Source organism: Hirundo rustica, chromosome 4 (assembly GCF_015227805.2).
Source record: "Hirundo rustica isolate bHirRus1 chromosome 4, bHirRus1.pri.v3, whole genome shotgun sequence".
Classification (NCBI taxonomy): domain Eukaryota; kingdom Metazoa; phylum Chordata; class Aves; order Passeriformes; family Hirundinidae; genus Hirundo; species Hirundo rustica.
The window spans coordinates 60,301,574-60,442,825 of NC_053453.1; the positions used below are offsets into that span (position 1 = coordinate 60,301,574).

At 43.0% G+C, this 141,252-nt stretch overlaps 8 protein-coding genes across 19 annotated transcripts; 4 read left to right on the forward strand and 4 right to left on the reverse strand.

The window, feature by feature from the left end:
- The first annotated feature begins 4,369 nt into the window (after positions 1–4,369).
- CMAS (cytidine monophosphate N-acetylneuraminic acid synthetase) lies at positions 4,370–16,800 on the forward strand. The gene is made up of 8 exons (XM_040063359.2): positions 4,370–4,593; positions 7,281–7,423; positions 7,653–7,808; positions 10,315–10,448; positions 11,296–11,390; positions 12,070–12,241; positions 13,640–13,790; positions 14,535–16,800. Exons 1-8 carry the CDS (start codon positions 4,433–4,435, stop codon positions 14,807–14,809), a joined length of 1,287 nt encoding a protein of 428 aa, XP_039919293.1. The 5' UTR covers positions 4,370–4,432; the 3' UTR covers positions 14,810–16,800.
- A 4,855-nt stretch (positions 16,801–21,655) lies between these two features.
- On the reverse strand, positions 21,656–29,753 carry LOC120752207 (sulfotransferase 6B1-like). The gene is made up of 6 exons (XM_040062961.2): positions 29,609–29,753; positions 28,610–28,794; positions 27,428–27,554; positions 25,116–25,210; positions 23,922–24,108; positions 21,656–21,815 (listed from the first exon to the last, which is right to left on the reverse strand). Exons 1-6 carry the CDS (start codon positions 29,751–29,753, stop codon positions 21,697–21,699), a joined length of 858 nt encoding a protein of 285 aa, XP_039918895.1. The 3' UTR covers positions 21,656–21,696.
- Positions 29,754–47,916: 18,163 nt separating this feature from the next.
- On the forward strand, positions 47,917–56,300 carry TMEM52B (transmembrane protein 52B). Of its 2 annotated transcripts, none has more exons than XM_040063564.1 (5): positions 47,917–48,064; positions 52,984–53,027; positions 53,726–53,764; positions 54,647–54,813; positions 55,214–56,300. In XM_040063564.1, the coding sequence occupies exons 1-5, from the start codon at positions 48,038–48,040 to the stop codon at positions 55,453–55,455; spliced, it is 519 nt and encodes a 172-aa protein (XP_039919498.1). In that variant the 5' UTR covers positions 47,917–48,037; the 3' UTR covers positions 55,456–56,300. The 2 variants fall into 2 exon arrangements, with proteins under 2 accessions (XP_039919498.1, XP_039919497.1); XM_040063563.2 differs by lacking the exon at positions 47,917–48,064 and adding an exon at positions 51,948–52,371.
- Positions 56,301–62,466: 6,166 nt separating this feature from the next.
- On the forward strand, positions 62,467–71,455 carry GABARAPL1 (GABA type A receptor associated protein like 1). Its single transcript, XM_040061353.2, has 5 exons — positions 62,467–62,645; positions 66,332–66,410; positions 67,378–67,496; positions 68,772–68,833; positions 69,586–71,455. The coding sequence occupies exons 1-5, from the start codon at positions 62,556–62,558 to the stop codon at positions 69,596–69,598; spliced, it is 363 nt and encodes a 120-aa protein (XP_039917287.1). The 5' UTR covers positions 62,467–62,555; the 3' UTR covers positions 69,599–71,455.
- Positions 71,456–82,414: 10,959 nt separating this feature from the next.
- Positions 82,415–87,292, reverse strand: LOC120752193 (killer cell lectin-like receptor subfamily G member 1). Of its 2 annotated transcripts, XM_040062917.2 has the most exons (6): positions 86,978–87,292; positions 86,245–86,487; positions 85,226–85,324; positions 84,722–84,873; positions 84,179–84,282; positions 82,415–83,125 (listed from the first exon to the last, which is right to left on the reverse strand). In XM_040062917.2, exons 2-6 carry the CDS (start codon positions 86,483–86,485, stop codon positions 82,993–82,995), a joined length of 729 nt encoding a protein of 242 aa, XP_039918851.1. In that variant the 5' UTR covers positions 86,486–86,487; positions 86,978–87,292; the 3' UTR covers positions 82,415–82,992. The 2 variants fall into 2 exon arrangements, with proteins under 2 accessions (XP_039918851.1, XP_039918850.1); XM_040062916.2 differs by lacking the exon at positions 86,978–87,292 and having other exon boundaries at positions 86,245–86,600.
- A 1,218-nt stretch (positions 87,293–88,510) lies between these two features.
- On the reverse strand, positions 88,511–110,434 carry STYK1 (serine/threonine/tyrosine kinase 1). Of its 9 annotated transcripts, XR_005700626.2 has the most exons (13): positions 110,320–110,428; positions 106,558–106,898; positions 99,753–99,857; positions 98,769–98,912; positions 97,606–97,854; positions 97,174–97,355; positions 95,327–95,410; positions 94,866–95,074; positions 94,600–94,640; positions 94,215–94,311; positions 92,598–93,799; positions 91,994–92,051; positions 88,511–88,583 (listed from the first exon to the last, which is right to left on the reverse strand). XR_005700626.2 is itself a non-coding variant. In XM_040062911.2 (12 exons), exons 4-12 carry the CDS (start codon positions 99,817–99,819, stop codon positions 93,595–93,597), a joined length of 1,278 nt encoding a protein of 425 aa, XP_039918845.1. In that variant the 5' UTR covers positions 99,820–99,857; positions 106,558–106,898; positions 106,983–107,083; positions 107,551–109,392; the 3' UTR covers positions 92,401–93,594. The 9 variants fall into 9 exon arrangements, 6 of the variants coding, with proteins under 6 accessions (XP_039918845.1, XP_039918843.1, XP_039918847.1 ...); XR_005700625.2 differs by lacking the exon at positions 91,994–92,051 and having other exon boundaries at positions 88,513–88,583; XR_005700624.1 differs by lacking the exons at positions 88,511–88,583; positions 91,994–92,051 and adding an exon at positions 92,077–92,373.
- Positions 110,435–112,893: 2,459 nt separating this feature from the next.
- On the forward strand, positions 112,894–114,739 carry SYCE3 (synaptonemal complex central element protein 3). Its single transcript, XM_040063148.1, has 2 exons — positions 112,894–113,002; positions 114,570–114,739. The coding sequence occupies exons 1-2, from the start codon at positions 112,894–112,896 to the stop codon at positions 114,737–114,739; spliced, it is 279 nt and encodes a 92-aa protein (XP_039919082.1).
- A 4,862-nt stretch (positions 114,740–119,601) lies between these two features.
- YBX3 (Y-box binding protein 3) lies at positions 119,602–136,057 on the reverse strand. Of its 2 annotated transcripts, none has more exons than XM_040061949.1 (9): positions 135,844–136,057; positions 132,224–132,287; positions 130,705–130,738; positions 125,895–125,984; positions 125,140–125,262; positions 123,864–123,955; positions 121,688–121,859; positions 120,545–120,649; positions 119,602–120,131 (listed from the first exon to the last, which is right to left on the reverse strand). In XM_040061949.1, exons 1-8 carry the CDS (start codon positions 136,040–136,042, stop codon positions 120,584–120,586), a joined length of 840 nt encoding a protein of 279 aa, XP_039917883.1. In that variant the 5' UTR covers positions 136,043–136,057; the 3' UTR covers positions 119,602–120,131; positions 120,545–120,583. The 2 variants fall into 2 exon arrangements, with proteins under 2 accessions (XP_039917883.1, XP_039917882.1); XM_040061948.1 differs by having other exon boundaries at positions 123,864–123,958.
- Between the last annotated feature and the right edge of the window lie 5,195 nt (positions 136,058–141,252).

A 141,252-nucleotide genomic window follows, 5' to 3' on the forward strand; every position in this document is an offset into this window, starting at 1 on the left:
GCAAAGAGGCATAGAAAGAGCATATCCCAGTTCACCCTGAAAGTGTATCCCAGAACTCCCCACTGCATGCTTCCATGGAGCTTTTCTTAGCTGTTTCCATACTATTCATTAAATTAGGTACATCCTAGGAAAAGACACAACCCTGCAGCTGGGCCCACCTGCACTGCTACTTAGGGAGCCTGAATTAGACTCCACACAAACAAAATTGAATCCCAGACCCAGCTGGGCCAACAGCAGTTTGACCATTGTTTTTTTTAATGCATTTGGCTTTGACCCACACTCCCCAAGGCTCCAGTGTGAGCTTCAGAGAACCGCTGTGACATCCTTTTCCTGTCTTTTCACAATACAAAGTGTGGATGTCAGAAAGGGCAGAGCAGATCTCGAGACTGGCAATTTGGAAGGGCAGAGCTAATCCCATGCCAGGCAGTGCAGAGGATGTTGGTGTGAAAGTAGACCCCAGCCATCATAACTGAGAGGTTTCTTAACCAGTCATGCCTGATAGATGTTAATAGCAGCTCCACATGGCAGAAAATTTCCATAATTAATCAGCTAAGTTCAGTGATGTGCTCCCTGGCAGTTAGGTTACAACCTCTGTGCATTAACAACTCAGCAACACCTACTGAACACCTCTGGGTTTGTCCAATTGCTCTTACACATGGACAAAAATGTTTTTTCTTCAGAAAAAACAATAACCTGATAGTTTACAGCAAGTGAGTGTTGGCCAGAAAGGAAACACACAGATTTTACTATTCCTGATGGAGTCATATGGCATGGAACATATTTTTTAAATAGATTTATTCCCACTAATTTTACTTTTATACCATCGTTTCTCTGAAATGATCCAGTTTGGCTCTTCTTGTTCAGGGACAGTTGGGAATGACAGGATGGGGATATTAGTGAGGGGAAGAGAACCTGTGCAGTTCCAAGACCTTGTCCACACCATGGGAATGTGGGAATGAGTGCTGCACTAGTTGGTGGTGATGGGGGACCTGAAAACCTGTCCTCCATACTGGGATACCTGTGCCTGCAGGCCACCTTCATGATGCCCTAAACCAGGGTACATGTTCCAAAGATGAGGAAAGCATTATATTCCTTGTTCTGTTCTCCACTTCTGTATTATTAGAATAGCAAATGTTCTTATCTCCCTGAGTGTTGTGACCCACACAGTCCCTCCAGGAGCAAGACGTCAGTTCAAACACAGAAAAGGGAGTTAGGATGTATTTAGGTGAGTAATGTGCTCAGAGCTGAGTTTCATCCTTGGATACTGGAGCAGGCAGCTGAGGAAACCGCTGAACCAGGCAGAGTTACTGAGACCAGAAAGCATAAAATGCTCCCTGGGTTAAAAACAGGGAGAAAGGAAGGGACTGGGGACTATCTCCTCTGTCTGCTCTGGCAAGGAGTGTCACACAGCAACAGTTTGGGTAGCTGGAGACAGTTCAGAAATGCACTCTTGATCTGAACTAAAATATTGACACAGATGCATTTGAACCATTAGTCAAACACTTGATCCTGGGGGAAAAGGAAAAAAAAAAAAAGGCTGGAATAAATAATAAAAAAGTTTTGGTGAGCACATAAAATAAATCAAAACAATTTATAGTCAATAAAAATTTACAGAGGACAAGTCAAACAAGTATAATTTCAACCTACAAACACGGACCTGTGTCTAGGAGGAGATGGAGTAGATACCCTATATCATAAGCTCAGTGAAACTCTCAATAGCTTTCACATAAATACACTACAGGACAGTGGTTTTCATGAAATAATTTAAATGTGGGGACAGGGCTGGTTGCTGTAGGAATGACTGCAGGAAACTTCCTTGGGGCACACACAACCAGAGGCAAAGGCAGAGTGTTGAAAGTATCTGGCTAAGCCCCATCTCTTGCAGAAAAAAACCTTAGGTCAAAGCAAGCCACTGGCTGAATTATGTCAATGTTGCACAAGAAAAGGTAAATTATAGAGGTTTCTAAATGAGGTATGTGAAACAGTAATCCTTCTGCTTCACTTCCTTGCAATATCCTGTTCAATTCTGAGAACTACATTATAGGCAGCCAAGGGGAGAATAACGGTGATTATGGGAAGTCTGGAAGATCTGAACCAGAAGACTGAACTCACAGGTCTGATCCTGAAAAGGAAAAGTCTGAGCTGAGATGGAGCCTGTTTTCAAACAGGCACATGCCTGCTGAATCTAATCTCCAGATGTGTTTTGGATAAGACAGGAATGAATGGACTCAGAAAAGAAGATTTAGTAAAGATTAGGAAAAGCTTTGCTATCATACAAATCTCTATATTGCCTGGACAGGTTATCCAGTTAACATCTCTGATAGTCTTTAGGACTGCATTACATACAATTCTATGAAAAAGGACAGAAGTACTTAAGATGCTTGTTTGAGGAGTGCTTCAGCCCTGTGAGTGAAAGATATGGTTTTGATATGAAGAAAAAAAAAAGTAAGTTTTAATTATTCACAGAGCTGTAAAAATATTCTTACTAGCTGAACTCCATCTAGTAGTATGGCAACTATGGTGTGTGCCAGACGTCCTAATGTCGTTTTTCTGTAAATGAAAGTTGAATCCACACTCTGTCCCTGGACGGGATATTGCTTCTATTGTGAGAGGGGAACTGAACCGTATTATGTAGCTGAAGTATTATTATTGATAATTCGTAAAAATTTCATATTGTGGTGAACCAAATTCAGGTGGTTTTCATTTCCTCACTGTGGTCAAGAATGGGCTGTCCAGGCAGGTGGTGGGATCAAGAAACCACTGGATATTGTACTTAGTTCCATGATCTCATTGATGTGGTGGTGTTCAGTCAAAGTTTGGACACAATAATCTTGGAGGCTTTTTCTAGCCTGGTCTGTTGTGGGCATAGCAAACTGACAGAAGCATAGGGCTAAGTGTGTGGGAGTTTGGATGTGGCAAAGGCTTAAAATCTTAGTTTAAAAAATAAATAAATAAATAAAAGTACATAGAAAGTGACTTGCAGGAATCACACCCCTCAGAACCTTATGGCTACTAATTTAATCTTATTTAAAAATAAGGAGGCATGAAAGGTATCGCCTTGATCTGCAGAGTAGAAGAGCAAGCTCTCTATCTCTGCTGGGTCTCTTGGAACACTTCAGGAAGAAGAAACAAACAAACAAACAAACAAACAAACAAAACTCCACAGTATTAATCTTCTTAAATGCCTGCCTATTGATGAATCTAAGTGGGAATGTTTAGTTTGGCAATGATAGATAAGGTCCTTCTGTTCCACAGCACTCCAGAGGACATCAGTGATCCACACGTAGTACGTTTTCACTACAGACTGACACAGGACAGATCCTGAGTCTCCACGAGTGACTTTGTGACGTCTCTTCCTCTGCTTTCCACTTTCTAAACGACATTAAAACTCAAATTCACGTGCAGCCTTATGTCAGCAGTGAATTACTTTATTTTTCCCATTCGGTTTCTATCAGACAGGTGGAATAGCAACACCGCGTGTTTTTACGCTCTAATACATTCTTAGGAGGAGAAGCACGGAGCGCGTTCCAGCTCCCCTTCCCACCACGAGACTCCGTGTGGCTGCTCTGCCCTCTGCCGGGGCTGCTCAAGAGGGAAGGGAATGACGCTGGAGAAACCCCCGGAATTCGGGCACGGGAGAAATCCCGGAACTGTTTGGCGCGGTGCCCGGGCTCGGGCAGATCGCTCAGCTCCCGGGGGCCGGGGCTCTGCGGCTGAGCCCAGCTCCCTCACAGCCATGTCCCCTGTGCCCACAGGATGGCAGCCACATCCTGCGAACGTCCACAGAGAGCTGCAGAACCACAGAATCGTCACGGTGACCGCTGCAGATCACCCTGTCCAAGCCCTGCCCACGCAGGGTCACCTGCAGCAGGGGACACAGGAGCGTGTCCAGGTGGGGTTGGAACGTCCCCAGAGAGGGACCTCTAGGCCCTCCCTGGGCAGCTGTTCCAGGGCTCTGCCACCCTCAGTGTACAGAAAATCTTCCACATGCTGAGCTTCTTGTGTTTAGTGTGAGGCCAGTGCTCCTCATCCTGTCATTAGAAAGGGTCTCGGCACCCTTTGAGATATTTACATGCATTAATGAGATTCCCTCACACACCGCAAAGGTCCGTCCAGCCAGCCCGCCAGCCAGCCCGCCCGCCAGCCAGCCGTGAAAGCAGGCAGGAAGACCTAGCTTTACGGGGCATTTTGTGACAAAAGAGCACCCTCTCCTCCCTAAAGGGCGGATGATGACCCGACACCGCGCCCCACGCCCCCCTCAAATGGCGCGTCCCTCGCTGTCCCCTCGGCGCCTCCTCGCCGCTCTCCCCACTCACATGCGCGACGGCGCAGGACTACATTTCCCGGCATGCCCTCGGGAGGGGGGCGGTTCGCGCGCGTGGCAGGGCGCGGTGGGAGAGGAGCGGAGCGGGACAGGAACAGAGACACGGCCATGGATGCGGGCGAGGGGCGGCCGCAGCTCCACCTGGCCGCGCTGGTGCTGGCGCGGGGCGGCAGCAAGGGGATCCCGCTGAAGAACATCAAGCTGCTGGCGGGGGTGCCGCTCATCGGCTGGGTGCTGCGCGCCGCCATCGACGCCGGCGTCTTCCACAGGTGCGCATGCGCCGCCTCCCCTTTCGCCTCCCCTCCCCTTGGCAGGCTCTGGTTGGGGATGGGCGTGCGGGGGGATCTGGTTCGGGATGGACGTGCCGAGGGAGCCTGGCGGAGCTCCCTGGCTTCGGGGAAGCCGCTGCTTCGTCAAGAGGGTCTGAGGGATGACTGTCAGTGTCTGCAGGGAGGGCTCAGAGCAGGGACCAGGCTCTGCTCCCTGCAGACACTGACAGTCGTCCAGCCCAGCCATGGAGCAGGGGCAACGTCAGGAACTGGGCAGGAGCTAATGCTCAGGAAGTTCCACTTGGACATGAGGAAGAACTTCGTTATTGGAACGGGCTGCCCTGGGAGGGTGTGGAGTCTCCCTCGGTGGAGAAACTCAAAAGCTGCCTGGATGGAATCCTGTGCAACCTGCTCCAGGTGACCCTGCTGGAGCAGGGAGGTGGGACCAGATGTCCCGCTGTGGTCCCTTCCAGCCTGACCCATGCTGTGACTCTGCAGTGGGGCAGGATCGATCCTCGCTGATGACAGGGGGTGCAGTTACTGTGGCACTAGGTTAAGGGTCAGGCAATGCCAGCACCCTGTCAGGAGCTCAGCTGTCCCTTCCTGCTGAGGGTGAGCAGCAGAGGAATGAAGGACTTGAAGTCTTACGACACAGTAATTTGAAATTAAAGTTGTTCTGATGTGTGGTTGGGTGGCCACTGGTTGGTGATTGCCAATAAATATTGATGGGTTTACTTTATTAAGACATGTGAATTAAATGGCACTGCGAGGCTGGAGATGATCTCCTGGGAACTGCTGAAGCAGGACTTTGGTTTGTGGTCATCTGGGTACTCAGGACAGCGTGCACTGAGCTTGGTATCTCCAAGGATGGAGTCCCCACAGCACTTCTGTTCCTGTCACTGCACTCACCCAGAAAAATCTTCCTTATTTTCTCTCTAGCTGCCCAGCAGTGAAGACAGCAGTGAAATCACCTCCTTGCCGAGTTGTCTCTTTCAGCATCTTTTGGCATATGTGTGATCACAGGCCCAGTCATTGTGCTGGCTCCTGCTGAGCTTGCTCTAGTTTTCCTTTTTGGTATCAGGGAGCCTACAGCTGGACACAGCACATCAGAAGCAGTCTCACTTAAATGTCAAGTTGAAGGAAATAATCTTGTGTGCCCATGTGACACAGAAGAGAAGCTCAGTTTGTTTCAAGTGCCTGAAACTTTGGTAGCAATAATTAGAGCTAGACAGAAATACGTGTGTTGGTGTCGAGAATAGAGGCATAACAGATTTTTCTGCAGGATCAAAACTGAGGATTTTCTATATATTTGCTGATAATTGAAGCCATGCTCGGAGCTCGGTGTGTAGCACACTTAGGGGCAGGTTCCCAGTGCAAACCTGCTGCATAGTGCTCAGAGCAAGTCAAGTAGAAGTGTAGCCCAGCCTAGATCCAGAGCACTCTGTATCATAGCTGCTCCCTCATTATCTAGCCTGGAAAACCTTCCTTGCTGTATCTGAAAAGTAGAGGATGCAGCACTCTGTTTTATTTTTAATAAAGAAACAGACAAGAACACTTCTAACTGAGGTTACTGATAATTTCTTGTGTTCAGCAATATAGATTGTGAATCTCTATTGCTGAATGACCTGGTGTGGCTTCTGTTTGGCATCTGAATTTTCCCAACAGGAAACCAGTCAGGGTTGTGCAGCCTGGCTTTGAGGCATGGCAGGTGCAGTAGGTGGACATGCACCATTGCCTGGTCACCTTTGGAACAGTTGTGTGGGGTACCTGTTACACAAAACTCTGGTAGTTGAATGGGGAGTGCGCATTTAAGTTCACCATCCCAAAGCAGTTTCTGGAAAACACCTGTTGTGTGTTTGTTCTCATGGGTGTGACTTGACATTGCTGTCACTGTCACACATATTTTTCTTCTGATGATCCCAGGATGTCTTTGGGGGAAGAAAGGTAACTGCAGCACCATTTGCTGTGCACAGTGCATTGAGAACGCCAGCACTGCTGAGAGAGGAAGGGTGACAGTTCATAGCTTTTGTTTTTACACCTCTCATACTTTATTGTCAAAACTATGACAGCAGTGACTTCCCAGTTGCTCAGTGTTTGTCATCACATGATATTCAGAATTAGCCCTTCCTTTTGTAAATGTTTATTTTCCCTGAACGATTGCAATCTTGCTTTACCAGTACTGGAAGTTTTCTGTGCCAAAACATAATGGAACTTGAACAGCTCCTTCTCTGGGTTTTTATGGAGCCCAGTTAACACACACTAACATTCTTGCAGCATAAGCTAATCTTTTAACTTTGTGGCAGTCTTACTTGCAAACTAAACTCCTACGTGATTCTGAATGCCACATCCAACATATTCACAATTCATTGATCTGTTAACATGCCTAACAAATTTTTTGTGGTGACACTGGATTTTTCTGGTAACGCTTCTAAATTTTATGTTGCTTAAGCTTCTTGCATGGAGTGCAACTCAAGATTTAGATTTTGTACTCTGGTGAAAGTGCATGTTTTATCCCCATTGTTAAAAGCTGCTTGTTGGACTGACTGGGATAGTTTTATTAACACAAATATAAGAATTAGTTCCATTCATTGCAAGGTGTAATACAGACATAAACAAGCTGGGGGTTTTCAAGTCAACAATGGTGGGATTTATTCTTTATATTAATTTCTGTCACTGTCTGCCAACAGCATATGGGTTTCCACAGACCACGATGAGATCGAGAAGGTTGCAAAGCAGTTTGGTGCTCAGGTCCATCGCAGGAGCCCTGAAGTCTCTCAAGACTCCTCAACTTCTCTAGAAGCCATCACAGAGTTTCTCAATCATCATCAGGGTAAATCAGGGATGAAATATGCTGAGCTTTTATTTTGTAGCTCCAGAGGGATGATGCGCTTACTATTTAGAAAAATAAGTAAAGCATTCAGTAAATAAAAGCTATAAAGATTCTGCTTGCTTTTTTTTTGTTGTTGTTGTTGTTGTGTGGTACCTACTCATACCACACTTTGAAGTTGTATTACTAAAGACATGAATTGTTTCATAAGTGTCTCTTTGGGTTTTTTTAGAGGTTGATATCGTAGGAAATATTCAAGCAACATCTCCCTGTTTACATCCCAGTGACCTTATAAAAGTGGCAGATCTGATCCAGAAGGAGGGGTTTGATTCTGTCTTCTCTGTTGTGAGGCGGCATCAATTCAGATGGAGCGAGGTAAAAAAAGGAGGTAATATTTAGATGTTTCTGGTTACAGTTAATTTTTTTTCCCCCCAAATTCTTGCTTCTCATACCTATGCTATTTTAGGAAGTGATGTCTGAGGCATAGCCTGAGTTCTCTCTGAGAGATTTGAGATGGCTTAGAAATTCCTTCCAAGCACTACTGAGCATTGCTCAGACTTTCTGTAACTATTTTGTAGAAATTATATTAGCTTGTCTAGGTAAAACCTTATACCCACTCTTCCTAGTGGGTATTCATGTGTATTCAGATATGACACTGAAGTCCTAACTGGAAAACTTTTGGTTCTTGCTATGCAGTAGCTAACAAATGACCAATAATGTGAGATAAAATCTGGGTGAGGATGGGATGACAATCTCTTGGCCTGGAGACTTAGGCTTTGTTTCATCCTGATAATTTGGCTGCTGACTTATGTCATGTTGCAGAATGCCTTTGAGTCACGAGGGCTGAACTCACGTTGCTTAGCTCATCCAGAAAAATGTGACTGGTTTTTCCCAGAGAAAATATGCCTCTCAGCTACAGTGGCCAACATGACCAAAATCTGAAATTTTACAAATAAAGATTGTACCTTGGTTTAGCTATAAAGCACCTTTTGTCCTGGTACAAAGAGGTAGTCCACACATTATGTATGTTGGCTTTGTTTCTGTAGTTAAAGCTTTTATTCTTAATTTTTTAAAAATGGTTATTTCAGATACTCTCACACTGGAGTTTTGGTTTTGTTTTTAATGAGAGTTACTCAGGCATTACAGTTATTCTGTTGAGATATAAATTGCTTCAGATGGGGGTTTTTTTGGGAGTTCAAAAAGCATCATGCTGTAAAAGAGCATGTGTAATAAATGAAGCTTGATCTAAGAAATAAGTTGGTATAAAAATTAAGCCTTTGTTTAGAATAAGCACTTGAACATTGTCGTTGTTCCTCATAAGAAGAGAAATTGGTGACATTGTTTGTGCAGTATAAGAGGAGTATCAAAAGCCTGGGTGGCAATTTCAGGATTCTGTGAATTGCAGTTTAGGAAGCCACATGCACATCTTGAGATGTTGGAAGGGACAAATGTGAAATAATAAATCTCATGTGGATGTGCCATGTGGCTTCCTGAAGCGGTTGTGTGCCATAGACAGATTGTTAAATAAGAAGGCCTCGAGGGCCTTCCTAAAAAACCAAGTAATTCTTCAGCATAAAAAGACATTCAAACGTTTTTAATGTGGTGAGAGATAAGGAATCATTCATCTGCAAGGACTGAGGGGAACTGGAAACACATAGTGCCCACATGAGCAGCTTAAGGATAAATACAAATGACAAATGGCCTTTCAGGAGCATCGTGTTTCAGGTGACAGTGATTCACAGCAGCATTATACAATGGCTTTTCCTCTTTTTATTTTTCCATAGAGTTTTAGAGTACTGATTATGCTAAAAGAATTTCATGGGAGTTTTTTTTCTGTGTAGTTCTGTTGCTCCTTCTGCATTAAGGTTTAATATTGATAGACCCTGAAAGAGAAAGGTGTCTCTCTCTGTCTGGAAATGTTTACTTCAGTGAGAACAAAGCTTTCCTTGGTTATGAAACACAGGGTGTGTGTATCTACTAAAGCCTCAGGATGTTTTGGGTGTTTGAGAATGCCCTCTAACTTTCTCATGGTTACTGGATCATGAGACTTGGTGAATTTCAGCTGCTTTGTGCATCTGGATTGAAGGGACTTAACGACAAAAGTCTCTGGTCCCCGATTCAGTTTCTGCTGCATGTACAACTGTCATTGGTAATAATATAGGATCTTTTGGGATGGTGTTTGTGCAGACAGCTATTTGTTTATTTGTGAATAGTGATTAAATCACTTATGAAAATTAATACATATCCTTAAATAAGATGTATTTTGGGGAAGTGCCAAGATGTTTTCACAGCAAAAATTATTCACGTATGCACTTTTTTCACCTTCCAAATTTCAGGCTGGTCCTTTCAGGTATCAGATTGGCAAGGACAGTCTGGAAGAACATCCTTCCTGCTCCTTGTAGGAACCAGTTTTGAAGCAAATAACCTCCTGGGTTTTTGTTGTTGTTTTTGTTTATTTGGTTTGGGGTTTTTTTCTAAAGTGATAATGAAAAATTTCCTTTTCCACTGCTAGGCATACAGAATAGTCCTCCAGTTTATCCACAGTTCCAAGAAAGAGAAGCAAGTCAGTGATTCCCCAGAGAAGTTGTGGATTCTGCATCCCTGGAAGTCTTCCAGGCTGGGTTGGATGGGGCTCTGAGCAACTTGGGACAGTGAAAGGTGTCCCTGCCCATGGCAAGGGTTGGAACTGGATCATCTTTAAGGTCCCTTCCAACCCAAACCAGTCTCTGAGTCTTTATAAAGTTAAGCAACAAGAGGCAATTATGAGAGAAGTTGGTGACTGAATTACACCCTTAATTTTTCAACAGCAAGTTACTTAGGAAGTTAAGTGGCTCTGAACAGGAATTCTATAAAGATTATTTTGTCTTTTTTGTTTTTTTTTTCTCTGTTAACAGAAAACAAGATGACAGAACCGCAAAACCTGAATCCAGCAAAGCGGTACCGGAGGCAAGACTGGCCTGGGGAGCTCTATGAAAATGGCTCATTTTATTTTGCCAAGAGACATCTGATTGAGAAGGGCTACTTGCAGGTTAGTGCTTCTGGTTTTTCATGCTCTTCAGAATAATACATCTTTTGCTGTAGAGGGTTTTGAATTCAATACTCTGTTTTGATTAAAGTGCAGTCAGTGTGAAATAACAGCACTCTGACATCAGAACACTTTGCTAATTATTTGTAACTTAGCAGGGCTAGTTATAGCTAAAGCAGTTCCAGTAACAGCATCATCTATAGCAAATAAATGTGTTATATAGCTATAACCCTAAACCAATACAGTACTAAGCTGAGTTTTGCATGAGGTCACCAATGTATCTTAGAATTAATTTTAGTACCACAAAGGGTGTGAAACTGAGCTTCATGCAGTGTCAGAGCCTTGTCATTATCTGTAAATGTGTATTTTCAGCCAGTTTAATTTTATGCCAATTTTGTACTGTAACTTTAACACTGTTTTTCCCTTTCCTGATGTTTACATCCCAATGTAGTGAAGCAGAACAACACTGGGGTGTGGTGGATATTTTTCCACTGGAAATTAAGTAACAGTAAGCAAATAATAATCATAGTCTTCCTAAGCAAATGCTGGCAGTATTACTATTTTGCTGATTAAAAGATCTAGTGAAATTAGTGTGTTGTAATTGCTGTAATGGATAACATTTTGCACACTTTCTCTAGTTGTAAAATGGAAAGAGTTATTAACCCTGCAGAGGGTTCCTTCAAATGGTTCTGTGTCACTGGCAAAAACATAATTGATGGTTCACTTTTATATAAGCCATGGTGGCCACTGTGTAACCAGGCACTTGGCTTTCCTTGCATGGTGCTAAATTGTAGAGTTTTGTGTTTTGTTGACCCAAGCAGAAAATTTGAGTGGGTTTCATTTCCTTCAGGGTGGTAAAATGGCTTACTATGAAATGCGTGCAGAGCACAGTGTGGACATTGACATAGACATTGACTGGCCTATTGCAGAGCAGAGGGTGTTGAGGTAAAAGCCCTTCTTCCCTTATTTCTTTGATGCTGCTTGCTTCAAAGTGTGGTCATGTGAATTCATAATGTGTGGAATGAAAGCAATAGAGATCAAAGTTAACTGGGCAGCTTTATTTCTGTCCAGCATTTTTTCCTATCTCCGGTGAAATCAACTGCATTACCTTTGTTACATGGTGGGGTTTTGGTAGCTTGTTTTTTTCCTTAAAGTTCAGCTTGGTGCAGAGTGTAAGCCCCACTATACCTCAGCAATGTGTTAGCATCATCTCTGGCTTTCCCAGCTGAGGTGCCCCAGATTTCCATGCTCCAGACCACTATAACTGATGCCCAGGAGCAGGAGTGTTTGTGGAGTGGGCATGAGCTGATTCCCCCTCACCAGCTGTCTCTTCTTTGCAGCTGCTCTAAGGAAATAATGGGTGGGAATGGAGTACATTTTCTTATATACTTTTTCATCCTAATTTTTAGATGGATGATATAAATGACATGTCTTTTGGATGGTTCTGTTTGCTTCTTTGAAGAGGGACAATATAGTTGGAGAGTAATGATGATGAGAAAAAACATTAGAAAAGAGGAATTTCAAAGCTGATTCTTCTGTCTGAAGGTTACAGTTGAATGGGAAATTTTTGGGGTTTTGGAGTGTGCAAAAACTTCCATCCTAAAAAGGTAATTTCTTTGTCTAGCTTTGGATATTTTGGCAAAGAGCCACTGAAAGAGGTGAAGCTCTTGGTTTGCAGTATTGATGGATGCCTGACCAATGGTCGCATTTATGTGACAGAAGATCACAAGGAAATGGTCTCCTACGATTACAGAGATATTGTTGGCATTGATCTGTTAAAGAAAAGAGGAATCCAGGTATGTGCTGTTCTGGAGAGTGAGCCTTCTTGTCTCAAGTAACCTGCATACTAAAGACTCTAAAAAATTATATTCTTGCAGCATAGAAGTTGGAGTTTTTTCACAGTACCTGTGATCAAGCAGCATAATATATTGGTTGGGACAAATGTTATCCTCAGAACCCTCAGAGGAAAATAAGTGTTTTGAGAAAGTTCTCAATCACATTAATTACAGCATCTTTCACCATTTCACAGAATCATAGAATGGTCTGAGCTGGACCTTAAAAACCATATTTTTCCAAGCCCCCTTCCAGAGCAGGGACACCTTCCACTGTCCCAGGTTGCTCAGCCCCATCCAACCTGACCTTGGACACTTGCAGGGATGGGGCAGCCACAGCTTCTCTGGACACCCTGTGCCAGGGCCTCAGCACCCTCACAGGGAAGAATTTCTTCCTCATGTCCAACCTAACCCTGCTCTCTGACAGTGTGAAGCCATTGAGGTCGCCCCAGAGCCCTCTCCTGTGAAATGGAGTAGATGTTTTTTCAGCAGTCCCTCAGCTTTATTTTCTGGGAAGCCAGAGGGTTAGGAAGCTTATAATCACTGTTTTGTTGCCTGTGGAAGCCCATTTCCATACCTTCTTTGACTTGAACGTTTCATTAAAACCTCTATGTCTTTGTGCTGCACTTTATTTATTCCTAGTATATGTTGCTGATACCATCCTGCCTTGTGCTCCACTTCTCTTCATTCTGTACATAAAATCAGTGCCGAGCATTTGTTTGTATTTAAAAGCAGTTAGGGAAGATAAGCTTGTCTACATCTTTGACAGAAAACCTGAAGGATTTGCATCTGATATTTCTAAAAACCCTGCTGCGGTTATCTTCTGCATTTAGCCTACCGTGTGCATCATTCCTGAAACTTTGAATTTGGAATGAACCTCCAGAGATAAATGTGCTGTGCTGCCTCAGTCTTTGTAGTGTTGGCTTGATGCTCTGAAATGCTGCTATAAATAAAGTTATGTTATTAATTAGATGGGCCAAGGAAAAAATTTCATGTTTTACTTTGGCAAATATTTCGGAAATCTTTCTTGGGAATTCTCTCATTCCACACTGTGACTTAATCAGATCATACTGCACAAGATACTCACCATGCCACCATACTGTGATATTTAGTATTTTATTTAGTACATTGAACATCAGGGAGGGCTGCAGAAAGGTATTTCACTTTCCTAAAGAACCTCAAGACTGTGTGGTTTTGGATGCTAATCGCTTCTGCTCTGAGTTTGGAAAATGAATCATTCGATGCTTTTCTGATACCTGAGAGAGCTTCTACAAGCAAAACTGCTATTTTTTTGCAACAGTAAATCAACTTTTTTGTGGTATTTCTTTGGATGTAGAACTTACTCTAATTTTATTTCGATAGGTTCGACTCATCTCTGACAGAGATTGTTCAAAAACACTGTCAGCCATGCAGCTGGGATGTGCAGCAAAAGTCAATGTAACAAATAAACTACAGGTTCTGAAGGATTGGCAGGAAGACATGGGTTTGAGCTGGAAAGAGGTGGCTTACTTAGGTCAGTTCCTTTTCTTTTGTTTTATTTAATTTAAATAGTATAGACAAGTAGAATCTTTGTACTGATGCTGAGCTTCAAACCACTTTTTCCTTTGTAAATGCACTGAATTTAATGGGATTGCTGTGCACATTTCAGCACACAATCACCAAAAGCAGGTATCTTAAGGCATGTTAGGGTACAATCTAAATGTTACAGACATTAATTAATCTGTGTAATTTGGTAAGGTAAGCCTTTACGTTTTTTCCAGTGGGATATAGGAAAACTTTTTTTTTTAGGAAACATTGTGATATTAAAATGTTCATGAGCATACACTTAGAGCTGACAATTTTGAACTGATTCTAATTAATTTCAGAGGGATATTGTATAGATTATGTTCTGAAATGTTGATCAGAATTAGAACTGAAAGCCATGTGGTTCTGTGCTAAGCTGTATTTCAGTGACCGGTTGAGTGTGAAGTCCTGCCAATGCTTATTCAGCTGCTCACATAATTTTACTGCTCTTAAAAGTACCATTCTCTTGCTTAAAGATTGTGAAGTGTGATCAGCATTTACATGGATCACCAAGATTTTCCAACAACTGACTTGCATGTGCAGAGTGCTGTTGAGCTGCTGAGATGAACATTGTGACAAAAAAAAAAAAAAAAAATCGAAAATCAGATCAATGCATACACAGAAAAACACTGAGAAAAATACTGCTCCTTTCCCTTCTGTGATATTTGGCCTTGCCTGTCATCTTCCTCCCTAGGAAATGAGGAGTCTGACGTGGAGTGCCTGAAGCAGGCAGGCATGAGTGGCGTGCCTGCTGATGCCTGTGCCGCCGCTCAGAAGGCTGCTGGTTACATCTGTAAGAGCCCAGGGGGCTGTGGAGCTGTGCGGGAGTTTGCAGAACACATATTCCTGCTCTTAGAGAAAGTGAACTCTGCAAGGAAGCAACGGGAGGAAATCAGCTCAGCAGGGAAGGAAATGGGGAGAAATGAGAACAGCAGGAAAGGAAACAAAGAACTGATGGAAAAAGAGTAACGCTGTTGGGCAATCCTGCTTTTCTTCCTCAGTACATCCATATCCCAAAGGAATGCTTACCTTTCAAGTTTTACAGCACAGTAAAGAGTGTCTCCCTTTAATTCATGATTATATGCTGAAAACATGATCATATCCGTGATGATTTTTAAAGCCATTTAAATGTAGCAATGGGAGGAATGCTACAAGAGAGTGCCCTGTAAATCTACTCCTAATCATCACGCCTATCCTACAGGAATGATGGATCTTTATGTCGTAATCTGAATGTTTCCAGGGATCCATGATTTTGCATGACTTGAAGATTTGTAATTCAGGCTTAAAAAACCCCAGAATTTTGTCAGTTTTGCTCATGTGGTTTGCATTTCTTTTGTCAACTGCAGGGTGTTGTGGTTGTGTGATTGCATTTTACAGGCTTTGTCCTTAGCAAGGAAGAGTTTTAACATATGCTGGAGAGGTCAGGTGTGTAAAATACTATCAATAAAACCTCCCCTTCTGTTATTAAAACAGTTTTACTGTAAAACAAGTTAATATTTGTTTAAAAAAGCCCTTTCGCTTTTTTTAATGTGTTCCGTTTTAAGCTCATAAATAATTAGATCGCATTTGGAATTGTGCCTCTTGGAATCTGTTTATTTTGGGTTTTTTTGAAGGGCCTAAATTAATATTCTGCCAGTTTTGGAGTTAAATTTCCCATTGTTTTTGAGATCTTTGCAGAAACTCCGTTTCTTTCTCTGAAGACTTTATTGCAACCTCAAATGAGTTAAAGCCAAATAAAAGTCTTTAAGTTTATTGTATGGAGAAGTAGCTGCTGTTTAAAAAAAACCAACAAAACAAACCATGGTTACTGTGGGTTTTTTGTATAAAATTCATATACAGACTACTTTTAGCATGTTAAAGCTGGTTTATATGCTTGTATTTTTTTGAAAATAGGATTTGTATTGTACATTAAAAATACAATAGTATACATCAGAGTCAAGTTCTCGTTTGGGTTATGCTAAAAATAAAAATATTCATGATACACAGGCAATTACAAATGAGGTGAATGTTAATGGCTTGTCATTTTATTTTGTTTCTCTGCTAAATATTGTATGGTATAAATAGTTATACTCCCAGTATATCACCTGATATATTGGCCTCTGATAAACTTTGTGTTTACTTCCTTTCACAAAGCAAAATGTTGAACTGAAATTATTTACTTCCTATCTACAATTAGCAGATAAATTGTTTACTGTACTAATCAGCTCTAAGTCACCTAAGTTTTAGTGACTCCTTTCAGTCACATCTTAGGGTTCTCTGATGGATAAATCCCATGGACTTTGACAAGTGGAGAGCTGCATTTTGGACATCAGCATTTTCACTTCAATGAATTCTTGTTTAGAAGAACATGGTATAATTTTACATTGGGAAGAATATGAAGGATAAAAGAGCTCTAGAGACTGTTTACCAAAAAAAGATATGGGATATGCAGTATCTGCTGCCTGGAAGGTTCAGATTTTTATTGCCCACTCTAGCGGAAAGCCTAATTATAGAGTAGGAAGAGGGATGCCTTAATTATTTTTGATTTTGTAGAAGAGCCTCAATCGTATGAAGGATTTAGGGGTCATAGAGGCAGAGACAGTGAGGGTAGCTGTCACCTTAGAGGTGAAATCCCAAGTCCCAGGAAAGGTTAGAGTATTTTTCCAAGCCCTTTTCCAGTACATGTGAACTACACCTGCCTTTGATCAGATGGGTATTACTCATTCAGAGTAGTTTTTAATGGTCAGTTTTGTTATTCTGGGCTAATATAGAGATCATGGCCATGTTGAGTACTTGTGTTTTGTGGGGGTTTTTTTGTTTGTTTGGGGTTTTTTGTTTGTTTGGTTTGTTTTGTTTTGTTAACCTAGGATATTTCAAAGAAGATCTTGGGTAATGTGGGCTGTACTGTCATGATTATGTGAAATGGAAAAAAAAGAGGAAATTATGTAAATAATTATTTGTAATAAGCTATTATGAAAAAAATAGCTGATTACCTCAAATTTTAAATAAACAGTTTTCCCTAGTCTTTTAAGTAGAGAATGTTTATGGGCTGGCTTGTGGTGAGTTTCTGTACTGCAGATCATACACTCCCAAGTTCATGTGCCACACAAATGATTTATGATGGCAAAGGTGGACAGATTTAATGCCCAAATTAATCACATGCACACCTTCACCTGCTTCTGACTCCATTCATTTATTTTTATCTGCTTGCTCTTCTATTCAGTTTATCTTCCTCTCCAGTTCCTGTTAGGTGATGCAACAGGTTCTGACCTTAAGTCATTTCAAATCAATATGAATCACATATATATCAGCCTTTTGAAGTCAGAAATATGTTTTAATACTTACTGATTTCAGGTTTTTAAGACTTTTAAACCTTGAGTACACATTTTAGGTAACTAGTTTTTTTCCAGAGCCTTTGTGGGGGGAGGTTTTTAGTTTTAATTTTTTTTCTTTTTCTGTTAGTGTGGTCTTAAAACACTATTTACTTTTTCCAGAAATAAGTCTAAATGAGTCTAGTTCCACCCAGCAGAACCAATCATCCTAATTGTTATCATTACAAGAGCAGTAATGCTGTACAGAAGAAAAACACCATTATGTGTGAACCTGATGCATAAATGGGTTAGAAAAACTTACCAGTAATACACTTGTCTGAAAAATCTTTGGATGGTGGGTTTGTTTCGCTGTCTTGTTCTGGGACAGGTTGGTCTCTCCCTATTTCTGATTCTAGACATGTTTATGGATGTGGCTCTGATTTAATAGAGCATTCCCCCTGCTCTGGGGGAGGCATGAAAGAGAATGAGCAATGTGAATGTAATGATACCAAATTATTCAGGTTAGTAGAGAGAGGGGCTGCTGAAACTGAGGAGATATATATAAAATCAGCTGAGCTTAATTGAAAAACAATCCTCATGTCATATGGATTAAAATATCCATTTTCACAGAGCAATTATAGTTCAGAAAAGTATCTAGTGGTTTGAAGTGTATGCTAGTAGCTGAAAAAGCAGGATTTATTAGAAAAAGAATATGTAGCAAGTAGGATAAAATAATTAATCCACTGTATAATTCAGTGATTTTTGTGTATCTTGAATACTACATGTTTTGTTTATTTTGTGTTGAAAAGGCTGTAGCATTCCAAAGGTTTGTAGGAGAATAAAATGGATGATGGAAGAAAGGAATCGGGTTCAGTGGCAGCAGTAGCCAAATCAGAATTCTTCACTTTGGACTGAAGGGAGTTGTGTTAAAATATCTGTAAAATTAATGACAGAAAGCCATGGAAAGGCCACTGAAGAAGCTAGCAGTGATCAAAATCAGGTGCCTGAGGAATATAAATGTACCATGTGTTTGGGTGTGCTTTCCAGTTTTTCTGTGGCCTCAGCACATTTGCAGCTCGTGGATTTCCAAAGTTGGACATGGGTTACAGACATTTAATGAACCTCAGAACACTTAAAACGGGCTTTGGCCACGTGTTTCGTGAGTCTGACACTTGATACAGTTCTGGTTCTGCACCTTGGATTCTTCCTCCTATTTCTTGTGTAGAAAATACCCAACTGCATTTTATTTTTATTTCACAATGTGTGTTAGTGGTTCATTCCACGTCAATGTTGTAGCTCTGACACAGTGAGCAGCAGGACACGGCATTACATTTATCAGTAGGAGTAATCTTAAAAAATTATGGAAAATAGGGAAAAGTACACACAGAATTGTGTAAGAGTGCAGGTATATTGGATGAATCAGTGGTCATTATCAACTGTTGTCAGAGATACTCACAGCAAATTGCTGTGAAAATCCTTGGCCAAAAGGTACTCAGAGGTTTGGAGAACATTCTAGAAAGTACCACATGTTTTCTGATTGTTCACATGCTTTGCAGACAAGTTTCTGGCCTAAATTTCTGGACTAGTTATGGCTATTCTTCTATTAAACATGGAAATAGTCTCTCCAGGTATGTAACTTTTAACTGAGGGTATAGTTGCACACCTGTTTATGGCTAGTACAGTCCATGAAGGATTTTGTTTTTACTGTCCCACCTTTTTTTTCCTGGTTACACTTTGTTCACAGCAGTTCAGTCTCAAACTGGGAGGGGTCAGTCACCACTCACTGATCCTTCTGAGCAGTGAGGCCCTGCAGAAGTGTTTCCATTCATTAGGTAAAGCTAATAAAATAACGGTCTAAAAAGCTTGGAAATGGAATGAAGTACCTCAGAATCACAGAATAAGCTGAGTTAGAAGTGATCCGTCAGGATCAGTCCAATTCGTGGCCTTGCACAGGGCACCCCAACAATCCCACCCTGAGCCTGGGAGTCCAAACAGCCTTGGGGCTGTGATTCCCTGGGGAGCCTGCTCAGTGCTCACCACCCTCTGGGGGAAGAACCTTTCCTGATATCCACCCTGAGCCTCCCCTGACGCAGCTCCATCTGTTCCCTGGGTCCTGTCCCTGGGCACACAGAGCAGAGCTCAGGGCCTGCCCCTCGTGAGGTCTCCCCTCAGTCTCCTCCAGCTGAACAGACCCGAGTGGCCTCAGCCTCTCCTCATTCCTCTCACGGCCCTTTACCTGATTTAGACAAATGTGAAACACTCCCATTCATTTCACTTAATGAACTTGAAGTTTTCCTGAATGTGTTTCTCGTGATCTATTTTTGGATTAGTTCCATTCGCTGAATGCTGCCTCTTCAAGGACCTGGAACTACACTTGTCCCCAGCTGGAGTCTGGACAGATTTTATGGGCAGAAGTTCTGATAACCCTCAAACAGGCCCTGGTCCTGACCCACCACATCAGTTTATCAACACCTGGAGCACTTTGTTCAAAGAGAGCACACATTTGATTTATAATGGAAGTCAGGAGGTTTCAGGGGATTTGGGGGTAAAGTTTCAGGCAGTGCATTGTAATGTGGAGAGCAGACTGGGCCTGTGCCTTGCAGTGCCTCTGTACTGCTGCTCCTGCTGTGGAGCAAGGGAACTCAAGCCTGAGCTGCTTCAATTAGGCTGCTGTCACTGGTGTCAGAGCTTGGACAGCACAGAGACACATGGCCTAGCTCTGTTTCATTCACCTGCTGATTAAGTCCCGAGGAGCCTTTTTTTTTTCTTTTTGTTAATCTAGGTAAATCCTTAATTTAGCCAGTAGGCCATGCTGTGAACTGATTAATTCCTCATCCCCCTGAAGCAGCTAGGAAACACTGTACTTCAGGCACAGCGTTACCTCCCTGGCTGATGGGTAGGATTAAGCAGTTTACCAAGTTTACCTTAATCCACAAGGCAAATCCTCATCCTGTCCTTTCACACACAGTTCCATGTTGTGAGTATGATATTTATGTAAATTATCCTTTTTGTGTGTGCATACAATGTGTGGTGCAAATGCTGCTTACAGCAGTCTTAGCGCAGCTAAACACGTTCGCAAAACTCATTTCCCCAAGGACCCTCTGGCTTTTTTTCCCCTTACTCAAAGGGCCACAAAAAAATAAGTAAGTAAAATGTTCAATTATTTTCATTAGCCCTTCTCTTGCCACATTTTATTAGTAGAAGAACGACACCTGAAAGGAGGGCAACAGTGGCATTTGGGGGGAAGAGTGAATGATTCTAATGTCAGAAGGGCAAAGTAACACATCAAATGGTTATTTGCATAGAGCAGGGCATCATCTCCCTAAGGTTGTGTTGAACTGTAAATGGCAAAGGACTGCACACAGCCTTTTCTCCCGCTCTCCTCAGCACCATAACTTGTGTCCTTGTGCAGCTGCAAAATCAGGTGCTGATGCCAGCTTGCACAAAGCAGGTATGAAATGAAAGGGCTTCCTGCAAGTGTGAAGTGTGTGGCTGGAGGGAGATTAGTGTTGATGAAATAAGGCTGTACCTCAGAAACAACACACCCAGAGGAGGAGTTTCCCTCACACACAAGAAACTATGTTCTGCCTTGGAACTCTGTGGTTGGGTAGAACAGCCCCTGGGATGTGGACACAGACAGCTGATTCTTGGAAAATCAGTTTTATCAGGGCAGAGTAAATAAATAAGTGCTGTTTGGATTAAGCTGTCTCTGAGTTGTGGTTTGGTTCTGTTGCTCAAGGAGTGGGAAGTAAAATAGTTCCTATCAAAACACTGGAAACAGGTATTTTTTCAAGAAGAAAATCAAATGGAAAATAAACACATTTACAGTTGCCCAACATATGGTGCTGATATTTATTTGGATTTGTATCAGTTGCATTTAAAACACAAAGACTCTCTGGTCCCTAATCCAGAAATAAGTTACATCAAAGAACTATGTACTCTTAAAAAAAAAAAAAAAAAAAAAAAAAAAAAAAAAAAAAAAAAAAAAAAAAAAAAAAAAAAAAAAAAAAACCCCACACAAAAACAACCAAAAAGCATTTTTGTAAATGAACTTCAGATCTTCAAATGCTGCAGTTTTCAACTTAATAATCAATAACAATGTCCAGTAAGAGATGCTCTTCTTAATCATGCTGTATCACAGAAAGAGCAAGTCTGGCATCAAATTTTTGGTCATTTTCTTTTGATGTGTTTTTAGATTCCTTATATATTCAGTTTCTTGCAAGCTTGTTTTTTGTTTTTCTCTTTATATTACCTTGGGTAAAATTCCTAATTCACGTTTAAGAAGTCTATTGATATCCCCTTGGAGCAAAGAAAATAAATAAATGATGAAGCAGATTTGGTTGTCAATGGGTCTGACACCTGACCCTATGAAACCATGCATACCTGCCCTCTGAGAACTGAGTTCAGCTCTGGCGCTGTGTCAGAGCTTTCCTGCTCTCAAAAACCCCATGTTTACAATCCTTCTGATTGGAAGCACCTATAAACTGATGGGAGCACCCATTTATAGCTTCCCATCAGTTGGTCTGTTCATGTTCTTTGATAACTGGATATTGTTCTTCACATGACTCAGAATTCATAGACAAAATTATCTGCCATCTTGCTGAGTTTCATTTTCTCATTGAATATCTCCTGAAACCTAATATTCTGCTTTGGAGTGAAGTAGTTCTTCCAATCACCAACAGCACCTAGGAAGGCAGAAACAGAAAGAACAGTGAAGTGAGCAATATGTGGAGCAGAAAATAATTTAAAAACCAGCCTGGTTTTGTTAAGGTTGCAGTTGGCACAGATAATAATATATTCTTAACCACAGTCACCGTGGTGGGTCAGGATCAGAATTGTTCTGCTGCAACTCTGGTGGAAAGAGCTGGATCATCATCCATGAAGGCTGAACCCTCATACTCAGAGTTTATTAGTGCCAACAACACAAGTGGTAGAGGAAGAACAGCAGCTTTCCAAGGCGGAATTACAGCTCCCGGTCATCTGGGCAGAGGGACATCCTGCCATGCCTTAGTTGAATGTAGTTAAAGGTCTCTCCCTGAGTTTTTTCATAGTCAGTAGAAGAAATTACAGAATCACAGACTGGTTTGGGTTGGAAAGAGCCGTAAATATTATCTGGTTCCAACCCTCCTGCCAGAGCAGGGACACCTTCCACTATCCCAGGTTGCTCAGAACCCCATCCAGCCTGGTCTTGGACACTTCCAGGGATGGGGCAGCCACAATTTCTCTGGGTAACCTCTGCCAGGGCCTCACCACCCTCACAGGGATCAATTTCTTCCTACATCCAATATAAATCTCCTCTCTGTCAGTGTGAAGCCATTGCCCCTTGTCCTATCACACCAGGTCCCTGTAAAGAGACTCTCTACTACATGGTCTTGTAAACAGTCCAAAAAAAATCATAGATTCATAAAACAGTTTGGGTGGGAAGGGACCTTTACAGGTAATTTAATTGTAGTCACCGTCTCAAATTATTAAATGAGTGGTAGCCCAAAAGCCACTGACAAAAGAAGATTCCCTGAAAAGGAACTTAGAATGGCCTGACAAATGAATCCCACACTGACGCCTGCTCCTAATCTCTGGGAATTTTTATGGATAAGATGTCCAGCAATGTAAATGGGCAGTTAAATACTTCTGGGTGGCCATGGACACTGGTGATCCGAAAAGTGCTTCAACTGTTATCCAGTTCAAACAAAAAGGAAATTGTTCTTTAAACGGATGCATTTTTATGAGCCAATGCTTACAGTTTCCACCCATGAGCACGCTCTAAAGATCCCACAACCCAAACCTGTCTAAAGTAGCATTCAGTCACAAAGGATAGGAAAAGAGAGCCTGAAGTGTAATATATAGGTGTAAATCTTCTATAAACTGGCTGAAAAGTCTGGGATTTGCATAGGAACTACACTTTGAAGTGAAAATGTTGGAATTTTTCAGACTTTTCATCATATCTTTGTCAAAGTTCAGTGGCTTAAAAAATGCATCTCGTTTTTATGTTTCTTTTTTGTTGGCAGATTGTATGTTGTCATTTGTTTTCTGCTGACTGGTAAAACCATCGTGAATTAACGGAAGGTAACAATTTCTCCGTTTATTAACTAAAACAACTCTTAAACTGTCAATTGTTGTTCAAAAATTAACTAAGTCAAAATAATCAAAATCCATGCAAAAATGGTGGGTTTGAATTACTTGTTATCCAAACCTGTGGAAGCTTCTGAAATGCCAGGAGCAAGAAAACAGGGTATTTTAAAATCACATCTGAGCTAAGAACTGTGAAAATTTTTCCAGGATCTGGAAGCTACTCATGACCATTCTTTTGTTGTTGCTGTTGTTGTCGTTGTTGTTGTTGTCAGCATATTCCTGCCTCAGGAATATTTCAGTAAGATAAGGGGTGATAAGAGCAGTCTCATTCAGAAGGCATGTGTCTGGCTCCTTCTTATTCTAGTCAACTAAGTGACCTTGGCAGGTGGATATCAGAGAGACATGTTGTAAAACATTGAGGTGGTCAACTTTTAGATAAAAAAAAGACAGATAAAGAGTAATTCTGGGTGAACCTTTCCTTCTGGCTCAACAGCTATCACGGAGTAATATTAGTCAGGCTGCAGTTCAGGCTGCTCTGTGCTTCTCTAGTACAATTCTGAATTTACCGCCAGAGGAGTTAGGAAGAAATTTTTAGGAGGGCTTCAGATTGAAGAATCCTGTCATCACTTCCCAGGGCTGACCCAGGCTCCAGGAAAGACCTGCACTGCGGTCTTTGTCTGGATTTCCACTCCTTCTGCTGTGTTAGGCCCAAAGGAATTTACCTTTTCGGAAAATCAGCTTCCTGTTGGATGTCAGAGCACACACGGTGTGACTGGGATCACTGTTCTCCTTCTCTGTGTCATTCTTCATCTCTGAGAAAGAGGACTTCTTGCAGATGTCCTGGATATCGTTGTCACTGACGTTTAAACTCAAGAACAAAGTAATTTCCTTTACGACCTTAGGGAGATCCTGAGGTACAAGAAAAATACAGTTTTTATGTTTATGATTACCAGACTTTTAGCTAATTTGAAAATGATCCCTTTTAGTACATAATGAATTTGTCGCACATTTATTTGCTTTCAGGCAAAGCTAAATATGTCATTGAATTGTGCAAATGACAGGTACAGCAAACCTGATTCTCCTCTTAGCCGTACTCACAGAAATTAATAAATACAGAGTATGTCATATCACACACAGTCACATTGTCAATTTTACCTCCCAGTTTAAATAAAATGTCCTCCCGTCTCTCAGAATTATTTCCCTGGAAATAGAGGAATACTCAAACCCAGCTCCAAGTAGCTTATTTCGTTGGACATGCTCTATCTAGAGATCTAGCAAGTGACTCAGCATCCAAAATGGTTTGTTTATATTTCTAGTAGTGGACTTTTTTTTTCCTTGAAAAATGAACAAAGCTATTTTCATGGAGACACTAGAAAGTGATTTCTATTCACCTAAAAATTCATCCTCTGAAAGGCGAGGTATGTTGATATTTTACTTTTTCTTTTTCAAGAATAGCAAAGTTTTTCCCACCCCCTCCAGCCTCTAATTTTCTTTTTTATTGGGAACACAAGTCTCAAATATGAGTAGTTCTGTTGTCTTACATCACTTTTTGAAAATTTCACCTGAAATGTCAGAGATAGCAAAATGTGTGGATGTTTCAGTAGATGTCCTTGGCTGGTCTTTCCATAGCACAAAAAAAAGAGGAACTTAAAATTCTGCCTGAGCATGAGGAAAATTGTCTAATATGTCCCATTCCTGCATCTAAGAAATGCAACTCTCACAAGATGGGATATTTCTATAACTAGTATAGTCAGAATTATTTAATACAAAATGCCATACAATTGAAAAATATGCCCAAAGATACATATTTGAATTTTCCTTCTTTCTCCTTTTTCATTGTAACTTCCTCTTTGATGTTTTAATGATGCTAATTTACAAGTAAGGCCTTCTGCACCAAGAGCAGAGATCATATTTACCTTCTTCATGTCTTCATAGAACAAAAAGAGGATGTTTTTTTCATCTTCGTGTTCTGCCCAGCTTAGGAAATGATCAAACCAGGATCCACAGACAACTGAAAGGAAAACCCATGTAAAAGAGATTCAGATAAACTTTATTCAGAAATAATTATAATGCTACCTCACACATTTAAGGGAATGATCCCTTCATAGTATGCATCCTGTATTCCTCTAAAAGAGAGGCCGTTCTTTGTGCCAAGTGACACAAATTTACACAAGTAACTTCCAAAGAGGTTTCCATTCTTGTTGGAATTTGTTTTCATAGCAGATACTATTCTGAGATAGGATTCTGTAGTGGAAGCAGGCTCCAGATCTAAGGAAAGGCCAATAATGAAGTAAAATGTACCAGCCTAACAAGGTGTGAACATCTCACAGATGACTGACTGCATGTCTGTGGTCACAGAGATACAATCACCTCAGCAGGAGATGAAACGAGCAGTCTGGTAAATGGAGCACACGGTTCTTACCTTTCTTTTATCCCAGCAGAAGGGAATCTGTATCATTTTTAAATGCAGAAGAAGAGTTACTTAAAGAACTCACGCAAATGCCTCATTCAGCCAGTGACACAGATAAAAGGGGTTGTAGCTGATTTGTTTTGTCTGAATGCCCCGTTTGCTGAACCATGGGAACACAGCTAAATTTCAGCTTTCTTTTAAAAACCAAAATTCTGACCTCTCCATTTCAAAGGGGAGATGAAAACCTCTTGCAGGGCAATGAGAAGAGGCCTGAACAGAGAAAGCTTAGCCAGCATTCTCCAGAACTGTGACTCTGCTTTGTAACCACTGCCACCACCAGAAAATTCTAATCTAGTAAAGCGCGTCATTTTGGTCACAAACTGTGAGTTGTAATTAAGTATAACACATAATTAATAGCTGTAATTAAGCTGAATGCTCCAGCCTGTAGCCCTCTCCAGCACATAAAGCAGTTTTCAAGTGCAAGGCATGTGCGCTCCACAGTGTGCAATTAAACCCTGCTCCCCTGGCCAGCTACTCTGGGGATGTGGCCAGTAGTAGCACGGTCCTGGTGGCTTCAGGAGAGCCTTGGAGATGCCAGGGAATTCATTACAGTTGTCCTTGTATGTCCTAACCCTTGTTTTGAACAGATATTAACTCTGCAAGAGTACTGAAGGACTTGGATCAAGCAGCACGACCTTGAAATGTTTTTACTAGGAGCAAAAATTACTACCTTTCCCTCCACATCACCTCTTACCTAAATTTCTCTTGTGAACCAACATAGTTATCTATTTATGTCACACATAAGCACTTGGAAAATAGAAGGTAGCTAATAATTTATGGGGAAATATGAGATGCTTTTAAAATTTAATCCTTGAATCACAGAATGCTTCAGATTGGAAGGGATCTTAAAGACCATTTAGTTCCAGCCCCCCTGCCATGGGCAGGGACATCTTCCACCAGAGCAAGTTGCTCAGAGCCCCATCTAGCCCGGCCTTGAATAGAATATTCTTTCCCTTTTTTCACTATTGTTCAGAGTTGATACTAAACAAGCCAAGATCCTGCAAATCACTGAAGCATGTGCCTTAGGGCTGCTCTGGAATACCAGATCTGAGCCAAAGCCTGGAGGAGGGCAATAAACAAATTGACTCCTGGAGCTCCGATGGGAGCCTGCGATGACTGCAGTGGCACTCTTCTTTCGGAGTTTTCAAGGTGATCAATCATTATTACTGTTATCACCACTGTGGTGACACACATCTTCAAAGGAGTAATAAAACACTAAAAAGGGGAGCGGGCAACATGAACAAGGTCCTGTTGCCAGCTGCTGTCCCACCACTCCTAAAAAATCTCCCTCTTGTCCTTGCTCTTTGGACCCCATTTCTGAGACAACACATCAGGGGGAGTGTGTGTAGAAGGGCTTCAGTGACACGTCCAGGTTCCTTTGTTGGGCTGTCTCCCAGCCTGGAGAAGACACCAGACCTGCAGTCACAGCTGTCCCTGCAGCCGGGTGACAGTCTCCTCACATGCTGTCACCAGCCACGGCTCTGCTCGCCCAGGGCAGCAAAGAGCAGCAAAAACCTGCGAGGAGCCGTGCTGGGATGATGCAGCTGCTTCTCAGAATGACTCCTTGCAGAGTCCTAAACAAACTCCTTGCCGACCTAAACAAGAGCATCCTATTATTTGCTCTTGTTTAGGTCGGCATTAGGATTTATCCTCACCAACCCCATGTGAATAAGGCATTTTCACACAGTTCAAATTTCTTAAGTCTTTCTGTTCATAATAAACTAACATGAGCTGCAAAGAGAAAACATTTATCCTTACCATTGCCTTTTAAGAACAGGTCAAAGAAAGCAGTCCAGGTGTCTACAGTGGGAAGGTTTGGGTTATCTCTGTAGTAATGAAACATGGAAACTGCAGTGTCTTTTGGATTTCTGCTGATGTAGATCATCTGTAAATGAAGAAAATGTAGTTGTTAATGATAATATCCTCCCTTTATTTTAAAGGAGTTCTGTGTGTAAATAGGGCATTGTCATAGGCAGTTTGCAGTGTCAAACCCCTTTCCTTTAGGATTTCTCCTTTGATGACCATGACATTAAATTAGAAATGTATTTATCTGTTTTTAGTAAGGAGTCCATAGTGATTAGTAAACAATTCCATGTGGACAGAGGTGTGTTTGCCCCAGCTAAGTAACGTTTATGTTATATGAAAGAGCCTGTATTATGTTTAACCTTGAGTCAGTACATTATCACGTATATCTCACATATGAAAGCATTTACTAATTAACATTCAAAGGACAGCTGCAAAACATAAATTTTGGCCTTTCATTCAAATCAGCTTTGTCCCAAAAGTCTGGATCTGAGTGATCCTGAAATTTTTGACTTTGATTATAGAATCTGAGACTCACAGCTTATTTCTTAAAGATCTCCCACGGGAAGAATTAGCATAGCAAGAACTGGTTTAGTAGGTGTCCCTGCCCACGGGATGGTGGTTGGAACAAGATGATCTTTAAGGTCTCTTCCAATCCAGGTGATTCTGTGTTTCTATAAACTCAAAACTGTGCTCTGAATCTGCCTCTCACATTTCATTTCTCCTCTGTTTGCCCAATACCTTTATGGGCTCCTCTGAAGAGGGTCAGAGTACCTTTAATCTCAGAGCAGCCTGTAAGTAATCAAGATTTTCTGAGACAGTAGGTAATGGGGTCATGAGAACACCCCCATTACTAATGATGGATTTCTGATTGAAAGATGCTGATGTCCTATTTTGTGTGGTGCCCAGTGTAGAAAAAACCCCATGGGAGCAATGGGGTAGGAGCAGGACCCAGTCCCTAGTCTAAGTCTCTGCTCATGTGTCTTCCACTGCTGGTCAGCTGTGTCTCCAAAATTCACAGCAAAACATTTCTAAAGATTGTGAGTCATTCAAAAATTACTAAGGATCAACAGAACAAAAGAGATTCCTAGTAGACTTTCTACATATTTTACAGCTTTGATACAATTTTTGCCTTACCTTGCATTTCTTATTCTTAAAATTTGGAGGCAACATGTTGTAGTCTAAGTGTGTTGGGATGATTCTCTTGGACGAGAGTTTATTCAGCTCCTCCAGCTGGGAAATGTCTCCAAGTTCAATGGGAGATGTTAATGTGACTTGAGTCGTGTAAAGCTTTGTTATAACTCCTGCAAGCCAGTGAGTGCCTACAGAAGAGTAATTTTAAGAAAACAAACAAACAAACAAACAAAAAGACCCACAAAAAATTATTGTTAGTGTGAAACATGTATTTTTCATATGGAAACACCTTGCTAGTGAACATGTTATATTTCTAATCCTCCAGATTCAAGAAACTTTACATGACTAAATTATCCCATTGGCTCCAAATATATAAACACTGAAAAGAATTAGGGCTGTACCTGAATTACAATGTAGTTCTGAGGGAAGCGTTAATATTGGTACCAAAACCATCCCATTAGACAAACTGCTGTCAGCTGAGAGGTGGCTTTACTGTTTTTATAATTTACTTTAGAATAACCTGTTTGGGTTGGGTTTTTTTCCTTACAATAACTTGGGTCTGTATATTTGTGAAAGTACTGATTGAGCTCCCCCTAGGTATGTGCTCCTCTGTGCAAGAGAGGTGGGTAAAGAGAGGATAAGAAATTAATAAATCTACAGCCAAGAGCCACACAAATAACTTCATACAGTTCTTGACTTGCTCATAATTGAATGTAGAAAGTCCTCAAGAAAATCTTTCAAGTACAGACTTTGCTTACAGGTAAGGAATATTTGCTTGCTTTCCAAACAAACACCTGAGATTGTTTTCAATTACAAAATCAGAATGTAGAGAAATGACCCATATTTCTTGTAATATGAACATTTACTGACAGAATAATATATTCACATACTTAAATATCCTTTCCTCTTTCCTTCACATAGACATTTCTCAAGTAGTTTAAGCAGAGAACATGAAACACAAAATCAGACTTCTTGCAATTAACATTGAAAACTAGAACTTACCAGATTTGGGATAGGAAACCAAAAGGACATCATCTTCTCTAGCATCAAAAGTATCCAAGGATTTTAAAAGTTCTGGAGAAGACCTGGTGGTAAAGGTAATCCCCTTGAATGTGTGTAAGAGCTCTGCCTCGCCGGAGCTGGACATGGTTGCTTAAGTCTTGGGTTCCTGCAAATCAGATAACAGGGATAGGAGGAAGATTTAAAAGTCACTTCTTAGTCAGGTGCCTCGAAGTGACAAACTGAGACTGAGCAGCCCAAACCTCATGCTTATATACTTTGCCACCATGACCTATCAGTTATTGATTTTTTTTTTTTTTTCAGGTGGTTGATAAAGGCAACTGAAATATTAGAGCTAATTTAATAAATAACTGAAATGCTGAGTCATGAAAAATGCATCCCAGTTGTCATTTATTGGCTCTCCAGATAAAGAAATGAGGTAATGGTCAAAATGCAATTGTGAAAAATAATGAGAATGAACAGTACATGGTGCCTTAAAATATGCTTAGTATGATTATCTTGTAAGTTATACTTTATTGGGAACTATTCTTACCTTCCAAGGAAAAAGCTGCACCTTAAAATAATTTTGATTATTAGAGAAACAATATCTTATGTGAATGACATTTTTTTTGTTGTTTCATTTTATCAACTGTACAACAGGTTGAAACTTCAAAAGTGCAAATTGATTCAAAGTGCTTGAATCTTGTGATGTTAAGGAATCAGTGTTTTGAAGATTTTCTGATTTCAGTCTGAGGAATCTTAAAAACAGAGACACTTAGAGGCTCAATAATTTTTTAAGATGTTATATGTCTCCATAAGAACAGTATTAGCAACAAAAATCCCCAAATGAAAATAGATATTTAGATAGATGTATTCTATAGATATTTAACACTTCTTTTAATCCAGTGTGTTTCGTGACTAGAAGTGGCTAAAGATTCTTAAATCTTTCCACAGAATCTGCAGATTTATCAATACAAAAGCCACTTTCAGGAAAGAGCCAGTTCTGTTTAATTTCTGTTTAATTAATCTGTTTAATTTGAATCTGTGGAAATTATTATTAATATTTTTCAAACAAAAAGCTTCACTTTTGCTTCAGTCATGTGAATGTATCACAGTAAAATAAATAGCTCAGTTATGAACCAAAATATTTTAGAATGTTTAGGATTTTCAATTTTCCTTTCACCGGTCACAAAATTATTTATTCTTTTTTTTTTTTTTTTTTTTTTACATTCTTTTCTTCAAAAATCCAGTGTCTTCACTATTCCTATCGAAAGACTCCTCCAACATACTCACCTGAGGCCTCTCAATATCTTCAACTCAAAAACCTCCTTGGAAATCTTGGTTTAAAATGAAGCAATGCTTCGGGAATTTTCCAGCTTTAGCAATGTTCTTTTTTTATCATAAATAACAACTTGGGTTCAGTCAGAGGAGCTGATTCCCAGATGTACTCCCACAAGCCCTGGAGAGAAGTTAATAAATAGACATATCCTTCCAATAAACACCTGAGCAGCCAGGATTGCTCACCAGTAGTAAGGACACTTACCAGCTTCTGTGCTTGCTTTTTTTTCTAATCTTTCCAGAAAAGCCAGCTATGTAAAATTGATTTCCACCCCCCGCCACCCTTTCCTTTCTCAGCCTCAATGAGAAGTGATCTTCTCACAGGTCAAGTTGTCCTTAAATAATTATCACCTGCAAAACATGGCCTGTGTCATCAGTAAACTTGGGAATTCCATTCATGCAGGGCCAGGTGGGGTTGAAAATCATGGAAAATATGCTCTGGAAAGATGTTCCCTATTGCTAAGGATGAGAGGTGATGGAGAATCTCTCCAGGGCGTCAGTGAGGGTACAAGAAACACTTGGATACTGGTGCTCAGGTAGGAATTAGGGAATCTGTCAGAGGAGCTCAATATTTTCCTCCTGCCCTTGGGCAGAACACATAAGCCACTGCTTCATACTCAAAAATCTACCTCAGTCAGCAGATTTCACTTTGGTCATTCAGGTATATAAACTATGTCCAAAGACATAAAAAACCCCCTGTTCCTGTGGGTTTTTTTGAAGGTGCATATTAATCTGAACACAGAGCTTTCCAAGGCTGATTTTGCGAGTCATCATTCCAGTTACAGGCATGTAGCACAAGCTAGTAAAACTTTACTGCCTTGACCTGGCACAAGTAATCTCATTGTAAAATGTTTTGCATATTTACCACGCTTATTATCTTTCATTTCCTCCTGAGTTCCTTCTACGTTTTGAATGAGGGCATTTGCCTCATCTGACGACTTGGGCCTGACTTAATCATTCACAACAGGAATTGCTAAGGCGTAATACAGTAGCCAGAAAAATCCCAGTTCTTTTAGCTCGTTTCTGTGGCTTTTTGTAGTAGCTTATCTTTTAAGCGTGTGCAATGGCAATCCAGGAGAAATGAAACTGAAATTTGTCCTCCCCAAATACTGCCTATACTTGGAAAATAAAGGCCTATCCCTGCAAGGGAACAGTATCCTGAATTGCAACAACTTAAGGAACAAGAGGATATTCGGCACCTTGCAGGAAAAAGCTATTATTAAAACCATTCTAAGTACGTTGCCATAAAATACATTATTATAGCTACATTATACAAAGAGGTTTAAAGAAGACTGTGCCAAACCTCCATCCAAGTTGGATTTTCTTCTTTATCCGTGTGTATATGTGTGTGTATGTGTGTAAACATGTATATATAGACACACCAGGACTGCAGTACCTATTGCCTGATCTCTGCACCAGGCTCTGAAGAGCTCTTCCCAGTGCCAAGTTCTCCTTGTCCTGGTCTCTGCAATCCATACTGATGGAGTGCACACCTTACCAGCAGGTGTCACAGGTATTTACTTGCTGGGGAGCAGTGCCAAACTTGGATTTTGGGGTTTCTTCATTATTTGAGCCAAATGTAGTTGGGCAGCTGGACACTGCTTCAGTCCAGCTCCTCCTGTCTCCATGTCTGATTTACCTTCTCCCATCTATAACCTTGTGGGGTGAGAAATTTCTTTTTTAATGACTTTAAATTTCACCTGTTCTGTTCCTGCCTCTGCCCTGCAAGCTCCAATTCAGACTCACCATCCTCTTCTCTGCTTGACAGAAGGCAGTGCCATGTACATCTCCTTCAGCTGAAGATCTCTCAGCTGAGGCCAGTCTGTTCCCCTCCAAAGTGCTCTCAGGCAGCACGTACTAAAAAGATATTATGTGTGATATTGTGGAAATATGCAGGCAAAGCCATGTGTTGTTTGCACAGGCGAAAATTTGGGTGTACATCCACAGGGTTCTGAGTGATTTTAGCTAGCACCAGGTTCCTCCTTTTTTTTGAAATGTCCTAAAGCTGTGAAATATTTCGGTATTGTGGCAATGAATGGAGTGGTAAAACTGATGTGGCCAAGATCTGAAATGCCTCCAGTTCATCATTGTTCCAGGTCTGATGAACCCACATGTCCCTAAATGACAAAGGATTCAACTTGACCTGATGCACCTGGGAGTAGAATTTCCCATGAAGGGTTTCAGTGATATCCCTGTTTATTTTAATGTTACAAATGAAGCACCTTGTCCAAATTTAGGGCCAACGGCTATTTAATAGAGACAGCCTGCAAAACGTTGGATGCAGCACGAGTGCTCGAACCGTTTGGGAAGTTAGGACACCTCAGTGTCTGGATGCTGAGAATTTAGGAACCTCACCCTGGGGGCTTCTGTGTAGTTCTAAAGAAACTCAGTGGCGGGATGGGTGTAGGGCTGCCCACAACACATCAAAACTCTGCCTTTAGTGTGCTCTGAGCTGGTCCCAGCTATCAGGAAGTGTGACTTAGCCAAGGCTGCTTTACCCGAATGGGCTGTACTGGATCCCTGTACACTTCCAGCAGCAGTTCTCTTCCTGGTAAAGCTTCCGTGCAGCATCTGAGCACTCTCAGGGAAGCCTCCCCTCATTAACTTATAGCTCAGCACTAATCAAGAGCTATGAGTTGACAACTCTGATTTCAGAAGTCTCTGACTTCGCTGGCACTGCTATCTGAGGCAGCTGTGCCTGTGCCCAGCTCTAGAGGAAGTCAGCCCTGTGTGCTGAGTCATGTTGCGTTTATGGCGTGGCAGATAACAAAATTCCCTGACCTCCCTCCATCCCTCTTAGCCAAGTCATCGCCTGAGGATGTCTTGTGCCACATCCACAGCTGATACAGCTAACCAGAGCTAATGACAGCAGTGCCACCGCTGCCAGCACAGCGCTGCCCTGGCAGAGGTGACAGGCCAGTGCCACCGCTCAGGTCACAGCTCTCTCTCCAGCTCCCGCCCTGCAGCTGCACACGATAACAGCTCGGGGGCATGAACACGCACAGAATGAGGACGGGGAGGGGAGGCAGGGGGACAAGTGGGCAGAGAGGAAAATCAAACAGGGATTTTAAACCTTCGTTGGTCTAAAAATGTGATGCTGTGCGCATGCAGGTGGGCTCAGCCAAGTAAGCCCTCTCCCTTGTCTGTCAGGGTGGGGATGCCTAGGGGAATTCCTGCGAATCCAAGGAAAGAGGACAGGCCATGGAGGCCTGATTTATTTTCTGCTTATCTTCTTTGGCCTGTTGGCACAGGAATTAATTATAAAAATTAATGAGTCACCCCGCTGTTGCTGGTGCACGAGCACTTCAAGTGGGCCTAGGAGCTTCATTGGTGGCTTGAAATGCTTTCAACTTGTTTTAATTTGTCAGAGTAACTGGACAGAAATATTTTGAAGCACATATGCAATATTAGGCTAAAGTATCCTGTGGGGAGCCAGAAAAATTCCAGAAAAAAAAAAGCCTTTTGATGTGTGCGTTTTTCAGAGATCTACAACATGTGGAGCATCACTGAACACAGAAAAAAGTCTGATGGCAAATGCTATCCTGTTGGTCCACACACTGCCTTTAAATCCAACATCCAGCTGGACACAGCTACATCTTAAGATTATCCCTGATTTCAAGGTTCTTTAAGGTCTCTCAGTCACAAGTTATTAGACATGAGCTGTAAAATGTTACAGGGAAATCAGGAGATGACAGAGAGGAGCTGGGAAGCACCAGGAAGAAATCTGACTCCTTCCCAGCACCAGTGCAGCTCAATCTTGCCCAAAACAGATAGTAACTCCTGAACAGACAATTTAATTCCAAAGTCCAAAGGGAAGTTATTTGGCTGTTATTTATAACAACTTTTTGTGATCTGTGATGGGAACAGCAAGAAAAACCCAGGCCAGATCCAGAACAGATAAGTGAAACACAAGTTACGTGTCAATTCTCTGCCTTTGTGTCATTCAGTGCCTGGGTAATATTCTGCAAAGTTTATATTTCTTCTCTCTTGTTAGGGTTGGGGTTTCTTTAGCACGTTCTTGTGTTACATGAACTCTTTAGGCATAGATGTCTCATGCAGGAAAGAGAATTCCTCCTGGGCACTTGTCCTCTCTGGCAGAGTTGGGATGTAGCTCAGAACAAGGAGAGAACAAATCTGGATTCTCTGCCACACCGTATTTTAGTCTTAATATTGGACAGTGGGAAAAAAAAAAAATCTTTTTGTGGTTCTAAAGGAAGCTTTCAAAACAGATGTTGTACAGCTGTCCAACCCTTTTCCTGGGATGGAGCACAGCTCAGAACTCCTCCCATCACTGGACATAGCATTTTGGTTTAGACTAAAAGGTACAAATGGCTCCATAGTTCCTGTAGTCGAACTACAAGTCTAACACACTGTAATTTCATCCAGTTGCACGTGATCAGATATCAACAGCCTGTTGCACGCAGCTGTATTTTCCATCTAGTCATGTTTGAAGTCTTCATTCAAAAGCACAGGGAAGTCACTTGGGCCATTCCTTTCCTGGTAGCTAATTATTGTCAGTTATACTCTGTGTCTCACTGCTGATTTAGAAAAGAGATTTTTTCCAAATGGGAACAGCCATGAATCAACCTACCTTGTTTTTTTCTATGCCTTTCTGGGAGGTGCTGAAATATAAATGGCTTTAAAACCATCATTCATCTTACCTGGATTTTCCATGCACACTATCATCCTAAGAGAAAGTATTACAAGATTTACAACACACAGCGCAGGAGACTCAATGGGTCCCAGTTCTTTGGAATTTATTTCCACCATAACTCTTTCTCCTGGTTTGGGACAAATTTGGGAGAAAACCCCTGTATAGGATCCCTCTAAGGAAGCAAACCCAAGTGGCTCTTCCCTCTAACTGGTCCAGTAAAAAAAAAACTTCTTTGGAGAAAAGTGGAAAAAACTATTTTACTAAACAAATGAAGTGCATACAAGTATAAAGAATGAATAATATGAAACAATAAAACTTTTCCTGAAGTGAGATGGCAAATTGAGAAAGTTCTTGCTGTGGGTGTAGCTCGGCTCTCTCTCAGTTTCTCTTCAGTTTTAGTTCTTCTGGCGCTGCTGGAAAATGCCGAGGTCCAGGCCCCGGTGGGCCGCAGGTGCAGCCCCCAGTGCTCCCCTGGGTTTTTTCAGTCCAGAGCAGGCTTAAACAGTTCCAAGAAAAAGGAAAAAAAACTAGTCCAGGGAACGTCTCTGCGCTAGCTAGCTGAAACTAACTAAAAGCAAAAAGATCTCTGTCTTGCAGTCTCTCCAAGCCTCCGCCGAACACCCCGTCCGCAGAAGAATGTGGAGGCGTCAGGCAGTTTTCTCAAAACAAACTCCGAGCTTCTCCTTGCTCTTAGAACCAGTCTTAAAGGCACAGGACTCAATATACAGCACAAACAGAACAGACGATTGGGGATACAAGCATCATAAAGTTACCCTAGGACATTCCACCCCTTATCCCCATATCATCAATTTACTAATACAAATATATACTCCAGCTTTACTCACACATACATCTATATAAAAACCAATATGCAATATACAGCTACATACAGTGCAGTACTATTCAGCACACAGCGATAATTACACACGGTTTTCACCTAACAATCAAATCTCCCTGGGGTACACATCGTGTGGTTCTATTTTTTTGCATTACTCACCATGTGCAGCTTGGTTTTTGAGCAAAGACAATCCTACGGATGGGATCCTCTGTACTTGAAGCAGAATTGATCCAAACTGTTTTTTCTAACAAACGTTTTATATGTACTACTGGGACTTTTTTTCTATTTACTGTATGTAGGGACTTAGACTGGGCAGGGCTTGTTCTGTTGGTGGAACTTCGGGTGTTAACTAACCAGGTGGCTTTTGCTAGATGCTGCTCTTAGTTTTTGAATGATCTCCTACTCAGTGCTTTCAGGGTGGTTTTTAGCAGTCTGTTGTATCTTTCTCTGAAGCTGGTGCATGATAGGGGATATGGTACACTCACTCAATGCTATGTTCTTTAGCTCAGTTGTTGATGAGGCTGTTCTTGAAATGAGTTCTATTGTCTGACTCAATCTTCTCAGGGGTACCATGCCTCCAAAGAACTTGTTTTTCAAGGCCTAGAATGGTGTTACGGGCTGTAGCATGAGGCACAGGGTAGGTCTCCAGCCATCCAGTGGTGGCTTCCACCATGGTCAGCACATAGCGCTGGCCTTGGCGGGTTTGGGGAAGGGTGATGGTGTCAATCTGCCAGGCTTCCCCGTACTTATACTTGGACCATCGCCCGCCATACCATAGCGGCTTTGCCCACTTGGCTTGCTTGATGGCAGCACACGACTCACAGTCGTGGATAACCTGAGAAGTACTGTGCATGGTTAGATCCACCCCTCGGTCTCGTGCCCACTTATAGATGGCATCCCTGCCCTGATGACCTGAGGCATCATGGGCCCATTGAGCTAGGAACAACTCTCCCTTGTGTTGCCAATCTAAGTCTATCTTTGACACCTCTATCTTTGCTGCCTGATCTACTTGCTCGTTGTTTCGGTGCTCCTTATTAGCCTAACTTTTGGGGACATGAGCATTTACATGACGGACTTTGACTGGTAGCTTCTCTACCTGAGTGGCAATGTCTTTTTACTTATTAACAGCTTAGATTGGCTTTCCTTTACACTGCCAATTGGCTTTTTTCCACTTCTCGTGCCCTGCAGTGTGCGCCAGTTAGAAGTATGTCCTGGTTTGGGACAAATTTGGGAGAAAACCCCTGTATAGGATCCCTCTAAGGAAGCAAACCCAAGTGGCCCCTCCCTCCAACCGGTCCGGTAAAAAAAACCTTCTTTGGAGAAAAGTGGAAAAAACTATTTTACTAAACAAATGAAGCGCATACAAGTATAAAGAATGAATAGTATGAAACAATAAAACCTCTCATTCTGGAGTGAGATGGCAAATTGAGAAAGTCCTTGCCGTGGGTGTAGCTCGGCTCTCTCTCAGCGTCTCCTCAGTCCCAGTCCCTCCGGCGCTGCTGGAAAATGCCGAGGTCCAGGCCCCGGTGGGCCGCAGGTGCAGCCCCCAGTGCTCCCCTGGGTTTTCAGTCCAGAGCAGGTTTAAACAGTTCCAAGAAAAAGGAAAAAAAACAGTCCAGGGAAATTCTCTGCCCTAGCTAGCTGAAACTAACTAAAAGCAAAAAAAAGATCTCTGTCCTGCAGTCTCTCCAAGCCTCCGCCGAACACCCCGTCCACAGAAGAATGTGGAGGAGTCGGGCAGTTTTCTCAAAACAAACTCCGCGCTTCTCCCTGCTCTTAGAACCAGTCTTAAAGGCACAGGACTCAATATACAGCACAAACAGAACAGAAGATTGGGGATACAGGCATCATAAAGTTACCCTAGGACACTCTTGCAACAAGCAGGGACAAAGCGGGAGGATGACTGTGGATTTGGGCAGCAGATTGCCATGAGGAATGGGCTGCTGGCTGTCCAGCTCCAGGGGCTAAATACCTGCTGCTCTCAGAGACCCTAGGTGTGATCAGGATCCTGCTGGGCTAACACAGCACACAAACCAGGATTGGCACAGTCTGCCTGTGTGTCACTGTCTGTGACAGAATTATCCTGGGAATTGCTGCTGTCCAATGAGGCTGGAACATGTCCAAAGAAGAACAATGAGGCTGGTGAAGAGCACAAGTCCCATGAGAAGGAGGAACTAGCCTTTTCTCTTTTGTCTGGAGAAAAGGAAGCTCAGGGCCACCTGGGTGCTCTCTGAGTACCTGTAAAAGGAGGTTGTAGCTAGGTGGGGGTCAGTCCTTTCTCCCACCCAGATAAGAAGCAGCACGTCAAGAGGAAGTGGCCTCAAGTTGCAGCAGGGGTGATTTAGATTAGATAATAAGAATTTTTTTTTCATGGAACAGCTTGTTAAGTACAAGAACAGGAAGAGGCTGCCCAAGTAGGTGGTGGAGTCAGCATCCCTGGGTTGCTCAAAAGACACGTGGATGTGGCACTTGACATTGTTTACTGACAAACATGGTGGAGGATCTGGGTTAATCGTTGGGCTTGATGATGCGAGAGGTCCTCTCCATGAATCTAGAAATCAGGCTGATTTTAGGCCAGCTCAGCTCCTCTCTGAGTTGACATGCTCATGGTTGTAATCTGCAGATTTAACAGCCTTTTTACAGGTGTCTGAAATTGGGAAGGAACATTAAGTTGAATCAAACCAATTAATTCCTGCCTGGTTATTAGATGCTGCTTCCTTTTATGAATCTCTATTTATAGAAGACATAAATTCATTTAAACACCAAGTCCAGTAGCTATTTTGTGCATTCAAGTTTTTCCCTCAAAAGAGACACCCCAACAATCCCACCCTGAGCATCTCCTGGAGCTCTGGCAGCCTTGGGGCTGTGACCATTCCCTGGGGAGCCTGTTCAGTGCTCAGCACCCTCCGGGGGAAGAACCTTTCCTGATATCCACCCTGACACAGCTCCAGCCATTCCCTCGGGTCCTGTCCCTGGTCACCAGAGAGAAGAAACCAGTGCCAACTTCAGTAAAACAAACAGAGTTAAAATATTGGTGGGATAACTGCCACTGCAAGACCTGAGTGGGTGTTAAGTACAACATTTCCACCTAAAGAAGCAATAAGAGAACAATCACCCTAAATCCAACCACGGCTCTACCTAGGTCAGTTTTTGTTTTCACTAGCAATTACTTTTTTTCCTTCAGAGTATACAAGAAATGCCAAAAATTTGCTGATGCAGAGTGGAGTGTCTTCCCTGTCACCACTAAGGAATGATCATTTTCAGCCCTAAAAGTCTTGGATAAAGCCTCCAACACCTTTGTAACTTTTAGAATATAATTAAGAAGTAATGTCTTATATGCAACCACATCACAAAAACCACGATGTAACTTAGCAGAAATAATGATCCTTGTTTTACATTACTGAGAAATCAGGATCCAATCCAGATTAACAAGGGTAAAAGCCTTTAAAGACTGCTGGGTCAACATCCACATCAATCTTTAAATTCAAGGATCTACATTAGGACCTTCTTGAAGTCATCCAGGTCCTCGGGATTAATATTTCACATTGGCTGTCTCTCTTTATTCAGAGTTATCTTGCCATAATAAATTGTGTGATTAAAATGTAATACATGGTTATCTGTGATTTCTTTTTTTATCGTTCTACTGATTGACTCACTGGCTTCCACACAGCCAGCTCCAGAAACTTCCATTCACAACATAAACACCTCATTTACCTGCCTGAATGCAAAATTTCTTCAGATGCACTTGAATGAGCAAACTTCTTCAAAATTTCTCCTGCTGTCAGCTCAGTAACCACTCCACAAGTTTGTTTTGGGTTTTGTTGTTTGTTTGTTTGTTTTCCTGAAGAAATGGAAATGCTTCCAAAGACCAAAAGGTTAAATGCAAACTCGAGCTAATTAGCGCCAGCATTACAAATCTGGAATTTTGGCTGCTCTACACAAAATTGCCCTCAGCTTTCTGCATTTTCAGATCCTCATTTCTTGTACCACTCTGTTATCATTATTATACAAAGAAAAAGAACATGGAGCTGGCTGAGGGATAAAAAGAAAAGTTAATGGAAGAGAAAGGACATGCAGTTCAATTCTGCATATTGGATTGCAGTCAAAGTCCTAAAATTATCCTTACAATAAAATAAAATAAAATAAAATAAAATAAAATAAAATAAAATAAAATAAAATAAAATAAAATAAAACACAGCAAGTATAAATATCAAAATACAGCCTCATATTTCTTCACAGTTTCAAGTGTATCCAGCATTTTCCCTCAAATCCTTACATCTAATTTAAAAAGATTTCTTCCTTTCTTGCATTAATGTAACTCTAGGCTGAGTCTGGTGTTTTGTCCTTAGAAAATTGGAAAAAATACTGAATTTATTGGGAGCAGTGGGTTTATGTGTGGATGGCAGGATCTGGATTTTTCATTACTGTGACCGACTGATGAAAAAATAGGTGGGTTTTAGGATAGAAATAAAACTATTAAATGTTAACAGCTGCAGTAATGTCACATTGAAACAATTACTGATGGCTGAATACAAAATGAAATAATTATGGGCAAGATTTCTTTAAATTTCTTTAACACACATATATGAAAGACATGACTTTAGAATGGGGAAACGAATATATGAATGTATGAAATGAATACATGTAAGTGTAACCTGGATTTTCTTTTATCCTTAAAATCAGAGAGATGGTCAAAAAAATATTTATGATTTGTGCAAGCATCTTAGAGAGTTAATGGGTCTATTTCTTTTATTTAAGCTTGTAAAGTGATTTATCCTGATGACAGTGGGTGACTTGGCAGCAAAGGTCTGCCCTCATTATCTGGCAGCACAAGCAGCGGCTACATCACTCTCATCTCATGCAGATGGAGTCAAATCTCAAAGCTATTTTTCCAAATTCCTTTGGTTGCTTTTATGATGGAACATGGAAGAGAAGTGCAGCAGAAAAATGGTGCAGCCAGCCAGTATCATGCACCTTAATGCAAAATTAATCCTTATTCATTTTTGAGATGTAAATCTAAGGGTGTACCTTTTGTGCTGGGCATTTTGCCACTGTTTGGTTTTAAGTGAATAGATAACACTTTGATTGATTTGAATTTAATTTCTAAATAGCTCCTAAGTTATATTTATGGTATTTATTTGCTTAGTGAACGGAGGCCAGTTCTAACCTAAAGGCATATTTCTGCTGACCAGAAACAAATAATACAACAGACATTTCTTCTTTAACAAATGTATAAAATGAGGTGTGGCAAACATTAGGGTCGAATGCAGTTCCTAATCTCTCCATTTCAAGCTCTGGAATGTGATGATCCTGGTTTTAGATAACAATAGAAATACCAAGTAATATGAATAAGAAAGTCAATTTAAAATTCCTGAACATGTGTTTGTCTTCTGAAGCTGAGGAAGGGGAGTTCTTCCTCTGACTGACACTTCTTGCTGCTGTAGAGGCAGATCAGAGCCAGAAGGTTGTTAGTGGATGTAAAATCAGAGACTTTACAGCTGCTACACCTCTCCTCCTTCACTCAACACCTCTAAAAGTCCCGTGCCCTTTCTCATGTGAGGGAGGGAAGGAGAGGTGCAAGCCCCAGAGATGTACAATTCTAACTAGTCTGGAGGTCTTGGAGAGGTGTCCAAGACTCCAAGGCCAAGTCCCTTTGTGTGTTTATAAATGGGCAGGTCCAGAGTCAGCGAGATCCCCGTGGACATCCCCAGCACAAGCAGGCTGTGAGTTTCCCCAGAGAGCAGCTCGAGCGCTGTGAGCAGTGGAAGTGGATCAGCTCGTGCTCTTGTTAGCCAGGAGAGCTCCAGATTTCTGATCAGCAGAGAGAGGGAGAAGGATGGTTTAGCCATACCCCTACTTTGGAGAGATGCTTCCATTCCCTTTCTTACACCTGAGACCTTCCCCACCAGCGCATGCAGGATCCCCCTTTCAGATCCATCAGTAGCTTTCCCCTGTCACTCTCCTGACCACACCAACCTCAGCCACACCTCTGCTCTTCTCCCCTGTCTTTCTGGTTACCTGCAGTCCTCAAAATCCCCAGCTCTTCTTTTTCTGGAACTCTTTGCCAATAAAAGTAGGCCAGCACCGATTTTATTATTTAAAACCTACTTCAAGTTTTGCATAATTGAATGCATCTGGACCTGACAGCATTTATGACCCTCTCAAACAATACAGATGGAGGCAGCCTGTGGCTTCCTTTATTCGATTTTTACCTATCACTTCAGTGTTACCCAAGTGCAATTTAGATTGGATAACACAATGTAGCCCTTTGGACTATTCAAATCATATGAAAAACAGCCTTATTGAAACCACCTTAAAAAGTCTTCCTGCACATATTCAGTGTGGGCATTTTGCACAGAATGTGTCCAGACAGCTTCAGTCTTTTTCGGTGTCACTGTGTTGGTATTGCCCTGAATGTGTAGGGTTAACTATGCAGCAAACGAGAAAATTGTGAATGTCTTAGATTTGGGGATCATTATTAAAACTCCAGAGAATGAGAAACATTGACAAATTCTTTGTTTCATTTTTCAATCCAGAAAAAACCCTAATTTAAATGACAACATTTTTAGCTTTACTCTGTAAGCCATTATTATGCAAGCAACCTTCAAGAGACTGAAGGATTTACAACACTTAGAATTGATATTTAAATTGTATTTTTGTCATACACTGATAAATGATGGTGCCCTGTAGTACAAGATCATAGGCAGGATGATTTTGTGCTTGAAAAGAACAAGAAGCTTTTAGGATTTATGTCTCATACAGACCCCAAGTCCAGGATTACCTTCTGGAGGATGCTGCAGCTCCAAGCTAGAAGATCAATCACTTGACTTGTATTAGATTTGACAGCTATGAATGCTTTTGGAAGCAGAGTCTGGTGGGCTCAGATTGGCATCCTTAAAAGTGGAACATCACACATCAATGTAGGAACTAAGAGAAAAATGTTTCATATTGGGTAAGTGTGTTTACTTGAAAAAGAAGAAAAAACCCAAAGTTAAATACTGAAGAGTAGAAATACCAATATCAAAGTTCCCACTTCTTCCATATTAGAGTAAAAGGCACCATGGTGAGATCAGATTCCTTGCTCTGGAGGGTTGTTTTGCTATTTATTTTTGTGTGTTTGTTTGTTTGTCTGTTTTCAGGGGGCTCAATTTGTTTTCTTGCTTCTCTGAAACACTTTTTGAAAAGCTGATTGGTGAACTGCAGAGGGATCTTCCAAAGCCTGTTGAAATGAAAAAAAAAAAGGCCCTCACGTTCATTTGATGGTCTCCCTTCATCCATCATCAAGAGCAGGCCTCTCTCCGCCTCCAGAAAGAGGATAAACCTCCTTTTCACTGACATCAGTTCAGGCACCAAGAGATGAACAGCCAGCCACCAGTGTAACAGCTGTCTGACAGGTTATTGACATTACATCTATTTTAATCATCAATTGTCTTGAATTATTTCTCCCTGGATGTCTCATTTCGGCCCTGTCTGGTGCAAAGCTCCCCTCTGAACTAACTGGTGTTGGGCTGATGTCATTAGCAAATGAGCCAAATGAGTGCCAGGCCACTTGAATTATTCAGCCTGGCGTCCAAAGGCATAAATGTGGATAAAACAGGCTGCTGACTGCCCAACGCTCCGCACGGCATCATTGCTTCCCGAGGTACCTGCCCCTGAGGAGGGCTTCTCAGAGAGCAGGAGCTCAGCTGAGGGGATTAGGTATGGATGAGAATCTGAGATATCTGCTTTACCCCTTCGAAATATTCCCTGGCTGCCCGCACAGCAGATTGTGCTTTGAGGCTTCCAGCGACTGTCAGAGAAGTTGGGGAAATTTCTATTTCCCATCTCTCCATCTCCTGCAGAAACAAAGGTGTAAGCAGGGAAGCCACTCAGCACTTAAAGCATTCATTCAGATTCTCTCCTGTGTGTGCCTGCAGCATTTTGCAGGCTGTGGGTTCTATACTGGACTCATGCTCAGGGCTCTCAGGTTCAGTCCTTGATTCAGCAGAAGCTGGATGCCTGTGACCTTTCCCCTGTTTGCACAGCAGAGGTGACACAGGGATATCAGCACAGAACTTCTCTGTCAAAAGATCTTGGGTCAGAAGGATCAAGTGTTACTCGCTTCAAGCAGTGGTTCATGGCACCTTGCTTTGGCTTTTCACAGACAAAGTTGTATTTGGGGAGTTAATTTAGAAGGTGGATGTTTATTTCCATAACACCAGGCAGAGAGCTTTGAAGTCCTAACTCCCTTCCCCTTTCTCTACTCCTACTTTTAGAAGGCTGTGCCTATTTTAACTAGGTGTAGTATTGGTCTGGTAAGACACAGAATAAAAGCTTAACAAAATAATCAAGTGGAGAAAAGAAAAAGGAAAAAAAGAAGTGGCCTGAAATGGCTTATAAGTGCTTGTCATATTTCTAATGCTTTACAGAGATAAGCCTTCAGTAACCCAAAGGACAATTTTGTCCTTTATTCTCTTGCAATTTTTTTCAATGTGCAGGAAAGGATGCATGTATTTGGTGTAAATCAGTTACCCAAAGATCATTTTTGGCTAAAGCCAGGCCAAGGTGAGAAGAAGCCAAAGCACTTCTGAAAAGCAAACAAGGCACTTTGCAAACGCTTCTTAAGACACAGGAACAAACAGCCAGACACACTGAATACATCTTGCCCAACTTTAGTGTCCACCAAGGGGACACTAAAGCTCCCCCTGTGATAACTGGGAAGAGCCTGCAAGGTGTGTACAGAGGACATCCAGCATGGTCACTCTCAGCCGACATTGCCCAGGAATGACAAAGGCTTTAAGGACACAGCTCGTTTAATTTAGAAATCGACAACACACTGAGATATATTGTGCCCTAGAAATGCTAATTTCTCTTTGCTGACCAGAATGGAAACCTGGGGAACAGTTCAGATAAGGACTAAATTGAGATTATATGCTGGGAAGAAATTACTCAGTTAAAGAGTGGTGAGGCCCTGGCACAGGTTGCCCAGAGAAGCTGCCAGTGGCTGCCCCACCCCTGGAAGTGTTCAAGGCCAGGCTGGAAATGGCTCTGAGTATTCCGTACTCCATCTGCTCCACATGTTTAGTAAAACAGGGCATATCTCTCATCCTAAAGACAGGTGAGTCCTGTACCCCATAGTCTCTGATTCCCCATCTGGCAACATATTTGTATACACAGATTTTTGGGACATCAATCTTGTTGCACATCCTTGTTCCCAGAGGGGATGGGATACCTGTGCAGCTGAGGAGATAATTAATTTTATCTATTGGTGTAAATACAGAGGGAAAGTCTCTGCTGTCCAGGAGTCTCAGCTATTATTTGCCCAAAAACTCCAAGCACTCCCCCTATGATGTCACATAGGATCTCTGCCTCCTGCTCTTACCCTGCAGAGGAGGGAGGGGTAAATTCAAATCTGTATCCATATGAAAGCATGGGAAACTCTGGAGTCTGCTTTTAGATGTGACGAAAGTTCCAGACAGGGTAGTGCCCTCAGACTACAAAGCTGCTAATTTTCTTCTGTTCTTAGAAATCTCTGGGAGTAGTTTCCCTGAAGAAGCAAGGTCAGCTTCCTGCTATCAGCAGACGGGACCTTGACCACTCTGCGTGAAACCGCCACATCACAACCCAGATAGGCAAGACAGCGCATTTTCAATCAATTCCTCTCCTTCAGAAGGCCCTTTGCTTTTGATGTTGTGCACCTTGTACAAAGAGAAGGTGTCCTAAATAGAGGTGGACTGCAGAGGCTTTGAATTTCCTGAGAGACAGAACAAGGACGGCTGTGCTGCCCTGTGGGTGCTCTATAGTTATGAAAGCATTGTCCTTGCATCACCAGAGAAATAAACTGTGCTTTTACCTTTTGCCATCTCACACATACAGATCAGCCATAAATAATTAGCTGATGCACCCACTGAACTGCTGTTTTAAGGTCGGAGTTTCTTTCTGTGCTCCCAAGAAAAGCAATATCAGCATTATTTCCATATCATGGAAAAAGTTAATCGACTGCATCCCATCGTTGTTTCCCTGTATCTTTATTTCTTCATTTCACTAGGTGTGTGGCCCTCCTTCGATTTTAAGTCTGAATTTCAATAGAAAGCAAAGGATTGACACCACTGAAGCCTGGAACATGAGCCTGGAAATGTATAGCATATTTTTCCCCTTGTGATGGCCTTCATGGATGAGCTAGCAGTGAACTTGTACGATCCTGCGCTCTGACTTTTCAGGATTCTTGGGCACTGGCATATGCAGTCATTTCAGATTGGCTGGTGGGCTTAAATCTCAGTTCATTAGTCTCTAGCTGCACCTTTTTTTTCCCCATTATTTTGCACTAGTTCCTGTCTTGCTTTTTTGGGGACTGTGCTAGGCAACTCTAGTTTTTGTTTTCCGTTGTGTAACGTGGCTGAATCAAGGGAATTAGCACAGCATGTGGCACTGCTTCAGTATCAGTCACTGAAGGAAAAAAGCTTAGCTTCTTCAACAGCCTGTGCTCTCTGGAGCTTTTAAAAGAAACATTTAAAAGAAGGGTTTGCCAAAGCCTTTCTGGTCTCATTCCACAGGGTAATTTCATACACTATTTGTCTGCAAGGTTGGCTGGGGAGCAATGTTATTAAAAAGTTCAAGATAAAGCACTGGAGAAAGGGAAAGAAGGCAGAAAGCAAGGGACTGTCCTTATCCTGACAGGTGGAAAAACCTAAAAATAATTTGGTTATGTTGGAGTGGAATGAACTGTCCAGGGAGGTGGTGGGGTCACTATCCCGGAAAGAGTTTAAGGAAAGCCTGGACACAGCACTTATTGCCATGGTCTGGTTGATAAGGTGGTGATCAGTCACAGGTTGGACTGGATGGTCCCAGAAGGCTTTTCCAACCCAGATGATCCTGTGGCTGATGACCCAAACTGCTGGAATTACACCAGGAACTATCATTAGAACTCAAGACCCTGACTGAAGTGATATACAAGTGATGATATATTAGTTGACATCATTGGTTAGCAGGGAAAAAAGATGGTGTAGAAAGCAGGTGAAGGAGGCACATGCTCATGGAGACTTAGAAGCAACTGATCAAAATTTAGATCAAAATTTTCCTTCAACAGACCCAAGGTGGGACCTTAATTTACCTGAGCTGGAGGTAGCAGAGATGGGTATTATCTGGTGTAAAGCATGCTATACTGAACACCACGAACTGATCAAAACCGTGTGAGGCAAAGCAGGACAGGACCGCGACTTTCACGGAATGATTGAAGGCGTCTGCCAGAAAATATACACTAACCTGGATCCTGAGAATCTACGGGAGGCTGTACAGGATAGGGACAAGGAAATGTGCCAGGCTGGAAAGGAAAACCAGGGACACGAGAACCCACTTGGAACTCTAGAGGGTGCTAAGGGACCGCCCAAACAGGGCAGGAGAAGGAGGAAGGCGAGGTGGAACAAGGCGGGGGGGAGGAGGGAGGCTCCCATCCTTTTCCCCTTTACCATTAGAGAAAAAGCAGAGCGCGCCTGGTAAGGAAAAGGGGCGCTGGAAGCGGGAATGCCCGCAGGCTGGGGAGCTGGACCCTGCCTTAGAGGGTGTTACACGGGAAGATGAAGATTGAAAGGAAACGGGGGATTCTACCCCAGCCGAACCCCTGAGGATGGGGAAAGAAGAAGAGGTATTTTTGGTAAGCACGGGGGCAACGTATTCTGTATTGAATACACACATAGGAAAGCTTAGCAAGGATGTGGTAAATATAAATCGGTAAACTGTGAATTGCAAATTGTTAAATGTAAATTGACTCACGTGGTAAATGTACACAATGTGGTAAGTATGTATACCTGGCGCTACAGGGAAAAGTGAAACTCGGTCATTTTTGCAGCCCATGAAATTTAAATTAGGAAAGAACTGCACGACTCATCAGTTTCTATTCATGCCTTAATGCCCCGTCCCCTTGCTGGGGAGAGATTTATGGGGAAAATTGGTTGCTCAGATAACCTGAGGGGACCTGGGGGTCCTGATGCAGAAGCTGGGAACCTGGAGGAGACCTGTGGGCTATTTCTCCAAACAGGTGGACAACATGAGCAGAGGATGGCCGGGATGCTTGCGAGCAATTACTGCAACAGTTCTACTGATCCAAGAGGCCAGGAAGCTCAGGGCTGGACAGCACATCACTGGTTTTGTTCCTCACAAGGTGACATCCATATTAGAGCAAAAGGAGGGGCACTGGCTGTCGCCCAGCAGGATGCTCAGATACCACGTTGTGCTCTTAGAACAGGATGATGTGGAATTGAAGAGAACAGCAGCTGTGAATCCAGCCATTTTCTGTGATCCAAAGGCAGTGGGTGAGGAAGCCCTGGCACAGGGTTGTCTCCAAACCACTGAACAGGTATATTCCAGCAGAACCGATCAGCAGGATGAACCAGTAGAGAATCCTGCTTTAGAATTATTTACAGATGGCAGCAGTTTCATGAAAGATGGAAATAGATGGCAAGATGGGATAGATGGAAAAGATAATGTAGTGGCGGCTGCCACTGAGGTGTTAGAAGCTCAGTCTTTACCAATTAACCAATTAACACTTCAGCCCAAAAAGCAGAGATAATAGCACTTAAAGAAGCATTGAGCTTGCCAGTGGGCAAACGAGTGAACGTTTGGATTGATCCTAGATACGCATTTGTTGTAATTCATGCCTATGGGGCCATGTGGAAGGAAAGAGTTCTGCTATCAGCTAAAGGATCACCTATTCAACACAAAGAAGAAATTTTACAACTTTTGAAAGAAATTTAAAAAAACAAAGGAGGTGGCAGTGATGCCTTGCAAAGGACATCAGTCTGGACAAAACAATGTTAGAGTGGGAAACCGACTGGCAGATGAAGCAGCTCGAGGAGTAGCTGGAAAAGGCATCCCAGAGTCAGTCCCACAAAAAAGAAATCGACATATTTGAATTTAAGGCTAATTCTGACTGTGAGGATCAATGTTTAGAAAATATATTAAAAGCCACTAAGAATCAAGAGGGATGGTGGGTAACAAAAGCCAACAACTTATAGCTCCACTTCCTGTAAAGAGGAAAGTAATGGGAAAAGAACACAACAAATCTCTCAGGGGAATGGACTCCCTGACTTCTAGTCTCCAAAACTCTGTACTTAGTGTGGGAACGACTGAAATAGAAAAATCTGTAACACTGCAATATCCAATTTGTTTAAAAAACAATCCCATAAGCGGGAAAAGGCCACCTCCTGGAACAGTTAAAGACAAGCTTCACGAGCCTTAAAGGGAAGAATGTTGCCAGATGAAGAATTCTTTGCACCTGACGGGTTAATACAATGATCATTCTTGAAAAACCACTGGCCTGTGGAACTGCACAATGCCTATTCTGTAGGAAGAAGAACTGGAAAGCAACCAGCCTAGCTGTGCCAACTTTTATCAGCAAGCAGTCAGGTTTGGCTGAGATCACCAGCCACCAGGGACCACCAAAGAGACCCCCCCCCAGGACAGAAAAACACATCTGCAGAGAGGAAGCAAAATATGTTCATGATTTTGGGGAAATTATTATCAAATGTATGTTTGTTCCAGGAGAATCAATGAATATGTGTGTAAAATAAAGCCTCTAAATAGGAGCTTTTTCTGTACTCAGCATGCACAATATTCCAGAGGATATCCCCTCATGCATCCCACCAAATAAAGAATGCCTGCTTCTTAATGCTACATTGGTGAGAAAGAGTTTGTATTTTTACCTGGTTTTGGTAACACTGGAAGCACAGTGTTAATAGCAATGCCCTAGAAATTGAAGAAGAGTAATCAATAAGTTTCAGTAAGAATTAATTAATACATCCTTTTGGATGGGTCACTGTTTCATGTCACACTGCAACTTTTTCTTTAGGGAATTTTTTGTCACTTTATCTCCTGTTTCTCCAGTTGGATCATTCCAGAATCTGAGATTATCATATGACTGAATTTCAGCCAGAAACAAGTGATGATCTATTGAATTATCACACTGATGATAAAAACCCCTGGAAAACATTGGTAATTTTTAGTTCTTTTCCACATTTAATTCACACCAGTTTCAAAAGCTGTGCAGACAAGAAAAGCTATTTTACAGTTCTGCTGGGCCTTTCCTTCTAAAACTTCTATAATACACCAAAGAATTTAGAAGAAGGAGACAAAAAAATATGGTCAAGTAATAGTAAAACCAGTCAGGCGGTCAGAGGGAGCGGAGGTGAGGGAGGGCGGGAGGGAGGAGGGGGGGGGGAGGGAGGAGGGAGGGAGGGAGGGAGGGAGGGAGGGAGGGAGGGAGGGAGGGAGGGAGGAGGGAGGGCAGGGAGGAGGGAGGGAGGGAGGGAGGAGGGGAAAGGAAGGAAGGGAGGAAGGCAAGGAGGAAGGCCGGATTCCTTCCTTCCTTCCTTCCTTCCTTCCTTCCTTCCTTCCTTCCTTCCTTCCTTCCTTCCTTCCTTCCTTCCTTCCTTCCTTCCCTCCTTCTCCATCACGACCCAGAAACCTCCTTCCAGCAGACACGGATGGATAAGCTGCTGCTAAGGCATGTTTTTACTGCACGACTACTTTTATGATTAGAGAATGGCAAATGGGTTTTAGCTTGCCTTGGGAGAATACATTATGTTCATGAATCCATTGGTTCTGCTTTGCAACTCTAAAATGCACCACCAGGGCTAATGATTCACCAGTTTAATGTGAAAAGGCTGCAATTGCAACAAGAAGCAACAAGCCTCACTAGCTGCTGCCCTGCCTTTTACAAACATTTATGCACCAGTCCCAGGTGGTTCCCAAACACAAATAGTTACACATTACTGCGCAGCATTTTTTTCTGTCCCAGCTATTCAAAAGAGAAAGATTAGGAGAACCCAATTACATGACTGCAATAACACTCTGGATAGCCATGAGCACTAACAGAAATTTTAAGCATTTCTACAAGACAGGGAAAATTAATGGGTTGTTGAGTGGAGCCTGTGAATATAACCAGCGGTAGGACTGATAGTAACCGGGACAGGAGAATCAACATGTAATCCCTCTGCTGCAAGGGATTTAGGGGGACTTGGCTGGCCATGCAGGAAGTTTGGGAGTGGGACCTGTGAGTGAACAGACTCTCTCAGCTGCAGGGGTGACATAGCAGGACATCACCACGTAAGAGGGATGATGGTAGAGCCTTAAAATGGGAGGTACCAGGGTTGCCACATATATATGTATATATATATACATATATATACACATATATATACACATATACACACACACACATATATATATCACAGATAGATACATGTATGTCTACATACACACATATACATATAACTGCATATCTCTCTATATATATATGCTCGATATTGTTATTATATGGCAAACTCGCTTCAAGTCACTGGATTGGATCATCAGAGGTAGGACAATGTGAGTGCAGGGGCAGAAAAGGTACTGGAGGTTGGAGAGGAATCTGAACTCCATTTAAACAGGTCAGTAGCATGACCTTCAACCCACTCCCCTCAGGGTAGGGGCGGGGAGAGAAATAATTGGGAATGAACAAACTCAGAGACCCTTTCTGCTCATAGAAGGGAAGGGTCAGGCCTGCAGAGATCTCATGATACCCTTCACTGGACTAGTTAAACATCTAAAGTAAGAACCTGTAGCCACTGCTCTTCTCCTGATCTAACTGGAAGGCTTTTAAAATCCCTCCAAAAGAGGAAGAGAACCAGGTCAAGAGAACAACAAAAAGAGACAGGCAGAAACAATCAGGAATTGCCAGTGACAAAAAGGAAAAAGAGGGAAAGCGTAAACTTGAAGGGCAGAAAGAGGTAGAGTAGGAGGAAGAGATTGGATTCACACAGCACAGAAGCCGTTCCTTCTCCTGGCCACTGGACTGGTGAGGTTGAACTGAAAGTAGAAAGAAGAAGAGTCTCAGCACCTTGAGACACCAAGAGGCCACAGGACCACCTTACAGGGATGCATAACTCAGACATGATCTGCTTTGTTGTAGCGAGTTTCTTATGGGTAAGTCATCTTTGCCATTCCCCTTTGCGGGGTCTCTGCTCGGATATGGAGTTACCTTGGAAAGATGGAGGGGCATTAGCAATAATAATTTCCCTGATATTAGAAAGAACTGGACATTTAAAAGGCACACACAGAGAAGATGATGTTTGCTGCTATTCCAGGGATGGTAACTCGGACATCAGGGTACCCAAGGAAAAGGAATGAGAAGGGTAGGAGTGCTGGAGGGACAGAGCAGTTTTCAGGCTAGGGTAGGTATCATATGAAGCAGGATATTTAGATTCTTCATAAATTCCTAATATCTGAGCGTGGAGAAGGATCTAACACTGGAGAATGACATGGCTTGGAGTGGAGAAAGGGAAAATTGTGGTGACAATGAAGTCAAGAACGGTACTAAATAGGGTTTTAAGGACTACAGGAAGTTAATATATGAAGCAATGCTGTTGGTAAGAGCAACTTCAAATCTACAGCAGAATATATGGTAAAAACAATGGAAGATAGATAACGGTACATCTTTACCACTGGTGATCCAGACTCATAATATAAAAGAGATACAAGATGCATATGACAAAGATTTCATTCATTCTATCTGTGTCTTTGCTGCTTTTCTCCTAGTTCCCCCAAGTGAGAGGTGAGGAAGGCTGCCTCAACACTGAACTGTTAAGTATTTGTCAATCTTTCTCTTCTTTTGAGAAAACAATGAAAAACAAAGGCAATACTGGACATGGGCGTTATGACCTGATGGTCATAACATTTTCCAGAAAATCTTATTTAGTTGTATTAAAAACTCATGTAAAATCACCATTACTTTGAATGTGAACTGTACCAATTACTATTTTTATTGGTCAACATACTGATTGTGTGGTACTGCTCCTGCTGCCTACTTGCATTACTGCAATAGTTAGGAGCTTTCTGGTGTAATTTCAGTTGACTGGGATTATGAATTTAAAATCGAAATTTCCTGGAAAAAAATGGTTTGAAATAAACTGCTTTGGTGACTATTACCATCAGTGATGTTATTTGTAAGAATAACCTAAATGATATACCGACAAAAAAGAAAAAAAACAAACATTAATGAAGATCTCTAAGGATTGCAAAGGGAATTGGGCAAGCATAAATATCAGGAAAAAAATCAAGATATAAAGCCAACAGAAGGGAAATACACCTATCAGGAATATTGATGGGGTTGGACAACTGTGTCCCCCACAAAGCACAATGAGTTTCTCATCATTGTGCCATCTGGGAGCTGGACAGTAGGTGAGGAGCATGAGGGGAGATGGAGGAGGGTACCATAGGGATCTCTGCATTTATTTAGTGTTCTGTGGATAACTAATTCTTGTTACCCTCTTCTCTTCAGCTGTTCAGGTACAGCATGGGACCGTCTGTGGTATATCTGGTAAGATAACATATTTACTCTAAATATCTGCATCTCTAGACAATTCCAGTAGCAAAGGGTGAGGTTAAATGTGACCTGCTCAAGAGTGATGCTCCCTCCTCCTTTTCCCTGGGATTCTCTAGAGCTCAACAACAGCAAGGCAACCCCTCAGGTATCTCATTGTCTCTAACAAAAGTACCAGCCTCCTTTTTTATTCCACGTATTTAGTCATATGAACACTATTAATATTCATGGCACAACATGCCTTTTAAAAGACTGATTTTTAAAGTAAGTTATGTCTGATGTCCTAGTCATTCCCACCAGGATGAGATTAAAAAGGATGGTAGTTGCTGAACACCTAGAAGGCTGAATTAATAAGGATAGTCAGAAGATTGCAAGATCCAACTTTTCCTCTCTGCTCGTCACTCATGATGAGATGTCTGGAATACCTAGTTTTGGTTGGTCTCCTAATACAAAACAGATGTTGGCAAACTGAAGCCAGTTCCCTGGAGAGCCAATAAAAAGAAACAGGTTTCCTCAGTCTGAAGGAAGCTAAGTAATTGCAGTTTTCTGCTACCTAAGGGGAGTAGTATCTTATCTTGAGAAAAGATAAAGACTTCTCAGAAGTGCTCAGCAGAAGCTCATAAGGTGGCTGACCAAGCTGCAGACAGGAAAATTCTGATTAGACAGGAGGAAAAATGCTTCCCCTGAGGATGGTGCAGCACTTGAACAGGTGCCTGGAGGGGATGACAGATTTGCATCCCTGGACACTGTCCAAACTCAGCTGGACAAAGCCCCAGGTGACTTTGAGGTTTGGCTTTGAGGTTTACCATGCCGCAAGCAGTCAGAGACATTAAGAGGAGTCCTGTAAACAAAACCTTTCTGCCCTGATTCTGCGTGCAGGCTGGTGCTGGTGATCGGGGGGCTCCTGCTCCTGTGTGGCCTGGTCTCCGTCTGCGTGAGGTGCTGCTTCCAGTGCCATCAGAGAGGGGACGAGTCGGGCCCCCAGCCCTACGAGGTCACCGTCATTGCGTTTGACCATGACAGCACCCTCCAGAGCACCATCACCTGTGAGTTGGCCTTGCCAGATCCTGGGGAATTCGACAGCGAGGGGCTGCACCCTAAAGTCCAGCAGGTGACACCCCAAGGCTCAGAGAGGGAAGTTCACGGCAGGATGGACGGAGAGCGACCTCTGTACCTGCTACAAACTGAGATGCCCAGCCGTGAGACGTGTTTGGGTGGAATGAGGGCAGCCACAGGTTTCAGTGGCATTTCGGGAGAGAGGATTTGTGGGATGCTGCTAGCGGGATTTCACACACACTCCTTTTAGGGAAGAGTGAAGGAGCAAGAAAAGGAGAACATTCTGGCTGTGGGAAGAGAAAAGCCTATGTCCCGTAGATACCCTTGCTCTCCTCTAATCGCATGATGCTTTCAGGATGAGGCAAACAGCTTTGGTCTCTTCTCTTCCAGCTCTCCACTCGGTGTTTGGGCCTGCTGCCAGGAGAATATTAGCAGTGGCACACTCCCAAAACGCTGCCCAGGGAACACCTCCCCTCTCCGCCTCGGACACCCCTCCAGTGTACGAAGAAGCTCTGCACATGAGCAGGTTCACAGTCGCCAAGGCGGGACAGAAGGTGCCAGACCTGGATCCGGTGCCCGAGGAAAAGCCGCAGCCGCCGGCCGAGGGCAAAGATGCCCATCCAGGACACTGATGTCTGGTTTTACTTGATAGCAAATAAGACAGGATAGTTACGTGCAGAGACCAATTCAGGAGGGCAGAGTTTTAAGAATTTCATATAAACTTCCTTAGTCAATTGAGAAAGGGGGAGAAAAAGCAACTAAAATTCCAAATATTTTCAGATCTAGCATAGTCTAATGGCTCTTTTTGACACCTCCTTCAGATAATTTGCATTCTCCAAGCCCATTCATTACATGCACACAACACTAAAATCACACTTTGCACAAATAAGCAGGCAGCAGGATCAAGGTGCTGAGTCATTTTGTAGGCTAGTGATCTGCAGGGTGGCTATGCATGCTGTCTCATTCCTCTTGCCTTTAGCCTAAGTTCCCTCAAGATGGCAGAGAGGTCTTCAAAACAGAAAAAAAAAACCAAAACCAAAACATTTGCAAGGGTCTGTTACGACCCCATATTAACACCAAACTTCTGGAAATTGCCAACCATTTATAGTAAATTAAATAAAAATAATGGAAACAATCTGCATGTAAATGAAAGACGGCATACATACAAACAGTATGTACAGAGTGTGCCCTTAATGCCCTGCAGGATACGTGGAATGAACAGTCTCGTTCTGAATGGGATAGACAGCAATTCTGAAATGACAGTCACAAACTCTTATATATGAATTCAAAAATATTATATATGTACCAACAGATCAAACAAGGGGAGGAGCAAGAACACTACATCTGAAATAAAGCTCAATCACATTTTCAATGCATTCATATGGTATCATTTATTAATTCCTAATGTTGCTGTCAAAACCAGATACATTGAAGTAAAACCACTTAGAACATGCAAGCCATTTTTCAGATTGGATAATCTCTCGTGGTCTCTCCTCAGTACTAATATGTTGAACCATCCAGGAATATAAACAAAACTGGATGAACATAGGTATGGCCCATCTGTAAAACCTTGGACTAGGCAGTCAGGAGAAGATGAGTGTTGAACTACATCAGTGTTGTCTCTACTCTGGATTCAGCACCTGAAAACATTAAAGCAGAGCAGCATTAAATATCACAGGATGATTCATTCAGGTGTGAATAAATTGCATGTGTATGTTCATGTTGATATGAAGGCACAGGTCACAACTTTTTGAAATGCCTGCATGGCCTTTCCTGCTGAAGTACCCAAATTCCCACTTTATTTAATATGCCGGTCTTCTTTCCTGTGAAAATACAGAAAGCACAGTTATTTTGTAGATAAGAACAAGAACAATGTTGGACAAAGTCTAACACAGACTAGGTCCCAAACATCTTTAGGAACCTAACTACTGTTGAGATTAAAACCATAGAAAATTTTAGAGAAGGTTTATAAAATAGCTTCAGGAACTGAATAAAACTAAATTGAACAACCAAAACATCTCTGATGCTGCCCCACACTTTGACCAGTTACAGGAATTTTGTTTCTAAAGGAATTGAGGGTCTTGATTTCAAGGTCATAAACTTCTTCCTAAATCGTCTAGTCATTATTAACTGTATAATTAGCAAGTGATAAACTGGAATGGAATAAGTAAAGAAGTGACATATAAGTTTATGTCCCTTCTGCTATTACACATTTCTTCAATCATAGAATTGTAGAATGGTTTGGGTTGGAGGGGACCTTTAAGATCATCAGGTTCCAACCCCTCTGCCATGGGCAGGGACACCTTCTGCTAGCCCAGGTTGCTCAGAGCCCCATCCAGCCTGGCCTTGAAATAATAATAATTATAACTGCTTGTGGAACACCTGTTAGAGTGACCCTATTTTATCAGCTGCTCTCTGAAGTGCTGTTCAGGGCTGGCTTCACCGAGCTGCAGAACATTTCCTGGAAGGCCCTTGTTTACTCCACAGTAAGAGCCTGAAGCAAGCAGAGACATTTGAGTCTCCAGAACATGTGTCAAGTGCTGTCAAGGCCAGAAAGTCCCTGGAAGTCTTCACAGTGCTTTCCAGGGGGAACATCCAGCTCATCCTGCCTGTAAACTCTGAGCTGTCCTGGCATTTAACACGCGATGTTCACTCTGCTCCACAGGGCAGCAATTCTGCTTAGAAAGCCCAATAGTCCCAGTGCAGGAGCAGTCATTAAAGCATCTTTCAATTCCTGAAAGCCTTTCCTGCAGTCAGGCTCAGCTCTCTCTTGGAAAGGGGCTCAGGTTTGGACAGACAGCCTCTTTTGCTTCTGGACCGAATTCCTTTGTCCTTGTGAAGCAGTAAATTTCCTAAAGCACAAGTCCAGTTCCAAGGTAAAGCCTTTCTACATGACATTTCCTGAGCAGTCCCAGTGCTGAGCTGCTCCAGTCCCTTGGCTGCAGGACAAACTCACTCAGCTCGTTGTGCCACAGGAGCCCACAGCCACACATTTGACACTGGGGATTCAGCCTAGACTGCTGCCAGAGCAGCACCTTTGGCGTGGTTTTCTCATCCCTTCTCTTCTAATGCTAACACCATAGCATCTCTAGGCACATGCATACATTCCTTCCACTAATCAGGATTATTCCACAAATCAAATAAGAAAAAATCAGCACACGGTGGGTGGTCCATTATATTCATTCTACAAAACAGCATTAATTGCAAAATGGTGTTGTAATTTTCAGCCCCATTAACTGGTCACTTTTCACAACCATTAAGTTTATGTATCGGCCACCAATGATTACAATACTCAACAAGTTGTTTTCATGTCAGGGGGTCACCCCTCCCAAACCCCCAAACTTTTCCTGTTCCTTAGGACTCAACCCAAAGGGGAACCCTTTGGGATCCCTTCTCCTGGGAGCTATGAAGGTAACTCCACTCCCATATTTACCATTTACCATCTTAGGAAAAAAAAAACCAAAAACCCAAAACTTTTAACACCCTTAAAATTTTTTACAAGCTTTCTATAACCTCTTACAATCTTTGACAACTTTGGACAACCTTTCCCAAAACCCAAGCCAGTTTGAAAAACCTCTGAACCTCACACTCCAAACTTTCTATTAATGCAATTTATAGGCAGGAAAAATACCTTCAAATAAGGTACCTTAAGTAATGCTGTATTCTTTTTCCCAGAAAGGGCAAAGAGGTCCACTCTCCAGAGAAGGAAATGGGAAGATCTCCCTGAAAATATTTTGGGGTCCACTGGAGTGCTGACAATTCCTCTGGTCCACTGAGTTGGCACCTCTTTGTCCCATCTAGGTACCAGAAACTGCCACCAAAAGCTGGGAAATAAACTCTTCAACCAGTTTGTTAGCGTGGAAAGTCAACATTACTTTATTCAGTGTTAGGATACATGAGGATAGCTCCACCGAACATGCCAGTTATCAAAACCTCTAACTATTTATACATTTGAGCAAAAAAAGAAATTAGCGTTCATTGGCTTACAAGCTACGTAGTTCTCTTCATTAATTATCACCTATTGTTATTTATTTATTGCTTCTAGTGCTAATAAATCCACATTTTTAGTCTTTTTATTATTTATTTCCTTTTTCCAGATAGAGACAATCTCAGTTATTGTCTTTGTTAGTTTCGCCTTCATTTCCAGTTTCTGTAAGTGTCTTTGTAGTTTATAAATTCTACATTCTTTGTGTCTGGGTCTCAACAACAAATTTCTCTCTCTGGTGTAAGAGCACTGAAGCACGTCAGTCCCTAAATCTGCAATTTGTTTTTGTAATAAATGAGCATCACCCATAGTTTGCCTGTCATCCGTTATCCATTTCACAGATTAAATCTCCTTAAAGCAATTTCCCTCCCCACACCGCTGCACAGGCTCCTTTTAAAAGAAAGATGAACTCGTTTGGTAACAGTGCCACCCTTAGGCTCCCCTAAAACACGGTTTCCAGAAACATCCCACTGGCCCCAGCGTTGTTGTTGCTCCTTTGTTTTCACAAGAACAGTGGTGCCCCTCCCCAAGAGGCCACTCCCAACCAGGGGCTGGAACAAAGGGATCGCAAACTCTGCTCTGCAAGTCGGGGGTGTTGTTCTTTACTGCTGCTTTTGATCACGCAGCAATTGTGATTCTGCCCCTTAATCTCCTCATGACATCATTTATATGCCTTTGAGCAACTTCAGCTGAAGCCGGGCCATACAAAAGGTACGGTAAGAAAGAGCAGCGAGACAACAGCCCAGCATGGACAATACAGGGTGCTTTCCTAGAGGAAAGGAAAACATTTAGACAATTAGACATTGTTTACTGGGAGTGACTAACCCTGTGCCCTCATCCAAGACCAATGTGCCCAAGCTGGCTCTGAAGGTAGTACAGATCCAGTGCCAAGAGAAACTGGTGACCAGTCACAAGGGACATTAGGACATTAGGACCAGGCAAGGACGGTGCCATGGATGGCAGCAAACAGACCAGAATCACAAGTGCCTTCAGGTATGCCATCTGTGGTTTAATCCCCATCCAGACCACAAAGCACAATTATTTTCTGACAAAAGAGACTTTGATATGCAGAATCCACACTAAAGATTAAAATAAAATAAAATTAAAATTAAAAACAAACAAACAAAAAAAGGTCTGTAGAGGCATAAATTACCGAAGGGGAGGTAATAATGAAAGAAATATCCGAGGGAGTCCAGAGTTATAAGCAGGAGGACTGTATAGTATGGCACAGGCTGCAAACTCTGCCCCCAGATTCTGTGCAAATATTTTTGTCTCCTGCTCCTATGGCTGCAGCATTGGCAACACTTGGGAAATCTCTTGTGGAATGTACCCACATGACCTGCAGACACAGCAGTACAGTACGTGCTCAGAGCTGTTCTGACACTCTAGATTAAGAAAAAATATATTGTTTTGGCAGTCTGTAAAGGACCACTTTGTGCTGGCGGTCCAGGATAGAAAAATTAGCCAACGCCATTTCCAGTTCCTCCCTCTGGCAAACGAATCCAGAACGTGGGGTCTGTCACATGCCCATGGGCTGACATTTTAACAGCCCTAAGTCAGATGTTTACATGTTTGTCACTGTTTCTGCATGTATCATCTTCCTGCCTGTTTTGCCAGTGACGTTATTGTTATTATTGAAGCTGAAGAAGAGAGCCGGGAATTCAGTGCCTGACAAAGTGGGGAAGCAGGAGGAGCGAGTTTTGGGGCTGTACATCCAGGGCTGCACCATCAGGGCAGGGAAAGAGTTCAGTCAGGGGATTTGCTGAGGAGAAATCACCTAGCAATCTGCTCACGGGGCATGTCTTTGCATCAAAACAGAGGAAAAAAACTGGCACTTCTCTCTGATTTGTCACAAGAAATTAAAACCAGGCCTTACCTGCCTTGTGAGCAGTCCTGGGGATAAAAACAGCAATTCGCAGGATAAGAGGAGTTTGAGATCAATCTGTTTAAATTGCCAGAATATGTTGGTGGCTAGAAACAGGCTAGAAAATTTCCTCTCTTTTGTACTTGATGAAGAGGCATCACTACAGACCTTCAGTACACTTCAGCAGCTGCTGCCGGCAGTTAGGAAGCAAGGAGGCCAAACACAGGCTTTACACAGAGGTTTAATGCCATGAAACCAGAATTTTCTGTGGCTCTAAACCCTGGGGTTCCTTCAATCCAAGCTATTTGCTCTGGGACTGCAAAAAATAATGCCGTCCTTCTGACTCACCCTTCTGAGCTCCTCTGACACTGTGTGGCAACTATTGGGAGAACATTTAGATGTCCTAGGACAGACAGAAAGTGTTGATGGTGCTTCCCGTACAAACTTCATGCACACAAGCTAGGAAGGCTGGGACACGCTGGCTAGTGACATTCTAGCAGGAGGTCACACGAGCCCATACTAAATAAAAGTATTTAGTATTTAAAAAGTACCAGTAATAAAAGCTTAGAAAGTAAAGGACCTGCCAGAGTTTTTGCAGACACACTTCGGCCATCCAAAAGTAAGTGCCATGATTCGGGTGAGAGAAGTCACACCCCAACACACCTTTTCCTACCCCTGTTCATCCTCAGTCAAGACACAGGGTTGAATTAGGAAATCTGGGTCTTTTTACCTCTGCCCTTGATGCGACCATGGAGAATCACCTTATGCATCTGGATGTTCCACTCATATTCTGCTACAACTAAAACACCTGCACAGATGAAAGAACAGCCTCAGCAAAATTCTGCTTCCTCTGGGTAAAATATGCAAAGAAAAAATAATTCAATCCAATCCAATTCATTGTCCCTATGGTAGCAGCAATTGATTTTTGTCCTGATTTGAGCATGCTGAGCCATTCATTAATACCTGTTCTTCTGCTGACCAGTGAATAACTGTGAGTCCATCTACTCCTAAGGGGAAAAAACCCCCAGATATCATGTGTCAGTTGAGTAACCGGGCCGAAATCGGCTCGCCGCTTTGGCTTGTTTGCGGACGGTTCCCTTTGGCTGCCTGCTGTCTGCAACACGCACCTGGCGTGACACATCCATCACACGGCACGATTTCTGCCACCCAGATGCTGCAAACGAGGCAACGATCCAGATCCGACAGCCACGGGGGCGGCCTGAAAACAAACAATTGTTGTTGTTGTTGCTGTTCTTACATCTCGCGGCCACAAAGAGCACGGGGCACATTCATTCGGACAAGCGGGGGCATTCGGGCCTCACCCGGGGAACCCCGAGCCGGGGCGCTGGGCAACGGAGGGCGGGTGGATGGGCTGCCTCAGTACGGCTGCCGTGTTTACAACCCCTGAGTCGTGCTGCGGAGGGCGGGCGGCGTTTTGCCGCCTATAAACAAAACAAACAAACAAAAAGTTTTTAACTCTTTGTTTGTTTACATATTGCCGGGCAATAAATCAACGCGCGAACAGAACGCGCCGAGCTGGAAAGCGACGCTCCCCTCCCCGTCCCTCCACCTCTCCCAGTCCCGGGCAGCGCGGAGCACCCCCCCCCGTGACGTCACGGCTGGGCAGCGCGGGGGGGGCACCTCCGCGTGACGTCACACGGCCGTGTGGGCGGCAGGCGCGGGCCCGCCCGTGACGTCACGGCGGCGGCGCGGCGGGGCGGCTCCCGTGACGCGGCCGCGGCCCCGGCTGGGCGGGCGGCGCCGGGCGGCGGGGCCGGGCGGAGCTCTCTGCGCAGCGCCGGCCGGGGCGGGGGCAGCCGCAGCAGCAGCAGCCGCAGCAGCAGCCGCAGGAGCAGCCGCGAGCGGAGGGACAGCCCGGCGCCATGAAGTTCCAGTACAAGGAAGACCACCCGTTCGAGTACAGGAAAAAAGAAGGGGAGAAGATTCGGAAGAAATACCCCGACAGAGTCCCCGTGAGTGCGCGCTGCCACGGCGGCCAAGGCTGCGGGCCCGGGCTCGGCCGCCTTTGTTTTCCGTGCCGACCGTCGGCTGCTGCTCGCCTTGTTCTGAAGGCGAAAGAAATGAGTTTAGTACAGATGATCGTGATCTCGCTGATCTGATTCAAATCCCCGGCTGCTTTTCTCCTTAGTGCAAAGCTGGGGCTATTTTTGTTGCGGGAAGGGCTGCAGTGGGGGTGGGTGGGTGGGTGGGTGAGGGGTGGAATACACCTTTTTCCCCGGGTTCCGCAGTAACTCCACGGTGGGAACGCTGCTGATCTTTTTCTGGCATGCGTGGGGGTGAGTGGAGAAGGAGCTCACCCTTGTTTCTGTGAAAATGGAGATCCGTGAGTGGGTTAACTCTTCATGCTAAACACGGTCCGCATCCGGGTCATCTCATACGTCCCTGTTATTTTTATTTTGCTTCAGCTTGGCTTTTCAGTATAGCCTTGCTCTTTTCCTTCGCATACAGAAGAGGATATACATATATACAGACCAAAAAACGAAAAAGATACTTCTCAATCCTTTTGCCCTCCTGTTTAATCATCCTGTGGAGAAAATGTCATTTGGAATGCAAGGTCATCTAGCTGAATTTTGCTTCCTCATTCTTAGGCCCCTTTGGAGTGCCTGTGGGAAACTTCTGGCTTAATAATTCCAAGTAGTTATATAAAAAAAGAAATGACAAATCTAATTAAGTGTAGAGTGGTTTTTTTTTTTTTTTTTTTCCTTTCTTAATAAACATTTTTCAAGTATTTGTTTCCATCCCCGCTGGAGAGGTCTGCCCTAGATTTACTGCACAAGTGTACTGCATTCAAAAAAACTGGGATCTCTTGTAAAACTAATGACAAAGGGGAACAGTTACACCCCATCTTTTCCCTGCAGGCTGACAGCATTTTTTATCTTGGAAGTGACTCTCAAATGGACTTGAAAAAGTATTTGGAAGTCAGTATTTGGGTGCTTTTGTTCTCTCTGGTTTTGGGAGGCCTGGCATAGCATGGATGGAGCATGCTGCCGGTGTGTACATTGAAATGTGTGGGGTTGGGTATTTATAATGAGGGCTCTGTAGGTCTGGCGTGAGACAAGGTGCAAATTGAGGATTAAAGTGGCAGATTGCACAGCAGGCCATGACAAATGTGTCAGGAAGAAGCCTGTGGGGAGCCCAGGATGGGGCCCAGTCTGCAGGAGGTAAAGGAAGTCAAGACGGGGGCGGGCATCAGCAGAACTTTGTAAAGAAAACCAGGACCAGAATAACAAGGTATGCTGGAGGTGAGGATAGTTGGAAATGATGCACAGCAGGGCCCAGATGTGGATTATGAAGGATAGCCTCTTGTCAGAGCTGCATACAAAGAGATGAATGCAGCACTCTGTTCTTCACATCACTTCTGCCTGCCCTTCCTGACAGCAGGATCCTTGAGGATTTAATCCTTTGGGCTGCCTGCTCTGCAGTGCCATGATACATCTCAGCATTTGGATGAGATTTTACTGCCCTGCATTATCACAGTCACCACTCAACAACGCAAACGTAGATAGTCTGTATTCTAGCCTTAGGATTTTCCTTGTAGGTATTTTTATGTATGTGAAGGGTTTAGTGCTTCAGAAGAGATAACCTGCGTTGTCCAGCAGACTGGCTACAGTTGCCAGTCAGATTAGCAGAGCATCTCCATTCTTTCCCTGTGTCTTTGCAGGAGGGAGATGTCTCTTAAGATCTCTTAAATCGGTGGTGATTTGATTTAAATATTTCTTAAATCTTTCCTAGGGGCTTAGAAGCCCCAACGCACACCTCGTTCTCATATGTGTGACTTCTTTTCCTTGATTATCTAATGACCGATCTACAATCCCCCTCCTTCCCCCACCCAGGTTAGGGTAGTCACAGCAAGTAGTTTGGCTTGTGAGTAGTTTTTTAAATTGGAGGCAAGAACTAAAGGTTTCTCTCCACTGCAATTTATTGTGTTAGATATTGCCTTGTTTGGCTGTGCTGGTAAAAAAATGTGAAAAGTGCTGCTGCTGTTCGGCCTGCACCTGTTCAGTGAGATTGTGGTACTGTCCTTCCCTCACAGCATTTACCAGCTCCATCTTGTACAGAAATGCGTGTCCTACCTCAAACTGCCTGAAGGAGCTTGAGTGCCTTGTATTGACTTAGGTACTTGAAAATCTTGAAGTAGCTGAGGCAGCCATGTTTCTATTTTAAAATCAAACCTGGAATTTTCAGGGGGCTTGGCTGTGTTGGCCACATTCAAATGGAGCACAGGGAAAATGTCCTAGGTGGTGTGAGATGTTTTGCAGAGCCTCACTAGACTCTAAAAGGATTCACGTTAGCATAGCACCATGTCCAGGCTAAATACACCAAGCTCATGATAACATTTTGTTCTGGTGTGCTGTCTCTCTGGTGGGGCAACATCATTTTGCTTCTAAAGAAGGCTTAGTCCACAGCAGTTCAACCTTTTCTCTTACACAAGAGCTGTATTTGCTGATTTGGGTTGCCAAAGAGTTATGGGAGTATGGAACCTTTAGAAATTAGTCCTACGGTGTCTCAGGTGGAGTATTTACAATTATTGAGGTCTAAGGAAATTAAAAAGTCTAAGAAGTTCAGACGATCCAGCTTTAGATTTAGTTTAGGTGGTCAGAATGGCTTCTGCAGAACAGCAAGCCACATAGATTGAAACATGATGTATGTTTACCAGTTCAAAAATAACATATCACAAAAAAAGCCTGCAGTTTTGTTTTTTTTTTTTTTGCCCAAACACAGTAGTTCCAAAGGTTTCAATGGAAAAGGAGATCAGATCACTTTTGAATACTTCCTGCTTCTGAGGTAAATATTTTGCCTAGCTCTACTAACACAAATTATCTTTTAGCAGAAGACCTCTTGGTCTGTTTGACCTTAAAGCTGCTGAGCTTTGTATTTTTCTGTGTTAGAATATAAGGAAATTAGTATTTTGTGTCAGAGATACCTGTGGGTCCAGTTGCCCAGACGGTAGGCTGGTTTTAATTATTGTATGTTTATATGATTAAGGAAATGTCCATAGCTATGTGAAATACGGATAATAAACTTAAAGGATATGAATTTCAGAGTAGATAATAACTCCTGAAGAACTGGAGATTTAAAGAAAATATCTCCAATGAGCTGTATTTTCTCTTTAATTCTTTGCTTTATTCTAGAGCACTTGGTATTGGTGAAAGTAGAAATTAGGATGTGGGACTACTGGGAGTAGGGCTGATTTTGTGCAAGGCAGCTTGGAACTGTAACCTGGAAACAGTTTAACTTACTTGTGTTCGTGTATTAGCCTCCTGACAGCTTCTTCACACAAAATTAACCTGAATTGGGAACATCAAGGTGTCCTAATTTAATTTTTTTTTTCTCAGCCATTATGGTTTATTTTTATGTCTGTTCTGGACTGCTTTTTTCACTCACCATGCTTACTGATGCAGCCCTGGGCTCCCAGCACAGCTATTTGGAGTGATTTTGTCTTCTGTTCTTTTTCTTTACGTCATCTCACTTGTATGTTCTTTAATGTTGTGTATTTGTTACAGATTGAATACCTAAAGACCTGGTAGCACCATCAGAGGGTAATATCTTTATCCATTGGTGCTTTTTGGACCATTTTGGTTTATGATACTCATCATCTGTTTCTTGCTTTGTCTCTCTCTCTCTCTCTTCTTCCCAGGTAATTGTGGAAAAAGCACCCAAAGCCAGAGTACCTGACTTAGACAAAAGAAAGTATCTTGTGCCTTCCGACCTCACAGGTAACAACATCCACCTCCTTTCTTCCCGATTTTCTGTGAGAGGGACTCAGAAGTGCTTTTTACTCTGTGATCAGCACAAGGAAAATATCCAGACAGGTTCAACATCTCATTTATCTTCTGTCGTTGTTATATTTATACCTTGTAGCCTGGATTACAACATGCAGAATTCCCTGAGATCTTTTGAGGTATCTCACTGGCTTAGCTAGCCTGTCACAGCTGGGTTCTAACCACGACAACAGTGACTAAATTGTGTATCATGAGCAGTGTCATCATCACCAGTCAATGATGACCTAGCTGCAGAGTTGCCAGAGGCTGTACTCTTGTTGCAGAAAGAGACAAGTTCTTGCAATCCTTTTCCACCCCTGTGGCTGTAGTCATAGCTGCAAAGTTCTTTTTCTGAATGGTCATGGTGATCTTGAGTGTGATTACATCTGTTTTTATTTAAGAACATGAATGAGTTAAAGGAACAGCATTTATTTTTCTTGCAGAATTTAATGGACTGTGAAAAACTTTCTTGTGCAACATAGTTCAAGTAAATAATAAAGATCTTCTTTTTTCAGGAATGGTATAACCATTTACACCAAGGCTAAATTCTCTAAGTTGTCTTTGATCTGTAGGATTTAAAGGTTAAGCTAGTTAAACATCTTCCCACCAATCCCCTCAGTAGAGCATTTCATACCATATTAGGTGGAGTGTGGGGACATGGCATGAGGTGTGTACCTAGAAACTGCCAGCTCTGAGTGGATTGGCTGCTCATGTGGTTGCAGTCAGGAAGTTACTGCTTTCTTCTATTGCTTTTTTCCTCAGCATTGTTCATTTTCCCCGACTTTTCACATACAGCATGTGACTTCTACCACCAAAAGAAAACATCCATGGTTAGGGTTAAAATACAAAAATAAACAGCAACGACAAAAAAAACTCCTCCAACATTCCTTCTGCATCTAAGGCATTCTTTGTTCCTCTTCAGTTGGTCAATTCTACTTCTTAATCCGAAAGCGGATCCACCTGAGGCCAGAAGATGCTTTGTTCTTCTTCGTCAATAACACCATCCCTCCCACCAGTGCTACCATGGGCCAGCTCTATGAGGTAAGCCTGGTCCTTTTCTCTTGCCTTTTGTTGTCAAGAGCAATGTCCAGAAGTGGCAGTGGTTTTAATCTGGTCACAGATGCCTGAACACAGGGACCCTCTCGCCCTGAGCTGTATCCATCGCCTCAGGGGAGTTCCATCCCCCACTTAGGAGCCTGGGGAGCCTTATCAATTCAACTAGTTGTTTGCTAGTTGAAAGGGTTGTGGCAAGTAGTTACCCCAGCAGTGATATATTGGTCCTACCATTTTAACAAAGTATTGAAATAAACTACTTCCTTTTCAGAGGGAGGATTTGGGCTGGGGAGGGTGGAGAACATAGGTTTTTCTGTGTATAAAAAAGAGATTTCCTTTTAGCCATAGAAGTAAGTAAAAGGGGCAGTATCACTGGGCATCCATCTGCCTATAAATACTTTCTTAAGGAACACTTATTCCTGGTCTAGAATTACTTTTTTGTCACTTTTACTGTGTAAGTGAGGATTGTGTAGGATGCTGTGAGCACTGCTGCCCACTATTTCTACTCTGCAATGTTATTTGATCAACCTTAAAGGCATATTGGATGCCCGTATTTCTCAGTTTTGTAGCCATTATATCATGGGTGGTTTGCAGCCTAGATTGATTTCTCCTTGATTTCTCCTTCTGCTGGGTGTTTTAATAAAAGAGCTCTGGAGGGGTGCTGTGAGCCTGTCGCTTTTTGACAATTTCATCAGTCTGTGTACTGATGAAGATAATAAAAGATAACACAGGCAGGGTGCTTTCCAAATCTGAACATGTCGAAGGAAAGCATCTGGCCGTCCAGAGCTGAGGTCAGGTCTCTGTTGCTGGCACCCTGCAGAATTTTTGTGTCAGTGTAATTGCTTAACAGCCCTACTGTCCTTATGTAAAACAGGACTTAGAAATACAGCCACTTGTCAAAGTGTTCTGAACAATTACAAATACCATCTAGAGGTGATTTTTGACTTGTTAAATCTGTCCAAGTCTCTCTCTCGATCTTAAGACCATACCACTACTGAGATACTGGTGAACAGTCAGAGCTGTTTCTGTTCCATGCTTGCCACACAGCCTGGCTGTGGCTCTTTAAGTCGATTCCCTGCGTACAGAAACGTGTCCTGCCTGTATGCAGTAGCAGAGCTGTGGCCAGAGTTCTCTTTGGTCTTGGGAAGCGAAGCCTTCAACGTAAACGCAAAGGACCAGTGAAAGAGAAATTACCTGCTCATATTACAATGATCTCTGGGTTTCTAGCTCTGGCTCCTCACTTTGTCCCTTTGTCCCTGGCAGGATAACCACGAGGAGGACTATTTTCTCTATGTGGCCTACAGCGATGAGAGCGTCTATGGCAAGTGAGCAGCAGCCCCCCAGGCATGCAGGCTGGATGGACTGATGGAATGGATTGGCGGGGAGGGGGTTGCTGGAGAGACAGGAGGAGGATGCATGAGAAGAGAAAAAGAGAACTGGAAATGAACCACATGCACAATGTCATCAGCTTCCACGCATTAATTATAACCATTATTTTTTAAATTGAGGGGAGTCAGGGTAGGGGGACTGGGTGAACTTGAAGATTAATGAGAGGTTCCGCACTGGGGGTTGGGGAAACTCCACTGTTCACAATTCTTCTCTTGCCACAGCTGGAAGTAGTTAGTGCTGGAGGCTGCTAGACAGGCCAGTGTAGTGAAGCTCCAGGAGAGTGACTGGGCAGGATGGCCATTTTCATGTAACCCTTTCATTTGATGAAGAAGGCATGCTATGTATTGTACACTGACCTTGTCCTGTCTTGTCCATGGCTCCCATTCAGTGAGCTGTGAAGCCCGTCACTCTGCCCACACAAGGCTGTCCTGTGCTGACAGTCCTCACTCAGCTGCTACCTGTGAATTGTTCCAAGGTTATTGTGTTTCCCATCATTTCCATCAGTATTAGAAGGGGTAGTAGCTCTGTCCATCAGTATTAGAAGGGCTTACTCTGAGGGCTGGGAACTCCTCAGCTGTGAGACATGAAGGTTGGGTAAAGGAAGAAAAGATTCTTCAGTTGTTTTTTTTTCTCATGTTGCTTTAGTTGCAACTGCTGGACAGAAAAATGACCCTTTTGTTCTTTTCAGTGTAGTCAACTGATAACTCATAAGCACAGGGCTAGAAAGGACCTCAGGAGCCCTCACCAGCTCTGAGACAAGACTGAGTATCCCAAACATGTTCACCGTGGCTGCTCATCACTTGTTCTAACTGAACTTCACTGCAGAAGATCCTGGAGGCTGCTGAGATTGTCTGTTCAGTTCCTAGCTAGCCTACAAGTGAGATTGCTTTTCCTGATACCTAACTTTAGTCACCCTTGCTGTGCATTAAGGCAACTAATTACTAGTGGTCTTGTTTTTGGTGAACACAGAAAATTATCTATCAGTGTTGTCCTTGTACCAGTCTTCTGCAGATTTGAAGATGGCAGAATTCCTGTGGATTTATCCTTCCCTTCCATGTCTCATCCCTGTACAGACCTTGCACCACATGCACAAGAGTAGGAAATCAGTCACTGCCACATGTGTTTTGCTGGCTTTTTGTGATTGGGTAACAGTGCCTCTCTCTGCCACAGGAGAGGTTCTTTTAGACTTGAAGGGAAAAGGGAATAGATTTTCTGTAGGTTTTTTTTCTTAAATTATTTTATTTTAAGCCAGTGTTGTTCTTAGAAGGGTGCCAGATGGGTGCTGTCCTGTGCAAGCCTTATGCTGTCATGCCAAAGCAGTTTCTTCCCAGTGGCACGAACAGCAGATTTTCCCATTACTGCCATAACTGTGATGAAGGAATGGGTCTTGGAGAGTGAGCTGACTTTCAGGAAAATTCTGGGGTCTTATCTAACAATCAGAGAACTGGGCCTGAATTACTGTAAACATTCCTACATTTAAAGAGAGGGACCAAGAGGGAAGAAAAGAGAAGGATGAAGAATACAGGCAAATTCCAGATTAAGTTGAAGGTGTTTGCTCAGTTTACTTATCTGTAAAGTTAGATCACCGTTCCTATGTTCCTCAGGAATGAGAAATCAAGATGAGTGCTCCTCTGAGTGTGGGGAACAGGAAATCAGGTTTCAGCCTTCTCTGACTGTTGTTACATGGAGGTGCATGAGGCAGGAGAGCTCATGGGAGTGTCAAGTGGGAGTTACTGGCAAAACTCTTGAAGGTCAGGGACGGCAGCGTGGTGGGGCAGGAGGGTTACTGCCTGTGTGGGGTGGGAAGTACAAGAAGAATGGGAGAGAAAGGAGGAACCACAAAGGATGCAGACGGAGTGGTCAGAATGGGCAGACAAAATGAGGGAACAAAGGATGAAGTGGGTGGCGCAGTATCCCCAGTATTACGTCCTGAACTTCAGGTTTGCCGTTCCATCCTGTGTTCATATGGAATAAATGTGTTAGTATGAGTTGGACCTACTGCCAACGTAGATAACTTCAGTTTCTGCCTGCACTGCTCAGTCCTCTCTTTTAGACTCACTCTCCTTGAACTACCAGGCTCTCTTCACATCCTTTCGGTGCAGATCTGTATCAATCTCTTGTTTTGGGAAGCTCTGAATATTCTGAAGCAGAGAACAGACCCAGGAGGCTTTCTAGGATAAAAGAGAAGACACAGGCAGATGGTGTGCATCTCTCTGCTGCCGTCCCACTTGTTCATGCCAAGCACGTGGTTATGCACACTCAGGGGAGAAAGAGTTGGCATCTGGGGTGCTTGGCTTTGTGTTCAGTCCTCCCCTCCCGCTGCTGGGGTTTTATGACATGTGGGACTAATCACAACTGTTTGTTACATGTAGAGTTTATGATTTAATTTAGTTATTTCACAGTTCTTTCAACTGAATTGTGGCATTTCTGTTTTTGTGCTAGTATTGTACAAGGTAATGATGGTAATTTTTTTTGTGTTGGTTAGCTGCAGGTTCTTGTAAAATAAAGTTCAGACTAGAGCTTAATCAACTTACCAATAAAGATGCATTTGAAAATCACAGATTGGTCCAAAATGGATGACTAGCATTTCTTCCTGATGTGGGTTTTTGAATAAAGGGACAACTTTGCCAGAACTTTTGCTGCTACTTTTTCCCACAACCCCAGGTTTACTCTGTCCTGTCTACCAGGACAAGTCCCATCTCTCCTATTTTTGGTGATATTGTCACATACATACCTAGCTGTGTCTTGCCATGCCACCAGTGTGAACTTTAATTAGACCTGGATGATGGGAGAAAATCCTGAGATACATAATGAATACACTGATGCATTTTCTGCCATTTTAAGGCCCTGAAGCGTGATGGGGCCTCAGGGGGATCACCAGCCCTGCCTGTCCCTGCCAGGCACCTTGGGCCACCTGTCCTGATGGCCGAGGCCCAGGACTGTTTGTATCTGTCACGGTGGTGTCCCTGTCAGCCCCTGAGACTGTGGGCACCTCTGCTGGCACTGCTGCAGCAGGGCCGGCCTGCAGCTGCCCTCAGCCCAGCGCAGCCATGAGCCTGCTGAGGCCCTGTGCAGCCATGAGCCCGCTGAGCCCTGCCCTCAGCCCAGCGCAGCCATGAGCCCGCTGAGGCCCTGTGCAGCCATGAGCCCGCTGAGCCCTGCCCTCAGCCCAGCGCAGCCATGAGCCTGCTGAGGCCCTGTGCAGCCATGAGCCCGCTGAGCCCTGCCCTCAGCCCAGCGCAGCCATGAGCCCGCTGAGGCCCTGTGCAGCCATGAGCCCGCCGAGGCTCTGCCCTCAGCCCAGCACAGCCATGAGCCCGCCGAGGCTCTGCCCTCAGCCCTGAACAGCCATGAGCCCGCCGAGGCTCTGCCCTCAGCCCTGAACAGCCATGAGCCCGCCAAGGCTCTGCCCTCAGCCCAGCACAGCCATGAGCCCGCTGAGGCCCTGTGCAGCCATGAGCCCGCCGAGGCTCTGCCCTCAGCCCTGCCTCTGATGGGCCCTGGCCTGCTGGAGGGATTCCTGCCTTGTCACCTATGGCTGGGGCTCGTCACCACCTCTGGCTGTGCCCCACTGCCTCTGGTAGGTGCAGTAGGACAGGTCCCATGTGCTGGGTCAGCCACGTCCCTCACGGAGCTGCTTGTCCTTCCTGTGTCACCACAGCCCAGGCTGAGGTGGAACTCGCCATGGGAAGAAGTGGGAGAGGCCCAGGGAGTCCACCATGCCACGAGGTCGTCTAAAAGGTAGGAGAGCAAAGATAAGGAAATCTGAGATTCTTTGAAAAGGAAGACTGCAGTAGTGACAAATGAGGCTGCTTTTCCTTGTGGATATTTGTGTGTTGAGGGGGAAGGAGTCCTGCTGGGAGCTGGCAAAACCAGCAGGTGCCATTTGTTCAGCACCATGACTCCAAGCCAGGTTCTGGCAGTGTGTGAAGAGGAAAGGGATGCATGCTGTCATCTGGAGAAGCAGTGACAGACGTGCCACGTCCCGCCCCTCCCTCCCTCCTTCCATGTCACCTGTGGTTTGTGTGGGTCCCTCTGGCTGAGGGGGCAGGAGTGGGCCATGGCGATGCTCTGGAGGGACTATTGGCTCCAGACCTGAGCACTGAGCGAGGGAGTTGCTTGGAGTGATAAAGTCAAGAATTACAACAGTGAAATTCACAGGAATAAAACTTGCTATGCTTAATAGGACCTTCCCTCTACATACATAGGAGGACTGCTGTGAGAACCTCTCTGCTGCTACTGAGGGAGAGGCAGTAATTAATCCTGCATTGGAGCCTGCCCACAGCCGCAATTTCTGTGCTCATATCTACCGTGACTGAAACAAGCTGCCCCTGTATGGCAGAAGGCTGCTGTGATTATAGCCAGATGGGTATAGATGCAGCTAAGAGCATACACTATTAGCTGAAATAATTTGAATTTCAGTTCCAAATACAGTGACATTTTTTCTGTGTGGGTTGTGGTATTGTCTGCTGGCTCAAGTAGAAAAGTGGTATAAAGTATATCTAAGTAGTCATCTCCCACTCCCCCTCTCGCCCCTTTTCTTGGAAAATGTTGCCACAGGGATGTTTGTACCTGCCCTGCTGCTTTGCATGTTTGTATCAGTGCCATTGCTGAGAGGCACCAACACAAAATGTGCAGTCCAGTACACTGCTGAATGTAATTTACCTGGTCCAAATGTGGAATATTAGCTTGTGCTCCAAGGCTGTTTTATTTATAACCTTTGTTCTGTGGGTTATAAAAATGGTATTAAAGCAAGGCCTGGGGGAAATGATGAGCTCAGCTGGTTTAAAGAGGTTAAATAATTAATACTCTGCCTTGGTCACTATTACTGCACCTGGGATCCTTTCACCAGTCATCCTGATGCTTCCCTTTGAGGAAAATATTTTCCTGGAGCAGAGACTACCCAAGTTAAGAGATCACTTATCTTGGGGCATTACAACATCACTGTGGAGGACATAAATGCACTAATATAAAAAGTCCCAAATCATGCTAAACACTGATGTTTTCACTTCCATAAAACAGTCATGTCTGAGATTAAAGAAACACTGATTAAACACAGAAATAAAACTACCAGAGGGACAAAGTCCAGCTCATTGTTGTCACTCAGTCTCAGATGAATGCTTCCCCAGGGAGAGGCACAGAGAGTGACCTGAAAGCTTATTAACTGGCATGGCCCTTGCAGGACTGACCCGAGCAGAGCACAGCTGACCACAAACTACAGCTGCCCCGGCACGTGTTGCCAATATTTAGGAGCTGTTTGTGTTCATGAAAGCTTGCAGGCATGCCAAAGCACACCTCAGGCCTTGATATAGATATGTTACAGGAATTAGTTAATATTGTACTGAAACAGCTGGATCTTGCAGCACCTTTCTGTAAAGGAAGGGTCTGATTCTCCCTGATTTTGCACTCTGGCCAATGCCATCTGCCTGCTGTATTGCTCTTCAGGAATTAAAAGATTGTTAATAAGTGCTAAAAATAGTGATGCATGGAAGCAGGGGGAGAACATAAAGGTCCCTAACTTTCAAGTGAGGACATTGCTAGAACTGCATTAAGGTTGAATGTGCTGAATTACTAGCTGAAGGAAAAACTGATCTGATTCATTTCCTGACCAGTTTTTATTCCCCCCATATCTGGGAGGAGTCTGTCAGAGCTCAGAATCCTGGTTTGGCTTTTTGTCACAACCCTCTCTTTATCACTCAAGCTGCCTCCTGCAGTGTTCACACAGCATTCAGAAATCTAGAGATCTTTCAGGAGGTAGCATCCTTGAGCCAGTGGATATAACCTTTTCAGGTTGATAAAACCTTGGGTTTGCTGGCTTGCTACTTGACCCCTTTACAATTTTCCATGTAGCAGCAGACCTTTAGGTCAGCAAATGTAAATCCCTACATTAACAAATCCTTGCTGCTTGCAAAGGATATAACTCTCTGCTGTTTACTAGGGCAAAAGCATTCCCATTCTGTGCTCCCAGCACACGTGGCAAATGTCACAGCTGCCACCAAATCTGCAGACTGTTTCCTTGCCACTGAAAATGTGGCTTTGCTCTCCCAGATATGATCCCTTCTGCTAGTGCTCAGCATTATGGATGCTGTTCCCAGGGGGCTGATTTAGCACAAGAGAGTGGCAACTGCCTGCAGGACTTGAGAGTGTTTCCTATTGTGTCAGGGAGACCAGGAGTTCATGGTGTATACACTTGTGCAAAGAGAGTTCTCCTCCTTGGAGTAAACCCTTTACCTTTTCTTTGCCTCTTGTGTCCTGCAGTATCCTGCTATTCCTCCAGTAGCACCTGCCCTTTTCCCAGCAAGAGTAGCGGGAACAGAAAGCTTTCCTTACCCTTTTGATGTCCAGCCATCTTCTCTCTCAGGGATGACAGAAGGCTGAGATGTTCTCTCATGCAGAAGTCATCCCCTATCTCCGTGACCTGGGGTTCAAAGACATTTTGCAGCCAGTGAGCAGGGCTGACAATGCCTCACATCCCACATCATTCCCACAGTGAATACACGCCTGTGAACACACCACCATGGCCACACACCCCGAAGTGTGGCTGCTTCCTGTACCTTATTTTCTGTACATCACACCATGCTCATCCCAAACACCTGGAACACAAACACATCCATTTTTTCTGCCACACCTCCCACCACAGAGTGGAAATGAATAGTGAAACACAGGGTGGAAAAAATGCATGGAGTATTACACAGTCATGGGCTTCAGGTGATTACAGAAAAACTTGCAAGTGTAAAAATAGGGGGAAAAGAGCCCATAGCCCTCAGAGAAGTCTACAGCCACTAAAGCGCCTCTTATCTGTGGAGTGGAAAGGATGCCAAGAAAGCACTGTGTGATAGGAAACCCTGAAAGAAGGAAGCCCACTACGCACAGCCTTATTTCAGAGGTGAAGAACCCTGAAATTCCCCTCTTTCTCTACACTTCGCAACTGAAGGTGAAAATTAGTCTGAAAAAGTGCAACCCTTCTGACTAGGACTGGATTGTGTTGTGATGAAAAGAGGGAGGCAAAGCGGGTGTATTTTCAGTTTGTGGAGTGCAGATGGAGGTAGTAGCATGGTGGAACAAGGTGTGGGAGGGGAGTGAGGAGAGATGAGTGAGGAGACTGCGAGGTATAGATGAACCTGGCAGAATTGTGTAGGAGGCCCAGCACTGAAGTAACATATTGATTTCCAAGGCAGGAATGAAAAGGACTTAAACTAATGCCAAAGCTACTACAGAAAAACCTCCTCCAGATTAGGTGGGTGGTTGCTCCAACTCAGGCTGCAGGTACAGGCCATCCTAAATGTTTTGCCTGGTTTCACACAGAAAATTCATGGCAGGGCAAGGAAAGGAACAGCTCACACAGGGATGACCCTTCTTTCTCTTTAGAGGTGTTCTGAGCCCGAGAGCAAAATGAGCATATAATTGAAGGAGTGGTATCATTATGCAGATATACTGGCAATTGAATTAAGTATTTAGGAAAGAAAAAGTAGAAAACAATGGGTAAAACAAACTTTTTAGAATGAGAGCAAAGAAAAGGCAGGATTGAAGCTGCCATTCACTATGTAAAAATGTATATAATAATGATGGAGAAGGTGGTAATACAGATTAGAATCTGAAATAAGTATTGCTTCACTTTCCAGTAGAGCTGTAACATTGGAGTATTTTAGATTTAATATTAGAGTATTTTAGATCTCACTCACTCAGTGCATTTTTTCCAAGGAGCATACAGCAGAAAATGAGCAGTGACAGGTCTGATCCTATTTAATTAGTGTGTGTATGCTATTATTTCACACTTACATACAAAGTTCTATATGCCAGTCTCAGTTCTTTCAGAAATTATCTATTTGGAAACTCTGTGGCCCCATGGGGTAGCTCTTCCTGTCTCCAGCCTGCTGCTGGGGAAATGGAGGTGCAGACATGTAGCCTGGCTTGCCTCAAGGCCATACAATGAAACAGAGTTTAAAAAAAGCCCTGTCTCCCTGATCTCTAGAACTTCTAATAACAAGCTTCTGCTCTTTACACAGCGCAGTTTGAAATGTGGATTCTGTGCATTCATAGATTTTTCATTAATGAAAGAACCCCCTCATTAGCTCTAGGAACACAGCATTATAACATTTTGATGTTCTGCCATTTGTGGACTGGAAAAGCTCTGATTTCTTTGCCAGAACCAGCAACAATAAGGTAGTTCCTCCTCTTGACATACTGCCAAGGAAACACTGCTGAATTGTCTTTGAGCAACAGCTCTCTGCAAAGCTCATTGATACATTTATCTGTGCCTTCTTTCTCTGGAACAAAATAGTAATCACAGTACAAGCCTGGGGGAAAAGCGGCGTGTTTTCTTCTTGTCATTTTAATTTTGTTTGATTTTTGGCAACTTAAAAGTATTTAGTATCTGCTCTCCTATTTTACTATGAACATGTTTCATAAACTTTGCAAATTTTGACTGTTCCAGAAGGCAGAATGAAGTGAGTATTTGGGCCAATTTCTAAGCTCTTGAAAAATCACAGAGCTGCTAAGGCAGGTTCATATTTCAGCATCTGCTTTTATTGTAATATCCTCATATTTTTCCAGAAAGGAAAAAACATACACAAGTAGGGTATCCCATGTAGAAGGAACTGTAATTTAACATGGTGCACTCACACTTCTCATGACTCAGATGTTGGTAGGCCGGTTGCTCCCGTAGCTTGGACATTTTCTCTGCTTTCTGCAGTTGGTGTTGGGTTGTCTGTTACAAAATTACAAAAATCTCTTCTGCAAAGAATTCTTGCTCAGAGCATGCTCCCCAGGAAGGATCGGAACATGCCACCTGGTCTAGCAGCATACGCTTGAACAAGATAATAAAGAAACAATTCCAAAAAGGAAAGTAAGCTGTGCTGGGCAATTCAGAGTGTGCTGGCAACAAGAAAAGAACACCGCTCAATGACTTAAAATCTAAGCTTTGCTTGCTAAGGAAGATGATTTAGTGGGTGGCTGGCAATTTCTAGCTGTGAAACACAAACATGCAAACAAAAATAATCCAGCTGAAAACTCCATTTGAGTCTGAGAGTGGTACCAGGGGCAACGAGTCTGTATTGAGCAAGGTTTCTGTAGCAAGGCTGCCAGGCTGCCATGTGCAGGAGCTGCCTCACTGCTACTTCCAGCTAACTTTGACATGGATGTGAACAGCCCAGGGTGCTCCAGGAACCTCAGCCTGTCAAAGCCCACAGAGAATGTGACACTCCTGCTCAAACAGATTTAAGAAAGAGCAACATCCAGAGCAGGGACGCACCTGAGGGACTGTGGTTTGTGGAAAACCCATATCAGAGCAATGAAAATGAGCCAAATGCATGGATTGGCAGAGAGAAATCACTGCATTCCAATCTCAGCTTCCTTCACTGCCCACCACATCCTTGAAGGGACTGGGAGAGATTGAGTGTAAAGCATGGCAAAAACAAGGTAAGGTGGGACAAAGAAGGGTGGGAGTGGTGTTGGACTGAAATTGAGTTGGGAGGAAGAGGAAAAAAAAAGGTGTTTATCTAAATATTTGTTTAATGTTTTTAGTTTTTCTTTTTTTCTCACAGGCTGAGTGAGTAATCAAAAATTTGCTCTAGTTGGTGATCAGTTAAATTAAATTCTCCAAGTCAAGACTGCTTTGGCCATGACAAGTACCCTTACTCCACCTGGTAAAACTGTCCAAGAGCAACCTGGTGGCACAGCTTGTACATGTATCAGTTCCAACTCATGTTTAGCCTTCTGTGTGATGGGGTTCCTGCCCTCAGCAACAATTGTTCTATTGCCTAGTGGAGGTGGCCAGAAAGTCACCAATTTCTTCATTTTCAGGTCAGGCAAGGCTGCTTTAGATTTCTTCACATGTTAATTAATGGTAATTTCTGGTGTCACCAATATGTTACAGCAATGCAAGGTTGTTATGAGTTCCTCTGTTTCTTTCTGATCTGTACCTGAATTATTTGGAACACCAAGGATGTAGTTCAGAGCCTTGGCTGAGCTTTCCCACAACAGCTGTTTGTGCTTTCCTTGTTTTCCTGAGGATTACCAGATTCAGGTCTCATTTTGTCTGACTGATAGCTCTGGGCATGTTGCATCACATGACAAGCCTACCTTCCCTTTCCAAAGCATCCCAAGGTGATCTACAGAGATTGATACTAAAATGATTGTCCTGCTTATAGAAAGGCAGCTGTTCTTTGAGCTGCAGAAAACAAATCATAGATCAGCTACCTACAGGGTAGAAAAAGCATTAAAACGTCAGGGCTCTGAAGCAGGACAGGGGGGATACTGTCTGCTGGAACTGGATCAATGCTTTCAGAAATACTGAAGATAACTCACTCATAAGCAGAGTGTGAAAATTATATTATTTCCAGATGGCATGGTTTTGATTGGAAAAATGAAAGATGTAAGCCTTGCATAATGTGGGAGTTTTGAAAGCAGTAAAAATGAAAGACTAACTTACATAAGGAAAGAACAGAGAAAAATTATATAGGGTGGCTACAATTTGGGGATAGTGTGTTTTCTGTGCAGTTTTGTACTGCCTCCTAAAAAGTATAGAAAAAGAGATGGGTTGAACTATCCTAACCTAGTGTGAGACAGAAAACCTCCTGGCTTTCAACTTTCAACAACTCTCCTAAGCTTTTTCTATTAAGAAGTAACGTCTTAGTGAAAGGACTCAAATAACCACTGCTTACATAACCTATTAATTTGTCTGCCTGGTGTGGTGTAGGAGCTGTGGACAGAGATTAAAAAGTCATCAGATGGAACAGATTCAATAATGTTTGTGCAGGAGACCCAAGACCACAACATTAAGTAGGAGTCACTGCTATGAAATTTAGACAAAAACTTGTCAATCCTGTCAATACTGTGAAAGTATTTACAGTGTAAAGGAGAATAACCATATTCTTCCAGCTGGATAACAATGACAAAGTAACTAATACACTTCTCTGGAGCAAGAAATACTGAGAGCCTTTAAAGGTTAGGAAAGAACATCAGAGGAGCCTTAAGAATTTACACTAGAAGAAAAATATTAGCTGCTTGTTTCTGCTTTCACTGGCATTACAGAAAAGCTTCAGTTTGGGTTTTATCAGAGCATGCTCTGCATCTAAAATCTGAGACAAGATTCTGCTCTAGGCTACATTCCTGGCACTGGGATTGGTAGAGCTGCATGGTAACATCTTGATTAGTCTGTAAACACCAGCTTAAAATCTCTGTCTTTCTCTGGCATCAAAGCAAGTAATTTGATAAAATCAGGTTTCCTTTAAGCAATTTTTTTTTTTTCCCCTGGAGAATGTAACACTAATCAAATGCATTTCATCAAAATACTTGGGAATTTGAAAGAAAGAACAAACAACAAACAGAACAACAAAATAATTAGGAGGTCTGACTCACCTACATGCTTTATTTGATGTCAACTGACAAGACTCCGGTCCAGAAGTAATGGAAGAAAAATTAAAAAGGAATGTAAATTAATTGAAAATATCAAAATGCATGTCTGCAGAAACATTACATTTAATTGGAAGTTTATTTCAAACATATTACTTGCTGCTAGATAATTACTGCTGCAAAGCATATTTTAAAGGTTCAGAGTGCTAAGAAGTGCCAGATCTGGCAGCATCTGCTCCTGTAGGAAGTGGATAAGACAGGTTTTTTTTACACATATTATATTTTCTTCTGCTTTCCAAACTAGCTGCATAAAAGAGTACCTATTCTTAGATGTTCTCAGCTAAAAATCAGCTGAAAGTTCCACCCCAAACCACAATAGTGGAATTTATGGTTATTTCACTCCTCTAATACCCAAAATGCTGGGAACACAAAAGAAGTCAGATCGCAGTGAAAAATTCCCTTCTTCTGTGATTAATATTACAAAACAAAATAGACTAGAGATACAAATTCTTTAAAAAGTACTGATTATCTAAACTTATTTTTTCTCCAGTTTATTTTTCCTGACACTGTACAGAGCAGAACTGCTCTCAAATTGTAGAAGATACCATAAGAAAAAGCTTAGTCATTTAACTCCCTGAAGGCAGCATAGAACAGAAAGCTAACAGGGTTTTCACCAAGACAAAAAGCAAGGCAGATATATTTAATATTCTCACTCTGTTTTTCTGATGAGCAGCTCAGCAATGTACAGTGCCTTTAAAAGAAAGCTGTGCTATAATATTTATTTTTTTCTTAAAATGTGTACACACTGGTTTCATTCCCTAGCTTAAATAACTTCCCCCATCTCCAGTGCAGTCAGTATAGTTTATAAATCTAATAGTTGATAATGGAAAAGTCACAAACTTGCAGAAGTAACACAATCCTATTTCTTGCACGCCTCAGACTCTATAGGGAGAACGGGACAAAAATTCCATGTGCAGAGAAAAGACTTGTATATTTACGAGGAGCTATCATACATATTAAACAGGAGAGGGCTCCTCAGAGGCTGAAACACCCCAGGTGGGAGGAATTTAAAAGCCAAGGATCCTGCCTGGTTCACTTTACATTCTGTTAGGAAGAAAAACAGAAAATAACAGAATTTACTGAAGTATTTGGAGCACCTCTCCTGTCTTTCTCACATGCTGTGTTGGGTTTTGTAGTTCAAAGTGAATACCTCTTATAGAAAACTAATTAACACAAACAAATAAATTTTCAAATTGCTGCTGAACAAGTAACAATTTTAAATTAACTAAGGTATGATGAGAATTAAACACTCTTTAAGATACCTATGAAGAATGCAGGAAAATAATAAGCTACTATTGCATAACTTTAAGTAACCTTACCTTTTTTTTTTTATTTCCAAAGTGGTGGTAAAGATGAGATTTTCAGAAATACTCTTTAGGCAACAACAGTTTTGTCATCTCAAACCTCCTGGCTGTTACACTAGAATCTCAATTTTATTGGTAAAAAACAGCTTTATTTCTGTAACAAACATACTTCTTCCAGCTAATTCTAATAACTTGGTTTTTGACTGCTTAGGACAATGAACCAAACAACAATAATCATCAGTATTTTAAGAAATACTGTCATAAACCACCACCAGATTGTCCCTAAAAAGTCATCAGTTGTCCTGTCATGTAGTCAAGGTGTTGTTGCACAGCACAGGACATTGTGTGATTGTGGCCTACTTGTCACAAAAATTGGAACTATATTTATCTGAATCCCACGGGAAGAAGCCCTGGATGGGCGGTCTGGCAGGACTTCTTTAGGGAGAGAGCTGTTCTGGGGGAAACTCTGAGCAGGGAGTGGAGTAGGGCACTTGAACCATGGCCAAGGTGGGCCTTAGGACAAAGGGAGTGGAAGATGAAGGGCTGCACTCATTTGGCTACAGGAAAAAGTAAATTTGTCAGTCCTTAATCCCTTGGGGTGGGAACTGTTCAGTGGCAGTGGCTGTACTTCTTCTGCTGCAGCGTTATTGCAAAGTATTTCACCCCCTGCTCTCCTGACTGTTCCTGCCACCAGCTTCCTTTTGCCTTTTTATAAATTAACTAATGCACTAAGCAACTATATTGAGGAGGAAAAAAGAAAAAGTGACTACTGAAGAAATTGTTAGAAGCAATTCACGTTTATTTTCAGCTCAGCAGGGCAGCAGGTTCACTCTTTCACAGCTATTTACACAGCAATGTAACACTAGAAGCCATGCTCCAGTTTTCTCCAGGTACAAACGTAAAGCACAGAAGAATTCATGTTAGAAAGGTCCTGGGGACATCTTCTGATCACTTGCAGAAATAGGCCAACTTCAAACTTCAGGCTAGCTTTCAGCTTTGGTGCATGTCACCAGTATCACAAAAGAGGGAAATAAACTCAGAGCTTGCATGAGCTCACAGATTACAAGCTCACTTCTCCCCAGAATTTCAAAACAGCAGTGACAGTGCTCAAGGACCTCTGAAAATGACTGAGAGACTCAGAGAAATTTCTCCTCGCCCTTCTCTACCACTTTGAAGACCGTCTGTCACTAAGTGAGGGCTATGAATGTGAACATCACCAGAGTGATCCTGAATGGAGCCAGGAGCAGCGCTCAGACCTCCTGTGGCAGCTGCATTCATTCCTTGCAGTGCGGCAGGTGGCTCAGGAGCAAGGAACACAGCTCCTCTCAGAGGAACTTCACAGGAATCAGGCCTTAGCACAGCTCCCCAAAGAATACTTCCTAAGACAAGGTCCACAGAGGCCACTGAGCAGATTTCTCACAGATCCATGGGGCAGGGACTTCACAGCTGGAAGCATGGATGGCACCATTCATCAGAACACCACATTTCTGTACCTGGCTGTTGGACTTGATCCTGTGGGAGACAGAGCACACAACCATTGGAATGGAACCCCACTTAGGCAGGGGGAAGAAGATCTCACAGCTTTGGAGGGAAGGGACCTGCTGCAGTTAGACTTAATAAGCTGATGTCAGGAAGGATCCATCCTGGGACACGGGAAGTCTGGCAGTGGGACTTGTGATACCTGGAGCTCAGTGTGAGACTTGCAGTTTGTCAGTCTCACACTGGGCTCTCCGTTTCCCATCACTGAAAAGTAAAATGCTCTGCTCCACAAGGGATTTTTAAAAGCATTTAGGACAGAAAGTATAAAGTATCCCACTAAAAGTATCCAGTTAAAAATCATCTGTGTGGATATGTGAAAGGTGGAAGCCTCTGCTTCATCATTATCCAATCAAGAACTCATTCAGTGCAGAAGAGCATAATGAGGACAAAATGATGAAACAGAAATACAGATACAAACATTCAAGGAATACCAGACAAAACTGCAAAGACCAAAATTCTTCAGCTACTAATTGATGGGCACAACTTTCGACAGGGGCATCCTTGGCGTTCTAACAGAAAAGAAAGGTGGGGTGAAAGTGGAATAGGAGGATTTGAGTACATTCAGGGTGGCCCCATGTGCCTGTGCAAAACTTGTTGAGGAACTTTTAGAGGGCGAGGAGGAAAGCGAGGAGATGAGGTGAAGCAAGGGATGGGTCTGAGCCTCTGGGAGCCGCTGATGATTGCAGGCACAATCGGTGTGGCACAAGTCCTTTGCTTATATGTGTGCCTGTATCCATGTTTGTGTCTCTGGGACACAAAAATGGTGGGACCTACAGACAGGAATGTAGCAGCTGTGTCCATTAGCCTGGGATAGAGACTCCCAGGTCTATGTGCACCATACTGGGCTCTGGCAGCTGTGCAGGAGGAAGCCCTTAGCTGCTAGAGCCCATGGCCACTCTGAACATCCCTTAGCAGCTGCGTTCATTGCTGGTTGACTTTTGTTGAATACCATGAGACTTTTCATGTCAGAGGGGGGGAGGATCTTAAGCCTTTTATCTAAAAGTACAAAGGAAACACTATACTTACTTTTGGTTACTCAGTTTTGAGCCATCTCCCCAGACCCAGTCCCCATCAGTGCCCCTCTGCAAACCAATCCAGTGGAACTTGTTGTGTAGTACCTGGAAGAAGTCCTAGGAGGGATGGAAAGACAGAGAGATCAGTAGCCTCAGAGAAATCCGGTCAAGTCCTGGGTTTTGAAAGGTAAAGAAAGAAGAACTATGTGAGAGAGGAAATTTTGAGGCCATTTCTGAATGTGAACACCTATTCCCTTCCTTCCTAGAGGGACCTGCTTTGTGAGACTCAGCATTTCAGTGTTCCAGGCAGCTTCCCCAGCTGTGGATTCTGAGGGCTGAACCCATGACAAACAAAATGCAGCTGAGGCGGGCACAAAGAAGCAAGTCCCTCTTGTAAAGTGTCTAAGGGAAAGCCTTGTCTTTGCCAATGCAGGGAGGCAGTGGGTGGATCCCAGGAGCCTTTCACACTCTCCCTTCCTTCCAGAGGGAAGGAACTGCCATAACAGTGGGACTTTTTCCCACTTCATCCTGCCCTTGCCCCTGCCAAGGTACCCACCATTTCACTGGTATTGCTGATCACCAGGAGATGAGCTCCCTGCGCCCAGCAGGATTCCTGGCTGGAATTCCAGTCTTTCTCCTCCTTGGAGATGGAGTAACAGCTGCCCCTGTAGGCCACCCACTGCTCAGGGCAGCATGGACATGGACAGCCTGAAAAAGAATCATACATGTCCATTCATTCCATACATTCCCATTCATAGTCATGCCTAATTCCTTATAAACACATTTCACAAATGCATTCTTTCAGAAAATGGTTCTCCCCAGTTATGGTAATGCCATCCCTGGAGCTCTTTTGAGACTGGCAAAGAATCAGAGTCTCTGAAGGAATCTGTGAAGGGCGTCCATTTCCCAGATGGAAATAGGTGTGAGAGCAAGTCTTTTCTTAAAGAGAAGAGGTCCACGTTCTTCTTGGGCCAATAAGCAGATTTCAAGAGCTCTGTTGTGCTCCCTGAAAACGTTCTAAATTCAAACACAGTATTTTCAGTGAAGGAGATTTATTTACCCTTGGTAATAAGATGCCCTGTTATTCCCAGCAATGCCAAGAAGAGGATCCCTAGAATCACTGCAATAATCCAGCAGGTAGTAGAAAAAACAGGACAACCTAACAAGAAGAAAAAGAACAAAAGAACATAAATGTGAGAAAGGTGAGGTTTCTTAATGGGACCAGCTCTAAAAATACAATTCATGTCAAATTGCAGCGTCAGTTTACCTCAAGCTTGCACTCATCTCAGAGTCCAACAGTGTCTGACAGGATTCAATATTCCACACATTGATAATTTAACATTTAAGAATAAATTCGCTTATTTGAAGACATGTGATGTTTCATGAGATTCTGATTTAGCAGAACCTACCACAGCAATGTGTTGGAAGCACAATACAAGTGCAAACTAACAGAATGTAGCAATTTCAATACAGACATGAATCACAATACAAGTATGATTCTCACTGGCAGAATTTATGATATGCTCACCATTGCAATGCTGGCTGGCACCAGGAAGAAATATATATCAGGCTGAGCAATATACATACTGCCCCCATGCTGGTCTGGTTAACTCAGAAAGACATTCACACTCTTTTAATTAACTCATGAACAAAATTTTACACAGCCAGATAATACAATCAGCTGATCCACCCAACTGATACAAATGTTAATCAAAAAAAAATCAGCCACTGCATACTTTATCTGTACATTGCACTTTCCTTTGAGACTCCCTCCCTTGAAATTTACCCCATTAGAGCTGCTTATTGATCAGTCACAACTCAGGTTTCCATCTGAAGGGAAGTCCAAATACTATGAGTGTTTTCGTACAGCAACCACAGAAGTTCTTAGCTCACTCTGCTGGAGCTGCAAGTCTCCAACTTTAACCTACCTTGAACTGTCCATCCCTCCCAATCTCAAACAGCAGGACAGAAAGGAAAAAAAAATTAACATTCAAATGCAAATCTCAAATTCTGACATGAAATTTGCTAGACTGCTTATTTACTAATGCATGTATCTTTTCCATTATTAACAGACTTTACCTTTGTTCTTGGTGTCCCTGTTCCCCTCTGTTCTTTGCCTTCTCCTCTGTCTCTCGGCAGTTCTGTATTTCACATTCTGATAGACGCGCTCATTTTTGTCCCTCTCACATGCTTTTAAGTGTTGCTTTTCTTTACCTTGTTTTACTTGGCATTTAGAAGTCCCATCTGCCACAAAGCCTGGACCTGGATCTGGATTTCCCTGAGGGTCAGCTGAGCTTTGCACAGAGCACTTCGGAATCATTTCTAATGACAGAGCATATTATTAGCAGAAAAGCAATATACAAGGAATGATGTCATACATCAGCTTTTTGGAATACAAAATGGTTTAAGCAATGACAATAGCTCACAAAGGTTGATCTTTCGTGATTAAACTGCTGCTCTGATGGATGCTTCATAAATCATTGTTAGACAGGGAAACTTGCTTTGATAGGGGAGTGAAGTCATCTAGCATTCTTCACATCACATAAATAAACAATTTAGGCTTGACCAAGATGAAAAAGGTGAGGAATTAAAATTTCTCACATAGCAAATGGGTAATTCTAGTGGGATAATTTACAGATTGCATTTCTCTCTCTCACTGCAAGCACCGTCAATGAAAGCAATGCAGGCACATTTGATCCGTATCAACATCCTTAATTATACCCATTTATTTATATCAACAACACAGCAAAACATGCAACACAGCAAACATGAGAGTTTGAGAATTGGGACAAGAAAATTGAGGCGAGGTTACCTTAACTCCACAGGAGGAAGCTGAAATGTAACAGTAGAACAGGGGGTGCCTCTGTCCTATTCTCCATACATGACTCTGCAGGGTGACAAAGTAACCATTACCATCTGACTGAAAAAGGGCAACTGCACATGAGAAATAAGTACTGTGGTGACCCACACAGGAAACTTGAATTCTTCCACTCCAGAACAAAGCTCTATCATTTCAGACTTGTAGTGACAACCATGGCAAGCTGTTCCTGCCATAATTGCACCAACCTCTGTTTGAGCAATTTTTAATGTCATGTTCATGGAACAAGAGAATATATTGAAAGGTTCAATCTGTAGAATCCATTACTAAAATCATATGTTTGTACTGCCAGTCCTTTCCCACAACAACAATTTCACTGACCTGTCCAACAGTATCAGCCTTTCCACTCAACTCTTTGATTTGTGTAGAAAAAAGTTGCTCACGTTTGCTTAAGGATAGGTCAGGACTTCACACAGAAAACAGAAAGTGTAGTGCCTTCAGAAAGGGAGACTTTGCAATTTTTTTTTTTTTTAAATTCTGAGAATAATTAAAAATCTGAAAATATATTTTTATTACAATTTGTGGGATTATTTTTGCTTTATAGGCTACCAGGAACATATATATTTAATTTTCAAACATATAAATATTTTCTATCCCTTTTCTTAATTTCCTTTCCCTTCTTTGTCTTCTTATATTCCATTTATTTTTAAGAACACAAAGAAGAACTGGTCAGGGATGTAAAGGCTGGCAGTAATCATGAGATGCTGGAGTCCCTGAAGAGAAGGGGAAAATACAAAAACAAAATCACAATCAACCCTGGACTCTAGGAGAACAGATTTTGGTCTGTTCAGGAGTCTGTGTTCATGGGATAAATCCCATGACAGAGAGTCCTGTAGAGAAGAGAGGCTCAGAATGGGACTGGCTTTCAAGGATCAGCTCTTCCGAACTCAACAATGGTCCATCCCAAAAAAGCAGGATATAAAACAAAGGTGGCAGCAAATGTCTTCAAGACAGAGGAGTACAGGAAGTCAGCCTGACTCAAGAACTGACATTTTAAAATAAATCTTTACAATAAACCTTTGGCTACTGAAAGGGGATCCTTGGGCTTGGACAGGTTACTCTGTCTTGTGCTGTGTTGCATAATAAGGTCTAAAAGAGATTTTTTACAGCCTTCACATCCAAAGATCTCCTCCTCCCTCACTCCCATTTGTGTGGTGTGTGGTTTAAGGGGCTGGCAGGTCCATGCCAACTTCAGGGACAGGCCTGTGGGAGTGAGCTGCAGGATGCTGTTGACCCATTTCCATAGAATAATTCTGTGGCTTTTGACATTTCAAACTCATCCAGACAGGGTAGTGATTCAGGGGGAAAAACAAGTTAGTACAGTTCCTCCTAGAATCAATTGTGCACACAGCAGAAATCATACAAAGGATGAACACTGACTGAACAAAGAACTTCAGCCCTGTTTTACAAGTTTGTGGCTCCTTGTGGGCAGATTTTTGATATAAACATCAGACTTCTCTCACTTACCAGCAAGCTGGAGCTAAATTCTGCCTCTACATCCCTGATTTCTTCACTGTGTTGCTGCAGCTGAATGCATATTCTATCAAAAAATTTAAATACAGAATGTAGAATTGAATTCAATAAAATCATTAAAAACAATAATTCAGTGTAAGAGATTAAATAATTACACTTATTAAAAATAACTCATCAAACTAAAAACTCTTCTCCAGCTTGGAGCTGGAGTACATTTGTTCCAAAAATGCACATAAAAACCCAACAAACCAACAAAACTTGGATCACAGACAATTCAACTTGTTATCTAGCTCCTCTTTCTTTTTTTTTTTCCTCCCCTCACAAATGATTCACCACAGCAAAGCCACGCTTTGAAAAGATAACACCAGCTCACAGGAAACGCTTTTTCTACAGACATTAATTTAAACCAGGCAGGAAACATCACCTTGTCTTGAAGACAGGTTGAGGTCAAGAATTGAGAGCTGCAGCTCAGCTGTGGACATGCTGTTGGCGTAGTGAAAAAAGTAACTGACCATGACCAGACTCAGGCATAAATATTTAATTGCTCTCATTCCTGTTGCAACGATTCAGGTGGAAAGTTAAGAGAGATTTTTCCAGTGGAAACAGCTCTGCTATAACCTTTCCACATCAAAATATTCCCTTCTTACCTATCCAAGCCTCATCCTTCACCTCCATGTACTGAATTTTGAAGAACTAATCATAGGAAGCTGATAAAATAAAAAATAAAATACTTCTGCAAGGCCATATGAGAGCTGAGCACATCCACTTCATAAGTCACCCAATCAAGGTCCACTTAAATGCACAAGAGCACAATAAGCCACAGAGACACAAACCTGGTGCACATAAAATAGCAGTGGGAGCACTTTCCACAATACCAGAAGATGGATGTGAAATTCTCTGTTGTTTTATTTCTGAAACTGTTGTACATGAAAAGGTGAGCAAAATGAAATGAAAAATTAAGACAAGCAATCTGTCATCTCTTCATTATTTATATTTGGTTTAACATCAGGATGAACAACAATTCCACTTGGTGATCCTTGTGGATCCCTTCCAACTCAGGGCATTCTATGACTCTGTGATTCTATGAAGTAAAATGCACCTTGAAGAAGTGGGAGCTGTTTGAAAACAAGGGAAGAGGAAAAACCCTGCTCACCTCCTCCTTTTATCATAGATAGAAAGACCTGCTAAACCATCCAAAAATATGAGAGTAACATCAAACTATTGTGAAAAGAAGTAGCCTTTTTACATGTCTTGGAGAGTTGGTGAGATGTTTGTGAATTATTGATGGTGCAGCTCCTGCCAGAAATAAAACCACAAGCTGTAGGAGGTAGCACATAAACCAATCGAGTCTCACATCCCCATGACGAAACCACAGCCATCACCAAAAACGCAGTTCTGTGAACACAGGAAAGCAAGAGTACTGCAGTACTTCTCTTCTGTGTGGCTGAATCAGAATCCTTTGCAACAGGCCCACTGTAGCACTAAAATGATTTTGGAGTTCAAAGACTCTCAAAAAGCTCATATTGCTCATATGTGGCTTCAGGAAATTCCAAGCATGATGAAGCCAAATCACACCAGGAATATTTAGTATCTCTGCCTCCTGTCTGTTGTCACTTTTTGCACCACTTTCTCATTCTCTGCCTGCTCTGGCCAGGGTTGCCTCATCCTTAGGAGATCTACTGGATCTAATTCAGTCTCTCACTGAAAAGGTGATTGGATGCCTGAAGAAGACAGGTAGAAGAAATAAACCTTTATGGGCAATGAAAGATAAGCTACATTTGAGAAGAACAGAGAAACAATCCTCCAGAAACTAATGAAGTTATGCAGATGGCCCTGTCAGCTTTGAGAAAATTAAATATAATAATTAAAAGTCAACATTTTTGATGGGAACAAAATATTCTCATTAAACAACTAGAACAAAGTTTATAACAAAAAACTGAAAAGCCATGATTCTCCTCAAAACAATTGTGAAAAATTTTCACCAAGCCCTCAGTGGGTTCACTGAGGAGAAATTCATGCATGAGTCTACATAGATCCTAAAATGGAGATGGCTATGTGGAAAAGATTTCTATATAAACTACTTTAAAAAGCAGGGAGAGCAGTTAAACTAGGGTAACTTCACATGTACAATTACAGTTATGCCACTATGACATTTATTCTAATTTATATTCTAATTTAGATTCAGTCACTTCCAAACCAATGTAAGTTAAGGGAGAAGACAAATCAGGGTAAGAATGCTTGAATTCTTAGAATAAGTAAGGCCACTCTATTGAAGATAATTGAAGTTATATCTTATCATACAGCAGGAAAAGGCCTTTCTGTGGCCAAATTCATAAGCAGGGTCTTGGCACAGATTTGCTTGCAGGGGAAACCAAAGATCTTTTGTTAGAGGCTGTGAGGTGCTCAACATCTGAATTCCCATGGATTTCCTTGATCAGAGCTTTCTCAACAGAAATAAAATATGAGCATTCGTGTAAAGCAGAGCATTGCTTTCTGTGCTCTGAGAACAGTGCTGCATTTGTTACCTTAGCTCTCTGTTTAACAAGATTCCTGTGCATTATTTGTCAGGTCTGCAGCAGCACTGGGGATGCTTTCACAGCTCTGGGATTGTATTACCTGCCACACACCCACCTTTTACAGGCAAGACCTTTCTGAATATCCCACTCGAGTGGGAGGTTTGAACCAATCAAATGCTTTTTTAAATGAATAGTTTATTCACCAAAGGTAATGTGAATTTGACCTAATTTACCAGGTAGCTCTGAACCTGTTTTCAAGTGAGGGAGAGAGAAGAGGATATGATTTTATCCTTTGGAAAATAAGGTATCTCAGTTCTCCAGATCAGACTTAAACCAACTGGTTTATGAAGATCCAGGTGGCAATTAGCCAACACAACAGAAAAAGTCAGAAAGCTGACTGCTCCCTCTTGAGTGGACCTCACAATGTCCCAGTGTATAGCGGTGACACACGCACTGCATGAACTCACATGACATTTACTTATGGAAGGAAGCATCATTTCCTACAAAGCCTAAGTGACACAGAAAAAACAACTATGTAATTTGTGTCATTTTACATTAAAAATAGAAAATTTCTTACCCTTGTCTTTGGAAGAAGACCAACAAGTTTTGATGGAAACTAGAATAGAAAGAGCCATGCTAAGTGAGGGGATGCTGAGTGAACACTGAACCCTCTCTTCACGCAAAATTGTAAAATTATTCCTTTAATGCGCACTTAGTCTTTTTTCACAAGGACTTTTAACGCTCAAAGTGCCAAAATAATAAGATAAACAAAACTCTAAGATATTGTCATCTTTAGAAATCACAAACAGAAGCAAGAAAATTTGTTTCACAGACTGATTCTGCTTCTTTTTAAATGAAAGCAAAATAACCACAACTTACAGTGTCTCTAGTTTTTTATAAAGTCTGCACGTCCATTAAAATCAATGATCAAACAATTCCAGGTAAGTTTTGGAGTACTCACCGGACCTGCACAGAAAACACACTCTCCATGAAGATGTATGACATTTGTGTAACAGCTCCTGCATCCACAGACACAAAGGGTTTTGCTTGGTTTTGTTCTTGCTGTTGGGCAAGGGGATTGTTTGTTCACGGGTTTATGTGTTTGTATACAGTGCCTATGCTCCCGTGGGAAGCTAGGGTATAAAGCACTGGAGAAATCCCAGACATTTACTGAATGCCACCCCAGCACATTCCCCAGGATATCTCCTCTTTCAAATACCTAACTGATGCATTTTCCTGAGACAGAAAAGAGGGGCGGAAATTTCCAGAAACCTCATGGTGGGTTGACTCTGGCTAAATGGCAGGTGCCCATCCAGCCACTCTTTAATTTCCTCTTCTTAACTAGACAGGGGAGAGAAAATATAAGAAAAGGCCCCCAGGTCAAGATAAGGACAGCAAGAGATTGTTCACCAATTACTGTTATGAGCAAAACAGACTTAAGTTGGGAAAAATTAGTTTATTGCTAATCAAATTAGGAAGTATAATGAGAAAAATCCCAAATCTTGAAACACCTTCCTCCACCCCTCCCTTCTTCCCACGCTCAGCTTCACTCCCCATTTCTCTACCTCTTTTCATCCAGCAGGAAGAATGGAGGCTGTGGTCAGTTCATCTCACATTGTCTCTGCTGCTCCTTCCTCCTCAGGGGGAGGACTCCTCACACTTCTCCTGCTCCAGTGGAGAGTCCCTCCAAAGGAGACTAGGTCCTTCAGGAATTTCTCCAACATGAGTTCTTCACAAGGGTTGTTTCTCATGAAATGCTCCAGCATGAGTCCCCTTCCATAAGGTGCAGTCCTTCTCCAATGAGGGCTCCTCTCTCCACAGATTCTACCAGGATCCTGCTCCAGCACAGGCTTCCCTTGGAGTCACAGCCTGCTTCAGACATCCCTCTGCTCTGGCATGGGCACCTCCAGGGGCTGCAGATGGATCTCTGCACCCCCTGCCCTCCAAGGGCTGCAGGGGCCCGGCCACCTCTCTGTGGGCTGCACCACGGAATCTCAGGGGAACCTCAGCTCTGGAGCCTGGAGTAGCTCCTGCTCCTCCTTCTGCCCTGCCCTGGGTGTTTGCAGAGCTGTTCCTCTCACATTCACACTCTTCTCTTTCACCTCCTGTTGTGCACTACCTTTTACACCTTCTTAAATACGTAATCACAGAGGTGCTACCAGAGTTGCAGGAAGGCTCAGCCTTAACGAGCAGCAGGTCCATCGTGGAGCTGGGGGAAGCTTCTGGCATCTTCTCACAAAAGTCACCTCTGAAGTCCACCCCATCACCCAAACCTTGCCACACAAACCTAACACTCCTTTAACTCAAGTTTCTCATTACATTTTCTACAGCTTCCTAAACACACTTTACTCCCAAATGACCGCTGGCTGACTGATACCAACAGGTTGATTTAACAATAATGATAACAGTTTCTTGTGTTTGGCATGGAAGAGAGATTTTATAGGTGTCTGAAGAACAAAGGGATCCCTTCCAGCATACGCACCTCGTTCTGAGCTTACAAAATATTTAGAAAGGGAAAACTCTGAGACTTCTTTCTCCTTTGACAAAATATGAAAGGACCATTCAGAGGATCGTGTATTCCCTCACCAGGCTGTGCACATCAACACCAGCAACATCAGAATAGAGTTCAGGCACCACTGGCTCAGGCACCTGCAGCACTGTGTGCCCATTGCTGGTCTTCATAGCTGTTTTCAGGGAGCACAAGAGCTGTGCTGGAGAAGGCCGCTGAGCTTCACTCCACTGCCAGCAGGACTTCATGATGCAGTACCTGTAAACGATGAAATTATGTCTTCATGCAAAGAAATGTACCTTAGATCTTCCCTGTGGATACTTTGTTCATTTCAGAGGAGAAAAATCATTCCCCAGCAGTGCTGCACCTTGCAAGGAAGCAGTGGAGCAGCAAAATGCAAGAGCGCTTAAGGAAACAGAAACAAGTGTCATTTTCAAAAGAAGGAAACAGAAACAAGTGTCATTTTCACGAGGACAGAAAGGTTTTGGCCACAGAGGTTTCATGCAGCAGAACCCAGTAAGCAGATGTGGCAGACACAAACCTCCTCAGCTAACAGGTTACTCTCAGTATAGTCTAGACTTAGAAATCTTGTGTAAAATCTCATTTTCTATGTCTCACTTCCATTTATCTCTGTCAACTTCATGTTCAATTGTCCATAAAGCAAGTGGCTTACATGGCTTGCTGGCAGCTTGAGGGCTGCTTCATAATGTTCTGTTTCTGCAGGTATGATAAGATGTCAGAAGGTGGAACCTCAGGATATGGTGGAGCACCTGAAAGGGCAAAAGGAGCAATAGTAGAAACTCCGTGGCAATGGTTGCAGAGAGCAGATTCTGTGCAAGACTTCCTTCCTACCCTAGCAAAATCTGGTTTTTCTCCTACCACAATCCACAAAGATCTAAAAGGAATTGATGAGACTTTACAAACTGGAAAAAAACCCCCATGGTGCTTAATTAAATGGCCCAACTTTACCTTCTAAAATTCGACATTTTGGGTCTCATTAATTTGCCACTTCCTTACGTTTTTTGGGGTTTTTTTTAATTAGCATTAATTCTTCTTACCTAATGTAATCATTTCATACAGTAGAATTCCAAAAGACCATCTGCAAGAAAAAGAAAACAAAGCCACGTTGTTTGCTGGCTTAAATACATCAAAACAACTAGGCATGGCCTGCAGACAGGAGAAAGTATGAGCTGTAAAAGTGGAGTGTTATGCTGAAACTACACCTGCCCTCCTGTGAATTTCAGGACATGAAATAATGCACAAAGGAGAGAAAGAGACCGGTCTGGCACACAGGTGAACCTCTACTCCCCAAATGAAGCCATACATGTCTGCCTTGATGGTAGGGGGTTTGCTCAGGAGCCTCTCTGGTGCCTGCCACTTGACGGGCACTTTCCGTGTGACCGAGCTGGCACCATGTGTGTGAGCTTCGTAGGCCAGGCCCAAACCACAGAGCTTAGCAGTGAAGTTGTGATGAAGGAGGACATTCCTGGCAGCAATGTCACCATGGAACAAGTTCTTTTCTTCGAGATAAGTCTGGGAAATTGGAAAAGAAAGAAAACAGGATGATTTTTAAAAGGAAATTTAATTGATACAAATTTTCACTGAGTTTCACTGATGCTGGTTTTCAACACTGTGGAGTAGAGACATACTCACCAACAAAATGGAAGCATATTTTAACAAAGCCTTTATTCTCAGTGCTTAGGCCAAGAAGTCTTTACCCACCATGCAAACGTGTGTTGCAATCAAGCAAGAAGGAAAAAATGCAGTCAACATGAGCAGACTTACCAGAGCTGCTGCAACCTGCTGTCCAACCTCATATACCTGCCTCTCAGTGAAGTCATAGGGGACACCATCCATTGCCATTACATCCTAGAGACAAAATAAGAGACCTTGGTTCAAACAAATGCCACAGCAGTAAAATAGTGGGGAATGATTCCTTCTAATCTATTAACCTCATGCTCCTCCTTCTCACAATTGCTCATAAATTGACTGAAACGTAGGAGGACGTGGATGGGTGACACTGATGGTGTGTTGAGTAAGACCAGTACACTACAGACAACTGGTGGGCAAACTGACATGTGGGGAAAAACTTATTAGGTTAGAAAGAAATTGTCAGAATGACAGTGAAGAATGACAATCCACACATTGAATGAAAGATATATCATAAATTAGAATGATGAGTAGAAAAGCATATTTCTAATATATGAATTGGGTACCTGGTATGAGACTAACAGTCCATCTCTCCTACCCACCCTGCCTGTAACAGTGAGAGAGAGGGAGATGAGAGTGAGAATAAGGTAAGCACGAAATGTTCTTCCTGTGCCATTTCACAGCCCACAGATACATTCTATTTAAAAACTTCCTGAGATGGTTATGGTTTCAACATATTCAGGAACCTTTGAAAGGTAACCTTCCATAACTGACTGCAAATGAAGTGTCAGTGTCCAAAGCAGTCACTGGACTGTGAGACATTCTGTTAGTCAGCTCCTCACCTCATGAAGATCCAGCTCTATTTGTCTATTTTTAACATGACACATATTAGCTTTATTTGCTACCACCTGGACCTTCTGCTGAACAGGACAGGAAGCAATCCTTCTGTATTTAGAGTTTCAGATGTAGGAGAGCAATGGATTTACACAGTAACAGCAGAGTTTTGTTTTCATGCCTTTTGTAACAATGAGTCATAGAATCACAGACTATACTGAGTTGGAAGGGACCCACAAGGACCATTGAGTCCAACTCCTGGCCCTGCACAGGACATCCCAACAATCTCACCCTGTCCCTGACAGTATTGTCCCAACGCTCCTGGAGCTCAGACAGCCTTGGAGCTGTGACCATTCCCTGGAGCGCCTGTTCAGTGCCTGATCACCCTCTGGGGGAAGAATAGCTTCCTGCTATCCAATCTAAACCTTCCCTGATATTTAGGCTCTTTTTTAGCTTGAGTTAACATTATCAGTGGACTGCATATTTTCATACTATCAGACCTCATCCCGTCAGATTTTACCCCTCATCAGCAATGGGCAGTCATGAAACCATCATTCTCAACTTCTTCCTGTGCATTACTTCATTTTTAACGATGCTGAATTTCATCTGTTCTTTTTATTGACAAGTCTCTCAATCTTGGAAGATCATTCTGTAATTCCTTTGGGTCAGCCCTTGCCTCTACTGGCTGGAATCATCAGCAAATATCATCACGTCACTGTCATCCCATTTTTAGGTTATTAATACATGCAATGAACAGCACCATGTCCTAGATAAGTGACCTCCCTTCAGTGCAAGTACCAACCTTTCATTCTTATACTCTATTTCCTGTCTTTTACCAATTAGTTATCATCCCATGACCTTCCCCCTGTGTTGTAACTGCTCTGCTTTCTTAAAAGCATTTGGAGTGAGACATGATTTAAAACTTTAGAAATTCAGGTGGCTGTATGAATTCATTCTAATGCCAGTGCCTGCAGTGTCCTTCAACGGCCTGCAAAGTAGGACCTGTGTAGAACTTCTTTGGGGCATGGAAATAGTTTTTATTGATATAGAGGGATGCATGGAGAGATGGAAAAATCATTTATGACTTATGGATAGAGATGTACCTAAGGGATTTAAGAGCTATTCTGTCATCACTTGTTTTGACTCACCTTCCGACATGTCCACAGAAATGTCAGCAGGTCACCGAGAGATGCATCCTCCATGACCATATAAAGTGGGAGCTGGTCTACACAACATCCAAACAATTTCACCAGGTTCTCATGATGGCCAAGATTTTGATGGAATTTAATCCTTCCCAAGAAATCCTTTACTTTCTGGGGACTAGCCGGGTCTGAAAGAACAAAAGAAAACAATTTGAAAACAAAACAACAACAAATGGAAGCAGCAAAGAACAGGTTGACAGCTAAAATCAACATGGTCAGTAAATCTTTAATCCTACCAAGACACTCCTACAAGAACATCTCAGACTTACTACACTGAACATAGCTTGTTCTTGCCCAGTACTGATGGCAACGCTCTGCCCAGCACCATGTCTGGGATAGAGAGACTGCACCAAAGTGGATCCTGACCACAGGCCTTACCTTGCAAGGCTTTCAATACCACAGTCTTAGTCTTCCCACAGCTCCCAGTTTCCAGCTGAGCCCTGTAGATGCTCCCGTAGGCACCAAGTTTTATCAGCTGCAAGGTGTCTGGCAAGAGTTTCTCTCGTGGTATCTCTAATTCTTTTAGAGTCAAGGATGCAGAATTTAGCAGGCCCTCCACAGACCTCTCACTCAGCTGGATGTAGTGGTTCTCTGTTGAGCAGAGTTCCCGCTGATTCTTTCTCGACCCTGACAAAAGCAAATGGATATGATGCATAAAACCAGAGAGATGAACTCCTGTAATAGGTGGTAATGCTCATCCTTCAATGCTTTTCAATTTTTGCTCCACAGTGTTTTGGAAGTCAGGGCAAAGTAAGGAACTGTTATTGTATCTTACTTATCCTGGCACTTGAAGAGGAGAAAGAATTTATCTCCCACTCTATTTGATGAAAAGACAGAACCAGTCTAGAAATATCTCCCATATTTAACTACATAACCTTTATAGATAAGACATATTTGGACTTCATTCCCATGTGCTCAAGCAATGAACATTTTCTTTTATTACTAGTTCTCAATTATTTCTTTTAATATAGGCTCAAGAGGCTGTTTCCCTCTACATACCCAAAATTAGTTCAGAATTATATTGTCATTTCCACAGAGCCACACATGTACCAACAAACTTTTCCCTACCCCCTCACCAGCCCCTGTTCTACATCATGTTGTCTCCATAGGAAGAGGGAAGACAGCAGCTTGAAATTCAATTTCTTAAATGGCAGTATAGAAAATGGATTAGCTAGGTGTAATCTACATCAAAATTACTATTGCTCCTAACTACCTCAGTAAAGCTCTCCTTGCAGCAGCCTCCAGGAGGCTGTTACATAAATACACTTTGCAGCTCTTGTGATGTTACCACAGCATGTTAAACAGCTGGCATGATGCTTTAGATTTTCTCAGATCCATCTACACTACAGCTTCCACCACTACTGCTGCAAAATGGAGTAAATCAGGGTTCCCAATTTTTCTAATGTTTACTGGACTGCTGAATACCACTCGGGATCCTCATAAATGGTATTGCCTAACAGCTCAAGCGATGGGGAAATGAAATTGGCTTCTGGCCACTGAAACCAATACTCTTTCCTCTGGTTGAAAAGCATTTTTTTTACCTTCGGTTCCGGCTGGTGCTGATCGCTCCCGTTTTGCTCGCAGGCCACGGCAGTGGAGCCAAAGGATCACAGTGAGTACAATGACAAAAAGTCCCACCAGGAGAACTGGGACAACGATCACTTCTGTTTGATGTTCACGCACAACTGTCAGCAGAGAAAGAAAACAGAAAACCAAGGAATACGCAGCACACTGGTTCTGTATAACCACGTAGCAACAATCCATTTCAGCAACTTTCAACCCCAAAAGTGTGTGTTCCATCCTCTGGAACAGCTGAACACTGTTAGTGCTGCCACCTTATTTTTCAAAGGTGCTGAGTACCTAAACTACATGAAATCACTAAGACTCCCACACCTTAAGGTCACTTATATGGAGGCCAGGAATTGTAGCCATTTGAAGTACCATCCACCAGTAAAACAGAAACAGCACTGGCAGCAGGACAGCAGGGAGATAGGACAGTCTGAATATTGCTATGTCATCACCTGCAATTGCAGCTCCAGCTCCTTCCAGTAAAATTACACAGAGCATTTCACAGGAAACTGGGTGTGGTCACCTTTGGAATTTGACTGGAAGACATTGCAATTAACAAGGCTTGTGAAGGCAACCATCTTTCTCATGTCCCCAGATTTGGAGGTGGCCAAGACCATTTTTTCAGTTCCCAAAGATGGCAGAAAGTCATGAAATCAAAATCCCACAAAACTGGTCCTTTGGGAAGCTGCAGGGAATCTTTAATGACTGTTGTGCACCTCACTTGAAGTAGGAATTCTCTAAAATGGCTGAAATTACGTGAGATTAATCCTGCCACAGAACCTTCATCCCCATAAACATTTCTTCCCTCAAACACAATGCAGGGAAAGCTCCATCAGATCTTGCTATGTGGGCTGGGATGAAGGTGGAGGAGGAGAAAGGGCTTGGCACATTTTTTAGTGAAGCTGGCTTTCCTGCCCAGAATGTGAAACCTTATTAAAGGAATGTATGAATCTTACCACATAGCTTGTCATTGCTATTGCACTCCAGCAGCATCCGTGAGAATCTTTTCACATCCCCTGCCATGTTCAGTTACAAGCAAGCAGGTCTCCAACCCCAACTTCCTGCACAGACATAAAGAATAATAACAAAATTTATTAGGAGAAAGGCTGATGATGAAGCAACAAGTTAAGTGAATAGGGAGCTTTCTACCCCTTACAATCAGTGGCTTCATGAAGCAGCACTGCGATTTGGAGGATTAGAGAATGGGACAGGACATCCACTATCACATCCTATGGATGATGCACTGCATGACCAGAGAGAATTTAGGGTTAAGCTTACTCTACAGTGCTCCACAAGCAAATGAGGACCCCTAGGCCTAAAGGTGGCATATGTACAAAAATCTATAGATACGAACTTAATTATATTTAAAGAACATCTAATACACTCCTAGCTAACACATTTTTTAGATGCCAGAATGGCTCAGCATTTTATCTTCTGATCCATTACAAGTGAACAGATCAGCAGCATGCACAGAAAATGTCATTCTTGACTACAGTCCTTGCCACAACTCCTACTGTTGCTGTATACAGACAAGGAGAAAAAAAAAAAAAGAAGTTGTCATTAGGGCTCTCAGGTACCAACTTCTGAGCCATATCTGGAGGTATTCTGAAGCACAACATCTGCAACTCTTCTGCACTGATAGCTGAAAATCCAGAGCCTGTACAAGCATGCACCTTGTTTAGTCACTGCTTCTTATAACATTGCTAAAATGTAAGACTCAACAGCGTCGCAAACAGCATAATCTAGAACATTTTAGGAACTGTAACTTTTATCCTGTAAGCACCTACTTTGTTTTCAGCTATGAGTTTTAGGCAATTAACCTCAATGGCAAATATAGGGCATTGATTTTACAGAATTTGGTGATGAAACATTTAACAGTTTCTTCTCATGCTTAAAATTAATGAGTGAAATTATTCTTTACCAGTTGCATAATAGAGGCAACAGAGAGAGGAAAATGGAATATACCTGTGCTTTAAGGTAGCACAAAAAATCTATTTTCTTTTTTGTTTAATTTCATTGTTAATGTGCTAACAGATTTACCTGGTTCTGATGTATGGCTACACCAGGAATCCAGTCAAAAGAGTAATAACACAGCAAAAATGCCAAGCTTTTTAGGTATTTTTAGAAAGCAAGCACACTAAAACAACACCTCAGCTCTAACACACACATATACACACACAGATACACAGGACCAGTCCTGCTTCTTTCATTCTCAGGTACACACAGACTTCAGGATCATTAGCCAGCAATCATATTGCATTATCTAAGTCACAAACAGTCCAAGCACCATCCTAAAACTTGTTAATGACTTTGTCTGAGTGCTTATTAGAAATGCATGCTGGCATTTTAAACACCATGCATGCACAGGCACACAAAAGCACACACACCCCAATCTGTGCTTACAGAGAGAGCAGCAAAGATCCATGGAAAAAAGCTCTCACACAGCAGCCACGTCTACACTGATCCCTGTCCGTAAAAAAGATCCCTCCCTCTTCTTTATGCACCTCCCAGCAGTGATGCCAGTGGGTGGCACTCATGTTTGCCAACCAGGGCAGGTTGGAAACTTGAACTTTCAGGGTAGAACAAAGGGATCCAGGAATGAAAACAATGGCAGTCATTGGCACTTTATTTGCCCTGGCACTCCCGTGTGCTGCGGTTGCTTATGGACGTATTACGACTGGAAAAGCTTGATTACAGAACCCCACTTACACTCTGTGTCTCTATCCTCCCACAATACTCAGCAGGCAGAAAAAGAAGTTTTGCTCGGTAAGGTGATTCTGAAGTGCCTTTCAGTGCTACTTTTCAGGTCAAGACCAAATAAATTCCCATACTAGGCTTTCTGCAACTTACTTGTCTAACAGTAACATATCTGCAGTTCTTACACTCCTGTCCTCACAAGGAGAATGGTAACTCAGAAATCCACAGAACTCACACATTCAATATTTTTTGCAATGGGAGACACATGAAAGTTACGTGGATCTAACATGTTCATGTGCATACTCAAGACAGAGCAGGACTACTGACAGTGCTCAACTACTTATTTTATTAGATGAAGACATTTTCCCAGTACCAAGAGAGGATAAAGGAAACAAAAATATCTTAAAAGGTTCAAAATCTGTACCTCACTGCCATTCCAATTTTCCTTGCCTGTGTGTTAACACTGTGCCAAGATCAGTGCTGTCTAGATCATGTGCACACATACGCTGTGCTACATCAATTTAGAATTTGCATTAGACAATTTGTGCAATTTCAACTAAATGTCAGTTTATTTATTCCACTGGATTTTTTAAATATTCTTTTACACACACTGAATTCCACTCATTGGAATTCACAGAATCTTAAAGGTTGGAAAAGACCCTTAAAATCATCAAATCCAACAGTCAGCCCCGCACCACTACCATGTTCACCACTAAACCATATCCTCATGTGCCACATCCACAAGTCTTTTGTACCTTTCCAGGGACTGTGACTCCACCATCTTCACTGGGCAGCCTATCCCAATGTTTAATGACTCTCAGCAAAGAAATTTTTCCTAATCTAATATAAACATCCCTTGACACAACTTGATGCTGTTTCATCTCATCCTGTCCCTTGTTCCCTGGGAGCAGAGCCCGACCCCCCCGGCTGTCCCCTCCTGTCAGGGAGTTGTACAGAGCCAGAAATTTCCCCCTGAGCCTCCTTTTCTCCAGGCTGAGCCCCCACAGCTCCCTCAGCCCCTCCTGGTGCTCCAAACCCTTCCCCAGCTCCGTTCCCTTCCCTGGACACCTCCAGCCCCTCAGTGTCTTTCCTGTCCTGCGGTTCCCAGAAGTGCCCCAGGATCTGAGGTGTGGCCCCAGCAGTGCCCAGCACAGGGGACAGTCACTGCCCTGGCCCTGCTGCCACACCATGGCCGGCACAGCCCAGGTGCCATTGGCCTCTTGCCCACCTGGGCTCCTGTCCAGCCGCTGTCCCAGCACCCCCAGGGCCTTTCCCAGCTTTCCAGCCCCTCTGCCCAGCCTGGAGCTGCAGGGGGTTGGTGTGACCCAAGGGCAGCACCCAGGACCTGGCCTTGTTGAACCACGCACAACTGGCCTAAGCCCATGGATCCAGCCTGTCCAGATCCCTCTGCAGAGCTTAATGACCCTCAACCTGAACCCAAATCCTGATGTTGAAGCTAAATACACACTGAAGACCATGGTACCTAAAAATAGCAGAATCAGCTGCTCTTAGACAATGGAAAATACAAGGCAAAACCTTAGCAGAAGTTAAACTACAGTCACCAGCACTTGTAAACTGCTCCTAGCACACTACTTGGTGCACTGCACATGGCACAGCAGCTCCACAGCCTGGCAGCAGTGACAGGTTAATTAGCCCCCATCCTACACCAACACTGCTCCTCTGTGCACGTTTAATAACATGATGAACTCTTGGGGAAAGGTGGCATTTTGTTTCCAGCCATGTTAGTTTGCCAAGCTGTTTTGCTGCCCTGGCAATTTAGACAAAGTACAGAGGGCAACAGAGGAACAGGAACAAGCAGCTAGAAGATGGCAGCTCTGGGAGCTGCTTAAATCAGTTCAGGAAGCCCAAATACTGAATGTATGAATGTGAATGTAGCTGGCTGAATAAGTGCTCACCAATGCCAAAAGAAGGGATTATCTCTTCTCTCTGCTGTCTTCTCATTGCTTGTTTTGCTCTCAGTTGTGCAACTGATCACATGGTGAACTGATTGAAGCCACTAACCTAGCAGGAAAAATCCACTGCTCTTTTGCCATGGTGATTTCCTGACATTTTAGTGGTCAGCATTAGTCAGGGGTGAATGGCTAGTTCATCTAAAGCTGGACTGTGAAACCACACCCTGTGTCAGCAGATCCACAAGCACTGTGTGCCAGCATAAGCCTTACTGTGATTTTTCCAGTCCCCTGTCATTCATTCTCATGTGGATACCGTCCCCTTAGCAATAGCAGAAGCATTCACGTGGCAATGTGGTAAACTGAACCAGGAAGGTGATCTGCCTTAACATAATCAATCCTCTCTGACATTTTATGGCCTTAAAGTTCTCATCAAGCTCGAATTATGTTATTTAAAATCCCAGGACTAAGACTTAAGAAGCCTGAGTGACAAACTTTGTGGTGAAGACTGAAAAGAAAGAGAAATATCAAGACTTAACATGCCCATGGAATATAAGGAAACAGACAGCTTGGATACTGCCCACACAGAAGCTGCCTGCTGCTTGCTCCTGCCATGTTAAGGAGAGTAAGTTGTCCATATTCACAGCAAATACACAGTTTTGCCCCTCAATATGTCTAGTTTGTGAGCTACCAGCAGTTCCCATCATCAGCGCAAACCTGGAAATCCTTTTGTAATGATTAGCTAAAGAATAACTGCCTGACTGATAAAAGACAAATTATGTCTTCTACTTAATTTCTTGCAGTGGCAGAACCTTGCTCTCCAGATTTCCAGTTACCATTTCACTGCTGCTTTTATTATTTCCCTCCTCTTTTATCTGACCTTTAAACATGGCCAACAGTCAAGGCTTGGCAACTGCTCTGCACAGGCGCGCTGTGCTGGCTGTGCCACAGGGAGAGGAGCCACCAGGGAACTGCAGGAACCAAAACAGCAGGAAACCACCAGGTGTGGCCAGTTGTGGATGTTGAATGTGAGAGAAGAGGGAGAAATAAAGCACCATCATAAAGCCAACAGTGAAAAAGAGATTTTGTTTTTCCCCTGCCATGTCCACCATTTACTAAAGGCAGCATGCACACAAATTAAAAATGAGCCTGACAGGTTTCAGCCATGCCTTTGTTAGACTGCATATTCTGGTCTCTTTTGCCTGCAGAAGACCTTAGTGACTATTTCCAACAGCCTGGCAGACCACGACATCTTTGCAAGGTTTCCCTGGCCCGTGGAGTCATCTCATCTCTCACTGCGAGGCATCTGTGGGTTACCAAGCCATCTTCAACTGCAGAATGGGAAATTCAGACCAGCCAAAACAGAGTCACTTCTGTCCTTGTGAACAAGGATTAAAAATAATATCCTGTGGCTTGCTGTAACACTGTCTCAGCTATAAAGATTTAGTAGTATAACTCACTTTTGAAACAGCTGGTAGCTGTAACACCCTGTAAGAAAACAAAGTGTTTCAAAAATCACATAATGAGACACAAGATTTTCTCTGGGTCCAAAATTAGAAGCAATACTTGAATATCAAACCTAGGCTAGGTGCTACAGAATCTAGCCACTTCCATATTAATGGTGTGGAAGAAAATTAGGCTGACCACTTTTGAAGAGCTAGACCATAGAGAAAACAGCAAATAATAAGGCCCATGCTGCTATTTGAGCAGGTGGTTACTTAGAGGAAGCTTGGCTCCTTTTCAATAGAGCAGAAAAAACAGCCAAAGTCAACAGTCACTACTGCACTGAGAAATGAGTCAGGAGGACTCAGTGCTGCTGTGTTTTTATGCTAAAAATGTTAGTTCTAACTAGCACCATTTCAGTGGAGATACGCAAGTTTTTACGGCGCAAGGTTTTGCTTAAACTCAGATAATCTACGAAAATTAATTTATTTGTGCTGCATAAGGAAATCTAAGTACAGAAGTGTGAAATGGTACAGAACCTGAATGGGGATAAAGACAAATCTTTTTTTCTAATGCAGACATGTCCTACTATAGTTTCTGGAAAACTAACATAAATCTTGAACATTCCCACTGAATTGAGGCCACCAAAAGTAATTCCTCACAGGTAAACTGAAGAATAACTTAAAATTATAAAAAACCCCAAGAAATACATTAAACTGAAGTCCTTAATGAGCAGGCTATTAAAAGTCTAGAGGCCAAACTTTCAACAGTACACTATCACCTTTTATGAAAGCAAAATCATATCCTACTTTTGAAAATGTCTTCCTGCTGACTGAGCTCTGATTTTGCTGGTAGCTGCCTGTATTAAGCCTGTATCAAACCCCAGCACAAATACAGAAATTCTAAAGAACTTTAACACCAAAAGCTATGACAAAACATGAGAAGAACGAAGGATTTCTGTTTCAAAGGACCACACATACGTGTAGCTCTTGTTGTGAAAAACCTACTGTGTGGTAACAACACTGCACAACATCACATTGCTGCTTAACGGTTTAAGAAATCCAACATAAATACGTTTCATAAATTCACAGCCACCTGAAGCTGTGTAGACAACTCTAGTTTCAGTTTCCCAAGTTCTGGATGTTTCTTGGTGGATTTAACACAGATTTTGTTTTTAATTTAATCAGTAGCTCATGCACACACAAGTAATCAGGAAAATCTAGATATCTGCACCACTTTGGGTTAGAGTTCACTGCCTTACAATCAAGCAACAGTAATGGAAGTAAAATGGTAATTAGTTCTGAATTCAGCCCTAAGCATGTATTAGTTACCCGAAGATTGGACATATTTATACACACATGCATAGCATCACCCTGTTTCAGTGAACTGAGACTAATTTTATACAAAACTTAATTACTTTGTTAATTTCTTTCTCTTTAAAAAAAATGCCTGTGAGCTATTTCATTCAAATCAACCAGTGTGTAGAGGACATCCCTCTTTTTTTTCTCAAACCCCAATACCATTGTAATCACAGAAATGACTATAAGTAGCTTCACTACAAGCAGTATGCACACACACATATGTACAGACACGCATACACAGATGTATAGTACAGCTACCTTCTAATTCGGGTCACATTTATGTTAATAAAAGTCTTTTAAGAAATAAATATTCATGGGCTGATCGTCCAGAAGTGCTTTCTCTCACTTACCTGAACGACACCACTTTCCTTGCCCTGCGGTTGTCTTTTCCTGAAGCTCTCCTGCTACCGGTTCCCAGTTTGTGAGGCCACTCCCAGTAACGCTGATGACTACCTTGGTACGGTTTTAATTCTTATGACCAAGTTCCTCCTCACTGATTTTTCTACTCCAGTCCCGCCCAGCTTTGGTTCTTTGCTTCTCTAGATCTCCTCAGCTGTCTCCCCAGGGATGTCCAACACACAGCAGACAGGAAGGCACACACTTGCAGAACGGGTCTGCCAGGCTTCCACACAGCAGCTGCTCATGGGCTGACTACAGAGACAGGCACAGCAAAGAGCCCTCGGGCAGACACCTGCAGTGTTGTTTGAAAGGCAGACCAATACACATCAAGGTTATGTAATAAACAGAATTCATATACTTCTGGTTACAGGTTCACCTTTAGAAAGAATGGGCTCTTGCAATAGAAAATCTGGGCAAAACCCAGAAAATCTCTCCAGAACTCCTGAGGCTGAAAAAGGGTTCCATCGGGAACACAGTCTGCACATGAAGAAAGAGATAAAAGCTTAATAATAGCAAAACATGCTACAACAGACAGCAGAAACACAGGGTTTTTCACATTCTGCCTTGCCCCTTGGTGTATTTTCTGCTTGGGCTGTCCATGCATTTGCCAGAACTTTGGAAAGTTTGGCTTTCCCTTGCCCTTTCCTCACACCACTCAGAGCTCCCCAACCACACCAGACAATATTCCTGAACTTCCCTGTGACCTCTTCCTGCCACGATGCCCTTGGGGTCTCCATTGTGCTCTGCTGGTGTCCTCAGCAGCCGTGGGGTGCAATCTTCATCACACCTCGGTGTTTTAGTTCTGGGGACTTTTTTCCCAACCAATCCATGTATTCAAGTTCCAGTTGTTGGCTTGCCCACCCCTATCACTGATAAATCCTGTTTTAAGAGTTTCAGATTCCTGAGTCCTGGTTATATGAGTCTACACAATATTATTTGCTTACCTATGTCACAGGAGTGAGAGGCAGTTGCATTTGAAGAGTAAACAATATGAGACCTACTTCTTATTGAGAGACAAACTTCATTTCACAGTCAACAACTCGATGCAGGTGGGTTGGGGAAGATGCAGTGGATGATGTGATCTCTGCCAACTGTTTTAGCCAAACTCACCTACTCCTGTTAACATTTTGTCGCTGCATATAATTATGTTGTTGTGGGGAAAATTTTATTTGTGGCCCAATCAATACCTTTAGGTATCAAAAGACAATACATAATTTAAGAGAGACTTCTCCTTAGCATTATTCTTCCAGCTGGCACTTACCCATGTGTGTAAAATGGTGAAAACCAGGAGTGATTTTTTCATTGCTGGACTCTCTACAGACACTGGCAGGAGTGGGCAAAATAGTATCAGCAAAATAGTCCTGTGATATGGATTTTTATCATCTGGGAAACCAGGAGAGACATCTTCCAGACTGGAAATTTTCTTGAATTAGAAAGATCACTACATCTGCAGAATGTAGGCTTAGACTCTGGTTTCAGCTTTCCTCTCATTCTGGTACTAACTTGATTGACTCTCCGCAGTGTTTTCTCCATGAAGGAGCAGGGGATCTGTCTTATACCTCACTCTCCATTAAATAGTAGGTAAAATGCAAATAACAGTTCCTCATTTAAATTAATTCCTTACTGAAATGAGTTACATTCCACAGGCACCTTCCTCAAGGGCATCTGGAGGAAAACCTATTCAGATTCCCGTTTAAAAATATGACAACTGAAAATCTTTCTTCTTTCACTTTCTACAGCTCCCTACTGTGGAAGAGAGCGTGAAAGGCAAAGGGTTAAATATTCTGGGTAAGCATATGCAAAAGCAGCAATGGCTGCAGCTTTAATTTCTCCCACCAGTGTCTCTGTTGTGCTCCCAGTCTGACTGGTTGGATAAGATATTTTAAGGTTCAGAGTTCAGGCTTCAGCCTATATAATCCTCATTCATCAACAAGCCTATCCCCCTGTTTAGTGAAGTAATTTATTGTCCTGTGAAAAAAAGACTTTCCTGCCAAGTCTTGTATTGTATGTGCATCCACAAAGAAAACATTGCCTCTTTAACATTCTCTATTCTTCTCTGCTTTTTCCTTAGGATTAATCACACTGAAAGGCAGCAGACTGGCAGTTTTAACATAACCATCTTCTCTACCTCCAAGACAGCTGTAGCACACCTAGAAACCATCCTAACCACACACAGCTGCTGTACCATAACCTCAAGATGGGTTCTGGGACTTCTTGACTTATTTTCACATTCTAATGTAAGACTTAAAACTGTGGCTTATAGCTGATAGACTGTGGCTGATCTTTTGATCAACTTAAACCCACAGAGGTATAGAAACTCAGAAGCTAAGGGGCTAATGTTAAGTCTCAAACAACAACAGCCAGATGGCTGCAGAGCCAACCAAGGATTGCTGGTAATAGCACTGTGAGAAAGAACAAGATGTGGCTGGGGAAGGGGCCAAGGCAGAGGAAGGGCAGCACTTTTCTGGGACAAACACCCTTGATGTGGTTCCTGAAAATAAGCACAACATGGCACAGTACAGAAATTATCTAAAAGTGAAAGAAAACCTCCCGTCATTATCCCAAGCATCTGCACTGCTTCATGAGCTTTGCCTCTCAAGGTAGCAGGTTTTCTTAATCAAGAAAAATTACAAGCCTGTTTTCTTTTTATGGCAATTCTATTGTGATTTTCAATACAGCCCTGCAGTATTTGTTTTTTAAAATTTCCAAAGGTAGCACCATATGAAAAGAAATACAGTAGAAAACTGAAATGACCTAAAGATTAGGCATCAATCTTCATCAGCCAGCTGAATTCAGGTCCAGCATTTTGCTAGCACTTCCTCTATTCAGGGATTTTTCTCAGCTGCTTTTGAACTCCTGCAAAACTTTAACAACACAATGCTCTGTGATAAAAGTTGCATTCATGCAACTTAAGTGAATAAATACTTCATTTTGTTTATTTTGAAGATGGATTCTCATCTTCAAACCAGCTACTCAGTTGGCAATGAAATGAGTGGTGATTGCAAGATATGAGCAAGTCTGTTGCATATTGAGAATACTAATATAGCAAATAATTTAAAACAGGACTAAGTTTGTGTTTGTGTGGATGAAAAAGGGTAACAAGAGAGCCCAAACCATTCAAGGTTTGGATACTGATCTGGAATGGGACATGACTTGGAGCATGGACAATTCAGAAATGGGACTTGATTCTCAATCTGCTATAAACCAGAAAAATCCTATCTATTAACTCTTGACAAACTTTGAGTCTTCTTGTTCTTTCTCCAGAAAAATTTTAGCCTGATTTTGCCTAATCTTGCAAATACCTCCTCCAGCCTTTTTTTTTTTTTTTTTTTTAATGATCTTTTTTAAAGATCATAAAATCACAGAACAGTTTGGGAAGGGACCTTCAAAGACCATGCAGTTCCAACCCCCCTGCCGTGGGCAGAGACACTTTCCATTATTCCATACAGTCTGACCCTGAACACTTCCAGGCATGGGCATCCACACCTTCCTCAAGGCAACCTGTTCCAACTTCTCACCACCCTCATCGGTAAGTATTTTTTTCTTTATATCCAATATAAACCTACTCTCGTTAGCTGTGAACCGGCTGCTCGTCGTGCTGTCATTGCCGGCCCTGGTCTGACGGCTCCCTCCATCCCACAGGCAGGGAGAGACTACCTGAGAAAAGCAGCAGAAGCACCACCCAGCTTTCAAACTTAGGGGTTAAAATGTACCTTCCGCGTTACTTTTCAGGAAAAGCTCCTGAAGCCACCACAGGCCATCTGGTGCGACCGCTCTCGGCACGGCTCCCGCTCCTGCGGCCGGCCGTGCCCGGGGGCGGTGCGGGGCAGGGCTGGCGGAGGAGGGCGGTGCGGCACACGGATGGCAGAGGAGGGCGGTCCGTGCTGCGGGTGGGGCCGTGGGCAGCAGAGTGTGACCTCCTCTGCTCGGCCCCAGCGACGGGCACCGCGCCGGGCAGGCGGCCGAGGGACCGGGTGCTGGCTGTGCCGGTCCTGTGTAACGTCCTGTGTACTTTTCTGCTTTTTCCTTATGATAAGGCACGCTGAAAGGCAACAGACTGGCAATTTTATTAACATAACCGTCCTCTTTATCTGCAGGACGGCTGTAGCACACGTAGAAACCACCCCAAACACACACACGGCTCCGATGGATGGATGGATAGGCAGAGTCCGATAGGATGACGTTTTATGTCCAAGTACCGAGTCCTGCGCTTTGGCCACAATAACCCCCTGCAGTGTTATAGGCTGGGGACGGTGTGGCTGGACAGTGCCCAGACGGAAAGGGACCTGGGGGCACTGGTGACAGCAGCTAAACACGAGCCAGCAGTGTGCCCTGGTGGCCAAGAAGGTGAGAGGCACCTGCCTGGATCAGGACTAGTATGGCCAGCAGGAGCAGGGAGGTCATTCTTCCCCTGTACTGGGCACTGGTGAGGCCACACCTTTAGTATTGTGTCCAGTTCTGGGCCCTCAGTTTAGGATGTACATTGAGTGCTGTGTCCAGCTCTGGGCCCTCAGTTTAGGAAGGACGCTGAGTGCTGTCTCCAGTTCTGTCCCCTCAGTTTAGGAAGGACTTTGAGGCGCTTGAGCGTGTCCAGAGGAGGCAATGAGGCTGGTGAGGGGCTTGGAACACAAACCCTGTGAGGAACGGCTGAGGGAGCTGGGGGTGTTTAGCCTGGAGAAAAGGAGACTCAGAGGTGACCTTATCACTCTCCACGACGCCCTGAAAGATGGTTGTACAGGTGGGGTTGGTCTCTTTCTCCAGACAGCAACCGACAGAATGGGCGGACACAGTCTTAAGCTGCATCAAGACTGGATATTAGGAAAAAGTTTTTTACGGAAAGAGTGATAAAGTACTGGAATGGTCCGCCCGGGGAGGCGGTGGAGTCACCATCCCTGGATGTGCTTAAAAAAAGGCTGGATGTGGCACTCAGTGCCATGGTTTAGTTGAGGTGTTAGGGCTGGGTTGGACTCGATGATCTCGAGGGTCTCTTCCAACCTACCGATTCTGCGATTCCGTCTGTGATGCCGCACAGAGCCGGCGGCGCTGGAACGGAGGAGCAGGCAGGACATGGAGCCGGGACACGGTGCCAGGACACAGCTACAGCCCGGCGCCTCGGAAAGCCAACCGCGCCGGTCCGCGGGCCGCCGGCCTCTCCCAAGCGCTCGTTTTCGTTAAACGAGGAATCAACCGCGCTCGCGAGCCGGGGAACGCGCGCCGGGGGCGGGCACAGCCGCCGGGCGGCGCTTGGTGTCCCGTTGCCGCCGGCTCTGTCCGTGAGGGCGAGCGGCGGCGGCGGCGGCCCGACCCCGGCGCCCCGGGGGACGCGGCCCCGGCGGCGGCCGAAGGGTGCCCGTGGTGTTGCGCAGCACCGGGGCTTGGGCTCTCCAAGGGCTTCGGGGCAAGGGGGCTGCCCGGTTAACCTCAGTTTTACCTCGTTGTTGGAAGTGACGCTTGAACTCCCAGCGTCTGAGGTTTGGCGCCGGTTTAAAATGCTGTGAAAGCCATTAAAAGCTGGCCGTCGCGTTCCTTCCGCTCATATCGGCAATAAAACCTGGAAAACAGATGCCCACTGAGTCTGAGAAATCATAAGATAAAAATTATACCGTGTGATGTATAAAGTCACTACACTGAAGCTGTCCCGCCTCTTTCTTCACAGTTCCGTCCCATCCATTGCTGGTTTTCAGAAAAGGAAATTAAAGGCCATACTTAGAGTCACATTTTCAGTGAACGCTGAGGTTTTAAAACTTTGTTTTTGCCACAAGCATTTTTACAGCCTAGAATTTCACCCCTTACAACTTAGCAGAGGTTAGGGAATGATAATCACTTTTCTGCCTCTATAGTGACAAAACTTAGTGTTTATACTAAACCTGGCTGGAGCCTGCAATTGTAAAATAAATACTGTTTACAAGTGAGGATTTTACAACTAACTCTGAAAATAAAGAGTTACCATGGGTCAGAGTATTTGGAACAGAAGCTGTAACAGGGTAATGAAGTTTGCTAGTGAAGGGTGTGACACTGATCTTTTATTACTGATACCAAAAATCTTTATTTTGAACAAGCACAGCATATCTGAGCTAATTCTTTCTACTGAATTTCAAAATGGATCACAAATAATATGCAGCATACAGATGTTGACCACTTAATACCAAATTATTGCTGAATTCACATGTAAATCTAAAATGTATATGCATTTATTTTTTATTGCAATGTTACACAGTTTGTGTCAACTGTGAAAATCAACTCACTTTAAAGTAAAATAAAGTAGGAAATTCCTGGTTTCCTTATAGATGGCTGAATCAGAATCTCAGGAAGGAAACTATGATAACAGGGGAAACAAGGTACAGAACTCCAAAACGGACATGGAGGAACTTCTGGAGAAAATGGAAGAACTAACAGGTACAGGTCTTTATTAAGAATGATAAGGATTTTTATACTAAAGACACTGAATATTTTTTTTTGTATTTTTTCTGTAAACTTCTATGTGATAGAAAGGTAATTAAAACAATCACCATCAACTAATGCCCTCGTGTTCTTAATTGTGAAAAAGCATGCAAATAATTTAGATGGTTCAAATGACTCAGAATTAAAATTCAATCAGTGATGCATGCTTAGTTCAAAGTGTTGGTTAAAAACAGAAATACTACTAAGGTGTTTAATGTAAAAATATTAAAATATATTAAAAAATGAGACTTAATTCTGAAAAATGGATACATATCTCCTCTCAGGTCAGTGTTCTATACTGAATTCTTGGTAAAATAAAAGGGAAAGTACATAAGTAGGTAAACACATAAGTTTAGTATATAAGTGCTAAAACTATTTGCTCAGCTTTATCAGATACTCATTATTTCAAAATCAATTTCATTATTGTCCTGGTTTAGGGCAAATTTGGGAGAAAACCCCTGAACAGGGTCCCTCTGGGGAACAAACCCAAATGGCCCGTCCCCCAACTTGTCCGGGAAAGAACTTCCTCAGAGAAAAGTGGAAAAAAATATTTATTTAACAAACAAAGTGCCCACAAGCACAAAGAATGAATGATATGAAACAATAAAACTTTTCATTGTTTTGAAGAGATGATAAATTCAGAAAGTCCCTGCTGTGGATAGCTCAGCTCTCCCAGTCTCTTATCCATCCCTCTGGAGGTCCAGGCCATGGTGGGCCCCTCAGGTGTGAGCTCCTCTGGGTTTTTCAGTCCAGAGCACTTTTAAACAGTCCCATGAAAAAGGGGAAAAAAAACATTCCAGGAAGCTTCTCTGCTTCAGCTAGCTAAAACTAACTAAAAGCAAAGGAGGTTTCTGTCCCGTTGCTGGTCTGTGCTTCAGACGAACCCACAGTCCAGGAGAAGGAATGCAGAGGAGTGAACAGTTTCTCCAAAACAAACTGCGTGCTTCTTTCCCCACTTCACTCCCAGAACCAGTCTTAAAGGTACAGAACTCAATATACAGCACAAACAGAACAGATGACTGGGGATACAAGCATCATAAAGTCACCCTAGGACAATTATTTAAGTAACGGATTATTTCAAGATCAATTTCACTACCTAAGTTGTCCTTAAAATATTTCATCTCCTTGTTGCAGTCTCCTTGATCTTACCCTTCCTCACTTGACACAAACTGTAACTCATCTGGAGGGAGGATTCGCTATATAATATTCATATATTTTAAAACACTCTCTTGACCCTTTCCATTTGATTACCTGTTTTGTTGTCATTTTTAGGTGAAGTGTCCATCCCCATTTTGTAATTTACGTCAATGTACTTCCATTATGAACTATTTCAAGGCATTCATAAAGAAGCGATAATGAACAGCCTGTTTAATCTTGAGTTTTACTGTAGGCAGCTTTCATTTTATTTTCCAGCCTTCTCTGAGATCTGAACCGATAATAATTCGTTGTATTAACTGAATTTATTTATTGAATCAGCCATTGCTTTTTCCTGGCCAGAGGATAACACCTGCTGTGTTTGCAGTGCATGCAGCCTGGATGGCCTACGACTACGTACCTATCCAGACCAACGCAGACCTGCACAACGCCATGCAGCACTTGGAAGATGTCTTCTTGATGTGCAAAGAGCAGATGGAGAAGAAATGGCAAGAGGTGCTACTGGAATCTAGAGGTGATGGGCAAAAAAAGGAGTAAATTGAACTCGGTCATGCTGCCAGAATGAGATCCCTTGGAAAAATCACTTAGGTCCTTTTTTCTCCCAGCTCTGAAGGTTTCACAGGCACTGTGGGAAATGGATTGGTTTTCCTCTTGCTAAGAACACTTATTTGTGAACATCTGTGGAAGTGTTTTAATTAGATTACACATACAGCTTTGTATACTTGAAAGTGAAAGGCAACAATGTGTGCATTTGCACAATGCCCATCAGTAATCCTTGTAGTGTTTGCACACACAATTGACACATCCTCTGTTCCTTTTCTCTGGAAGATCATACTCACTCCTTGGTCAATATAACTGGAATTCTTTGAGACCTGAACAATCTGGGGGAGTGGGGAGCAGGGGTGCTATAGAGGACCACCACAGTGGCAGTGCACCAGCCCCTGCCTGTCAAAGAAAACCAAAGACTTGCTTATTTTCCCAAATACAACACAAATGAATTTCTAGATTTGCAGATAGAGTTGGTTTTATTTAGGATTAGCATCTAGGTGTTCAATTACATTGTTTTATTATTTAGATAGGTCATCTATAGTTGATTCATCTTCTTCCACTAGATTTTTAACCATTTCTGTGAACTGGTTTCACCAGAAAGATTGTTCCTCTCAAGCCATCTGAAGGTGCATGAAATAAATTTTTTTTTACCATTATAGACTGCAGTGCGTGTGGTGGCATTGCTGCAGAAACCAAACTAACCATGGTATAAAACATGCTTCTCTCCATATGTTCTTGCTGTATAATATTAGAAAAGGACAAAAAAAAAAAAATTACTTTTTTAGTCAGAATAATAGCAGCACCTTGTGGCCTTTTGTTATACATAAATGAGAAATTTGTTAGAGATGGAAATCACTGCAATAAGGTTTAAGTATCTTCCCTTTTATTAAAATCAGTCTCTTTTAACTAGAAAGTAAACACCATGTAGCAAGTGAGAGCACCTCCATCTCCTCTGAAGAGGTACTTAATGATTTTAATCACATCTAACTGATCCCTGAAAGTTTGCAAACTTTTAGGCTGTGTATTTCTTAGATTAACTAGTCTCAAAATTCAGTCAGAATGTATATCCACTGAAGTAAAAAATATGTAGGCAATTTAACTTTGGGGGGTTTTTGGTTGTTTTTTTTTTTTAATGGCACCAAGTATTTCTAGAGGTATAAGTGGTATAAACGAACTTTGAACTCTACACTCGATTTTCCTGTGGGTAAGTCTTCACTTCTCCCCAAGATTTTCTCTCCAGTTATGTGATGATTACAAGAGGAAAGTTAGGGATAGGCAGCAGTGCTTATTCGTATAAAAACTATACAGCAAGATATTTATTCTTTTGCTATGTTTTTCCTTATTTATTGGGTTATTACCATCTACCCTATTTCAGCCCCCCTACAGCCTGCAGCAGAGCCCAGATAGCCCACACTGTAACCAACTCCTTTATTTCCTGTCACAGGGGCGCACATCCATGAATTTCCAGAAAAAATTAAGTGGAGTAACAGCCCCATCTAGTGCTCACATAACCGCACCACTAAACGGGATTGCTGACATCTCTTAACTCGCCAGCACCCATTTTCTGTGATGAGAAGTGTCGGCAGTTGTGCGCTGTGTAACACTGCAATGTTTTTACCATCCATCGCAGAGCAAAATTTACTGCTCTTAGGTATGCACTGCAGCTGTTGGCAAGTCAAGAGGCTAATGCCCAGGAGTAACCTATCCAAGAGTCATCAAGTGGAGCCATAAACATTTTCAGTATTCAGTTTTAGAATTTCCATTGACAATTTCTTACCAAGAAACAGAGGAGACTCTTACAGAGCCTCCTGTATAATTCTGATGGTTTAAACCCTGCTCGTCTCTCCAGTATAAAACTGAGAGGGGACAGAAATGGAAACATTTACCACATTCACTTAGGCATCTTGACTGCATCAAAACACGTCCTAGAGCTCTGTTTAGAATATTTATTTAATTTACTCCTACTGCCCTTTACTTCTTTATTATAGCATCAATTTGGGTTATTTCAGAAAGGCTCAAGAATCCATATGAGCTGTTTTACCTTTCAGCATATTTTCAAAATTTCAGTCCAGATTCTTGCAGCATTTTTTCCTGAAACTGAATCCTTAACACCTCTATTTACACATGCTATTAAAACAGTGTTCTTTTCTTCTGAACAAGAACTATATCACGTAGGCAATACTGGCATGAAAGTCCCAGTGTGAAATTGACTAATTCTAAGGACCTTTTTGGTCCCACTCACATTTACAAGTCAAAACTTACAGCCAAACATGGAAGAATAACATATTTTGACATTAGTCAGGAAATATAATGAAGCTCTGAGTCTTTCCTATTACATTTTAAAACCTTAAGATATTAATTACTCATCTCAACAGCTGGTGGTATTAAGTAATCAAGATCCCTTTTCTGTTCAGTGCACTGTTGTGCTGCTCTAGGACTCAAAATTCAATCACAGCAGCTTTACTCCATTATTGCAAACAGCACAAAAGAGGAAGTTCAAGCTACCACTTACTTGATATGACCTCCAAAATCTTCTCATACCCTTTACACCTGAGGAGAGGTCCTACTGCCACTTGGCTCATGCAGATGCTTTTCCCTACAACTCTGAACACTTCAGAGCATGGACTTTCTCTCTACGGAATCACAGTGGTGCTGAAGGGCTCCTCAGTTCTCCAAAAAGCCAAACCAGCAAAAAGCAGAACGATGTCTAAGGCCATGGCTTTGAGTTCAGGATCTGCAAAGATACTCTCTAAAAAAGCCACAACAAATAACAGTCTGACATCCACAGCTGACTTCACAGCCTTTACCACAAACTAGGTAGCACAGGCTTTATTTCCCAAGTTTTTTTTCAACAGAAAATGTTTTACTTCCAAGGCATTTGTTGCACCTGTGTAGTTCTTCCATGGCAGCAACACTGCCCAAGACAGAACTTACAGTACACCTATCTCTCCAGACTGTGAATGCCTTGTATTGCAATCATGTTTAAAAGAAGCAATGCACAAAGGAAGGCCTACAAAACTCCTCAAAAGCCACAGGGAATGTTTTTTGCAGCACATTAGCTGCTCTGCAAATTCAAAATCCATGAAGCTAAATGTCTTTTTAAGAAACCAAACCAACACAACACAAACTAAGCTCTCATTTGAAATTCTGCTTGAGGCAAATAACCCATAGCCTTATTTACAGGTACACAAGCTCCAGCTGTCAAAGAAAAATGACCCTCATTATTGAACACCAGGTTTATATTTTTTTCCTGGCAAATTCAGCTACAAAGAGCTTAAGAGGCCTAGCAAAGGAACAATTTATGCACAGCCCAAGACATCTAAAATGTAATTTTAGTAAGTGCTTTAAACTTTGCTAGAGTTAAGCTTATATTTTCATAACCAGGAAATTAAGGGATGAAGTAGGTTATGTCAGTCACTGGCTTCCATTTTATACAAACATTCTTAGTTGAGGCAGGACAGAAATAACAAACAGAACTCAATGCTAGGACATTACTTGCATCTCTCCCTCACCTTCTCCATTCATTAAAAAAAAAAAAAAAAAAAAAAAAAAAAAAAAGGCTAGTTAGGTACTTTTGTTAACCTGATTCCATGTGACCTACATTTTTGCAGAGATTAAGCCTGTCAAATCTCTGAAGGAAAAAAACCTGTTGAGAGCAGTTCAAGCAGTTTTGTGACAAGTTCTGCAGTAACATTTCAGTATTTATGAATGTCCTGTATCTGGTTGTTACAGTGAAATCGTCAACTTCTCCCCAATGTGCCTGCACATTTAGTTTGTAACAAAATTTAAGCCTAAAAAGGTTTATCCAGCTTAAGAAATTTTAAAAAGTACCATTACTTATATTTTCCTGACATCATCGCATTTTATTTGGTGTCATATTCATCTTCCAAATAAAGATTTCTTCCTCAACCAAGCCTATGGCTTTCACTTCCCAACTCATTAAGAGGTTCCTAATCCCTCACACTTCAGTCAGCTGTAAGCAGTGCAACTCAGGCACCACTAAGCCTTTTCCCACTCTCCTTCTCCCCAGGGCAAAGGCAACAGGGTGCAAGGGCCCTTCCTCACCTTCCCAGAAGCTGGAAGCAAAGGGATTTCGAGTGCAATTATGTCCTGCACTCTCTGCTTAATTCCTGAAGAGTAACAGGAATATTTGTTTGAGAAACAAATAGACTTATCTAAGGTTTAGGTAACAGCAACTGAGAAACAGCGTGAGAAACGCTGGACTAAACAATGAAGGACACAAGATATGCACTCCTATTCAACAGCTGGAAGCTGACTGATAACACCTGGAAGACAGCCAAGGGAGAAACATTAAAAAACACTGACATTTTAAGACAGCTCAGTACTTTGCTCATTAACACGAGATGGCACAGGTACTGAGATTTTACTGGTTTGAAATAAGAAAGAGTGGAGAAACCAGTCAAACATTATTCAGAACAGAAGCTTGGACAAAGTTGGTAATTACTACACCAGTGTCCTTCTTGAGCAGAGTCTCAGAACTTGGATTCTACTGTTTACAGAACACAAAAGCCTAGCAAAACAGATGAAGAAAACACCATTCCAGGAACTCATTCCACATCCCCCAAACTCTGGCCATGAGACAGTAACAGGAAAACCCAACCATTAAACATCATTAGAGCCAGAGGGAACAGTGTGAAGTTACAGCTCTGTTTTGTGCTTTCTTTGAAGAAGTTATTTTGTATTAAAGTATATCCACCTAACCATGCTCAGGTATCATCCAGCAAGACACACCAAAGAGGCAGCTCTCTTTCACATATAAATGCTAAAGCAACAAGATTAAAATAATGAATTATTTTAAAAGCAAACATGAATAAACACACTAAAGCAGATTTTTTGGTAGTTGAAATCACTTTTATTTGTGAGGAACGTCACCCATGCTGCACAGTTTCAAATAGATCTTAACAAGGAACGCGGTAGTTTGTCCTCCCCACGTCCTGCAGTGAACAGGACTGGCACAGAAAAAAAAACTCACACTTGGGAGGTTTAGCACCAGCATCCAATAAAAAAAGCATTTTATTTCAATTTTAGTTCTTTGGTAGGTTTTTTTTCCCTTTTCAGTTTGATACCAAAAGAAAAATTGAAAAAAAATCAATACTAGCAAAACAGTGAAATTCTAGGGAAAAAAACCCCAAAAAACAAAAAGCCCCACAGTTGCTGTTGAAGCTAGGGAGGTTGTTCTTTCTGAATCTCGCTCTCTCTCTCTTCATGTATCTATCCTGTAGGCGTTCCCTGGATCTCAGCTGCTGGTAAGTTTTCTTTTACATTTTAGTATTTCAAATCTTTGCTTTCATCACCACTGTTGACAATTTATTGCTTGTGTGTTTCTTTGGTGTTACTTTTGAGTTGTACTTTAGGACACCTGTTGAAGAGCCAAATGTTAAAAAAAAATGCAGTTTAAGTTTCACTTTCTCAATAAATAGATGAGATGCCAAATGAAAAGAGAGCTATAAAAGGCAGGATAAGTCATCTGGCTTATCCTGTCCATAATCATAATCTTCCTAAAATAAAATAACTTATCAGCAGATGCTATTACTATACAGACCAGAGAGCTTCCTGGAAAAAAAGAAATCAATTATAAACCAAAACTTACTTTGTGACAAATACAGAGGCAGAGGGGAGAAAGAAGAGAAAAAGCAGCATCTTGGTTTGCCTCTGCAGCACTCTCAGAACTTATCACAAATATCAAGCCATACATAAGGGGATGTGGCCAGAATCCTAGAAGCATACACACTCTGCTTCCATTGGAAAACAGGAACTGCCCATATTCCTTACCTGAGCGATGGTAAAGGTGCCTGGGGAGCCGGACATTCATTACTCAGCACCACTCTGCTCTGTCACTGGAGCAGGATTTTCAGCAGGTGTTTCAGTTGCCTTTGTCTGGGACACAACAAACTCTTATTATAAGCAAAGGTTGACCTCCACGCCCTTCCTCTCTTCAGTGGTACAGCCAGCATAATGCAGGTTTTAAACCAATCAAAAAAAATTAATTCCAGGAAATATTAAATTTTAGTGTATTTCCTGTAATTGAGTATTACACAGCAGATTCTGTCAAGGGAACACCTGAAGTAGACACTGAATGAGAAACCTTCCCTCATTAAAGTAGAATGTGTGTTTGCAGTTTCCTGAAATTATCTGTTTCAGAAAAAAGCTCAGGAAAGGGATATAGAACTTTCAAATCCATCTCTCATGCTACGTGCAGAGTTAAGGTTTATGGAAGCAGGAAAACACAACTGTTTCCACTTCAAAACTAGTTGTTACAGTCTGACCCCAATTAAGAACTACCCAGAAGCAAACCCTATCTCACTGCTTGTTCCTTTTGAGGATAAGGTGCTTATTCTCTAAGAGGGTCAGAAGAAGCAGGCAAGGAAATCAGTGAGTCAGATGTGGTCATCAGACTTACCCAACTCATGAACACATTTATCAAAAACTCACACATGGCAGACAGTCTTGGGCTTTCACCCCGTTAAAACCTCTGCTACGTACAATCATAAAATGGTTTGGGTTGGAAAGGGACCTTGAAGATCACCTCATTCCATTCCTCTGCCACAGGCAGGGACATCTTCCACTATCCCAGCTTGCTCAGAGTCCCATCCAACCTGGCCTTGAACTCTTCCAGGGATGGGGCAGCCACAGCTTCCCTCAGCAACCTGTGCCAGGGCCTTACCACCCTCACAGGGAATTTTTTTTTTTCTCACATCCAATCTAAACCTTCTCACTTTCATTTTAACTCATTGTCCCTTGACCTTTCACTCCAGGCCCTTGCAACATTATTGCCTCATCCTTCCCTTCAGGCACTGCAAGGCCACAATGAGGTCACCCCAAAGCCTTCTCTTCCCCAGGCTGAACCACCCCAATTCCCCCAGCCCTTCCTCCCAGGAGCGGCGCCCGTGGCTCCGAGCGGTTTGGTGTCTGTACCTCTTTGCCCTCCTGTGCCGGAGCGCTGGCCGGGCGCGGCCGGCGCCGGTAGTTGTAGGGGCGCCTGTAGCCGCGGCGCAGCGGCTGCTGGCCCATGGCATTGGCCTCGTGATGGTTCTCCTTGTTCTCAGCCTCTCCAGTCACCGGGGCGGGGCGCGGGCGAGGGGGCCCTCTGAGAGGGGCAGAAAGAGGTGTTAAGCATGAAAAAAGCCCAAGAAAGGTTAAACTACAGGAATTTTAGCCTAGCAAAACTTCCCATAACCAAGTATCATCCTCAACAGTTTTGAGTGCTAGCAAGCCATCCCTTCAGGATTTGGCTGGCATACGGTTGGGAAAGGAAAGACAAGGGAAGTGGGTATCTCTTCACTGCTGAAGCTACCTCACCATATTCTGCTGGCTATCCTACAATGAAGATGCAGCTAGCCCCTCTGAATTGCTGCTAGCAGAAGAAGCAAGCCAGTAGTGGCCACACAGGCTGATTATGCCAAGTTGGCTTTGGCATGGCTACGTAACAGACCAGTCCTGTTCCTTATTAATGGTGCAGTCCTTGCAATCCTCCTCACATCTACCTGCAAACCATTCCTGGATCTTTTTTCTTTGTCTCATGTTGCCCCCCTTAACCAATTAGGAAAAGCACCTATCACAGGTGAGATTGACCTCATTAACACTAAGCTATCAAGTCCATGTTCTTGATGTATACAAGAGCATTTCACCTTATTTCTAGAATAAACAATATTTATAAACTGCCAAAACACAGCCAAAATCCAGTTCCCATTAGCTACTCCCCAGCTACCTAGTCCCAAAAACCAATTTAGCTTTTCCAAGGGAACCTAACAAAAGTGTCACTGGATTTAGTGACCATAAACAAAAGCAATACCTGCAAATTCAAACAAAAGCATCATACACTGATAGGATATATAATTCCTCTCATAGGAAAATTGCATCAGAAAATCACAAGTTTCCCTTAGTCATGAACAAGTTACTCAGCCTGTGATTCAACCACATGACGTGCAAAAGCCTCACTGGACTTGCTGTGGTGCTGTCTCTGACTGCCCAAAACTAATGAAGACTTTCAGGATGCCAACAAGCAGCAAGCATGAGTACTATCTCATTTCCCACAGTCCTAGATAAAAGAGCCAAATTGAACATGAATATTCATAAAGAGAAAAGCTCAAAGTAGAGGTGGAAAGATTTAGACACAGATGCCAAAAGGATAGATCCATTGTGCATGGAACAGGCCAGTCATTCCAAGTAAGAACAACCTTGTTTTCCCTATCAAATTCAGCTTGTTGCTGCTCTTGCACTGTTATTCACCTCTAACTTTTTGTTTTTGAACAGACATGCACATGAAAAAACGGGCATTACTTCATTTTCATAGTTCATCTCTAAATTTAGTGTTGGAGTTTGACTTCATAATCTACTTGATAGACAAGGACAATATGAAAAGGGGCAACTGAGTGAATGGCAGACAAACCAGCTCCTTGAGGACCTTTAAAGGTCATCTGTCCAACCTCCTTCAACCAGACCAGGTTGCTCAGAGGCCCATCCAACCTGATCTTGTAAGGGGCATCTACCACCTCTCTGGGCAACCTGTTCCAGTGTTCTACCACTCATAGTAAAAAAAAAAAGTCTTTCATCTATTTGTTCCCTTTTAGTTTAAAACCATTACCCCTCACGCTAACACAACAGGCCCTGCTAAAAATTTTATCCCCATTTTTCTTATACACCCCATTCAAGTACTGGGCAGTCACACCCCTCAGCCTGCTGGCCATGCTGCTTCTGCTGCAGCCCAGGATATCGTTGGCTTTCTGGGCTGCAACTCCACATTTACCAGCTCACACAGAGTTTTCACCCACCAGCACCCCAGCAGAGTCCCCGATCAAGGATTTGGTTCATTACTTGTCCAAGAAAGTATGAGTGCTCAGCTGGGAGGACATGGACACTGCAACTACTCACTTCAATATACTGCTCAGTTGTGAGAAGTAATGGGATGCTAAGATTTCTTTGCCCTTTCTGGGCCATTCTAATTCTGAACATACAAGCACAGGAAACAAATTTCTCTAAGTAATTAAAAGGTTTCTCCCTGTCCCTACCACTTGCATATGTGTTCCCACACTTGGAAGCCTGTACAGAACACAAAAGCATCTGAGTAACACGGCAGAGCAACTGTACAGACCTGCGATAGCGGGGACGGTAGGTAGGATTCCTGTGCACTTGCTGAAGTTGTCCTCCTTCTGTGACCCCTTCCTTGATTTCTCCCTCACCGCCCTGCTACCAAAAGAAAACAGAAGGGTTGTATCTGACAGGCAGTATATTAACCATAACCCTGAATGCAAGCTCAAAAACAATCTATCAGTACAGAAACCCCAGCATATTGGGTAAAAAGAAGCAGTAGATTCTCAAAAGGCTTAAATTTGGGCCTTTGGTTAAGATGAGGGCAAAACAAGAGCCATCAGTGCTGCCCTTGCTCCTCACAAACTAAGAAGCTGTTCTTAGAAGCATTCTCTCTCTGATGCATATTAAGTGCACTTCACTACATGAAATGCACTGTTATGGAGAGGCAGCTACCTCAGGACAATTCTGTATTTGGAAAGCTAACAAAGACATCACAGAGAAACTTGCCACAGACCACTTCATAAAGTGAAATTCTACACAAAGCCCATTCCACAGGAAACCCCCACAAAAACATAAAGAAATTTTAAGATACAAAACACGCATTGCATCACATCAAACACTCTTTCTACACAGTCTTTTCAATCTTTCAGAGATGCAGTGGTTATCTTTCCCCTTCAATTGTTAATTGATAAAGATGCATGTTGGTTTGGGTGGTTTGATTATTGCTTGTGGTTTGTGTTTTAAATGCCAATCATCAGTAATGTCTGTTTTTATAAAATGTTACATGACTTACATTTCCTTATGTACTATTCTCCCCTTTAAAAGAAGCAGTTTAAACAAGATATCTAGAAAGATATCTTCTGCATCTGATCCAGTAGGAAGCAAAAGCTGTAGCCTCCTGGCAGCCCTTAGTAGTCTACCTTAAATTTCACAGGTATCCTTCCCATTCTGCACAACCATTTTAATCAACATGACCATACACAACTAAAAACCCCATAATCATCTGCGATGCTCTCTCATGTATAAAACTGATCAGGATAACTAAATATTCAAAGGAACTAGGATAGATAGTAGGAACAGGTAGTATTTGACAGCAGTCAATGTATAATTGAGAGACTCAGAATTAAAAAAAATACCTCTTCTCAGTTTATGACAGCTTTATAGTACTTATCCATTCCACAATATCAACCTGTTCTGGTTTTGTCAAGATGCCTTGTACACCATAACTTAAAGGTTTATTAGACCTACGTTGCATGGTCAGAAGTGCCTCAGACAGGTGATAAACAGCCCTGCCAGTACTGTGCGTGGCAGTAGCAATCCAGGGAAATTGTACTCACACTCCGAGGTGGGCCCCGGCGTCGGCCAAAGTAGCCCCGCCGATAGCGGCGCCGGTCTGCAGCGTAGCGGCTGCCTTCCACGGGGACTCCGTCTGGACCAGTGACATTCGCTGCTTCTGCACCCTAAGAGGACAAAAGAAAGGCAGCCAGCGTGGTGTGAGAAAAGAACAACCAGCTACAGGGAGAAGATGAAATGGGAAAAAGGCTTCTTTGCCCGAATTCCAAGCTACAGTGATTCCTTTCTCCTGCACAGGGCAAAAGGGGGTTTGTTATTCCCAACCCCTTAACCAAGGGATCTCATCATGAGTTAAGATACTGAATTCCTATTCAACAGGCCAAGTTCAGAGGAGGAAACAAGAAGGAACTGACCGAAACAAAAATAACCCTCAAAAAATGACCAGGAAAGTACAAGAATAAGGAAATTGAAAGTTCTTACAGTTATTAAGCTACCAGACCCCAAGAAAAATTGTTCAGGACAATACAGGCCTCAGTTAATAACTACTGGGCAAGCTGTAGGCTTCAAATATTCTCTCAAGTAACAACTGCAGATTCTAGAAGCATTAGGATGCAGTTTCATAGTAGTTTTGATACATCAAGAAATATGCCTTAATTAAGCCTTTAAAAACCAATCTTCCCCAGAAGAGCAGCATGAATGCCACCAACCCAGTGACTAACACATCAGACAGAGACACAGCTACAATTGTGTGTGATGTTATCTCTGCTGGACCACACCCTGAGGCTCCATGATCTCTCACCTTCTCTCCCTCGACCACATCAAATTCTACAGTTTCTCCATCGCCAACACTGCGCAGGTACTTCCGTGGATTGTTTTTCTTTATTGCCGTCTTGAAAGGAAGATGCATTCAAACATTATTTTATGTTACTTATCTTATATATTCATAGCCCCATAGATAAGGGAAGAGCAGTATTTCTCTGCTACAATTCCAACTCTACACACCAGAGCAGTCACCACACTAAGGTATTTCAAATACAGATGTCTCTTATTTCACAGGCCCATCAATACTCAGTTCAAGGTCTCCTCTTTTCTCACTGTTTATGAGTTTATAAATCAGCTGCTGCCCCAGGATCTGCTCTGTCCAGCACACTGAATATGGAAATTGTTACAAATCTCTGCATGAACAGAGATCATACTCAGTGTTTGATCTCCTCCAAGCTGTACTAAGGCAGCCCTAGCAGAAAGTGTGACCCCTGCCTTCAGTCATTAGGAGAGCTGTAGACCGTCTAAAGAGAACTCAAGATCCAGAGCATTTGTGTAGAAGCATTAACTACATGGTATCAAGGCAAGTCACAGTAACTATAAAAAAAAATTACTGTAACTCTGGTGTAACAAATTAGCATTTTATCTAAGCACTGTAAATAAGACCCCAAATATTAGGTGAGTCTGTGATAACACAGTAATAGTACCAGAACAGACAAATGCAATCTTAGTCATCTCCTGAACAGAAACCCCAAAGTAATACAATAATAGCTATGAATAATAATACTATTATTGTTGTATAAAAATAACAATATGGGTTTGGATCAAAGCCAGTTGTACACCTCAGACTCACAGGAAACACTCAAACCTCCTGGAGCAATTTTCAGTCTGTCAGCTACAAACACCTTGCTTGTACTCTGTGGAGTATTTCTAGGACTCCACAAAAGACTGTTAGCCAGGCAAGCCTATGGTCTGTCCATTAGGCAAGGCTTCTCAAACTGGAAGATGCCAGGGAGAAGAGACCAAGACATGCACTGTACAAGCTAATCCAGTAGCTATTTCCTTGCTGAAAGATTATTATCTTGCATTAGATTATTAAAGACCAATTCACATTAAGTTTCCTGATGCGGGAATCTTTACTTAGCAGGAAGGAGGGAGGTGCAGAGCCAGCAGAGAGAAACACAGGGCATTAATCCAGCTTAAGAAATGGGATGTAGGGCAGAAACAGAAGAATCAGTTTTCCTATCTGCCTGCAGCTCAAGGAAAACCACAGAATGACCATCAGTGGAGTTGTTACCTTTGCATAGCAACAATATTTAGTCAACAACAGCCCCAAAATGTTTCCAGCTGAAGGAAAAATTTATTCAGTTTAAAGCTTATCTTGACTTGTCTAGGAAACCTATTTTTCTTGCTGCTGAATACAATCTCCTTTGAGATTCAGGTAACAGACTAGTATGTCCTTCTAGCCATACCTTTCCCTATATCCTGCAGCATCCCTGAATAGCCTGACAAAGGATGCAAGACTGTACATACTGTTACCATCAAAGTAAAAACATCCCAAGAGGCTTGGGGTTTTTTAATACAGAAAGAGAATGAGCCGTTCAAGTCAATTCCCTGGGAAATTACTTTAGCAAGCAGAGATGCCACAATTATCTCAAACAACTTTGTTTGCTTTCTGCTGACTTTTTAGTGTAACTGTCCATTTCTAAAAACTAGATAGAAGTGTTTGCTTTTCCAGAAATGTTATATACTAGTACTAAAATTTTTAATCTGCAAAGTTAATGATTTAGCATGATTTGTACTGAAACAACTGACTAAAACTTGTAAGACTTGTGCTTTGCATGTAATAGAGATGTCAATAAACTGTATTTCAAATTCCTTCCCTGTAAGTGCAGAAGAAAAAAGGACTAACAAATTTCTTTTCAGCAGAGGGTATACTTAAGAATGATGAAACTCCTCAAATATCCTTCAAAAAGCATAATGGAAGATAAAAGCAACAGTATTCCACATGTTCTGTTCCCAGTTCTATGGGCAGAAACTTCAAGAATCCAGATCTGCAATTGCCAACAGGAGGTAGAGGATGAAGTAGGCTGGAGCTTGTTTTATAAGGCAATCAGGACATCTTCGAGTAAATCCTAGAAATCCAAGCAGAAACTATACGGCTTTACTACTTCAGCTGCAGATACACATCGCTGAAATAAGCTTCTAACAAGCCTAAGCTCTAAGCTTGATGAAAAGACTTTTACTCTGTATATCCAGAGGGGAGAGAGCACTTATTCTCCCTGTTACTGTTTACCAGCATCCTGCAGTCTCCAGCTTCTGATTCAGAAGACAGATGTTTCATATTAAAAGACAGCACTCAACAACAAAGCCTTTTTTTCCCCAGTGGGAACACTGATGAACGGGCAGCCAGAAGAACCTCCAGAGCTGGTTCAGGTTCTTGTTTGAAAGAGTCCTTTCCATACTCTCATACCACATCATCAGCACATCCAGCATTGTTCCAGTAACAGCCAAAATTTGTTACACCGATTCCTGGTGCAGGTACTTCAAGCACCTACGTGCATTATCGACACAATCCAGCAAAGAGAAAGACATTAATTCTTCCTCACAGCTCATTAATTTAAACTCTACCTAAATGTAACTGCTCTGGCTGCTGACACTTTTCCTGTTGTTAAATTGCAAAACCCATTGTAGCTGACTGACACAGTGCCCTGGACAGCACCTTGCACCTACCAACCAGACAATGATTGATGCAAGGTGAAGAACTGCCCTTCCCCTTGCCTGGGGCCCCTGCAAAACAAAGGGTTAACTCAAAGCAAGCCATGCATGCCCTAAAAAGAAAAGCATTTTAATCTGTACTAGTTATAAATAGCATCCAATAGCCAGACACCAAGCACTAACCCCCATTCCAATCATGAGATCGGCCCCGTTCCCTGCAGATGCATGCAGGGGAGGCAGGGAGAGGCTGTATCTATTCAACCAGGTCAGCCTTATTCTGAAGGGATTAGGAGTGTAATCCAGCCCCTCCCCGGCACGAGGGAGGGGCAGAGCAGGCACTATCAGCCCAGAGGGAGCTTCAAGCAGGACGTTTCTCACAGCATGGATTTTCCTCCCTCGTAGGATGACGAGGGCTCCATCAGGAGCTCCAGCCAGAACGTCCCAGGATCTGGGAGTGAGCACATCCATGTACAGGATGAGGAACATCTGACTGCAGCCAAGCCAGAGCAGCACTAGAAGCATCTATTCTGCCATGCTCGGCCTGCCAAGAGGTTTAATCCGATGCAGGCCTGCACATGACGTTTATTATTTCTGAAACAAAGCCAGTTCTGCTCACCCCAAAAGGACTTCAGCCACAGGAGATGGGTAATACCCACCCCTCTCCACGCACACCCACCAGTTTACATTTAGGGGAATAATGTTCTCTGCAGGTGAAGGAGACAAAACAGCACAGATAACACTAGCTTTCTGTTTGGGTCTCAGCTGCCAGCCTTCCCAAGCAGAACAACAGTGAACCATGTTATCCGTCATCAGCACAACAGCCATTTTCCAGGATACCGTCTCACAAGTATCAAGGAAACCTCATTTGTTTTCAAGGCAGTGCTGCCTATCCAGAACATGTTTCTCTTCCAGAACTGTTCTCACCCTCCTTTGGACACAATCCCATCACACCACAGATGGGTCAGCATGCCCACAGCACAGGCTGCTAAGGAAGGAAAATAACCATCAAGAATCAGTATGTGCATTGACAACTCTTACTCTCAAGCCCACCAGCTGAACCAGGAACATATAGTGTGCACACTTCCAAACATCATTTTCTCTCACAACAGGCACTAGATTTATCCCCTTCCAGCTTTGGATAATGGGTGTACACCCTGTGACCTAGAGAAACAGTTACCACTGTTACCACAGTTACTACTTTTTAGTCATCAAGACAAGAGCTAAACTAACTCTCAGTGTTGACTCATCAGCTAAAGACATATGCACATATCCTCATTCTCAGTGACCAGTTCTGGGAACAAACTTCCTGGCCACATTTGATAGAAATACTGTCACTTATGCCACAGAAAAAGTTTATGCTTTCAAAGATCACACAAGCCTGCAGACATTTTATATGGGACAAACTCTAGGGGCAAGGCTGCAGTTTCTGGTGAATGATGCAAAACCAGATCTAAGCCAACTAATCAGCTGACATCAGCATGGAGACAGCATCCTCTGTCTTGCCATTATTTGCCTGCAACCTGAGAGTCACAGTATAAACTTAGAACAGTCTCCTGACAGCTCAAGGGAAGTTAGCCAACAACAGGCTGCTGGGCAAGCTCTCTCTGCTTGGGCACACAGCCTTTCTCCTCTTCTGCCTAAGAGCAGCTGTCTCGTGCAGAAACAGCTGATGGCAACCCAGGCTGGTCAAGAGCCAGACTAGATCACTTTCTCTCCAATACCAAGAAGGGCAGACAGAGCAGACCTGCAAGTGAAAAGGGTAGGAAGAACCAAAAGACACAAGGAGCACAAAGAAATAGGGGGAAGGTCAGACAACAGTAGCAAGGTACTCACAGAGGAGTCATCTCACCAAGAGGAGACAACCAAACAGAAACCACACCAAAAAAACCAAATTAATGTACAAAATAGAGCACACAAAAAAGGGTTAAGAAGGGTTAAATTACCTAGCCCTTCATAGAGAAGGAAAACAGCCTAATATTTCTCCCTGAAAGTTTCCATATACACATCCACTCAAGTTACATGCAGAAAACATTCTGAGAAGCCAGGACAAGGCTGGGTAGCTATTGCAGAAAGCTGCATTAGAAACCTATCATAGTACACATGTCTAAGCACAATTACTGCTGTCTTACCTGATGAACAAACACATCTTCTTTGGTATCATTTCTGTGAAAAGAAAGTGAGAAGTTGTAAGAGCTCAGACTAAAGAGACTTCACTAGAAACCCTCCTTCTTTCAGCTTGTAGCACATGCCCTGAATTCCATCCATTCTGTCTAAGCCTATGCTACGAACACCCTGCTCTGAACATCTATGGTCATCTGCTTGAGAACAGAAAAGGCTCCAGGGCCCTCAAAAGTGTGAGAGGACAGGGGAGGTTCTCTGTAATCTTCTGGCAAACATTCAGTGTTTTCTTTTTATGCAGAGCGGAGTTGATGACTGGACTGCTTGTTTTTCACTACTCTAACTCCCCAAAAGCACTTCCAGAGGGACTGGAACCTGAGCTGTTACTGCAGAGGTCAAACAAGACTATCAACAGGACTGGCCACAGCTGTTAACAGAGATCTCCTTTCAGTGAAACTCAAAGCAACCAGGCACAAGAGGTGTTAGAAGAGCCCACAGCAGGAGGACCCAGACATGAACGTGAGGTTTTCTGGATTAGGCCAGACAGTTCAGGCTTCCACATGCAAAACACAAAGATAAGTCTGAGACCTTGAATCTGTGTTTCCATACAGTAAAAGAGAGCCTAAGCCCTGCCATCTGTTCACTCAATTCCTTCTCAGCAAACAGAACAGGTGGGTCAAAGAGTTTGTGAAGATACTGCATAATCCCAAATTTGTTGTCCTGGATTGAAGCAACAGTAGACTTCATGTTAGGAAGAAAGCTAACAAGTTATTACACCACAACCAGGTGAAGGCTCTTACATCAACTGCTATTACAGATTTTAAGAGGACTTCCTAATTAAAACTTTTCTTCTAAGCTTATGTAACACTGGATAATAACCTCCAGAGACTGAGATTAATACCACACCACTACTGTCTTCAGACCCATGAACATGGGGTCTTCTATCCCCTTCTGCACTGTCCAGCTCACCCAAATGTATCTGATGTGTAACAGCTTGCCAGGTATGTTTTTTGGAAGACAAGTGTTCAGCATGCAGCAGTTTCATTCCTCGAAAAAGCACACAAGACCTTTAGGCCCCTCAACCCCAAAGATATTTCAGCCTTAAAAGCCAGAGTTTCCTCTGGTAAATTAGAAGCATGGATCTTCTGCACCTACAGCTGTTTGGATTCTCAATGCTATTCAGAGGTTTGTTTGGGCCCAAAGAAGAGGGGAAGAAAACCAGAAGATACAAAGAGAGAATTTCTATGAGACCCAGGCCTGGCATATTTTCAGTGAGATATTATCAGAGAATCTCCATGTGCATCTACAGGAGATATACTGACCAACGAGTTAACACTTGAAGTTTACCCAAAAGTACTTTGATTGGGGGCTGAAGTTTTGAGGAAAGAGTGCCTGGCCTAAGATGACTATCAACTGCAAGAACTTGTAGTCAGGTCCTGAGGTCTCTGTTGCAATTAGTAACACATGCCCTATCACATGTACTATGAATCTTAGCACAGCATAAATACAACTATCAGAATTTAAACATACCTGTTGATAAAGCCATAGCCATTTCTGACATTGAACCACTTGACTGTGCCAAGAACTTTGGTGGCTGGAAAGAAAATTACAGAAGTTAATCTAAAATATAAGAAAGTACAATAATATTATATAAATACTTCTATAACTGCATATGAAATTGCAACCAGACTTATTCTTAACACTCATAGTGTGCCTTGATCTCCCACTTCAGTTCATTCTAATGCAGTAACAAGATGCAGTGCTTTAATGCACTGTTCTTCAGCCAAGGGTCTACCACACAGCACAAGACCTAGCTCTATCTTCCAAACTGACCATCCATCCCTTTTTTTATTTCTTATCCCAGAAACAGGCAGCAAAGCTGAAAATCCCACTGCCACTCATCACTTCTCTTAAGGTTAGCAACTAGACATGAAACACAGCTGAAGGAAGTTGTTTAAAATTCTTCTCTTTCACTTACAGCTACCCCTCTTTCTTCCTTGGAAACCAGAACTGCCCAAAGAAGCAGTATCAAGTACTGTGCAACCCACTCAAGTGGAAAGGCAGCACATCCTTATTCTGGAAAAGCTCCTTCTTGCATTGTCAGCATCACACTAACCAAGTAAGACCCCACAAGACTCTTTGTTTTTAGTACTCCTACTGCTAAGATGATCTTTGATTGCTTAGTTACAAAGTGACCAACTTCATGTTCCATGATTTTCAGGATCAAGGCAAGCTCCTGTCTCAACAGTAAAACAGCATCCACTAAGAAGCCACACTGCAGTGTCTTATAGGACCTGACAAAACCTGTTTCTCCAACTTACAGGAATGTGTAGGAGGAATTGACAGTGTTGGAGGCAGCTCAACCCCTCCTTACCTCACAGCATCTGGATGGACACCACAAACTCGTACTTTTCAAACCTCAAGTAAAAGGAGAGTTTTAGTCTCTATAATTTAGGAGTTGTTACTTGTTAACACAGCTTGATTACAACTACCCAAGCAACCTGTGCAGTACTTACTTGAAGAGTCTAGTCACCTACAGATGACTGCTTACTAAAAACCTCACATAGGTGTTTTGGGGGTGGCAGGAATCCAAGGGACAATTAAAAGGAAAACAGACTAGAGAATCTCCAGTTTAGAAGTCCAAGCCACTCTGCTAGAGGCAAGAGCACACTGTAAATTGTTATCTCCATCTATTCTACACCTGTATTCTTTTCTAAATATTCACAGTTAGATGACAGAGCTAGCCAGACCTTTGATCTCACGGAGTCTTGCCAATCTCATACACCCCTCAAATAAGAGCATCTGACAGCAGCAGCGCATTGTAGCACTGCTGCTGTTATTACTGCCAATAACAGGCCCTTTCAGAAGTTAAGATTTTGGTCTCCTTTAATACACTTTTTAGTAGAAAATGTTCTCATTTAGAAGCAGTGAAGCCTTAACTAGACTGAGGTATTACCTAGAAAAAAGGACTCTGCCTAGTACAACACATTCCCAAGAATTCTTGTTTACTGGAACAGAAAAACATTGTTTTAGTAAACAGTGTTCAGCACCAGTATTTATAGCTGTGCTTCTAGGTTTAGTTTCATAGAGACAACACCACATACAGACATTTCCTGTTTCCACAATGGCACTGGCTACAAGAGCTCTCTGCACTCACACGAGTCAACAGGAGGGGACGGGGGAACACAAACACTGCCAACAGTACCTACAGGTTTCAGCCTGCTTTGAGAAAAAATGCCAGTACCACTCAACATCATCCTCTCCCTCCCCTGCAAAACAGCTTTGGAATCTGTTAGCCTACTTCAACCAGATTAGGAAGAAACCCAGGAAGCATGACAAAAGCCCTCAGAGGGGTCAAGAGGCTCGGGAAGGAGAGGCAGTCAAAACTCACTCTGTGGCCAGCTGGCTGCTGCTAAGTGGAGGCGAACGCACACAGTTTGAAAACAACTCTGTTCCAGGGGAGAGCCTCCAATATATTCCCCCTAAAACCATGTGCTAGAGAAACATTATTCCTAAAATACTAGAAACATTAGAGAGATACTACGCATCACTGCAGGCCAAAAGAACCTCAGACAACAGCATGACACTGAACATCCATGGCAAGGAGGAGGACAAGCCCAGAGGAAAACATGATAACCAGTTAAACTGATGAGTCACGAAGGCAGCGACGTGCTGACGTACATCCCACCAGCAAGTAGAAGCCCACATATTTCTACAAGATGCTGTACTCGGATGCTATCAAAGGAAACAATCATCAGCCACTCCTACCCATGACAAAACAGCCTTTTAATAAGGAGAGCCAAAGCTTCCTGTGACCAGGAGCAAAGAGAAAGCTGAGTAACCTTTATCCATATTCCTAGAAGTCAGACAGCTGAATGCCTCAAGCAAGCATAAGACTTTGCTTCTAACAGGATCTTCGTAAAAGAAGGCTTAAGTGAGCATACCTACCCAGGTGACCATTAACAGGGACATTTGAGGTGGACTTGAACGTAAATCCATTTGCAATTAGCATTTACAGTGATCACTTTCCTCATCATTGCTAATAAAAACCTTGCCTAGCAATAAGGCCATTTTGCAAAGCCATCACCACGGCGGTTTTCCTTTTCCTGCTAGTTCAGGAAAGGCACTTCCACCTTCACTTCCCCCCACCCCTTCTCTCCAAGCAACACGAATAGGTGAGCAAGGTAAAAACACTACCAGGAATGAAACAAGCCACATTAAGGCAAGAAGCAGCCAGTTACACCATCAGATATAGATGTACTGATTCCTGTGTACTAATTACTGACAAATGAGGTAACAGGGAAAAAAAAAGAATCACACAAGCTGTGCCTCTGACCTCTGTCTTGCCAGAATTCTTCCTAACTCCACTCCAGAGAAATCCTTTACTTGGCTTCTCTTTCCTGCATCAAGTCCTCAGTCTTCTCCTTCGGAAGAAAAGGTCCTGTGTATCCTTAAGGAAATTTGGGACTCTACACTGTAAGTCAGCTTCAGCTTTGCCTTTGCCAAACCCTCAGAAGTTACAGTTAGTACACCCCTATCGGCAGCAGTCTGCAGATTGAAGTCTTGTCCTTTTCAACAGGTTGCTCCTATTTAACCACAAGGAAAAAGAGTCACCCTTGCTATGCACCGGGCTTGAGCACCGGGATGACAACACGGCATTTCGTTTGCATTTTTACTGATAGTAAAGTAGAAACTAAACCCCGCCCTTAAAAAAAACAAACAAAAACCCAAACTCAAAACAAACAAAAGTCACTAAACGTGGAAGCATTACTAAAGCAGTATTCTTTACAAACAGAAAAGTTGCGCCAGGACCTTAACATTAAAGAAAGGCACACACGGTTTTTCCAGCAGCCCTCCGCGGGGGAGATGCCGCCGGCAGGTGCCGGGAAGAGGCTGCGCCGGGCTGTGCCGCGCTCGCCGTCCCGCACGCTCCGGGCCGATGAGGCACACGCGGGCGGCCGCCCAGCTCCCGAGCGCGTCACGGCCGGCGCCGCACGGCTCCCCCGGCCCGCGGGGGAGGAGGAGGAGGCGGCGGCCCGGCCTGACTCACCGCGGGGGGGCGAGCGCGCCGGCCCGGGCGGCGGCCGCGGGCGGACCCCCTGCCCCGCCGCAGGTGCGCCGCCAAGTTGGGAGCGGGGCCCGCTACTCACCCAGCACTTTCTTCTTCGACTCGGCCGCCGCGGTTGCGGTTGCGGCGGCGGCGCCGGGGGCCGCCTCGGCGACAGCCGCACCCGGCGCGGCGGCGCTCTTGGGAGCGGAGTCCGGGGCGGCGGGCGCGGGCGGCGCGGCCGGGACGGGCGGCGCGGAGGGCGCGGGGCTGGCGGTGCTGGTCTCCGGCGCCTCGCTCATGGTGCCGGGCGGAGGTGTTGGGTGCTCGGCCGCGTTCGGTCTTACTGCCCCCAAAATGGCCCCGCCGAAGTTTTAACACAGTCAGCGGGGGCCGGCGCGGCACGCGCGCCGCCTCATTAGCATTTAAAGGAGCCGCGGCGGCAGCCGGCGGGCGGCGTCGGGAGCGCGTCCCGCGCCGGCGGGCGTGGGGCGGCACGGCGCGGGATGGAATGGGATGGCATGGAATGGCATGGAATGGCATGGAATGGAATGGCATGGAATGGCATGGAATGGAATGGAATGGAATGGAATGGAATGGAATGGAATGGAATGGAATGGAATGGAATGGAATGGAATGCACGGCACGGCACGGCACGGCACGGCACGGCACGAGGAGAGAATCTACAATCTACAACTCATCGCACGCAATCTACAACTTCTTCGTGAGGGGAAACGGAGGGGCAGGCACTGATCTCCGCTCCCTGGTGCCCAAGGACAGGACCCAGGGAACAGCTGGAGCTGTGTCAGGGGAGGGTCAGGGTGGAGATCAAGGGAAAGGTTTTTCCTCCAGAGGGTGGTGAGCACTGGACAGGCTCCCCAGGGAATGGTAGCAGCCCCAAGACTGCCCGAGCTCCAGGAGTGTTTGGACAGCGCTCTCAGGCACAGGGTGGGATTGTTGGGAACGGGCTTGCGCGGAGCCGGGAAGTGGGCTCGATGATCCCTGTGAGGTGCCTTCCGACTCAGGGCATATTCGGTGATTCGGGGACACGGCATAGCACAGCGTGGGTGGGCGCGCTCCAGCCGCTTGTCCGTGCCTGTCAGTGCGGACACACGTGGCCGCAGGTGCACGCAGGTGTCTGTGTGTCTGTGTGTCTGTGTGTCTGTCCCCGAGGCCGCCCCGCTCGGGGGCTGCGCGGGCACGGCGCTGGACGGCGGTGGCGCGGGGGCGCGCAGGGGAAGGCTCCGCCTGACGGCGTTTGGGGTCCGGGCGTTCCGTGCGAGGGACGAGCGCGTTGCTGAGGGGCCCTGGGGCGCTGAGGGGATGCGGGGTGCGTGCGTGCATTGGCGCGGTCTCTCCTATTTCTTCCAACTTTTCTTCTCACGTCGGCACTTTCATCTCCGCAGTGTCCTTTAGTTCCCCGCCTCCCCCCAAGGTATTTAATTTTCACCCCTGGTGTCTCGCTGCTGCCTCATTTCGCTGCCACTGCCCGTGTAGCTCTCTCAGCTTCTTGCCTGTATCTTCTTCCTTTTCCCTGTCCTCCTCCCAGTTTTTGTGCAGCCTCCACGAGTGTAGTTTTGGTGATGTTTCTACTCTCTTTTGGAGTTTGCACACACCAGCATTCCATCTTTATTCCATATTCTCCCCATATCACATTCTGCTTGTGTCCATCCTTTTCTCCCAGATGGATGCCTGAACTGGAGCACCAGGGACATGGCCTTCTCCACTTTCTCCACAGACAACAAAAAAGTGTTTCTACACTCACAAAGTTTTGCCTTACTTCTCTGTTTACCTGAACACTCAAGGGCATGAGTGTTCAGGTTAAAAGGTTGGTTTTTCCTTTATCCACCTTCCTGATTTACACTTCTCAACAATTTCTTGACAGTTCTTACAGCTTTGGAGAGCATCCTTTGCTGAACAACCCTGAGACAGCAAAACCAGCTGCTATTACCATTCTCCTCACTGCACACCACTGTACACATAAGAAACAAAAAAATATTTTTTTTTTCATCCCATAGCTTTTAATTCTCAATGCTATGTTTATTACATTACTTGAAGAATATGTCACTCTGTTTCCTTTTCATTTTTCAGGGTACATGAAAATTTCTAAGAGGATGCTCATTGGAATTAATTTCAAGAGGATAGCTTAATTACGTTGTGGCAAATGTATAATCAAGACACTGACGTGCACTTGATAAATCAAATTTATTTGCAGTGAAGTTGTTAATTTTTTCTTCCTCCAGTTAATTTTCGAGTTCACTGAAAAACCCATTCAACAAAAAAACCCTACAGTATACAAGCTGTGAAATTTACTGTGGTAGAAAATTGGCAATGCTTTCCCTGGGTTTTTTTTTCTTTTATTTTAATCTGAAAAAAATATATATAGAGAGTAATCTGATTTTTCTTTTTCTTGCTGCCAATTTATAATACATTTCCTCTTCTTCAGTGCCCAAAGTTGTTTCAAGAATTGTATTGGGAGAAATCAATCCACCAATGCAGGTAACAAAAACGTTTCCATAGGGAAAGTAACTTCTGCCTCTACATTCTCTGAAGTCTTCCCATCAACTTACTGTAAATTACTGTTTTATAGAACTGAGAACAATACAGAATCACAGATTGGTTGAGACCATGTCTGGAAATCCAGGATTAGTTGCTCCATACCTTTCCCATGGATCTAGGAGAGGCTGACTGGCCTGTTATTCATTCCCTTGGTCCTTCTTGCCCGTGCTGAAGGTGGGAGTGACATTTGCTCTCCTTCAGAGTTGCCTTGCAGTGACATCTCCCAGCTCCCTCAGCATTCATGGATGCAGCCCATCAAGGCCCATGGACTCATGCATGTCCAATGTGTCTTGACGGGATCCTCTTCCACCAAGGCTCATCTCCTGTGTTACAGCCTTTCTCTCTGCTCTCGGGGACCTGGGATTCCTGAGGGCTGCTCTTGCTTGTAAAGACTGAGAGAAAGATGGATTCAGTCCCTCAGTCTTTTCCCTGCCCTGTGTCACCAGGTCCCCTGTCCCATTTGGTAGTGGCCATTTTCCCTAACGGTCCTTTAGCCATTTCCTTATAAAAGTGCTCCTTTTTGCCTTTGACACCCTTCACCAGGTTAATTTCCTTCGGGCATTTCCTTTGCTTTTCCTAGCATAATCCCTGAGTGCTTGGACAGTATTTTTGTACTCCCCCCAAATTACACATCCCTGCTTCCACCTTCCTTCTGCTTCCTCTCTAAGTAAACTGGAAGCTCAGACCCCTTAAGCATAGGGATAATTTCTTATTTCTTAATTAGGTGATCTTCATTAGATGATCACAAATTTCTCCTCTCACAGGTTTGGTGTTTTGGTTTTTGTTTGTTTGTTTGTTTGTTTTTTAGCAGTAAATGAGCTGGTTTGCAGTAGTCCCTTCCATCCTCCTCACTTGATGTGCAATTATTCAACATATTATGTAGCCCTCAGACTGGATGCAGAATTATTCATTCCCTTCTTTCTCCGGGATCCTGTGGGGCTCAAACCAATCCCAATGAATTTGGGGTGCTGAGAACTGGCAAAAGCATCCCATAAGATTTCTGGATCCCACAGGTAGAGTTTATTTGGTAATTTATGGATATGAATAGCTTTTTCTATTTACGAGGTGTCTATTCAGGGGCCACAGGCTCTGCTGAGAAATCTGAGGGGAAAAACAGGATTAATGAAAGTTTTATATGACAGACGTTATGCAAGGTGCCTGCAGGTCTGGAGTGTGACACACTGATCCCATAAGGTAAGGCAAAGACAGATTGAACTACCAGATTTTGTAATTACAAAATGTGGTGTTCATCAGCACATAAACATTTTGCAGATAGAAATCAACTTGTGTAATTGTATTTCCTGGGGTAAACAAACAAACAAACAAACAAACAAACAAAAGAGATAACACCTTTCAATAAAGAAAGGTTCTGTTTCAACTAACATTTCAACACAGCATTTCCAAATAATTCCATGTACTGAAATTATTTCACCTGATACAAAAATAATGCTGAATTCTTTTTTTCTTTGCAGTAAACAATAAAACAATATAGTGTGTAATGTATATTACATTTTATATTGCCAAGAGCTGCTTGTCAAGGAACATCTTTAATATTGGAATGGGGTCCGTTTTACAAAATCTACTGAGTTGTTTAAGGATTGGAGGTTTTTTGAAGGCTTTCATTAAGGGATAAAATCCCAAACCTGGCGCTGACTTTAATGGGAAGTATGGTGAATTCTTTAATCTAAAAGGAATCAGAATGGTTTATAGATTAAATATCCAGCAGGGTCCAGCAGTCAAATGCAAAATGCTGCTCCACCAACCAGAACGCTTCAGAGTGAGCGGTGAAGGAGGTATTCCCACTAAAGCTGTGGGCAGTGATCTGGGAAAAGGTAACAAAGTTGCTGCCAGAGGAACTGGGAGTTATTGTCGCTGTTCCTTGATTTCCATGTTGTTCTGCAAGTGCCTCCCAGCCCGCTCCGAGAAACAGGAGGGTGAGCCTGGGAAATACAATTCCCAGTGGACAATTTATGAGAGAATTCTGCAAACTGAGATCACACTAGTCAAGCATTTTAGGCAAAATAAATTAACAAAATACTTCCAAATTTTTCAAATATCCATTTGGGTATGTTAAGTGGGTATAAGGTGGTCAACACACATCTGCTCCATTGTGGGAAATGAAGAATCATTCATCCCAAAATAATCCAGAGCTTGGCATTAACCTGGGAATTGTTGGATTGAATTCACTCTACCACACAGAGGACATGTTTCAAACTTGAAGTACCCAAGAATTACTGTTCATAAGCAATTTTGGATCCTTCCAGATGGAAGGATTTAAGGGACTGCCACAAAAATTTTTGTGCTGCAAAACACAGAAAAACTTCTGAGCGAATTCATGTTGAGTACCTGGCTGGCTGTGATATATGAAAAACCTGATTCCAGGCCAGAGTTGAAGGACATGAAACTGGAACAAAAGATGATGATGATGATGATGATGATGATCCCTGCCTGCTCCTTTGTGTCCCTGCTCCTGCCAAGGCTCTTGGTGTCATCTGAGGGGCTAAGGTGACATAAGGCAAATGCACAATAGGTGGTGTTGTCCCAGCAGAGTGTAAGGTATAGCTGGAAGAACCTGATCAAAACAAGAATTAGCTCTCCAGAGCACTGAATTGTGTGGTGAGAGTCGCACTGGCTTGCTCCTGGATCTTTGTTTATTTACCCTTCTAAAGAGACTGGATGCCAACCAGCTGCCGGCTCTGTGAGGAGGCGAACTAACGGGAGGAGCGTGTTTGCAAAGGGCTTTGCAAGTGGTAATTTATGGGATAGTCACGAACAAGTGTAGTCCAGGGCACTTGAATTTCACCTCAGAAATCCCTTCCTCGGCCACTCCCGCGGACCACAAACCACATCTCTACCAACAACTGGTATAGCACAAAGACCACACACAACTGCACTGAACGTGCATGTGCCTGCACTACAGAACAAGATCTGAGACTGGCAGAGCCCCCATCAC

Coding starts and splice junctions, on each gene's coding strand:
- CMAS (XM_040063359.2), top strand. CDS start 4,433: ATGGATGCGGGCGAGGGGCGGCCGCAGCTCCACCTGGCCGCGCTGGTG. Junction 7,424..7,652: donor GTTTCTCAATCATCATCAGG/GTAAATCAGGGA, acceptor GGGTTTTTTTAG/AGGTTGATATCGTAGGAAAT. Junction 10,449..11,295: donor TTGAGAAGGGCTACTTGCAG/GTTAGTGCTTCT, acceptor CATTTCCTTCAG/GGTGGTAAAATGGCTTACTA.
- LOC120752207 (XM_040062961.2), bottom strand. CDS start 29,753: ATGTCCAGCTCCGGCGAGGCAGAGCTCTTACACACATTCAAGGGGATT. Junction 28,795..29,608: donor GGTTTCCTATCCCAAATCTG/GTAAGTTCTAGT, acceptor ACTCTTCTGTAG/GCACTCACTGGCTTGCAGGA. Junction 27,555..28,609: donor TTAAGAATAAGAAATGCAAG/GTAAGGCAAAAA, acceptor CTTCATTTACAG/ATGATCTACATCAGCAGAAA.
- TMEM52B (XM_040063563.2), top strand. CDS start 52,324: ATGCATAACTCAGACATGATCTGCTTTGTTGTAGCGAGTTTCTTATGG. Junction 52,372..52,983: donor TTGTAGCGAGTTTCTTATGG/GTAAGTCATCTT, acceptor CTTTTCTCCTAG/TTCCCCCAAGTGAGAGGTGA. Junction 53,028..53,725: donor GGCTGCCTCAACACTGAACT/GTTAAGTATTTG, acceptor TCTTCTCTTCAG/CTGTTCAGGTACAGCATGGG.
- GABARAPL1 (XM_040061353.2), top strand. CDS start 62,556: ATGAAGTTCCAGTACAAGGAAGACCACCCGTTCGAGTACAGGAAAAAA. Junction 62,646..66,331: donor AATACCCCGACAGAGTCCCC/GTGAGTGCGCGC, acceptor TCTTCTTCCCAG/GTAATTGTGGAAAAAGCACC. Junction 67,497..68,771: donor CCATGGGCCAGCTCTATGAG/GTAAGCCTGGTC, acceptor TGTCCCTGGCAG/GATAACCACGAGGAGGACTA.
- LOC120752193 (XM_040062917.2), bottom strand. CDS start 86,485: ATGATTCCGAAGTGCTCTGTGCAAAGCTCAGCTGACCCTCAGGGAAAT. Junction 85,325..86,244: donor CAGGGACACCAAGAACAAAG/GTAAAGTCTGTT, acceptor TCTTCTTGTTAG/GTTGTCCTGTTTTTTCTACT. Junction 83,126..84,178: donor TCAAAACTGAGTAACCAAAA/GTAAGTATAGTG, acceptor TGTCTCCCACAG/GATCAAGTCCAACAGCCAGG.
- STYK1 (XM_040062914.1), bottom strand. CDS start 99,819: ATGGCAGGGGATGTGAAAAGATTCTCACGGATGCTGCTGGAGTGCAAT. Junction 98,913..99,752: donor TAGCAATGACAAGCTATGTG/GTAAGATTCATA, acceptor CTCTGCTGACAG/TTGTGCGTGAACATCAAACA. Junction 95,075..95,326: donor AGCAGGTTGCAGCAGCTCTG/GTAAGTCTGCTC, acceptor CCAATTTCCCAG/ACTTATCTCGAAGAAAAGAA.
- SYCE3 (XM_040063148.1), top strand. CDS start 112,894: ATGGCTGAATCAGAATCTCAGGAAGGAAACTATGATAACAGGGGAAAC. Junction 113,003..114,569: donor GAAAATGGAAGAACTAACAG/GTACAGGTCTTT, acceptor CTGTGTTTGCAG/TGCATGCAGCCTGGATGGCC.
- YBX3 (XM_040061948.1), bottom strand. CDS start 136,042: ATGAGCGAGGCGCCGGAGACCAGCACCGCCAGCCCCGCGCCCTCCGCG. Junction 125,263..125,894: donor ATGTGGTCGAGGGAGAGAAG/GTGAGAGATCAT, acceptor TTGTCCTCTTAG/GGTGCAGAAGCAGCGAATGT. Junction 123,959..125,139: donor GCCGGGGCCCACCTCGGAGT/GTGAGTACAATT, acceptor TTCTTTTGGTAG/CAGGGCGGTGAGGGAGAAAT.